Consider the following 118,903-nt stretch of genomic DNA (forward strand, 5'->3'; position numbering starts at 1 on the left):
GTGTCCCTCTGTGTGGCCTCAGTCTCCCTTGACTATGGTAGGTGGGAGGGGTCTAATGTAGGGGAAGGGAGAAGGCCAGCCCTGCTGAGAGCTCCAGTACATTATTTCATTTGTATTTCACATGTGTTTAGCATTATGCTATGTATTTTAGAAATATTTATGTAATCGACGTAACAGCCCTGTGAGGTAGGTACTATCATTTTTACAGGTAAAGGAAATTGAAGCAGAGAGACATTAAGTGCCCAAGGGGAGGATTTGAACCCAGGGTGCCTGGCTTCCAGAATCATGATGTTCACCACAGGTGGTGGTGATGCAAGTCAGGATGCTAAATTCCGGGTTCCCGGTCTTGTGGTGGTGTTGGAGGAGAGGGTCAGCGTCTGACAGCAGGGCTGCCTACCGCAACGTGACGGGCAGGCCTGCCCACTCTGTCCTGTTTCCTCAGCTGTGAAATGGGTAAGACCCTCCTGGGTGGCTCCAAATCTGGGAGTAAAGCCCTGAGATGCCCTTTTGGGGCTTCAGCAGCATCTATGAGCTGGGCATCGGTCAAGCCGCTGGACACAGCAGGGAACACAGGTCAAGCGCGGGTTCCCCAGCTGACCTTGTGATCAGGGAGACAGCCTTGAAACGGCTGAACAAATGGATAATGTCAAGTCAATGATAATGTCAAGACCTCAGGCAGAAGAGGTGCCACAGGCCCCAGGCCAAAAAAAGGGCAAGACTTGCCGGGGGTCTCCTAAGGAGTGGAGACCAGAGGCGGGGCCTGCTGCTCCCTGCCCACCCGGCTCTCCCACCGCTAGGATTCCCTCCACGTTCCAGGCCGGGTCGTGAGAGGCGGAGGTTGGGGAGGAGGCAGCATCCTGCCCGGGTGCGTCAGGAAGGGCCGAGCGGGAAGGAAGGCACCACCCCCACCCCCGCCGTGGCCACACCTGGGCTCTCCAGGCGGTCAGGGGGGCCCGGGCCGGCGCCTGGCTCCAGCGAGTCTGGGCCGCCTCCCCGCGCCGCCCGGCGGGGGCCGCCAGATGGGCCGGCCGCCCGCCCAGCTACGCAGGCAGGAAACAGCCGCCAGGGCTGCCAGGAAGGCGGACGCGAGTGGCGAGGCGGGGCCGAAGTGGCCCCGGCCCCTGAGGGGAGAGTTCAGGCGCAGGCGCGGCCGAGACCCTGTGAGCCGTGGGACGCTGCCTCGGCCGCCTGCTTATCAGGGTTTCCTTGGGCAAGTCACTTCTCTTTCCTGTCCCCCAGTTTCCCCACCAGTAAAATGCATCTGCTCATCCCAGCTCTTTTCTTATCACTGTGTGACCTCAGGTCAGTTTCTTTCCCTTCTGTTCCTTGGTTTTCTTACCCAGAAAATGGGGCGACAGCCATGGGCCATCTCCACTGAGATAAAACTCTGGGAGGGCTGAGCTTTTGCTTTCCTCCCCACCGTTGTAACCTAGCATCTGGCCCAGTGACCTAAAGAGTGGCACTCAGTATTTGTTGAATGACTTGTTGAATGCCCCAGGTCTAGGACAATCCTAGGGGACTGGCACATAGAAAGCACTTCATAAATGGACATGCTCACATTGCCTTGGGTCCGCTGCTTACCCACAGTGTGGCTTCAGGCAAGCAGCTTCCAGTATCTGAGCCTCAGTTTCCTCGTCTGCCCCACGGGTGGCTGTGAGGATTTAATTGAAATAATCCATGGAAATAATCCATGGAAAGCACATACAGCAGGTCCCCAATAAATGATATTTATGGAAGAGTCTACAAGATGTGTAAAAAGAGATACTAATTTGGGTACATTTGACGACAAGAAAAATATGAAGGTGGCTTGGAAGGAAATTTTTACTGTACATGTAATCTTTTGTATACTTTGTATTCTTTAATTTTTGAATTTTTCAAAAACAAATACAATTGAAAATAAAAATAAATCCATCCCTAGCAAAAAGAAATATCAGCTGTTATCTCCAACTGTCAAAGGAAGCCCCTAAAACTCAGAAAGGGTCCAAAACCTTTCTGAGTCACAAGGAGCTGGGAAATGGCAAAGGTGAGATTTGAACACAAATCTGTCAGACTCCAAATTAAAAACAAAGAGGAGTGAGGAAAGGAGGCTCATTTAGCCTTCATTACTGTTTCCAGGAGAGGATCCCTGTCTGAGTAGAGGGAAGAGGCCAGCAGAGTGGAAAAGAGTGAGAGACAAGGAAAGGTGAGCAGATCTCACAAGGCCAGGCCGTGGAGCTTTGGCTTTATCCTGGAGGCATTGGAAGCAAAGGAAGGATTCTGAGCCGGGGAGTGACATAGTCCTTCCTAAGCATTAAAATTGGGAAGGCCTGGAAGCCAAGGATGGGGCCCCAGGTCAGTGATAGTGATGCGCTGAGTGATAAAAGGGCCAGGGCCCCAGGGGCAGATGAACAGGAGAGATTGAGAAATCAAAGCAGGCCAGAGAGTGGACCCACTGGTCATCCAGATATCCCTCAGCAGCATGGCAGGGCCATAAACCCACGTGTCCCAACTCTACTTACCAATTTCCTCTTCCTTGGAGGTTGTTCAACCCATACCACTCCCACCCTTAAAAATGTCCTAAGACCCCTGAAGGGGCCCTGAGTCTAGTCTGGTGCCAGGAAAGAAGCCTAAATTCCCAGCAGCTTTGAGCTGAAGGGAACCAAGGGATGAGCGCGTGCTGGGGTAGATAACTGATTGAGACAGCATTTCTTCCACCCCAGCGTGTACTCGGAGGGAAGGGCCTGTGATCTTGTCTGCAGGCACTTGTGCATATGCCTGATGCCCCCATGGGAGTGCAGTGCTACTAGTGCAATGTGCATACTTTGGGTGTGCCCAAGGCACACATAAGCGCACGGGCAGACCTATATGTGTGTGAACCTGCATGTGCACCAGCCTAGGGGCCTCGTGCACACCCATCCTTGCAGGCACCCAAGAGGTGTCCAATCTATACTGGGCAGCGTGAACACAAACCTTCATGGATGGGGCTTCCCTGGTGGCGCAGTGGTTGAGAGTCCGCCTGCCTATGCAGGGGATGCGGGTTCATGCCCCGGTCCAGGAAGATCCCACATGCCGCGGAGCAGCTGGGCTCGTGAGCCATGGCCACTGAGCCTGTGCGTCCGGAGCCTGTGCTCCACAACGGGAGAGGCCACAACAGTGAGAGGCCCGCGTACCGCAAAAAAAAAAAAGAAACCTTCATGGAAGAAGAAGAAGAACAGCAGCACCATTACTGAGCATTTAGTGTGTGCCGAGCGCCATCCCTAGTGCTTCCATTCTCCATGTGGTGAGTCTCCATCATGCGGATGAGGAAATAAAGGCAAAGAGAAGGGAGCTGCCCACACAGCAATCAAGAGCTTCCCCAGCTCTGAGTTCACATGAGGCCACCACCCCCTTGTCATTTTTCATGTCATTCAAAATTCATTTATAAAAACCTTTTATTATCTAGAAGTTGCATCCATGCCTTGTAGAAAATTAGAATATGTGTTAAAAAAAATGGGAAAATAAAACAGCACATTCCTGCCACCCAGAGATTACTGCTGTTAACAGCTAAACATAGATTTCAGGGGTTTTTTTCTATTATGTATTTTTTAGCACAAATAATATCTATAGTGCAAACTATTTTGACATCTATTTTGTTTCCGTAGTTGACAATCTTCCCCTTCTCATTTTGGTCAGGTATCATCTTCTGTAATACCCAGACAGCATCCAACCTCTTTGTCATTTTAAGGCAGACCAGGTGAGACAAATAAGCCATCTGCATGTGAAGGCGGACGCCTGAGAGGCGGATGAGGCCCGCTGGGGTCAGTGATGGGCCCTTCCTCCCCACTGCACCCTACCCTCCTCAAAGCTGTGGAGGGGCCCAGACCCTTGCCCTCCTGAGACAAGCTATTGGGGAGGGTGGGCGGCGGCAGAGGGGACCAAGAGAAGGCCCAGCCCCTCGACACTGCCTTCAGGGCCTCTCCATGTGCCCGTGCCCCGCAAGTAGGCACCCCCCTTGCTGCTAAGAGCTGCGTGCCCACCCCCTCTCAGGCTACCCTAGGGTCCAGCTGGGGCCCTGGAGTGGGGAGGGGAGGTGGAGGCACACAAGACACACACGTCAAAGGTGTGATGGGGCGGGGGTGGGGGTGGGGTGGGGAGTAAAGAAAACCCAGGGGCCAAGGCCGGAAATCCAGCTGCCATGGTGTGGAGTTGGGGGGAGGGGCCAGGCCCCTTTCTGCTTGAGAGGTTCTCTGTGCAACTATACCTGTGTGTGAGGGTGAAAGAGTGTGTGTTCTTGTGGAATCTGTGTGAGTTTGGGGTTGGTACAAGTGTGTGGGTAAGTGTGAGGATGCGGAAAACTTACGTGGGCAGTGCTGCAGATGTGTTTCTACCTGGTGGTGGTTGTGAACTCATGCTTATGCGTCTGGATCTATCTTGGCGTCTTTAAGAGTGTGTGTTTGTGAGAACGCTTGTGAGCCAGGGCCTGCATTGGTGTGTGTGTGAGAGAGAGCAAGAGAGGACCATCCCGTGTGACTGTGGGAAAGGGTTTGAGGAAAGGCTCTGCTGGTTCGAGCTGGTGCACGTGTGCTGATCCACCTACTTTCTGCCCTCTGTGTGAGTAGGTCTGTGTTCCAGGTCTCGTGCTATGGTCTGTGCTCCCCACTGCCTGGGTCCTTCCAAAGCCTCAGCCCCATTTTACAGATGAGGACACCCAGTCGCCGGGTGCTGTTCGGATTCTGATACCTTGTTCTCTCTCTACCGCCGGCCTTCTGTCCAAATGCCGGCCAGGCCTCACTGCTCCAGTCAACTTGATGACACCTTGTTTTTTAAGCCTAAAACCTGCTTCTCCCAATTTGCTCAGCAACTATTTGCTAATCACCCTGGATTTACCTAGGACATACTTTCCATGAACAAAAAAGCCATTCAGGGAACAGCGCTGGGAAATGCCCCACGGAGACGCTGATTTGTGCTTTATGCTGTGAAAGTCTCCTACTCGAACTGTTCAGGCCCAGATGTGCAGCACATCAGTGGGAAAGTTGCAACTGAGAGGAAAAAAAAAAAAAACTTTTTGTTTTCAATCTGTGTCTCTTTTAAGCCCGACAGGATGGAGATGTCCTAAAATAAGAAATTAAACAAGAGGGGAAACCCCATTATCTCTTTTTAATGGGTCCCTCAGGATTCCACGCAGACCCCCTTCCCAGCCGCTGTGTGGTCCAGGCCTGAGAACACCCAGCCCCCCAGCCCCGCGGCCCACGCCCACCCACCACCCAGCCTGGGAGGCAGTTTCCCAGGATTCACATGGTAATGAAGGCATCCATCTTCTCCCAGACACACACTGGGCCCTCCGACCCTCCCAGGCCCCCCACACAATGGCCCCCCAGAGCGGAGGCCCCACCACCTGTTGGATTTTCCCAGGGAAGGGAGAGAGAGGGTCGAGGAGAAGAGCCCCTTCCTCTCAACCCGCAGCCCACTGGCCCCTTCTACCCGGGAGTGAGACAGTGAGGGAGCCCACGTCCTCACTCCCTCCTTAGCTGACTGCACCTTCAGTTTCCTCATCCGCAAAATGCAGGTGGTGGTACCTGAGTCATTGGTGGCTGGAAGGATTCCATTGGGAGTGGTGCTAAGTGAACTGCAGACAAATGGGGAGTGGAGTCAATGCTAAGCTCTCAGCAATCACCACCACTTTACATGGGACCAGGCCAGATGCAGCACGTTGCATCATTGTCACAGTGCATCTCCATCACAATCCAGCGGTTGGCACAGCTAGGATCCATTTGTAGAACAGGACACTGAAGCCCAGGGAAGATGGACTTCGTGCCCCGAGCACCACAGTTCTCAAAGCCACAAAGCCATGAATCCAGTTTGCCTCACCCCGGAGCCTGAAATCCTAACCACTACTTTAGATCATTACCATCATCATTATCATCACAATTATTGAATTAGATAGTGATCCTGGAAAAGACCACATGAAAGTCCCTAGGGAAGCCAAGAAGGGTGGCTTTACTCATCTCTGTCTCCCCAGGACTTAGCCAGAGCCTGGCACACAGTAGGTGATTAATAACTGAAGATTGCATGAGTGACATAACTGAAAAATGAAACACACATTTATTTCTGGGTCATAGCGTCTGTTTCATTATCTTTTACCTTCTATTGAGCATCTACTGCAAAATGCTTATGAATAAATGATTCCCCAAATAAATGCATAGTTCCACCTTGCAATAAGTAAACAGAGACGAAGGTGGGAAGGGGGAGGACATTCACAGCAAGTAACCAAAAATCAAAGTCACGGCCTCTTTAAGTGGAATCTTGGAAATCCCTGGACCACAACACCTCCACACACACACCGCTGCTCCCCAGTGCAGAAACTGCCCCTCCTGCACCCTGCCCAAATCCTTAAGTATTCAGAAGTTGTCTCTATGCATTTATAGGTGTGGGGACAGGATGATTTTTATCTTGTTTAGAGCTGATCTATATGTCCAAACTCTCTATGATGAATATGTGTTATCATTTTAATCAGCCTTAATATAAGGAATACATTATTATGAAACAACAAGTCATGTAGAAGTACATCTCACAGAAAGGGGAAGGTCCACCTTCAATCTGAGTCCTCGACCTGATCCCACATCCCAACCCCAGAGACAACCCCTATGCAACCTGCTGGAGTAACTGGGCATTTTATTTTATTTTTTGGCCACGTCGCATGGCATGCGGGACCCTGACCAGGGATCAAGCCTGTGCCTTCTGCAGTGGAAGTGCGGAGTCTTAACCATTGGACCGCCAGGGAAGTCCCTCTCTGGGCATTTTAAAAGTGTATTCTAGGGCTTCCCTGGTGGCGTAGTGGTTAAGAACCTGCCTGCCAATGCAGGGGACACGGGTTCTAGCCCTGGTCCCGGAAGATCCCACATGCCGCGGAGCAACTAAGCCCGTGCACCACAACTACTGAGCCCACGGGCTATAACTACTGAAGCCCGCATGCCTAGAGCCTGTGCTCCGCAACAAGAGAAGCCACGGCAATGAGAAGCCCACGCACTGCAACGAAGAGTAGACCCCACTTACCGCAACTAGAGAAAGCCCGCATGTGGCAACAAAGACCCAACGCAGCCAAAAATAAATAAATAAAACAAATAAAATTTTTTTTTAAATTTAAAAAAAAATTTTAAGTACATTCTAGAGAAACCCTGAAGACATTATGCTACATGAAGGAGACCAGTCCCAAAAGACCAAATATTGTATGATTCCATTTATAGGAAAGAGCCAGGATAGGCAAACCTATAGAGACAGAAAGTGGATTAGTGGCTACCAGGGTCTGAGAGGTAGGGGTAAATGGAAAGTGATTGCTAATAGATTTCTTTTGGGGTTAATGAAAATGTTATAAAATTAATTGTGGTGATGGTTGCTCAACTCTATGATATACTAAAAACCATTGAGTTGTACACTTTAAATGGGTGAATTGTATAATATGATATGTGAATTATATCTCAATAAAGATGTTAAAGAAAAAAAAGTAAATTCTAGAAATGCTCCTACCTCGGAGCCCTCAGCCCACTGACAGGGTGTTTCCCACCTCCAAGCCCCGGGTCCCACCTCCAGGTGGCTGCGACTGAGTGATTCTCAGGTCCAGTCACGGGTCCAGGTGAGTTCCTCAGACTGGTTCTCAGATGTCTCCTTACCACACAATCTCAGACTGGGGGAAACCCCAGAAACAAAGCAGTCTCCCTTAATCTTTTCTGGGTCCAGACCTCTTCCCTTTACATTGTAATTTTATTTCATTTTTGAATCAGTAATACACTCTCATGGTATATAATTTTAAAAGTACAAACATTTCCCTTTTCACCCCCAGAGGCAGCCACATGGTGATCAGTTTCCTAGTGAGTTACAAGCAAATGCATATATTTTCTTTTTTATTCTTTTTAAACACAAGTGGTGGCAGTCTATGCATATTACCCTGCAATTCTGCAAATGGTTTTGTTTTGTTTTTCTACTTAACAAAGTACTTGGAGACCTTAGTATTTCAGGATAAAGGCAGCTTCCTCATTTTTTCACAGCTGCATATATATATTCCGCTACATGGAGAGAACAGCCTTTATTCAACCAATCCCCTAGTGATGGACATATGGGTTTTTTCCAATTGGCTGCTCTTCCTGGACATACATCACTTCACACATTTGAGTATATCCTTAGTATAAATTCCTGAAAGTGAAAGTGCTGTCTCATGATTTCCCAGAGCCACATGGTATTTCATAGTGTATTTAGCTATTCTCCTTTTGATGGATATTTAGATTGTTTCCAATTGGTTGCTCTTATGAACAAGACTGCTATGAACACTTTATAGATTCCTCACAGACCCCTTTGGCAATGTGTTAGAAGCTGTGGAGCTTTTCCCCCCAAAAAACGCATCAAATTCACCCAACATCAAAACCCATCCAGGAGCCTCAAAGTTAAGAAACTCTGATCTAAACCAACTGCTGTCACACAAACAGAGAAACACAAGGCCGGAGATGAGCAGGGACAACCCTCCAGTACAGCGGGGATAGTAACCTTGCACCAGTGGGCTCAGAGTTGTTGAGATTCTGCTCAATGAGTCGGGCCACCATCCTCCTCTGCTCAAAACCATCCCAGGGCTCCTATCTCACCAAAGTCCTCACTGTGGCCTCTGAGATCCAGCTATGCCCCTTCCCCGCTATCTCCCTGACCTTCACTTCCTAGCAGCCTTCTCCTTGCTCACTCAGCCAAAGTCACATTTGCCTCTTGAACATACCAGGCACCTTTCTGCCTCAGGAACTTTACATTGATTGTGACTTCTGCCTGAAATGTTTTGCCCCCAGTAGCTGAAGGAAGTGAGAGAAGAAGTTCTTTACTGAGATATCACCTTCTCAGAGAAGCCTTTTCTGATCACCCCCATGCAAGATTGCAACCCACCCCAATCCCAGTCCTCCCTATCTCCCCGTTTCCTGACTTATTTTCCTCCATAATATTTATCACCAGAGGAGATAATATTGCACTTACCCTGCTCATTGTGTGCCCTCTTCCCCTAAATATAAACTCCACAGGGTAGTGAGTTCTCTCTGTTCTGTTCACTATGATATCCCAGCGTGGGCCCGGAGCCAGGGGCGCAGTAGGTGCTCCACAAATATTTGTTGATGGAATGAAGAAATGAGGTTTGCAAAGCACTTAGCACACAGGAAGCTAAAGGAGGCGTGATATACGGGAACCCACAGGATTTGAAAACCCCAGACATCAACTCTAGCCCTACCCAACCCTTCTTTTTTTTTTCAGGATTTATATAGAGCTTTATTACAAATCAGTTGCCTTGATTTTTTGGTGAGTGGGGCAGAGAAGCAAAATGGTATGATAAATGAATATTATATTTGGAGTCTGAAGATTTGGTTTTGAATTTTAGCTGTTGTTTTTTTTTTTAACAACTTTATTGGAGTATAATTGCTTTACAGTGGTGTGTTAGTTTCTGCTTTATAACAAAGTTAATCAGTTATACATATACATATGTTCCCATATCTCTTCCCTCTTGCATCTCCCTCCCTCCCACCCTCCCTATCCCACCCCTCTAGGTGATCACAAACCACCGAGCTGATCTCCCTGTGCTATGCGGCTGCTTCTCACTAGCTATCTATTTTATGTTTGGTAGTGTACATATGTCCATGCCACTCTCTCTTTCGCCAAGTCACTTGTCATTCAGGACCTCCGTGTTCATCATCCCTTAATTGGAGGTGACGCTTAGAGCATCTCTAGCATTTCTATTCAGGGTGGCTGTGAGAATGAAACGAGATAATAATTTAAAGCCCTGATAAGTGCTTAATAAAAGTCAGCCAGCATTGCTGCTGCTATGATGGTGATGATGGTGGTGGTGGTGGTGGTGGTGGTGGTGGTGATGCCGACAGACAGGGGTGTGTGCTGGGACCTCCACACGCAGATGCCCTTTCTCCTCCTGGGGAAGGAGGTCACATGGGGGAGGGACATTCGGACCAGAGTCCTGAGATGTCTCACTAGTACTTTACAGCAAGAGGATGGGACTGTTGGGGTGGGGGGCAGCTAGAGGTAAAATGCTTCCACCAGAGAAGCCCTTAGACCCTGACTTCGGCTCCCCGCTTCCCAGTTGCCCCTGCCAGTGGCCACACCAGCCGCACCTCGCTCGCGGCCCGCCCGGAGAAGCTTTGGTGGGAGGGCGGCGGGAAGGCAAGCCGGGTTTTCCCACGCTCCCCCATCCCCTGAACATCTGGCTGCGAACATCTGCCTTTAGCCCTTGTCTCCGGGCCCCAGGCCGGCCTCGCACCCGCCTGCCGCCGCCCGCGGCCCCCGCCCACCTGTGAGCCGCTCCCGCAGGGCGGCTCCCGATACCCCCGCCCGCCCGGTCGGTTCCCACGCGGTGAGCGCGGGAAGCGGGGCGGCCTATCTGCCTGGCGCGGCAGGTCCGGCAGCCCGGCGGCTCAAAGGGGCGGAACGCCCCCTTTCAGGCGGGTGCGCGCCCCAGCAAAGCCCGGGGTGCGGAGCAGCTCCCTGTGCGCTTGGCCCAAAGTCACTGCCGGGGCTGCCGGGGGCACCCGGGCTCCCAGCCTCTTCGCGAAGCGCCTCCCTGATGACCTGCCCGCCGCCCCACCCCCACCTCTCCCGCCAACCCCGGACGCCCCGGGTTCCCCGCGCACCCCTCCACCTCTAGCCCCCAACCTTTAACTGCGCTGGCCCTTCTGCCTGGAAACGCCCCTTTCCCTCCTTGCTTGCCTAACGTTTCATTTCGTGAGGTGTAAAAATGACGCACAAATATAGCGACTTCTGTTTCCAGTACCCTATTCCCACCGCCCAGAGCTAACAACCCAGCAGTTTGATGTGTTTGCTCCCCTCCCATCTTCTTTAAAAGAAAAAACCAGCCGCCCCCCATCTTACTTCCCCAACCGGGGACCGAACCCAAGTCCCCTGCATTGGATACATGGAGCCCTAAGCACTGGACCACTAGGGAATTCCCTCCTCCCATCTTCTATAAAGAATAAAACTTTACAGGTAGTGCTAGCATTCTGGTAACCAGTGTCCCCGCTCTTTTCTCCAAGACTACTTGCCACCCCTCCACCTCCCAGTTAACAACACGACGTGAGCATGTTCCTTCCAGGCCGTGTTTTCTTATACTTTTACTACACAGAAATTTATTAACATTGTTTGTGGGTTTTTTTAGATTTACACTTAAAAAAATCATTTTGCGTTTTTCCCTAAGCAGCATCATATTTTTGCATGTATCCAGCAGAATACATACACGTCTAGTTCATTCCTGTTAACTGCTGTCTACCACTCCACTGTCACTTCATTTCCCTGTCCTCCTGTTGTTGGACGGGTCGGTACTTTTCAATCTGCTCTGCTATCGGCACAGCCGCGGTGTTGCTGCCTGTGTCTTTGGCATCTTGAGGGCAGGACTGTCAGGGTATGTCCGTGGGAGTGAACTGCTGGGTCATAGGGCGTTCCCATGTTCACTTTTATTTTATTTTTTTTTCTTTTTGCGGTACACGGGCCTCTCACTGTTGTGGCCTCTCCCGCTGTGGAGCACAGGCTCCGGACGCGCAGGCTTAGCAGCCATGGCTCACGGGCCCAGCCGCTCCGCGGCATGTGGGATCTTCCCGGACCGGGGCACGAACCCACGTCACCTGCATCGGCAGGTGGACTCTCAACCACTGTGCCACCAAGGAAGCCCTCCCATGTTCACTTTTACTCAATATCGCCGAACTGAGCTCGAAAGTGATCACACCAGTTTACATACTCGTCAACGTTGGATGAGAATTTTTGTTTTCCCACATCCTCAGCAATTTATATTATCGGATTTTGAAGATTTTGCAGTTTGATGTGGCAGTTGCCTCCTTTGTACCTCCCAGATGTGCAAATGTTCAGGCTCAGGAGCATCTGCCTTGTCCTTCCTCACCTTGTTTCATCTCAGTTGGCAAATCGCCTCTTCTTACAAGAAGGCCTCCCTGATCTCCCTTAGTTGACTGGGATATCTCCCAGGCCATGCCTCCCACAGCCCCTTGTGCTTCCCCATCTCAGCTCTGGCAACTGGGGGTTGACTGCCCGCCCCACCAGACCATGAGCTCCCCAGGCAGGGACCAGGTTTGCAGGCTGCGAGGAGCCTGAAAGTGCTACAGAGAGTTCTCCTGGAAGCCTTCATCCCCTCAAAATAAGGGGCTTCTCTTTCTAGGTCCTGCAAAGTGCCCCCTTGGGAGGACAGCATCTCACATATCGCTGGCATCTGGGTCCCCAGCATGTGGACACAGCAGCCAGGAACCAACCACCTGGCTCTCTGAAGGCACCAACTAGAACCTTGTTCTTTCAATGCTGTGTCTAGCACAGAGTTGGTGTGAACTAATTGTTTACAGAATGAATGGCTGACACTTTATGATTCTAAAGTTCCATAATTCAGTGGTGAAGCATGTACCGGACTATTTCAATGGGGTTACCGCTGGGAGAGGTGGAAGAGTCACAGTAATAATAATAACTAGTGTGTATTGAATGCCGACTTTGCTAGGTGCTGTTCTAAGCTCTTTATGTGACTTAACTCATTTAATCCTTATAGAGATGGGAACTCTTACCGACCCCAGTTTCATAGATGGGGAAACTGAGACACAAGAAAATGAAGTGACTTACAGACCCACAGCTTATAAGCAGTGGACTGGGATGTGAACCCAGAGCTCTTTTCCTGAGAGACCTCACCCTGCAGTCTTCTAGGAAAAGGACCCCTTTCTTCCTTAAGTGTCTCTGAGGTGTCGACTTCCTTTTTAACCAGAGCAGTTCTGCTTTCGCATCAGCAAAAAATAATAAGACTTTTTAAAAGACCTGAGAGGTTGACCTGAGTCACAGTATCTGAGGAGTATAGCCTCACCCATGACCTGAGGCAAGGGTGCATTTGAACGGCACTTAGAGTTGGGGTGACTGGAGAGGGTGGGACTGCTTCAGGCTTTTTTGGGTGGATAGGGACCTGGGCAGGCCCTGAGAGACACACCCTCAGCCAGTTCGGTTCCGGGCCCCAGGGCAGGAGGGGGCCCCAGGTGTACTGGGGCAGGTGAGTCAAGGGAGGGCTGGGCTGGGCACCAGGCAGGGGTGGGGATTTCTGCTTCTGGAAAGGGGAGCTGTGGGGCCTCCTGTGCATCCCCTGTGGACATACGGGGAACCCACTGAAGCCCCACACCAGAGGCCTCTTGCCCAGTCTCCCTCCTTCCACCTCCGTGGGCCTACATGGGCCTTGCAGCAGGGGTGGTGGTCTCTGCAGTCTCTGCAGAGGGCACCCTGGCCTGAGTCATACCTGGCTGGTGGCATCAGCTTCTGTGGTTGCCAGGGTCAGACCCGTCCACATTCCTGAGCATGAGTTCCTGGGGTCTGTGTGGGTGTGGTTGAGTGGTTGCGTGTCCTTAGGGCTTATGCAGGATTCTGAAGTAAGTGTGTGTGTGTGTGAGTGTTGGGGGAGGTGTCTACATCTAAAAAGACTTCGGGGGACTTCCTTGGCGGTCCAGTGGTTAGGACTCTGTGCTTTCGCTGAGGAGGGTACAGGTTCAATCCCTGGTCGGGAAACTAAGATCCCTCAAGCCACACAGCGTGGCCAGTAAATAAATAAATAAAAAGACTTTGGGGGTGGTGGGAGGCAATACGGGGTCTCTGAACCGGTGAAGGTGGTGTTGGCTGGGTATGTGCCTTGAAGGGAGCCGGTGCACAGGGGAAGCTGGCTTGTTGATTTGCATTTGGTTGTTTTCTCTAAGATGCGGGCACTGTGTGTCGGCATCTTGGTGTGAACAATACTGATCTGGGTGTAAGTATTTGTTGTGTTTGGTGAATGTGTGTTGCAGTGTAGGGTGTGCGTCTGGGTTGTGTTTCTTGAGGGTGTTGCTGTGGTGTGTTGCTTTAGTGTTCTGTTAGGTGTGACAGTTGGGTATTTCGATGTGTTGCCTCCTTGGTCTCTGTATGTTTGTTGATGGGTTGGTTGTGCAGATTTGGGTTTTGGTTGTGTGTTGGTTGTCCCTATCATGTAGTGCTGTGTTGTGGGTTTGGCAGGCTGCTCTGTTGGTTGTGTGTATTGAGGTGTTGCTGTCAGTTGATGTGTCAGTCATGTCAGTTTGCACATATGTGCTGTGTTGGTCGTATAGGTGTGTCACTCAGTGTGTGTGTGTAGCAGTGTGTTTGTGCAGCCCTGAAGGTTTGGCTGAGTGACCTAAAATGGGAGGTCCCTGGGCCCCGACTCTGTGCCTCCCTTTGGCCCTGAGACCCCAGGGCAGCAGTGGTCCTTTGTCAGGCCACAGGAGAGCCCTCCCCGCATCTGCAGGGGACCCAGGGAGCGGCCCAGATTGGCAGGTTCCAGCCTCCCTGTTCATTGTCCTAGGGTCTCTTTGGAAAACAGGATGGGAAGCTAAAGGTGCACCCAAGGCTGAACCCCTGTATTCCCTGACATGACCCAGGAGTCCAGCACAGAACCCCTAGGATGGAGGGATGGTGACAGGCCTCATTTTACAGATGGGGAAACTGAGGTCCAGAATGGGAGAGGGACTTGGAAGAGGTTTTACAGCTGTTAAAGACAGATAGCTTGAAGTCCCCACACGCTCATGCACTCATCCGTAGACTCCTGCTGGTTTGGGGGGATGAAAAAATGAGACCCCTGGAAGGACACAAAACTGTGTTCTGGGTCCCATTTCTGAATGCTTTCCATGTGCTTAGTACTGAAGTATCATAATCTTGTGGATTAAGTTCAAATTTTGGCTCCATTTTGCACATGAGGTAACCGAGGACTGTAAGTTAACAATTCATTAATTCAACAGTTATTACTCTAAATATTACACTATTTTAAGTACTATGCTGTGTGACCTTGAACAAGTCACTTACCCTCTCTGGGTCAGGCCCTGTGCTCAGCTCTAGGGACATAGCAGTGACCGAAGGAGCTGTGGTTCCTGCCCCACTAGAGCTCACAGCCTGGGGAGGGTGTGGAGAAGATGGACAATTCCCAAGAAAACAAAGATCATTTCAGATGGTAATAAATTCTATGAATAATGAAGACCAGGAGAATGTGAAAGAAAGTGAATAGCCAAGGGAGATTCTAAGAAGGCCTCTGAGGAGGTGACATTTGATCTGAGACTTGAAGACTGAAGAGTCTTACAAAGATCTGGAAGAGCCTTCAAGGCAGAGGGAACAGCAAGGGCAAAGGGCCTGAGGTGGGACTGCACTAGTTTAGTAAATGAGGCTGTGTGGCTGGTGAGAGAAAGGGAGGAGCAGGAGATGTGGTTGGTGTGGTTGGTGGTGCCTGCGGGGGCTGCAGGCCCGGGAGGAGTTTGGATTTTCTTCTCAGCATGATGGGCAGAGAGGAGTGTTGGCTGAGCACACAGTTCTGGGGGTAGAGTGTGGAGGGGGCGCTTCTAGTCTCCCATTACGGGGGGCGGGGACAGCCAGAGCCAAAGGTCTCTCCCCTGCAGCTCCAGCAGCCCCAGCCCAGAGGCGCCGGCCTGGCGGCTGGAAGACTACGCTGTGGGCACATCTGGGGAACAGCTGCTTGGCCAGGGCCAGAACGGGTCACGTGGCACAGGCAGGACCGCCCCGGAGCCTACAAGGCCAAGACTCCCCGGAGGGGCAGTGGGGAAAGTGCCGGACATGTACCCGAATCCCCGCAGTGTAGACACACGTGCACACAAGCCCCACAGCCCCTCACAGCCACTGCCTCAGGAGCCAGACCACCTAGGTTCGACACCACATCCTAGCTGTGTGATCTGAAGCAAGTCGCTCAACTTCTCTGGGCCTCGGTGACCTCAGCTGTAAGGGAGACATAATACTACCACCTACGTCGTGGGTGGTTTTTCTCTCATCAACAAATACTCATTGAGTGCCTCCTGTGTGCCAGGCACTGTACTCGGCCCTGGGTTATAGCAATGACGAGAACAGCAGTGGTCCCTGCCCTCCTGAGCTCACTGTCTTAGGTTAAGCTTGGAACCAGGCCTGATCCACACTGAGCCCTTAGAAAATGGGAGCCATTTGCCTTGAGTCCTGGAAGCCAGAGGAAGGACTGTAAAGGCAGAAAGGGAGCCGTGGTGACAGAGACATAATAACGAAAGGCCTTCCCATTCATCACCTCCTGGCGTAGCTTATTTCATTCTCACAACCGCTCCACAGAGACGAATAAGGGTTAGGTCCAATTTACACATGGGGAAACTGAGGCACAGCTTGTCAATGGCAGAGCCAGGATTTGAAGGTGTGAAGGGCCGGTCCCTTCTCCTCTCTGGCCCCCAGTATTCCCATCTGTGAAATGGTGCATTATAATCACACAGCTGCTGCCAGCCCCAGGGAGCAGCTGTGAAACTCAAATGGTGCCAGGTGTGTGTGAAGGGCTCTCTGAGAGACTAGTAGCGGAACCCTGGGGTGGGACCATGGGGGTTCATTTAATGAGTCCTCCAAACTTCCTGGCCACCAAAAGAAGGCTCTGTTTTCCTGAGCTGACCTGGTAGTAGGGTTCAGAGGCAAACACTCTCTCAGTTCCCACTACCAAGGAGAGGGACAGAAAAAATGGCCATTTGGCAAAAATATAAACAGGCAGTCTTTATTTAAATTCCTTGTCAGGCCTTAAAAATGCTAGAGATAAAAACCAATGTCTGGAAGTACTGAAAATTTTCTGGAGTGAAATGAAGCCAGCTTTTCCCCAGAGGCTTAGGATGGTTGTGTGTATAGGGGGGTGTCATTATTTCAGTTGGGAAGTTTGAGGGGAGCAGAGTGAAGGGAACATTTCAGGGGGGTCTGAAAGCCCACCTTCCAGGGCTCACTAAAAACCCCTGGGAGCAAAATTACAGCCAAATGGGTCCCGGAGGGATGGGCCTAGACTTGAACAGATGTTTTTACTGTTTAGTGAGCATCTACTCTGTGCTAAGACCACAGTAGGAGCTTTGCAAGCCTAATCTCCATGACTCCTCGAAATAGCCTAAGGAGGTAGGACCTTCTATCATTTTGCCAGTGAGGAAGCAGAAGCTCAGAGAGGTGAACGGTCTTGCTCCAGATCACATAGTATAACAAGAATTTAAATCCCGAGCTTTTGGACCCCAAGCCCCAGCCCTTTACACTATTCCACAGCCAACTGTCTCTCCTCAAACTGTCAAAGCTTTACGTGCCTTTCACATGTCTTCATTCAGGCCTTTTCTCCTTGTGCTTTTCCCACATAAAGTGCCCAGAGGATAAGTCACCTCCTCTAGGAAGCCTCCCTGATTTCCTCCAAAGTAGAACTCATCCTTTCTTTGTGTGGCTAAGGCACCTAGCAGGCAATTTTCATAATACAATCTTGATATGGCTAGCACAGGAGGTGGACGCTCATGAATGTGAAGTGCACTTAGCTATTGGGAGTCCTAGTTGTTCCTTGACTTTCTTTCTCTCCCTATTTGTCTGCAGTGTCTTTGACATTCCACCTCATCCTAGTCAGCAGTCAGGCCAGAGGGAGGTATATTAAACATTTGGAGGTAGCTTTTTATTACACAAAGTAGTACATGAATACACTTCTGTTTAAAACTATATTCAAGGGCTTCCCTGGTGGCGCAGTGGTTGAGAGTCCACCTGCCGATGCAGGGGACACGGGTTCGTGCCCTGGTCCGGGAGGATCCCACATGCCGCGGAGCGGCTGGGCCCGTGAGCCGTGGCCACTGAGCCTGCGCGTCCGGAGCCTATGCTCCGCAGCGGGAGAGGCCACAGCGGTGAGAGGCCCGCGTACCGCAAAAAAAAAAAAAAAAACAAAAAAAACTATATTCAAGAAATACCTATGTGTAATTGATCATAGACCTAAAACCTAAAACTTCTGGAAAATATAAGAGAAAAACGTTGTGATCTTGGGTTAAGCAGAGATTTTTTTATATATGACAAGAAAAGCATGACTCATAAAATTAAAAAAAAATTTTTTTTCTAATTTTTATTTATTTATTTATTTATTATTTTTGGCTGTGTTGGGTCTTCGTTTCTGTCCGAGGGCTTTCTCTAGTTGTGGCGAGTGGGGGCCACTCTTCATCGCGGTGCACGGGCCTCTCACTTCGCGGCCTCTCTTGTTGCGGAGCACAGGCTCCAGACGTGCAGGCTCAGTAGCTGCGGCTCACGGGTCCAGTTGCTCCGCGGCATGTGGGATCTTCCCAGACCAGGGCTCGAACCCGTGTCCCCTGCATTGGCAGGCAGATTCTCAACCACTGCGCCACCAGGGAAGCCCATAAAATTAAAAATTGATAAATTGGACTTCATCAAATTTAAAACTTTTTTTTTTTTTTTGGCTGTGTTGCACCTTCGTTGCTGTGCATGGCTTTCTCTAGTTGCAGGGCAAGCAGGGGCTACTCTTCATTGCGGTGCGCAGGTTTCTCAATGAGGTGGCTTCTCTTGTTGCGGAGCACGGGCTTTAGGCACGCAGGCTTCAGTTGTTGCAGCACGCAGGCCCTAGAGTGCAGTCTCAATGTGGCGCAAGGGCTTAGCTGCTCCATGGCCTGTGGGATCTTCCTGGACCAGGGATCGAACCCATGTCCCCTGCATTGGCAGGCGGATTCTTAACCACTGTGCCACCAGGGAAGTCCTAAAACTTCTGTTCTTCAAAAGACATTATTAAGAGGATAAAAAGCATAGACACACACTAGAGAAACATTCATAAATCATATATCTCACAAGTGATATTTGTTCAAAATATATAAAGAACTCTCAAAACTCAATAATAAAACAAAAAACCAAATTAAAAGAAATGGACAAAAGATTAAAGGGTGCACGAGGGATCCTTGTGATGGAACTGCTCTGTGTCTTCACTCTGGTGATAGTCACACAAATCTACACATGTGATAAAATTGCACAGAACTAAATACACACTCACAAGTGCATGTAATCAGGTGAAATCTGAATTTCAGCAGAAATCAGAGGAATCTTGTTGTGACATTGTACTGTAGTCATGCAAGATGCTACCATTAGGAAAACTGAGTGAAGGATACAAGGGGTCTCTATTATTTCTTACGACTGAATGTGAATCTACAATTATCTAAAAATCATTTTTTTATGAGCAAAAGAAATGAATATCTTCACCAAAGGAGATATATGGATGGTGCATAGGCACATGAAAAGATGCTCGACATCTCTAGTCATTAGGAAAATACAAATTAATACCACAGTGAGACACTACAACACATCTGTTAGAGTGACTTTTAGCTTTTATTATCCATTCTCATAAATGAACATACAACTGTTAGAGAAGATGTGGAGGAACTGGAGTCTTTTTTTTTTTTTTTTGAATATTTATTTATTTATTGGGTTGCACCAGGTCTTAGTTGCATATGAACTCTTAGTTGCAGCATATGGGATCTAGTTCCCTGACCAGGGATCGAACCTGCACCCCCTTCATTGGGAGCGTGGAGTCTTAACCACTGTGCCACCAGGGAAGTCCCGGAACTGGAGTCTTAACACTCCTGATGGGAATGTAAAATGGTGCACTCACTGTGGAAAAGAGTTCAGCAGTTTCTTATAAAGTTAAATAAATATCTACTATGTGACCCAGTCATTTCACTTCTAAGTATCTGTCTAAAAGAAATGAAAGCATAGATTCATAGAAATTCTTGTATACAAGTGTTCGTAACAGCTTTATTTGTACTAACCCAAAATTGTAAACAACCCAAATGCCCATCAACAAGTGAGTGATAAACAAATCAAAGTATATCCACATCCTCCTACTACTCAGCAAGAAAAAGGAACATTCTCAAAATAATTATGCTGATTTAAAGAAACTAGGCTGAAAAAACTACCAAAAAAAGAGTATATACTCTATACATTATATACTGTATATACTGTACTCGAGTATATAAAATTCTAGAAAATGCAAACTGATCTATAGAGTGCTTGAGCACTGGGTAAGAGAGAGGGGAGGGAGGGGTTACAAGGGGCAGATTAAAACTTTTAAGGGTGGGCTTCCCTGGTGGCGCAGTGGTTGAGAGTCCACCTGCCGATGCAGGGGACGTGGGTTCGTGCCCTGGTCCGGGAGGATCCCACATGCCGCGGAGCGGCTGGACCCCTGAGGCTGGGACCGTGAGCCATGGTCGCTAAGCCTGCGCGTCCGGAGCCTGTGCTCCGCAACGGGAGAGGCCACAACAGTGAGAGGCCCGCGTATCGCAAAAAAAAAAAAAAAAAAAAATTTTAGGGGTGATGAAGTATACAGTTTTCTTAAATGTGGTGAAGGTGCATGAGTATATATGTATGTCAGAACTTATCAGATTGGACACTTTAAATATATGCACTTTGTGTATGTCAATTATACTTCAGTAACATTCTTTTAGGGAATTCCCTGGCAGTCCAGTGGTTAGGACTTGGTGCTGTCACTACCGAGGGCCCAGGTTCAATTCCTGGTGGGGGAACTAAAATCCCACAAATCAAGCAGCAGGGCCAGAAAAAAACCAAAAAACAAAAGCACTGTTTTTTAAAAAAGAGAAGAATTAAATACCCCTGTGAAGATCAAAGTGAAATTCTGATTTCATATTGCTCCCCTTCACTTCTCAGGTAACGTTAATAATTTGTTGTTTATCCTACTTTTTTTTTTTTTGCTTTCTAATATTTTTTATTGAGGTGGAATTTAAATACAATGAAATGCACAAAAACATATAATTCGAAGTGTTTTGACTAAATCATACACTGTGTAACCCGCACCTCATCATGATATGGACCATTTCTATCCCTCCAGAAAGGATCCCCACACCCTACCCTGGTAATTCTCACCCTCCACTCCCAGAGGCAACCACCATTCTGATTTCTTTCCCCTAGATTAGCTGTGCCTGTTCTAGAACTTCAAATAAGAGAAATCACACAGTACTGTGTTTGAAATTTTTTTCTGTAGCATAATTTCCTCTCTTGTTTTAAAGTCATTTCCAGAAACACACGTACTCAGGAGCAATAAAAGGTCCTACCTTGACCCCCAGTCTAAAACTTGCTTTCTCCATCAACAGTAGGATCTAGATATCTCTCAGAGCCATGCTTCCCACCCGCTGCATAGCCAGGCCACTGCACTGACTTCCATTAATAATTTATATCATGTTGATGGACATTTAGGTTATTTCAACTTCCCCTCTCTTGCAGGTAGCACCTCAGTGAAACATGCTGAACAGACGTCCTTTGTGCTCCTGTGTGTAGGTTTCTCTGGAATTGATTCCAGCAAGTAGAATTGCTGGATCAATTAATAAACACTAGGTAATGAATTAATATTCTAATTTTCTCTGGTTGGTCATTGTCCTTCCAATTCTTCTGCACAGCAAAAAGTTCTCTCCAATCATTAGAGGATTGCTAAACAAGGCCTAGGGAGTTTGGAGAGTTTGGGGCAGGGGAGTGCTAAGGGGATGAGGAGTCCAGTTAATTAGTGATCTCTCTCCTTTGAAGCTGGTCTCAATGATCAGCTTTCCTGGTTTCCAGATGTGGAGGCAGGGGGTCGGTTTATCGGCCCCTCCCCCAACCTGTGGGCAAAGGAAACTCACTGATACCCAGTGAATTGCAGGGGGAAAAGGAGCCATAATATCCTCTCCTATGTTAGCACAGAATTTTAGCCCCGCAGTTTCCCCGCCTCTAGCCTATCCAGGGCTCTGGAGGCAGACTGCCTACCCTGGCAGGAAGGAACTGCATTACAATAAAGTGCCCTTGTTATAATAATGCAGCCATTACAACAGCTCTGGCTCCTGGGAAGCTTTTTGAGCCTCGGTTTCCTCCTTTGTATAAAGAAACCAAACAACTCCCCTCTTAGAGTTGTGGCGCGGACCGCATAAGATTGACAAAGCAAACTCTTCACACAGTGCCTGGCACCAAGTAAGAATGCAATAAATCGTCACCTTTGTCATTATCGAAATACCAGGCAGAAGTTCGGGCTCAGAGAGGGCCCGAGACTCAACTAAATTCATCCAGCAGCAGAGTTGGAATCGGAACTCTTTCCCCAGGCGTGAGCTGGGAGCTTGAGGTGGGGAGGAGGCGGTGAAGAAACCTCCCAAGTGGCCGGAGCTGTGGGCCTGGTGGAGAGATTCCCAGGTGTGGGGCGGGGAGGTAAGGTGACCCTTGCCCAGCGACCGCGCCCGCGAGGAGGGCATTCCCAGGCCTCCCACCCGAGGCCTGCAGGTGACTGGCGGAGCTGGGGGTGGCTGGGGAGCTCCGGGGCTGGGTTTGCCGTCTCCATGGCGACCGCCCGCGCGGCGCCAGCCTGACAGCCCGTCCGGGTTTTATGAATGGGTGACGTCACGGGCCTGGCGTCTAACGGTCTGAGCCGCTTGTTCAGACGCTGACACAGAGCAGCCCCGGGAGTGGGGTGGGTGGGAGGGGGGAGACTCGAGCTCCGCAGCTGCCGCGCCGTGGGAGGGAGACCCTGATCCGAGGTCTTTGGGGGGGAAGGCAAAAAGGGAGAAAAAAATTTTAATTACTTAATGATGCAGATTTGGGGAATTTTTGCAGGGGGCTGTAAATCCAGGGGAGAATCAGGGAAGGCAGTCCACTCTAGGCGCCTTCTATCTTGTTCAGGTCCCAGAGACCCAGTCCCCAATCCTGGAGGAAGACTTTCCAGAATTAATTGCTCCCATCCCAAGGGGCCTGGGTAAGCCCGCCTGGTCCCAGGAACATTAACCAGCAACTTCCTCTGGGAATTGGGAAAGGACACCGCCGCGGTGGGCAGAGTGTAAAGGAGGGCCCGCTTTAAGTTTCAGCTCAAATATTTGGGAGATCAGGGTCCCAGAGATAATCTTCCAATAGGGTCCAGAAGCCCAGGCTCAAGTACTGGGCGACCCAGATCCCGCTGCTTCTCCATCGGGACCTCAGTTTCCCTCATCTGTAAAATGGGGCTGGAAAAGTGAGAAAATGAACCTGGGAAAACTGATTCTTGGAATCTTTTCGTTATTGGTAATACCGGTTTAGCCTCCTTCCCGAGGAGCCCAAGGCAGCCCTTGCCTCCACTAGCGACCTTGCACCGTGTCCTCCCACTCTCTCTGTTCTTGAGTCTCGGGTCCCTTTCCACGCCGGTGAGGGTGCACTAGTAGAGCAGGAGGCGGGACCCAGAAGCTCTCTAGGCCGCGCCTCCAGACCTCCCATTGGCTGTTTTTGAACGTCTGAGACCGCCCCCCAAGATGGGGGTGGGATGCGCCGCGGCGTCTCTATAAAAGTCGGGCGGTGGGGCTTGCATCTACCTTTCTACAGCAGTTTTTTTACCGTTTGAACTTCATCCCGTACTCCCGTCGTCCGCCTCCTCCGTCCGCTTCACCTTCTCTCACCCAGACGCCAGTATCATGAAGGTCGCCAGTGGCAGCGCCGCGGCCGCCGCGGGCCCCAGCTGCGCGCTGAAGGCGGGCAAGACTGCGGGCGGCGCGGGCGAGGTCGTGCGCTGCCTGTCCGAGCAGAGCGTGGCCATCTCGCGCTGCGCCGGCGGCCCCGGGGCGCGCCTGCCCGCCCTGCTAGACGAGCAGCAGGTGAACGTGCTACTCTACGACATGAACGGCTGCTACTCGCGCCTCAAGGAGCTGGTGCCCACCCTGCCCCAGAACCGCAAGGTGAGCAGGGTGGAGATCCTCCAGCACGTCATCGACTACATCTGGGACCTGGAGTTGGAGCTGAACTCGGAATCCCAAGTCGGGACCCCCGGGGGCCGGGGACTCCCCGCCCGGGCTCCGCTCAGCACCCTTAACGACGAAATCAGCGCCCTGGCGGCAGAGGTGAGGTCCGAGTTGGAGTACGAGATCATTTTCCTTCTACGGATGGGGAAACTGAGGCCCAGAGAGGGAGGGGTTACTTGACCCTATGTCCGCCCCATCCTTTCGGGCACCTAGCTGCTCAAGGATGCCCAAGGAGATTGGAAAAGGTGCTGCCTCCTCGTGTTTCCTGGGGAAGAGGGGCTTGCAGCCCTGTTCCCTCCAACCTGCCCGTCTCACTTCTCTCTCCGTTTCATCACAGGCGGCGTGCGTTCCAGCGGACGATCGCATCTTGTGTCGCTGAAGCGCCGCCCTCAGGGACCGGCGGACCCCAGCCCTTCAAGGGGCGAGAGGAATAACTGTTCTCTGGTCCTTCCAAAGCGCCTCGCCGGAGCTGGGGAGGAACAAGACAGATCGGCGGCCATTGGGCGCTTGCTGGATCCAGCCAGGGGCTGGGGGACTGACAGGGCAGGCTGACCCTCCCTCCTCGCCCACCAACCACCAGAGACTTGGGGGAGTCCCCCCGTGTGTTTCTGTTTTTTGAAAAGCAGACATTTTAAAAAATGGTCACGTTTGGTGCTTCTCAGATTTCTGAGGAAATTAATTGCTTTGTATTGTATATTACAATGATCACCGACTGAGAATATTGTTTTACAATAGTTCTGTGGGTTTTTTTTTTTTTTTTTTTTTTGGTTGTTGTTATTAAACAAATACTTTCGATGGTGAAGTTGCAGTGACTTCTTGGATTGAGGGGAGGGGTCCGGGCTGGGCTGACCCCTGACCCGTTTCGCAGCTGCTGCTAGGGGGAGGGGACTGGAAGGCCACATCTGGACTGTTGCTTTTACTGACCTGAAATGAGTGTTTCCGGTGTCTTTAAAGTCTATTCTTTCCCCCCATCCCTGGCCATTTCCCCGCTCTCTAGTGTCATAAAATTAAATCCTTTAGACTTTTAGGGTTTCTCAAAGTGGTCATTGGGTCATATGGGTCACCTGGGGGGGTTGTTAAATGCAGATCAACCTGCCAAGGCCCCCTCTGGGTTGAAGAGTATTCAACAAGTCAGTTACATTGGAGAACCAGGTCACCGGACCACCTGCATCTTGGCCGAAATGGATGAAGCGAGACCCACAGGAAAGGGACTTACTTTCCCAGAACCTCAGCTTGTCAGGGGCAGGACTTCCATCTTGCCCCATTCCCCTGTAGGAGGTGCCTCCCCCACGGGCTCCAGGCTTGTCCAAGTGAGTGAGCAAGTTGGCAGGGCCAGCCTGGGCACAGCTGCTGGGCCACTTGCTCTGGGTCTGGACTCGGCCCCCTCACCCTGGCCTGGCTATGCCAGCAGCTCACAGGACTTCTCTCTCCCCCAGGGCTCCTGTGTGGGCTCTGAGGAGGAGTGGGCTAGTCAGTCTGCAGCTCCTGAGCAGAAAAAAGGTGTCATTGACAAGGACCTATCTGCCTGGGCATGTGTGAAAGTTTGTACTCACGGGGGAGTGCATATGAGTGTCTGGACCTGTGTGTGTGACATGAGTGAACTGGTAGTTACCCTGTGGGGCTGGGTCATCTGTTGGTGTGCAGGCCTGGGGGTGTGGGTGAGGATACACATGGGGATGTGTGCAGAAGGGCAAATGTGAGCACATGTGTTCTGCAAGATAAGTGAGCAAACTCCAGCTGTTTGGGCTGGTATGCTGCTGAAATGCACTGTGCAGCTCTTGGCCTGGCTCTGGCTTGATGGATGGGTTTGTGTGTCTGGGGGCTGCAGAACTGCACTGGGTTTCTAAGTAGATGTCTGTAGATTGGCTGGCATTCCTGGGTCTCTGCTGGTCTGGGAGTGGGGGTGGGGTGGTAGGTTTATTCAGGCAAACCCTTCCTAAAAAGTTCAAGTACCACCTTTCCAGGCAGTTGTTAGGCCCTTGGGGACACCAACCCTTAAGTATCCCTACCAGGCAGTTGCCAGGTATTACACAGGTAGAAACTGAGCCCCAGAAAAGGCAAAGAACTTGTCCCAGAGACTGTAAGGACTGTTAATATATTTTGTCAATAAATAAAATAGAATAAAATAAATAGCACCAAGCACCACGCGCCTCACTGTACTCTAAACCCTTTACATAAAGGATTTCATGGATCTCTGTGGGGCTAAGGGCAGGATTCTGAATAATAATAATAATAATAAGACTATCAACTATTGAGCACTAACAATAAGCCAGATATCAACCCCCTCCCCAGCACATTCTAGACTTTATCAAAGAGCCCAGTATTTGGAGGTAAATCGTGTCCTTCACTGCTGCCCACTCAACTCCCCACCGGCTACTGTTTTGTAGCATTAACTTCACAGAATTGTTGTAGAGAATAAATGAAATAGAGCACTTAGCACGTAGTGTTTGCTAGCTATAAGTTATTATTAACTGTCCCCTGAATGTCCTTGCAGTGTCCTCAGAGGCACACGTGTGCCCCACTCCCTCCTGCGTGCCCCCCCCCCCCCCCCCGCCTACCAGCCCACCCACCGGGCCGTGGGCGTGTCCCCGCGAGTACTCCCCCACGGCACGACCCTTTTCCAGGAGAGGAAGGGGCTGTGCCGGAGGGGTGGGGGCCCGGGTCACCTCCCCCGCAGTGCAGGCACACTCTGGCTTCCACGTTTCCCTCTTTTCCCCTTTGGCCCGGGCCCAGCCCATCTGGAGGCCGGCTCGGCGGCGGCCTGGGAGCGTTTCCATCAGCTGGGTCCGAGGAATGCGGAGCTATTTAACCTGAGCATCCCCAGGTGTACGGAGGCGCCTGGCTGTCTGGGGCCCGCCGCCTTTGGCACGGCCGCGCTAGACAAACAGCGCGCCGCCCCCGCCCTGCCCCTCCGCCCGCAGCTGCAGCCGGGCCTGGGAACGGGCGGGCGCCGGCGGCTTGCATAAGAGGCTCGCGCTCCGCGGAGGGAGGGGCGAGCGGGGGACGGGGGCCGCCGGGGGGTGTGAGAGCAAGAGTGTGTGTGTGCACGTGTGTGCGTGCGTGTGCGCAGCGCGCAAAACCCTGCTGCGAGTGTGTGTGTGTGTGTACAGCACTCAAAACCCTGCTCTCTGCGTGTGGTTGTGTGTGTGTGTGTGTGTGTGTGTGTGTGTAGCACACAAAACCCTGCTTCTTTGGGCCGCCGCTGGGGAAATCATTAACTCCTTAACCCTGCCAGACAGGGGGCAGGAGCTGGGCGGGGTCGGGGGGGAGACGGCAGAGAAAAACCAGGACAAAGTTCCTTGGGCATTGGACCCTGCCTCTCCAGGGCTTTGGGGCCCAAGAGCTGAAGGATTTTTTTCTTTAACAAACACTTCTAGAGCGCTTATTCTGTGCCGGGTAGTATACTAAACTCAAAATTAATTTGGTTAATCCTCCTCACAGCTGTAAGGGGGCAATGCTATCATATGCTCATTTTAATAATAGCAACAACAGCAGCACAACAGTAAAGGTAAGATAACATTTTAGTAGGGAGGCTGGTAGAACACAGCTTCTGAATCAGCCTTGATGCTCCTCACTTCGCCTGTCTGAGCCTCCATTTTCTCATCTGGGAAATGGGCTCCAGAACTTCAGCCTCAAGGATCAATTGAAGGGTTGTGAATGGAAAGCTTGGCACCAGGACTGGCTCAGTGTAGACACTCGGTATATGTTGGTATAAAATGTTTTGTGCCCTCACTAAGGGGATTGTCTCATGAGCCCTATCCGGTGTGTGAACCCATTGATATTCCTACTTTTCAGATGAGAAAAGGAAGACATCAGAGAAGTGACCCACCCAAGGCCACACAGGGACTGACTTAGAACTTTCTGGAAACTAGGCTTCTGAGGGGCTTCACGTTCCCACAGAACATCCAATTGAGCTTTTTTTTTTCTTTTTAAATAGGAATGAATTTTTTTAAATCAGTTTTTGTTTTTTAATGTATTTTTTATTTTTATTTTTATTTTTTTCAGTATGCGGGCCTCTCACTGCCGTGGCCTCTCCCGTTGAGGAGCACAGGCTCCGGACGCGCAGGCTCAGCGGCCATGGCTTCACGGGCCCAGCCGCTCCGCAGCATGTGGGATCTTCCTGGACCGGGGCACGAACCTGTGTCCCCTGCATCGGCAGGCGGACTCTCAACCACTGCGCCACCAGGGAAGCCCTATTTTTTTATTTTTGACTGCGTTGGGTCTTCGTTGCTGCACGCGGGCTTTCTCTAGTTGTGGCGAGGGGGGGCTACTCTTCATTGTAGTGCGCGGGCTTCTCATTACAGTGGCTTCTCTTGTTGCGGAGCATGGGCTCTAGGCATGTGGACTTCCGTAGTTGTGGCACGTGGGCTCAGTAGTTGTGGCTCTCGGGCTCTAGAACGCATGCTCAGTAGTTGTGGCGCCCGGGCTTAGTTGCTCCGTGGCACCCAATTTAGCTTTTTCATCTTATTTCCAATTGAAATCACACCGGGTCATTATATATTTTTGTTTTAAACACATAAACTGGAAAAACGCAGGACATAATGCATATCACAATTTTTGCAACTCATGTTTTGGCATTTCTTAATTTAAAAAAATCTAACGAGAGCCTTGAAAGATGGAAATGGCCCAGGCTCTCTCTTCCTCTAAGAGGTCGTGGGCCAGGTCCAATGTGACCTGGTTCTGAGAAGACAGGTCCCACAGTGGGGCACAGGTCTTGAACCAGGTAGTGACCAACCAAACTGTGGACACGTCTGCTTGGGTCCTGGTGGCTAGGGATCATTAGGCCCTGACCTCTGGATGCACATGCCCCCTCCACAGAGGTCAAGGGGGTTTCATGCGCAAACACCAACCTTACACCTGCCAATGTGAATCACCCAGACCTCAAAGTGCCCCTGGAGCTGCCTCCCCGCCCCCCAACATTGCTTCCTGAGCCTAAGACTCAGGGGTAAAACCTTTCCTCACACCATCTACTCTTATTGAGTCCCAGGGAGGGCTCCCGGCTGTCCAGGTCACACACTGCAAGGCTTTCCATTGACAGTTGGGCCTGGGAGTCCAGCCTGACTGCCAGAGGGAAAGGTGAGTCATGGCCCAGCCAGGGTCCCGGCGCTTTCCCGGAAAGGGAAGGGAACGGAAGAGAGGAAATCAAAAGGCCTGGAGGCGCACAAGGCAGTGGGGCGTTCTTATCTTCCCGGGACCCGCCCTGGCTGGCGCTTCCTGCCCCAACTCTTGCAAAATGGATTTCCCAGCGCTGCCCCCAAGAGGGGCACCGCGGGCCGTACAGGGTTGCATCAGGGCCTTGTGCAAGGCATAGCTGGCGGGGAGGGCGATGCTGCAGGCCAAGAGGGGGCAAGGGAAGGGGGACTCGGCTTCTAGGTCCAGTGCCACTTCTGATTGGCACTTGCCACCTCCCTGGCCTTCAGCATCCTCAGCTTTAAAATAGGTGTTACAGCCACTGTTCTGAGGTTTCAGTGACATCATCCCCGTCCCATCCACTCCTCAAGCCTCACCCAAGCCAGGCCATTGTCATCTCTACCTGGAAAACTGTACCAGCCCCAACTGGTTCATTCAACAAACATGTTGGCCCTTGAACAATGTGGTTTTGACCTGCACGGAGTCCACTTATAAACGGATTTTTTTCAATAGTAAACACTACAGCAGGGGTCCCCAACACCCGGGCCGCAGACCGGTACCTGTCCTGGGTCTGTTAGGAACCGGGCCGCTCAGCAGGAGGTGAGCGGCGGGCGAGCCAGCGAAGCTTCATCTGCAGCTCCCCACGCTCGCATTACCGCCTGAACCATCCCCCCGCCCCTCCCCGGTCCGTGGAAGAATTGTCTTCCACGAAACCGGTCCCTGGTGCCGAAAATGTTGGGGACCGCTGCACTACAGGACTACAAGATCGGGGGGTGGCTGAAACCAATGATGCAGAACCACGGATGCGGAATCCCCGATAAGGAGAGCTGAGTATAAACTACACGAGGATTTTCACTGCGTCGGGTCCCTAACCCACGCGTTGTTCAAGGGTCAACCGTAGTTACAAAGTTTCTACCTGTGCTAGGAGCGGGTTGCAGGAGCTAAGAATTTAGATAAAAATCCTTGCCCTATTGGAATTTACGTTCCTAGTGGAAGAAGACAGACAGTAAATAAATATGCATAAGCATAATCAGAGGTGGATTCACCCTGAAATGACTGAAGCTTACATTTCAAGTCTTCACATCTGGAAAGAGTCCTAGCAATGAGTTATGTGGGGTTTTGTTTGTTTGTTTGCTTTGTATGGGTGTATTTTTGTAAAATTTGCAAGATGTTGTGCCTCGATTGCAAAAATCTAGGCCCACAAAACCTAGATTCTCTCCTGTATATGCAGAGGGCGTGCAACAGGATCCAAGCTTGAAGACAAAGCTGCTGGAGGCGGAGCAGTATCATGTCTACTCGGTTGTTCATGTTTTCAGCTTGAGACCCCGATCTCTGAGCGGCAGAGAAGAGCTGGGTGGATCAGCGCGCTCCAGCACAGCTGAACTCACTCAGCTCACAGCAAACCTGGGCGCCCTGCCCGCTCCGCCCTTTCTCGGACTACTGGCCCCCCCTTGCCGGGAAGACCCGGAACTGCGCCAGCGCCGGCGAGAAACCAGGCCTGGTTCCCGAGGGCGGCGAAGGCTGGTGCCTTGGCGGCCTCTGGCGGCCTCTCTGGGAACTGCAGCCAGAGCTATGATTTCTGTGTCTGGTGTGTGACTGTGTGTCTGTGTACATGTACACAGCAGGAGACGAATCCAGAAATCTCCACCCAGCTCCTGCTCTGATCAGGGCCTTAGTTACTCTTTCCCCCATTCTTTCATACTCTTCCTTCTTCCTTGCTGTATGACAGCCCCCTCTGAGCCCCGTTACCTCATCCACAAGAGGAGGAGATCTTAGGCAAATTCTTGAAATTTTTTAAAATTGTGAAATGGGGTTTCCCTGGTGGCGCAGTGGTTGGGAGTCCGCCTGCCGATGCAGGGGACACGGGTTCGTGCCCCGGTCTGGGAAGATCCCACATGCCGTGGAGCGGCTGGGCCCGTGAGCCATGGCCGCTGAGCCTGCGTGTCCGAAGCCTGTGCTCCGCAACGGGAGAAGCCACAACAGTGAGCGACCCGCGTACCGCAAAAAAAAAAAAAAAAAAAAAAAAGTGAAATGTATTATACATACAAAAGGGTACATATCACGAATGCATATAGTTTAAAGACAATAATAAAATAAACACTTAAGTTTCAGCCACCCTGCTTAAGAAATAGAATATTAAATCTTTCGGTGCCCCTCTGGATAAAATCCCCACTCTCCCTTTAAAGACATTACCACTATTCAGAACTTTGTGTTATTTAATCATTTGTCTTTCTTTTATTTTTTTCCACATACGTACCAGCATGCATCCTTAAATAATCTATTGCTTGGGGATTCCCTTGTGGCGCAGTGGTTGAGAGTCTGCCTGCCGATGCAGGGGACGCGGGTTTGTGCCCCGGTCCGAGAAGATCCCACATGCAGAGGAGCGGCTGGGCCCGTGAGCCATGGCCGCTGAGCCTGCGCATCCGGAGCCTGTGCTCCGCAATGGGAGAGGCCACAACAGTGAGAGGCCCGCATAACGCAAAACAACAACAACAACAAAAAACCTATTTTACCTGGTTTTGTCTTTTATAGAATCATACTAAAAAACAAATAAATAGAATCATACTGTGTGTAGTTTTCTGACACTTGCTTTTCTCATGCAATATGAATTACACTAGAGCCATCCACAATAATGTGTGTAGCCTTAGCTCACTCACTTTTCACTGCGTATAGTATTCTATAATGTGATTTTTTTTTTTTTTTTTTTTTTTTGGCCGTGCTGCTCCTCATGCAGGATCTTAGTTCCCCAACCAGGGATTGAACCCACAACCCCTGCAGTGGAAGCTGGGAGTCTTAATCACTGGACTGCCAAGGAAGTCCCTATAATGTGATTTATTTACCCAATCCTCTGTTGCTGGACCTTCGGGTTGTTGCATTGTTTTTGCTGTTATCAGCAGGGCTGCTTTGAATGTCCTTGTGCATATCTCCCAGTGAAGATGTGTGTGAAGGAGTGAGATGGCTGCATCACAGGGCATACACAGTTTAAATGTTACTAGGTTGGACTGGAGTCTATTCTGATTAAACAGAGGATTCAGAACTGGGAAGTCCCTTACATACCACTTAACCCAACACACTCACTGTAGAGATAAGAAAAGGAAAACGCAGAGAAATTAAGTGACTTGCCCAGAGTCCCCAGCTTTGACCTCCCCATTTTGAGGATTAGCAAGACTATTTCATCGTTAAAATTGTCTTCTGGGCTGGTTTTAGAATTCTGGACAAAGTAGAAACAAGGACACTCCTTGGAAAGCATGCCACGGACACACACACACACACACATTCACTCCATCTCCAAGTCCTGTCAATTCTAACCCCCTAAATGTATCCCAAATGCACGCATTTCTGCCCATCCCCCTGGCTTCCATTACCTCGCACCTGGACATTGCAGTAGCCTCCTCATTGGTCTCCCTGCTTCTAGCATTGTCCCCCCCACATTCTCCACATGGCAGCCAGAAGGATCTTTCTAAAATGTAGGCAGAACATATCACTTGCCTGCTTAAGAGTCTCCTGCACCTTCCAGTTGCTCTTAGAATACAATCCTAATTCTGTACCACAGCTCACAAGGCACAGTAAGGCCTGGCTCCTGCCTGTGTCCTCCCACTCACCTGCACTCACCTCACTGCTCTCCTGTCACTTTGGTCACTTTCCAATTACTCTTCCCTGACTGGGAGGCCTTTGCATGTGCTGTGCCTGTTGCCTGAAATTCTATGCCCCACAAATATTCTTGTCACTCAGGTCTCAGCCCAAATGTTCCATCAGAAGGGTCTTCCTGACCATAACATCTCCTTTCTTTAAAAAAAAAATTATTTATTTGTTTATTTGGCTGTGCCAGGTCTTAAGTTGCAGCATGCATGCGGGATCTAGTTCCCTGACCAGGGATCGAACGCAGGCCCCCTGCATTGGGAGCACAGAGTCTTAACCACTGGACCACCAGGGAAGTCCCACCATCTCCCTTCTTTCTTTCTTTTTTTTTGGCCGCTCCTCTTGTGGGATCTTTGTTCCCCGACCAGGAACTGAACCCGGGCTCTTGGCAGTGAAAGCACAGAGTCCTAACCACTGGACCACCAGGGAATTCCCACCATCTCCTTTCATTCCCTGCCTTTCACCCTGTTTTCTGTTTCCTTCCTAGCACCATTCACATCTGTAATTGTCCTTGGGGAAATCTGCTTAACCTCTCTGGACTCATTGCACTTAGAACAACTCATTATCCTTGTGGCAGTCTTTTTAAATGGCCACAATTATTCCTTCCATTGAAAGGTGGGTCTATGTCCCCTCCCTGTGAACCTGGATGGGTTTCTGTGACTGCTTTGACCAATAGTTTACAGCAATCGATGCTACATGACTTCCAAGGCTAGATTAGGAAAGGGCATTCAGCCTCCGTCTGGTTTTCCTGGGGCACTCACTCTGGAGGAAGCAGCAGCCAGGTAAGCCTGCCATGAGACCATCCTGCTGGTAAGGCCATGGGCAGGCACTCCCGATGACACTGCCAGCTGAGCTCAGCCATCCAGTCATTCAAGTCTACATGAAGCTATCTTGGATCCTCTGGACTAACCCATCTGTCAGCTGAATCCTACTGAGTGACCACAGTTGACGCCACAGGGAGCAGAAGAATTGCCCAACCAAGTCCTTCCTGAATTCCTGATCCATAGAATCTGTGAGGTATAATAAAATGGCTGTTGTCTTTTAAGACACAAAGTTTTGGAGTAATTGTTACCAAACAATATAAAACCAAAACAATCTTGTGTGTTTGTTCCCTTGTTTATTGTGACTCCTTTCTCTAGGACGGGGGCTCCATGGGCTGCTTTGTTCTCTGCTGTATGACCTCTGTCCAGCACAAAGCCTGGCATACAATTGGTGCTCAATAAATACTTGTTGAATGAAAGACAGCGTGGATGAATAGAGGTACTCACACTATACTCCGCTCCAGCTCCATTCACCCTGCTGGATGGGGTTTTGGGGACAATCCTGCAGATACCTTGGCCTTGGGAAGAGGGGCACCCAAGTTCATGCCATCCCCTGGCAGCCCAGTCCCTAGCTCTGGAAGTGGGTACTGAGAGTTGCTTTGATCACCAAAGCCCACTGGGGCATCAGGGCCCCTCCAGTAAGTGCCCACCTGCCATGACCTCTCTTCTATGGTCCAGCCTCTGGGCTTCGCATAAGTTCCTTCCAATGATGTTTTTCAAGTCTCCTTTATCTGAAGTCACTTCCTCCAGAAAGCTGGTCCAGTTTGGGAACTTTCCCAGGCTCTCTACCTGACCTCCAGAAACAAGTCCCCTCAACTGCTTCTTTTTTTTTTTTTAATAATTATTTAGTTTTTTGGTTGTGCCAGGTCTTAGTTGTGGCACATGGGCTCCTTAGTTGTGGCATACGATCTCTTAGTTGCGGCATGTATGTGGGATCTAGTTCCCTGACCAAGGATCGAAACCAGACCCCTGCATTGGGAGCGTAGAGTCTTATCCACTGCGCCACGATGCAAGTCCCTCAACTGCTTCTTGATCACAGACAATTCCAGGGATTTCTCTAAGATCATTCCTGCTCAGTGCCTGCAGAACACCTCTTTGCCCTATACTGTTATCTCCCAACAAGGACACACAGCCCTCTCTCCTGCAGTTCAGTCCCCTGACAAGGACTGCCCATCCCAAGATACATGTGTGTCAAGCCCTCTGCTAGGTGTTTTGCTGCCAGTATCTCATTTCAACACCTCCACAACCCAGTGAGGTTAGATTCATAATTATCTCACTTTATAAATAAGAAAGCTGAGGTTCCAAGAGGAAAAATAAGTTCCAGGTACATGGCTGGCAAGTAATCTTCTGGGATCCAGTTCATCATCGTCATCATTATGATTGTAATTTCTTAAAGTACTGACTGTAAAGGTAACAATCCACTAAAGGACGCTAAATTCATTGGGTCAGACTTTAAGCAGAAACAGGATATTTTCACAGTTTCAAAGTATCCCACTTAATGTATTTTAAAATTACAAAGAGTAAAATATTAATTTTAATATCAATCCAGCAGACACCACCCTTAACAAGGGATCAAGGTGACATCACCAGTTATACATATCAACCTCATGAAGTCTTGGGCATACGTCACTTCTGTGGTGTTTTCCCCCAAAACTGCGTAACCTCAATTTGATCATAAGAAAACCTACGACAAACCCAAATTGACGGACAGTCTACAAAAGAGCTGGCTAGTATTCTTCAAATGTGTCAAGATCATGAAAAAGATGGAAGGACAGAGGAACTGTCCAAATTGGAGGGGACTAAGGAGACATGACAACCGAATGTGATGTGGGATCCTTCCTGGACTGGATCCCAGAACAGAAAAAGGACATTAATAGGCAAACTGATGAAACCCATCTAACTTCTGTTGTTAGAACTTTAGTTAATAGTAATATCCAAGGTTAATTTCTTAGTTCTGATAAGGGTTCTATCATTATGCAAGATGTGGGCAAAAGGGAAAGCTGGGCATAGAACATACAGGAACTCTGTACTAGTTTTGCAACTTCTGTAAGTCTAAAATTACCTCAAAAGAAAGAAAAAAACATTAAGATAAAAAAGAGAGAGAATGAAGGCTAAGCTAGAGTAAGCCTCCTACAGCCCAACTCTCCCACTGGTTACAGCTAAAAACCCTGGACAAATACAAAAAGCAACTACTTAAGAAAGCCATGCTCTGGTGGCGCAGTGGTTAAGAATCTGCCTGCCAATGCAGGGAGACACAGGTTCGAGTCCTGGTCCAGGAGGATGCCACATGCTGCGGAGCAACAAAGCCCGTGCGCCACAACTACTGAGCCCACGTGCCCACAGCCTGTGCTCCACAACAAGAGAAGCCACTGCAATGAGAAGCCTGCGCACCATAACGAAGAGTAGCCCCCGCTCACTGCAACTAGAGAAAGCCAGCGTGCAGCAACAAAGACCCAACACAGCCAAAAATAAATAAATAAATAAATAAATAAGAAAGAACACTGTAAAGTAAATAATAGAGAGCAGATTGGAGTGAAAAGTCAAAATATGAAGAACAACCCACACAGCAGTAGTGAGTTTCCTGGTAGATGTTCTTCCTGTATCTTCTTACTTAGACCCAGGGTACTCTGAGTTCAGGAAACTGCACACCCGACATGAGCAGCAAAAACTCCCATAGAGAAGCCCAACATTCTGGCCAGAGAACGGGGAAAATAGACCTCCGGAAGCTGGAGAGTGTGAGGAATTCCTTGGTATTATTATTTTTTATTTAATTTAAAAAATATATATTTATTTGTTTTATTTATTTATTTTTGGCTGTGTTGGGTCTTTGTTGCGGTGTGCAGGCTTCTCATTGCAGTGGCTTCTCTTGCTGCAAAGCATGGGCTCTAGGGGTGTGGGCTTCAGTAGTTGCAGAACACGGGCTCAGTAGTTGCAGAACGCAGGCTCAATAGTTGTGGCTCGCAGGCTCTAGAGCTCAGGCTCAGTAGTTGTGGCGCACGGTCTTAGTTGCTCTGTGGCATATGGGATCTTCCCAGACCAGGGCTTGAACCCGTGTCCTCTGCACTGGCAGGAGGATTCTTAACCACTGTGCCACCAGGGAAGCCCTCCTTGTTATTATCTTTATTTAATCTTTGCTCTCAGCCCCAGTCTGCTCTGCAGTTCCCAAAGTCGTTGAGAGAAAAGTCTTGAGAAAACCCACCTGCTGGAGAAAAGAACTTGGAAAAGGGACCCCTGAGTGTAAATACTGTGGGGAGAATCCTCAGTTTTCTGTCTTTTCTCTTGTTGCTTTGCCCCATGGGCAGGCCCAGTGGTGACAGTGCTGGTGGTTAGAACTCTGAGAGAACATATTTCAGACCAGAGGACCAGAAAAAACGGGCCTGTCGAGCCAGATAATGTAGATAAAATCCTGGAGCAGAGAGAATGGATGAAGGAAACCCTCTAATTCTATGTATGAACCAACACAAGTCCTGGGCTCAACCGTAAGCTGAGCCTGTATGGAAGACACCCCAAGAAGGTGAGCAAAGCTTTGAGTACTGACACCATGTAAACCACTGCCCATATCCCAGACTAACCCCTGCACCAGGCAGACCCAAACCACATAGCAAAGCTTTGAAAGTAAAACTGATTAGAATCACTGCCTGCAGCCGGTGACATAGAACATGCAGTCTGCACCTAACCAGGTTTGTCTGCTACTAAAAAAGAACAAATTTCCAGAGGCTTTTTAACAGTACCCAGAGTCTCAGAAGATAATATTGAAAATGTCCAGGATACAATAAAAAGTTACTCAATAAGGAACATCCAACCAATTCTCAAAGCAAAAGACAATAGATGCAAACCATGAAAAGTCCCAGATGTTGGAATTGTCAGACAAAGACTTCAATGCAGCTATTATAATAGTACGCTGTGAGGGAAAGATGGATGCTTTACAATGAATGCGAAAACAGACATTCTCAGCAGAGAAATAGAAGCCATAAAAAAAGAGCCAAAAAACAGGCGGTGTTGGTCAAAAGGTACAAAGCCTCAGTAATACAAAACAAACAAGTCTCAATAGCAAAGGGAGATGACAAAGAAAAGACTCAGTAAACCTGAAGCTAGATCAATAGGAGTGATCCAATCTAAAGAAGAGAGAGAGAAAATATTTTAAAAACTGAACAGAGACTTAGGGACATGTGGGAAAATATCAAAAGATTTAATATGCACGTCATTGGAGTCCCTTAAAGGTGCAGAAAAAGAATTTTTTAAAATGATGACTGAAATTTTCCCAAGTTTGGTGAAAAACTTAAGTTTACAGATTCAAGAAACCCAGCAAACTCCAAACAGGATAAACTCAAAGGCAACCCACACTCACAATCAAACTAAAAACCACCAATAAGGAAAAAACAATCTTGAAAGCAGCCAGGAAAAAAAAAAAGAACCAAAAGCCAAAAACACTTTACATTTAGGGGGCCATGGAGGCCAGAAGATAGTGGAACAGCATCTTTAAAGTGCTGCAGGTTGGGACTTCCCTCGTGGCACAGTGGTTAAGAATCTGCCTGCCAATGCAGGGGACACAGGTTCGGGCCCTGATCCGGCAAGATCCCACATGCCCCGGAGCAACTAAGCCCGTGTGCCACAACTACTGAGCCTGTGCTCTAGAGCCTGTAAGCCACAACTACTGAGCCCATGCGCCTAGAGCCTGTGCTTCGCAACAAGAGAAGCCACTGCAATAAGAAGCCCATGAACGGCAACGAAGAGTAGCCCCTGCTCACCACAACTAGAGAAAGCCCGCGTGCAGCAATGAAGACCCAACGCAGCCATAAATAAATAAATAAATAAATAAATAAATAAATAAAAATACAGTGCTGCAAGGGACTTCCCTGGCAGTCCAGTGGTTAAGACTTCGTACTTCCACTGCAGGGGGCATGGGTTCGATCCCTGGTTGGGGAGCTAAGATCCCACATGCCACGCAACACGGCCAAAATAAATAAATAATAACAATAATAATAAAAAAATTAAGTCCTGCAAGAAAAGAACTGTCGGGAGGGAGACGCAAGAGGGAAGAGATATGGGAACAGATGTATATGTATAACTGATTCACTTTGTTATAACGCAGAAACTAACACACCATTGTGAAGCAATTATACTCCAATAAAGTTGTAAAAAATATATATATATATAAATAAAGCCAAAAAAATAAAGAACTGTCAACAACTCTACATCTAGCAAAAATATCCTTCAGGAATGAAAGTAAAATAAAGACATTCTCAATGAAGGAAACTAAGAGAATTTATCATCTGTGGGCCTGCTCTAAAAGAAAGTTAAAGGAAGTTCTTCAGGCTGAAGGGGTATGACCCCAGAGATAAACTTGGGAGTTTAGGAATAAATAAAGAGCAACAAGAGGGTAAAAATATGAATAATTATAATAGATTATATTTCTCCTGTCAAGTTCTTTAAAATATATATGACTTGAGAGCAAAAATCCTAACATTTTTTGGGGTATTTCAGTGAATGTAGATGTAATACATATATGATAACTATTATAAAGGGGAAAAGGTAAAGGCACCTTTATGGTTTTAATGCATCTATCTTTTACTTGAGGTGTAAAGTATGAACACTAAATAGACTGTCAAACGTTAAGCATGTATATTGTAAACCCTAGAGAAACACAGAACCTACAAAAAATTAATACAAAGATATACAGCCAAAAAGCCAACAAGTAAATTAAAATGGAAGAGTAAGAATAACCAAATAATCCATTGCACAGCTATATCTCACTTCATCCCAGTCTGGAAGCAGAGGGACATGAGTGAACAGGCTTGATGGGTAGAGCATGCAGGAAAAGTGAGCCTGTGGGTTTTTATGTGTGCAATTTTGGACTGATTAGAGAGGGTACTTTCCACAGGGGTCAAGGAAAGCCTCTCTGAGGAGATGACATTGAGTTGAAATTGGGAGGACAATGGTGGGGTTTGGGGTGTCAATACTTAATACCCTCTTTCTTGCCCAAGTTCTGAAACAACTGAGTCAAATGAGGAGTCAGATATATTGAATCCAAATAACATTTTGTTACCATTCCAGTTACTACTGCTGCATAACAAGCCACCTGAAAACTTAGTGTGTAAAACAGCTGTCTGATGTTAATGGATACTGTTGGTTGGGAATTCAGAAAGGGCATAGCAGAGATGTTCCATAATGTCTAGGATCTTAGCTGGGAAGACTCGATGGCTGAGGTGGACTTGATGGCTAGGGGCTGGGATCGTCTGGAGATGTACACGGCTAGAAGTTGAGGCTGGGTGTAGGCTGGCACCTCAGCTGGGCTGTGGCCAGAGCACCTACATATGACATGGGCTAGTTTGGCTTCCTCACGGCATGGTGGCTGGGTTATAAGAGAGAGCATCCCAAGAGAGTCCATGGCATTTTATGATCCAACTTTGGAAGTCATCACTTTTACCATGTCCTATGATTAAAGCTGTCACAAAGGTGCACTCAGTTTCAAGGAATGGGGACATAGATACCACCATTTGATGACAAGAGTGTCAAGGTCACATTGTAAAGAGAACGTGTGGAATAGGAGATATTGTTAAGGCCACAATAACTGATAAACTTGTTTGTAGACCAGAGTTTAAGTCTGCGGGTGAAAAGTGAGGTGTGTTGCTCCAGTAAAGCCTTTCTCATGGGAACACGCCAGTGGGAATAAATGAGTCTTGTTCTTGAGAGAAGAACATTTCAGCAGAGGGAGTAGTTACAAAGGCCCTGCCATGGGCAAGAGTGGAGTATATTCCAAGACCTGAAAGGCAGCATGGCTGGGGCATGGTGGGAGAGGAGGAGAGGTTGATGGGGGAGCTGCATTTGCTGAGTTTGGCAGGAGGGACCTTAAATATCGGCTAAGGAGTTTGCTGGGAGGCCAGTGGGTGCTAAGGAAGTCTGAAGGATGCCATGAAGCTGTCCCCACAAGGGCCAGAGTCACATCAGGGGGCACTATCCCCATGCCCATGAGGCAGTTGAGTTTGAGAAGACAAGGCTTTGGGACTTGGCCAGGGTCCCTCACGCCCTGCCCTGTGCACCCTCGGTTTGTCCTGTGGTGCAGAAGGCCCTGGGAGATCAGGAACAGAAGCTGCAGACCATTCCGTGTGGAGCCCCAGTGCGGTATCTGAAGGGACCAGTGCCTACCCCAGAGTTAGTTTGACCCCCTGTGCCCCCAGGATCCCACGGCCACAGCCCTTCACCAAGTTGGACTATTCTCTTGGTGGTCAGAGCAGAGCACTGGGCTAGACCTCAAGGCAATGCCCACACTGCCCAGAGCTCCATCCATAGCCTGGCTGATACGTCACTGCTGTGGGCACCTATAGGAGAAGCTCCGCTTAGACCATCGCATTCACCCTCCTGGTCCCCAAGCAGAGTTTGGGTGTGACTGGCATTATAGAAACGTGGAAAGGAGGCCATGCAGGCAGCCACGAAGAGGGGCTGAAACCAGCAGAGGATAGAGCTGGGACTAGAATCCTAGATGTGGGCCTCCCAAGCGCTCAGTTTCACGGCCCCTGATAACCAGGGGGTCCTTTGATGTCGTTTGTATACATTTGCCCAGGTCGGAGGTGGTGCTGATGAGGACCCGGACCCCAGGCCCGGGATGCCAATGCAGCAAGTTCTGTCGAAGCCCCACCCCCGCGCCCCTTCTCCTGGCTCGAGGCGAGTTCGGATACCGGCCGCCGCTTCGTGCCCTTCCTGCGGTCAGAGCGTGACGGCTTCACGGTCCTGCTCCGCTCGGGGAACGTCTTCGCCTCCTCTGCCTCTGCGGTCGCCTGCAACGTGGGGGCTCCGGCTTGCACCCTCACTGACCACGTGGTGGGGGCGGGGCCTGAGCGGGTTGGAGGGGGCGGGGCCCTGGGGACGGACAGGGAGGGCCTGCGTCGGACAGGAGCAGGCGCTGGCCTGAGGGGAGTGACAGAATGGGCAGGGCCTCGGGGAGGATCTAGGGAAAGGGAGGTGTGCCCTGCGGGGGCGGGGCTTGTTGACAGGGTTGGGGCTCGGCTGGGGCGTGCTGTGGCGATCAGGCTAACAGTAAGGGCAGGGCTCGGGAGTGGGCGGCACCACAGAATGACTGAAAGAGCAAGGCTGGAGCCAGGGCGAGGGTCTAGCGAGTCTTGCGAAGGCAGTGCGGGAAGGACTAACTGGGCAAGGGGCCGGCCGGGGGCTGAGCGATTGAGGAGGAGCCTCAGGGTACGGGCGGGGCCGGCGGGCGGGCTCAGCTAGGCGAGCTGGGCGAGGACAGGGATAACTGACGGGGACCGGGGTAGGGCTGGAGATGGTGGAACGCTAGACTGACTACTAGGTAGAGTCCAGAGGTGCGGGCACAATGACTATGCAAGGGGCCAGGGAAGGATGACTGGCAGCTCGAGGACGGGGAAGGAGGGAGGAGACGAGGGACGTAGGTGAGTAGAGTGAGGCAGGTGGCGGGACCTAGAATAACGGCCGCCTGTGGTGGGGGGCCAAGAGGCCATGAGTGACAGCCAGAGGGGTCGGCCTCAAACGTCTCCCCTGCAACTCTGCGAGGAATTCCTCTTCCGGCTGAACAACGCGGGCTTCGCTCACTTCGTGCCCCAGGTGTGGTGGTGCAGAGATAACAGACCTGCCGGAAGGAGGTTTCCATCTTCCAGGCCACCACCGGTCCCGTCCCATCCCAATGAAATCCACCCGAGGGCGTCCACCTGCTCCTGATCGCGCCACGGGATCGTTCCTAGGGTCGGGAAACCCGCCACTAGCGACCGCCCCCGTGGTAGCCCTGGCTCGGCGTCGGTTCTGAGCCGGCCCTCCTGTCCAAGTTGCAGAAGCCCTTTCTGGACTGGTCCCTGCTGGATCTGCGGGTCTTCGCACGACGTCCTCCGAGCCTGCGCTGCCGCCCGGGCACCTTCATGCTGGCGCTGCCCGTCGCCCCGAAGGCCGCAGTGTCCCGGAATCACAGTGTTCCTGCTGGGAGTCAGCTTTCCAGCTGGTGGGCGGGATCGGGCTCTGCTCTGTCCTGACCACGCCCCCTCTGTTTACCGGCCCCTCCCTCCGCCCAACTGGCCCCATCCCCTTAGTGCCTCGGTTGCCCTGCTCTTCCCTGGCCCACTCTTACACGCAGTCCCCGCCCCTAAGGATAAGCCCCGCCTACTCCTACCTTCCGGTCTCCGACTACCCTATATCTCCTCCCCAGTCCCTGCACTTCTTGGCCTCGCCCCTTCCTATCCCAGGCCTCCTCCCCACGTTCAAATGGCTCCAGGGGCTCCCCAGGGGCTGGGGATACCGGTCCGCAACACTTTGTCCAACACCTCTTCCTACTTTCGGCTTTGTGTCCTCCATGAGGCCTAGCTCTTCCTCAGTATCTTCTCTGGGCTGGGAGGCCAGAGGTGGGTCCTGCATGAAGCCTGAATGGGAGGGGAGGGGGTCGTACCAGCAGGATGTTGAGATTGTGGCTCAGGTCTTTGTGTCTGAGCAGAAACTCAGGGCCTCCCTGAATCTGATCAAGTGAGAGAGAGCTGCTCCTTTCTGTATGGGTTCCTACTGGGGGATTGGAGCCGCAGGGCTGCCTGAAAGGGACAGATCCCTCTCACCTCCTATTCCTGCTGTTTCTGAAATCTCAGCCCGCATTCACATGTAGGGCCCCTTGCCATGAGTGGTGTGTAATGCCTCATCTGGAGCCCACCCTGTGCCCACCAAGGTTCCCAGGGAAGACCCCTACTCCTCGGCCCCGGGACACCTGAGTGACCTGCTTTATGGGAGAGTCTGACTATTTCCAGGTTCCAGACCTCAAGACGCTGCTGAGCATCGCCCTCTAGGCAGTGGTGCTGCCCTATATCAGCCGCCGGGAGCCTGCCATCACCCCATCACCCTGGGGCCGGCTTCCCAAACAGATGTTCCTTGTCACAGCACTGCTCCACATCTGGAGCCTGGCGTTCCCACAGAGATGCGGGTGGGAGACGGTAGAGAAGAACAGAGGGTCAAGTTCTCCAGGGTCAAGTTCTCCCTTGGGAGGCCCTTGTAATGGATGGGGAAACTGAGGCCCAGAAATGGAGCCACTTAGTCACGAGTGTGGCAGCAGTAAAGCCTTCACATTTTCCACTCACCCCAGTGCAGCCAGCATCCACCTGCCCCTGGAAAGGTCTGACAAGACTCAAGGTTTGTCCTCCCCAGTTTGCCTGAAGGAGGGCCTTACCTCATCTTCTGTCCTTAGGGCTAATCTTCAGGACACCCTGGACAGCATCCAAGAGGTAAAGTGGTCCTCTTTGGGTTCTCTCAAATCTGGAATTCCCTAGATCATGGGGAAGGAGGAGGAGCAGCCCCCAGGAGTAAGCATGGCCAGTCCTGGGAGCTGGGGTCTCTTGGACATCCAGGAGACTCCCACACTGCCTTCTCACCTCCCAGAATGGAGATGACATGCATCCTGCCCACTCTACGGTCTCTCTAGCACCTCCCCCTGAGTCCCTGCTCTTCAAGACTCATCTGCTTCCAGGGCACTAAGCCCCTTCCTCCAGGCACTGGCTAGAGTGGGTCTCTATGGCTTCACTGGGCTACAGGAACCCTGATGGGTGGGTGGGTGCTCGGCACACCTCAGGGGACCAGAGCTTGCAGACCTAGAAAGTTCTGGCCCCAGGCCACGAAAGAATTCACAGCCTTCACCCATCAGTCCAGAATCAGTATTCTAACAATTCCAAGCCATATTTACTGAATGCATGTTCTGCTCCATTTAACCACATCACTCCCCTACTTACCTTTTTTGGCTTCCCAGCTTTAAAATAAAATCCAAGATCCACACCATGGCTTATGAGAACCTGCTTGGTACTCCAGCCTCTCTCCAGCTTTCTCCTTTGCCCATTACACTCTGGCCAAGATGGCCTCTCTCTGTTCTGTGAACACACCTGTGTTTTTCTGCCTCTGGGCCTTTGCACAGGCCTCTCTCTGCTTGGAACTGGATTGTAAGCCCTAAAATGGCAGGGACCGTGTTTGGTTTTGTTTGTCTCTAAATCCCCAAGCATTTAACCTGTTAAACAATAGACAATAATGCCAGCTGTAATAAGTCTTAATAAATAGTTCTTGAATAAATGTGCCTGATGCACATTTTTCTATTGACATATTTAATCTTTACAACAATCATGTAAGGTAAGAGATATCATTAGCTCTCTTTTTCAGAAAACAGAAACTCAGGGAGGTTTGGCCATTTGTTGAAGGTCACACAGCTAAGATTTGAACCCAGGGGGAGGCTTTTTTCACCCGTCATTGAGTAGGAGGGCATTCGTGCCAGGTGGTACACCACAGGCCAGCTCCCAGATTCTAGATGCTTGTAGCTTCCTGGAGCAGGAAGGCATGGGGTCTGGGCTGGAAAGTTGCCAAGACGCGGGTCCTCAAAAGCCCTAAGAGAGCATTGCAGGTGGAAGAAACAGCGGTGAGCAAAGGTGTGCAGGCAGGAAGATCCAGCTCCTGGGACAACCGGACTCACAGGCCTGGGCCAGCCCAGGACACACAGCCCAGGGCTGCATCAGCTGGGGGTCTCCAGAGGCAGGACCCCGGTGGGCAGGGAAATTGAGGCGGGGAGTCATTGCGCAGCCCCTCTCCCCAGTCTGTGGCTGGGAGCCCCCAGGGATGCAGGCTGGGCTCTCCCAGGCAGGACGTTCCCACGCGGGGGCGGTCCTGGGAAAGGCTGTGGGGCGGGCCCGGAGGCGGGCGTCAGCGCTCCGGTGCCTCTGCAGCCTCTTCTCTGTTACTTGCTCCGCAGACCCCGGTCGCGCTCTGGCTTCTGCTGAGCCGCACGGTAAGTGAGTGGGTGGGGAGGGCCCCGGCTGCCCAAACCCAGGCCGGTGGGAGACGCGGCTGGGACTTCGGCTTTTACCACCCGTGGGGGCGCTGCTATAGAGGAAGATGGGGGAGCGGGGGGGCGGCTACTGGCAGCTCAGAGTTGAGGGGAACTTTCCTCCGTCCCCATATGGGGAGGCATCTCTTTCCTCAAATGTAGATTACTCCTTCCCTCCCCATAGGTGGGGCTCTCAACCACTTATCACTGATGGGGAGCCCTTCCTTTCCAGATGTGCGGCCCCTTCCCACTTTCCATATATGGTACACCCCTCCCTGTCTCTAATGATTGGGTGCCTCTCTTTCCCTGGATGAGGGGCCTCTTTCCATTTCCAGAAGTGGGATACCCCCTTCTTCTCCCCACATGTGTGCCTCTCTTCCTCCCTCTGCCCCAGTTTGGTCCTTGTCCTCCTCTAAGTCCTCTCCTCGCCCCCCTGGGATGCCAGACCCTGAGATTTCCCTGGGGATGGGGGGTTGGGCTCGCCTGTCTCCCTCTCCCACCAGGTCCAGCAGAGCAGGCTTTCCAGGCACGTAGGCAGCCAATTATGGGGGAAGGGGTGGGGGCCAAACCATCTGCAGGAGACCTTGGCAGATGGCCCTGTAGCGAGGAGAGTTAGCCCAGGACCTGCTCCCTCCCTACCTGGACTCCCACCCTGTTTCCTCTAGAGGACAAACAGCTGAGAGAGGTTTCCCAACCTAGCCACTGTGAGCTGGGGCTGGAACCAGAACCCAGGCTCCCAGACCCAAACTGTTCAGGTCCTGCCTTAAGAGTTAGGCCTCCTCCCACTTCTCAGATGGTAAACTGAGGTCCCAGGAGGGGGCTCCAAATGTCTAGGATGCCCATCAACCCCCATAGGTATATCATACAAAATTAGAAGGGGCAGGAGGTGACCTTGAAATCCTGGGGACCAGTCCCCCAGCCACTACACCTGTGAAAAAGCTGTTCCTCTGTCTGGATCCTGAGGGGAAGGGCAGAGGGCAGAGGGCAGGACTCATCCACACCACACCACACCACACCCCCCCCCCCCCCCGCAAGATGTCCTTTAGAGCTGCCTGGAGCTTGGTGCTGAGGAAAGGAGGACTTGGAATGCGAGGGATCCACAGCCCAGGAGGCACTGGTAAGACCTGGACACCCACCCCGCCCTGACCCTTGCCTAACTGCAAGGCCAGGGGCAAGTGTCCTGTCTGCAGGCTGCCCCTGGTCCCTTTCATGCTGCCCTGGGCCTGCCCCAAACCATTTCCCATGATCCTACCCCTTGGTCCGGGGCCACATTCTTCCAGGAAATAGAGACAGCCGTCCCCTCCTCCCAAGCGTTCTCAGGGTCTGACCCCCATATCTCAGGCCCCTAAGGCCTTTGTGTCCTGAGGCTGAGGGTGCTGATAGAACTTTGGACCACCTTTCCAGACCCTTGTGTCCATGCTGGTCAGAAGAAAGAGGCCTGAAGTAGGAGAGACTTCAGCCAGATAGAAGGGCCTTCCTGACCCTCTGGAGAATAAAAGCAGATAACATTTATTGAACCCTTACTATGTACCCTGAGCTGTGATAAACTTTTTGCAGAGATTAACATATTTAGACTTCACAGCAGCCACATGAAGTGGATGCTATGCTGTTATCTCCATTTCTCAGATAAACAAACAGGTCCAGAGCCAGGACTCTTTGCCCAAAGCAGTTCCCATGCTATTTGGGCAAGGTGGTACCAATGCCCTCCTTGAGGGCATCTCTGGTGACAATAAACAGAAGAAGCTTTACTGAGACCCTTCTAGCACCCAGTCTTGTTCTGGACACTCACATGGAGCCCTTGAGGGCTTAGCCATCAGGGAGAGCTTCCAAGAATGGAAGCCAGAGGTAAAACCAACCTCTGTCTATCAGTGTAATTTATGGAGCATCTACTGTGTGCCAGGCACTGTGCTAAGCCTTTTGAGTGCATTATCTTGAAGCTTCCACAACAGTGTGAGGTAGGATCTTTTACTCTCCCCACTTTCCAGATGAGGACATTGAACACAGTGAGGTAAAAGGGGCTTGTCAGAGCTGGGCCGGGGTGGAACTGGGGTTCCACAACTCCAAAGCTGTGCCCTTGACCACTCATTAAAAGCATAGGGATATAGTGAGAGGCCCGCGCACCGCGATGAAGAGCGGCCCCCGCTTGCCACAACTAGAGAAAGCCCTCGCACAGAAACAAAGACCCAACACAGCAAAAATAAATAAATTAATTAATTAATAAACTACCCCCAACATCTTCTAAAAAAAAAAAAAAAAAAGCATAGGTGGGGCCTCCCTGGTGGCACAGTGGTTGAGAGTCCGCCTGTCGATGCAGGGGACACGGCTTTGTGCCCCGGTTTGGGAGGATAATACATGCCGTGGAGCGGTTGGGCCCATGAGCCATGGCCGCTGAGCCTGCGCGTCCGGAGCCTGTGCTCTGCAACGGGAGAGGCCGCAACAGTGAGAGGCCCGCGTACCACCAAAAAAAAAAAGCAAAAAGCATGGGGATAGTGCTTTACAGTTTGTAGGGCAGTCTCCCATCTGCCATCTCAGGTTCATCACACTGAACCTTTCCCTACCCATTGCCTTTACCTGATGTGCCCTCCTCACCCCAGATCTTCCCAGAGGACACAGGATTTGAAGCCAGAGGGGCTGAATTGCAGCCCTGGCCTGGCTCCCTTTTGCTCTGTGAATTTCGGCAAGTCCCTTAGCTACTCAGTTTCTTCCTCTGTAAGATAAAGAGAACAATATCACAGGTCTCAGAGTGATGCCGAGCCAATGAGTCAACTCGCCCGAAGGCCTTAGCATGGCTCCTGGCACACAGTAAGTGCTCAATACGTGCCACCCTCTTTGTTAATATTACGGTTAGTTCCAGGACGTCCCAGGGGCAGCCTGAACTCAGTTCCCCCCTGTGCCCGCAGCCCACGGCAAGGCGAAGATGCCCCCCTACACCAACTACCATGCCCAGCGCTCCTACCCCATGCCCGAAGAGCCCTTCTGCACGGAGCTCAACGCAGAGCAGCAGGCCCTGAAGGAGAAGGAGAAGGGCAGCTGGACGCAGCTGAGCCACGCTGAGAAGGTGGCCCGTAGGTCTCAGGGTGGGGCTGGGGGCGACTTTGCAAAGAAGGGCCTGGCCTGTCACGGAGCAGTGGGCAGGGAGAACCCCCAGCCAAGACAGCCAGAACCACCCAAAGACTCGAATGCATACCTGAGGGGTGAAATTCATTCCTTTGTTCATTCATTGAACTGTTTGTGCACAGCCTGATGCTAGGCGATGCTGGGGACACAGAAGTGAATCCCCCTGAGGGTTCCTGCCCTCAGGGTGCTCCCAGTCCTGTGGGGGAACCAACACAAACCCAGATAGCTGTAATACAGGATATGCGGCTGGGTGAGGTGTGTTCAGGGGGCTGTGAGAACCCAAAGGAGAGAGAAAGGTGGAATCCTGGTGGGCCTTCCAGAGGAGGGTTGTTCCAGTTGGCTTTGGCTGGTGAGGAGGAGGGGCTGCCAGGTAGTAGGAACAGCATGGGGAAGGATATAGGAGCTGGAGAGCGTGGAGGGTCCTGGGCGTCACTGAGTGGTGTGGGGAGATGGAGCAGAAAGAGGCAGGTGAGGTGGGTGGGAGAGCAGGGGCCTGGCCCTGGGAAGCAGGAGGGATGTGTGACCCCAAGTGCTGCCCACCAGAAGTGCCCCTGGGAGCCAGCTTTACCATCAGCTCCTGGCCATGCTTTGCACATCCTAGATGCTCAATAAGAATTTGCTGAATGGACAGCATCTGCTGCAGGGAGGGGGAGGCTGGAGGTCCCTGAGGCCAAGAGTTGGCCCAGGGCCCTTGGAATGGATGCACCTGAGGCCCCTCTTCCCCCACCCCTCACCTGCCTCCAGTGTACCGGCTCCAGTTCCATGAGACCTTCACAGAGATGAACCGTCGCTCCAATGAGTGGAAGACAGTGATGGGCTGTGTCTTCTTCTTCTTTGGATTCACAGGTCTGCTGATTTGGTGGCAGCGGGTCTATGGTGAGTGGCAGCGTCTCACCTGGCCGCAGCCCTCGGCCATTCCCTTGTGGCCACAGCCATCAGCCAAGCTTTGATAAGGGAACTATGCTGGCACTCATCAGAAGAGTTTTGAAAAGTCCCCCAAAGAGGTGTATGGGGAAGGGCTGAGCACGGCTGCCTGGGTTGGAATGTAGGGACTCTACCTCTCTGGGCCTCAATTCTCTCATCTGTAAAATGAGAATAATAGTGCCCACATCTCAGGGTTCTTGTGAGGATTTAATTAGAAAACTGTTGCCTAGTGCCTGGCACATAGTTATGAATGATGTTGTTACTGATTACTGTTATTAACCATGAACTTTTCAGTATACTGTTTTGGCTACTGTAACAAAGAGTCTCCAATGTACAAGCTTAAACAAGATAGAAGTCTTTTTCCTCTCTCACAAAAAAGGCCAGGGGGAGTATGGGGATTCCACAATATCAGACTCCTTTTGTCTTGTTGCTCTGCCATCCTTAACATGCAGCTTCCTTCTTGACATACAAAATGGCTGCTCCAGCTCCAGCCATAAAGCCTACATTCTAGCCAACAAGAGGGAAAGGGAGGACACACTCTCTCTAAGGTCCAGAAGTTGCACCACCACTTCTGCTCACATCCTATTGGTTAGAAGTGATCATATGACCATGCATAGCCACAAGGGAAGCTGGGAAATATAGTCTTTAGCTGAGTGGTCATGTACCCAACTGACCATTTATTACTACAGAAGAGTGATTCTCAAAGTGAGGTCTCTGGACCAACAGCTTCACTTGGGAACTTGTTAGAAATGCAAATTCTCAGCCCCACTCTGGATCTACTGAGTCAGACACTCTGAGGCTGGAGCCCAGAAATCTATGTTTTAATATCCCTCTGGGTGATTCTGATGCGCACTCAGGTTTGAGAAGCACTGCTCTGGAAGTAGAGGGGAGGATGTTGGGGATGAGGTGGCAGTCTCTGCCTCAATTGACTTCACCTCCAGGGGCCTCACTTTGTTTCTTCTTCTGTAAAAGTGTGATGGGAATTTCTACCTTGCATGAGGATGAAATGAGAGAACCTTTGGGAAAAATTCTATTCTAGCCCAATGTTTGGTACTAGTTGGTACCCATAAAGATCCTTCCCTTCTTTCACACCCACTGGAATAGAAAGTACCACGGTGGCTTCCCTGGTGGCGCAGTGGTTGAGTCCGCCTGCTGATGCAGAGGACATGAGTTCGTGCCCCGGTCCGGGAAGATCCCACATGCCGCGAAGTGGCTGGGCCCGTGAGCCATGGCCGCTGAGCCTGTGCGTCCAGAGCCTGTGCCCCGCAACGGAAGAGGCCACATCAGTGAGAGGCCTGCGAACTGCAAAAAAAAAAAAAAAAGAAAGTGCCAGGGACAAAGGTCAGGCAGGTTAACATGGCCTCAGGGGCAGATGGACCAGGAAGTAGGATGTGAGCAGGGCTGGGAGCTCTGGCCCCCAGGCCTTTCTTGGTCCACACATCAAGGCACCTAAAATGCCTCCGTGAGTTTACCCTTTGGGTCCCCATCGCTTTAAAGTGAACACCCCTGTCCTACCTCCCACTCCCAACCCCTTCAGGAAGCAGAAGAAACTATCTCATCCTGGACCCTTCCCAATAAGTGGGAGCAAACTCAGCAATTATAGTTATAGTAGCTATCATGTATTAGGGGTTTTCATATCTTCCCTCATTCTGCCAATTGCATTATAAATACCAACACATTCAATCCCCACAACCCTAGTGGACAGGACCTGTTTTTGACAGGTAAGGAAACTGGGGCTCAGAGATGAAGTGACTTGTTCAAGGTCACACAGCAAGGGAGTGGTGGAGCTGGGATTTGGACCCAGAAAGACTTCAAACCAGTGCTCCTCTTACCCTTGGGTCACATAGTAGGTGAGGAAACTGAGGCTCAGAAAGGGGAAGGACCTTGGCCCAGTTCCCACACCAAGTCTAAGGCAGAGCGGGGATCATAACTCAGAGGTCCCCAGAGTGCAGCTTTAGTGGGGAGCCTGGTGGGGGATGGACAGGGTGGCAAGGGGTCCTCATGCAGGGCGCCCTGACCTTGTGCCTGGAGACCCTGACTCAGCGGGAGGGGGTGGGCCTGGCAGGGTCCTGCACGACCCTGTCCCTACCCGGTTCCTTCCCTGCAGTGTTCCCTAAGAAACCCATCACCCTGATGGATGAGTGGAAGGCCCAGCAGCTCCAGCGCATCCTGGACATGAAGGGCAACCCTGTGCAAGGCCTGGCCTCCCGGTGGGACTATGAGAGGAAGGAGTGGAAGAAGTGACGTGGCATCCCAGCTGCTCGCGCTGCAGCCCTGCCCCGGCCCGGAGCCTATGGAGGCCCCTCCCCGCTACTTAACCCCAATAAAGCTGGCCTGCTCTCATCTGCCTTTAGTCTCCGCCGCAGCCTCTACCTGCCATAAAGCCTACATTATACCTAAAATTGGGCAGGACAGTAAGTGAGAGGCAGTAAGCCACTTTCCAGGGCCCCACTTATCAGGGAGGGCTTCCTGGAGGAGTAGAGGTTGGGGTTGAGCCTTAAATGATAGGTGGGATTAGGAAAGGCAGGAAGGAGAGGGAAGGCATTCCAGGTGGAGGGAATGGCTTGAGCAAAGGTAAGGACACTCCTATATTCAGTCAACTAACAAATACTTACTGAGTATCTGCTGTGTGCCACGTACTAATCTAGGGGCTGAGGATGCAGCAGTGAACAAGACACACAAAGTGTCTGGCCTCAAGGAGGAGGTGTTTTTTTACGTGTGTGTGTGTGTGTGTGTGTGTAGGGGGGGAGACAGAAAAAGGAATAAGTAAGTATAATATACAGTATGTTACACAGTAATCAGGCTATGAAGGAACAAAACAGAGCAGGATAAAGGGACAGAGCTAAAAGGGGTTTGGGGGTGGTAGGTGAAGCCTCTTAGAAGAGGTGGCATATGAGAAGACAAAACAGCAAGTGCAAAGATCCTGAGACAGGATTTTAGTTTGTCAGTTTGTGGGATGTGGAACATCAAGGAGGCCACAGTGACTGGAGTAGAATGACTTGGAGAATAGTAGGAAGGTGTGTGTTGTGGGAGAGGGTTGGTCTTGGGGCAGAAAGCAGATTATATAGGAATACACACACACATACCCCAGAACCAAGAAGAGAAGCCTCCTTTCCTCTTGGCATGTCTCCTCCAGCTCCCTCTACTGGAGAAGTTTAGCATCTCACTGTAAAGGGGACGGTGCCCAGAGTCCTGCTCATTATCTTAGAGCAGGCACTGAGGGGTCAATTTGGGCTGGAAGGGCAATACATTGATAACTGGCACAGCATCTTTGAGAAAGTCTTGGCCAGGCCAATGGGGAGCCTTAGAGCAAAAAAAGCCCATTAGATGAGTCCTGTGTTGGGCAAAATTGACCCATCCCTAGAGGCCCACTGTGCTCAGTCCTCTGTAGTCCTTGGTTTCCTAGGGGGGCTGTGGCCTTGGCATGAACACTGCAGCAGCTCTGAAAGTGCAGCAGCTGGAGGTGGTCATACACCTCTCCTCTTCATAGAAGGTCCTCTTGAAGAGACCTCTGAGCGGCACACCTCCAAGGAGACCCTGGATGCCTGTGGAGGGATTCAGCCGAGCAATTGGGACAATGTTCATTCAGTCAACAAATATTTATTGTGTATCGACTATGTACCAGACTCTGGGGACAGAGTGAATGAGACCTCATTCCAGTGTCGTGATTTCCAGTCCTCATGAATCTGAAAGTCTGTAATGGTCACCCTAATACATTATAGAACAGATGAGTGCTAAGAAGGGGAGATACATGGACTGACCTAATCTAGAGAAGTCAGGGTGGGCTTCCCTGAAGAAGTGTCTTCATATTTGAGATATTGTTGCCGAAATTCATCCTCTGTACACTGGTGCCAGATTAAACCTCAGAGACAGAATTTTGAGTGAAGTAGAAAGAAATAGCTCTATTGCTTTGCCAGGCAAAGGGGGCCCCAGTGGGCTAATGCCCTCAAGAATGTGTGTCCTGCCCTGGAGGGGGTAGTGAGGAGTCTTATAGTATTCAAGGAGCAGGGTGTGATCAGCTCGTGGACATTGTTCTGACTGGTTGGTGGAGAGGTAATCAGGAGTCAGCATCATCAGCCTCCTGGTTCCAAGTGGACTGGGGTCTACATGCTTGCGGGAAGCCTACAGTTAACTTCTCCCACCTGGTGGGGGTTTCAGTATCTGCAAAACAGCTCAAAGGACATGGCTCAGAATGTTATCTATTGTCCTCGAGGAAGAACTAAATGTCCTTGACTTTGTTTAATGGCTAAAGTATTATTATTTTGTCTTGCTTGACTGTTTCCCTTTCTTTCTGCATTTTCTCACTTCTCTGATTAACTTTATTCTTTAAAACTTTGACTAAAGTTTTTCTACAGACAAAAAGCAGGTGGAGGACATGGGTGGGGATCTATTCAGGGAAGGCCTCATAGGGTCCTGCTTGGTTACAATATGAAGGATGACTGGGTGTAAACTAGATGAAAGGGGTGGTGGAACAGCATTTTAGGGAAAGAAAAGCATGTGCAAAGGCCCTGTGGTAGTGAGGACCATGGCATGAAAGAGGAAATAAAGGAAGCCAGTGGGTTGTCAGAGGAGAAGGAAGAGATGAACAAGGGGAGACAGGGAAGTGGGAGACTCATACAGGGCCTTGGAGTCTCTGCTGCCTCTACTGAAGACACAAGTCTGGGGAAAAGCAGGGAAAGATGGAGCTGAGGGAGTATGTGGGGGCCAGAGGATGGGAAGCCTTGAACATCCATTTAATTTTTATTTGAGAAAGACAGCTGCCTTGGTGCAAGTTTCTCTCTGGCCTGAGGGATCCATTTCACTGCCTTAGCATGAAAGATGCTGGGGATGCAGAGATGGAGCAGAAAGGAGCCCTGGCATTCGGGTCTCCTGGCCTGTGGGCAGGACTGGCATGAACATGGCCACTCAGAGGCTAAGGGGGATAAGAGCTATAGAAATGTTTGATAGTATGTTTTGACCCCATTATTTTGACCCAGGCCCTGATGCTTTGCTAGCAGCAGGAGCAGTTTCGACATAACTGAAAATGTTGAACTATGCAGGTGATAAACTTTGTTTAGATTAATAAATTGCTAAGGAATTATGTTGTGGGTAATAAAGAAAATTGTCAAAATTGGCCTGGGGAAAATTTGATGTTGTACTAGTCATTTTTTCACCTACAATAATGCTGTGTAACAAACAACCCCAAAACTTGGTGGCTTGTAACTTTGAGCATTTATTTCTATCTTTCATGGGCTTGTGGGTTGGCTGAGGCTCTGCTGGGATCCGCCAGCTTTAGTTCCAGGCTCTGGGTTGGTATTTTGGCTTCCTAGGGTAGCCATAACCAAATACCACAGACTGGGTGGCTTAAACAACAGAAATGTATTTTCTCACAGTTCTGGAAGTTAGAAGTCCAAGATTGAAGTATTGGTAGGATTGGTTTCTTCTGATGCCTCACTCCTTGGCTTGCAGATGGCCTCCTTCTCACTGTGTCCTCATGTGGTCACTCCTCTGTGTTTGTATCCCTGGTGTCTCCATGTGTGTCCAGATTTCCTCTTCTTATAAGGACACCAGGCAGATCAGGTTAGGGCCTTCCCTGATGACCTCATTTAAGTTTATCACCTTTTTAAAGGCCCTATCTCCAAGTGCTGTCACATTCTGAGGTATTAGGGGTTAGGACTTCAACATAGGAATTTGCAGGAGACACAATTCAGCCCATAACAGTTGGGTTCAGGGTTATTCATGTATCTCCTTTTTCTGGGACCAGCAGGCACATGTTTTTGTCATGACAGAAGTCAGAGACTCCTGAGGGGACAGAGAGACAGTGGGGACCCATGATGCTCTGAAAGCCCAGGCTCAGAACCACACACAGAACCAGCACCTCGTTCCACCAGTCAAAGCAAGTCCTGTGGTGCTCTGGTTACAACTGCTACATTACAACCCCCCTTAAAACTTAAAGGCATGAAACAGCCATTTCCTTATGTTCACTGATTCTGTAGTTGAGGAATTTAGGCAGGGCACACTGGGAACTGCTTGCCTCTGCTCTAGACTGTCTGGGCTGCCAGCTGGAAACGCTCAAGGCTGTGGCCAGAATCTTCTGGAGGTGTTTTCACTTACACATCTGGTGGTTAACATTGGCTGTCAGCTGGGACCTCAGTTGGAGCCGTCAACCAGAACACCTCTGTGTGGTATTCCCCAGGTGTTCTCTCTGTGCGGGCTAGTTTGGGCTCCCTCAAAGCATGGTGGGTGGGTTCCAAGAGAGCAAGGGGGAAGTGTATTGTATTTTTATGATCCAGCCGCAGAAGACACATCACTTCTGAACCCTGTTGCTCAAGGCTCTCACAGAGATTCACTCAGGTTCAAGAAGGAGAGAACAGAGACCTCCCTTACTTGATGGGAAGACATCAAAGTCAATGTAAGATGTGAGATGAATGAAACAACAAGGTCCTACTGTACAGCACAGGGAACTATATTCAATATCCTGTGATAAACCAGAATGGAAAAGAATATGAAAAAGAACATATATATATATATAAAACTGAGTCACTGCTGTACAGCAGAAATTAACACCACATTGTAAGTCAATTATACTTCAATAAAAATTTTTTTAAATGTTGAGAGATGAATGTGAGATGGGAAATACAGTGTGGTCATCTTTGGAAAATATAGACTGCCATCCACAGTCAAGTTCAACATTGATGAGTAGAGAAATGTCCTCCAGGAGAGGGTATGTGGAGAGCGTGAGGAGGGAAGGCAGAACTGTGAGCAAATAATACAAACTGGGCTTCCCTGGTGGCGCAGTGGTTGAGAGTCTGCTTGCCGATGCAGGGGACACGGGTTCGTGCCCCAGTCTGGGAAGATCCCACATGCCGCAGAGCGGCTGGGCCCGTGAGCCTGTGCGTCCAGAGCCTGTGCTCCACAACAGGAGAGGCCACAACAGTGAGAGGCCTGCGTACCGCAAAAAATACCAAAAAAACAAAAAAACTACCACAAATGTATAGAAATAACCAAAACAAAATCAAGTTGACAGAAATGAAAACTGACATGTTAAATTAGATATTGACTAAAATTCAAACAGGCAATAAAATTTTGACATTTAGATAATCAAATGTGACCTGAAAAAATTGGACCAATTAAAAATAATGGACATAGTAGACAACGCACAATGGCAGGAAACTGGTGAAATCAGATATAGACTAAAAATGACTGAGAGAAGAATTAAATCTTCATGATGGCATTTACCCCCTGAAACTAAGTGATTTTCATGAAAAAATAATTTCGTAAAATTAAATTTAAAGTGGGAAACATTAGAAAGAATTTAACTTTGGTCATAAAATAACTGATGGAGGAATTACATTTGTTTCATTCAGCTTGACCAAGAAAACTCTTTCTTGATGTATTGGATTAGTGTAATTCTGATAAAAATAATTGAATTCAAAACTCATAGTCAAAATAGTCTTGGGGTAAACACATATACGAGGTCAAAACATTTGGGTCAAATTATCCTGTAATATTGAAATTTTCTGAAAAAATGAGAAAGAAACTCAAGAGACAAATGAGGAACTAAAAAGTGTTTATCTGTATGACAGATAAAGGGCTGATTTCCTTTAAAAAAAGGTTTTTTTAAACCCACCTAACAAATCAGCAAGAAAAAAACAAGAATGCAGTAGAAAGTAAACAAAAGTCATGACCAGGGAGATTACAGAAAAAGAATAGAAATGCCCTAAACAGTTCTTAAGGAAAAGTTCAAACATACAAAAAAGACTAGTTTAATAAACCTCCATGTGTCTCCCGGGAGTCCACAATTATCTGCTCATGGTCCTCATTTTCCCACCCCTGCCCCTGAATTATTTTAATAAATCCCAGGCATTATATCATTTCATTCATAAATATTTCAGTATGTCAATAAGGACTGTTTTAATATACATAACCAAAATACTATGACTAGACAGAAAAAATCTTAATATTTCCTTAATATCAAATATCCATTCAGTATGCAGATTTCCCTGATTGTCTCAAACATTTTTATTTATTTGAATTTTCTTGGAATGAGGATCAACCTTAAATCTAGATTGCAGGTGGTCATCTGAATCTTTGTCTGGTTTTGGTATCAGGGTAATTCCCTTCCCTCTATTTTCTGGAAAATATTATCTAGAAATAGTGTTACTTTTTCTTTAACCATTTGGTAGAATTCTCCAGTGAAATCACCTGGGCCTGGAGATTTGGGGGTGGGGTGGGGTAATTTTTATATTGCAAATTCAATTATCTTAGTTTTTAAAAGGCCATCAAATTATCTATTTCATTTTGGGTAAGTTGCAGTAGGTTGTACTTTTCAAGAAATTGGTCCATTCATCAAAGTTGCATTTATTGCTATAAATTTCCCTATGAGCACTGATTTTACTGCATCCCATCAGTTTTGGTGTGTTATGTTTCATCTCTCTCTGAGTATTTTCTAATTTCCTTTGTGATTTCTTCTTTGACTAATTGGTTATTTAACAGTGTGTTGTTTAATTTCCATGTATTTGTATATTTTCCAATTTTCCTTCTGTTATGATTTCTAGTTTTATTTCATGTGGTCAGAGAAGATGCATTATATTATTTCAATCTTTTAAATTTATAGAGACTTGTTTTGCGATCTAACGTATAGTCTATCCTGGAGAAAATTTCATATGCACTGAAGAATGTGTATTCTGCTGTTGCTGGTAAAGCGTCCTATAGATGTTTGTTAAGTCTAATTGGTTTGTAGTTTGCTTAAGTCCTCTGTTTCTTTTCTTTCTTTTTTTTAAATATTTATTTATTTGGCTGTGCTGGGTCTTAGTTGCAGCATGTGGGATCTTTGTTGTGGCGCGTGGGATCTTTTCAGTTGTGGCATGCAGGCTCTTAGTTGTGGCATGGTTCCCTGACCAGGGATTGAACCCGGGCCCCCTGCATTGGGAGCGCAGAGTCTTAACCACTGGACCACCAGGGAGGTCCCAAAGTCCTCTATTTCTTCTCATTTCCTTTTGTGTATATTTTTAAGATATTTTCTTAATGGTTACTGTTAATTACAATTAACATCTTAAATTTATAACTATCTAGTTTGAATTGTTACCAGCTTAGCTTCAATAACATAAAAATTTCTCCTATACAGCTCTGTACCTCTCCCTTTATATTTGTCAAAAATTGTATCTTTATACATTGTGTGCCCTGATAACATAGGTTTCTAATTTTTTATTCATTTGTGTTTTAAATCATGTAGGAAATAGAGTTACAAACTAAAAATACATTAATACTCCTTTTATATTACCTATGTAGTTGTCTTTATCAGAGTTATTTCTTCAAATTTCACTGATTTCTGCTTTTATCTTTATTATTTCCTTCTTTCTGTTTGCTTTGAATTTACTTTGCTCTTCTTTTTCTACATCTTGAGGTGAGAACTTAGATTAATGAGTTGAGAATTTTTCTCTTTTGTGATGTACACACTTATTGCCAAATTTCCCGCTTGGCACTGTTTTAACTCTGTCCCACAAATTTTAATATCTTGTATTTTCATTTCATTTAGTTCAATGTATTTTTTTATTTCCCTTGAGACTTCCTCTTTGACCAATGAGTTATTTAGAATTATATTGTTTAGTTTCCAAGTGTGTGGACATTTTCATGTTATCTTTCTGTTACTGACTTCTAGTTTGATTCCACTGTGGTCAGAGAACACACTTTGTATGATTTCAATTCTTTTAAACTTATTGAGGTTTTTGTATGGCCCACACTATGGTCTATCTTGGTATATATTTAATGGGCACTTGGAAAGAATGTGTTAAGTGTTCTATAAATGTCAATTGAATCCTGATGGTTGATGGTGTTGTTGAACTCTTTATATTTTTGGTCATTTTCTGTCTAGTTATACTATCACTTGTTGCAAGAAGGGTATTAATTGTGATTTGTCTCTTTCTCTTTTTAGTTCCATCAGTTTCGCTGCTGTCCTTTGATTGTTGATTGAATGATATATTTTTTTATCCTTTTTCTTTCAGCCTGCCTATATCTATCTATCTATCTATCTATATCTATCTATCTATCTATCTATTTTTAGGATTAATTTTCTTTATTTTTGGCTGTGGTCTTCATTGCTGCATGCGGGTTTTCTCTAGTTGTGGCGAGCGGTTACTCTTCATTGCGGTGCACGGGCTTCTCATTGTAGTGGCTTCTTTTGTTGTGGAGCATGGGCTCTGGGCAGGCTTCAGTAGTTGTGGCATGCGGACTCTAGAGCACAGGCTCAGTAGTTGTGGCACACGGGTTTAGTTGCTCCACAGCATGCGGGATCTTCCCAGACTAGGGCTCGAACCCATGTCCCCTGCATTGGCAGGGAGATTTTTAACCACTGCACCACCAGGGAAGTCCCTGCCTATATATTTTAAAAGGATTTCTTATAGACAACGTATAGTTGTTTTGTAAATTTACTCCGACAATATCTGTCTTTTAATTGGTATATTTAGACCATTGCACTTAATATAATTATTGATACGTTAAGACATATCTCCTAATTTTCTTTCTGTGTGTTCTCTTTGTTATTTATTTCCCTGTTTTCTTTTTTCTGCCTTCCTATGGGTTATTTGAAGATTGTTTTTTAGAATTCCATTTTAATTTATCTATAGTGTTTTCAAGTATGTCTGTACAGCTTTTTTAGTGGTTGCTGTGGGTATTACATTACATATACATAATTTGCCACAGTCTACTGATGTTATCATTTTCCCCATTTGAGTGAAGTGTAGAAAGCTTACCTTTCTTTATGTCTCTTTGCCCACTTTCATTATTGCCAGGTAGGGGTGGAATTCCAGGCTCCCAATGTGGTCTCCACTGACATTGTGGGGAGAAGGCGTAGCAGGAGAGGGCTCATTAACTGGCCAGCAGAGATGAAAGTCCTGGCTCCCTTGGCCTTATCTCACAACACCCCACATTGGTGGGAGTGGGGTCAGGGCACCTTGAATCAGGGTGGAAGCCTAGGCTCCCCACTCAGCCTTCGCTGATGTGGCTGGCCATAGTCTTCATAGTTTTTTTAGTGGTATTTGGCTGGAGTAGAGCTGTTATTGTCTAAAACTTTTCTGTCCTGCTAGGATGATCCTTTCCTAATCCTTTGAATAGAGAGAGCCGGCTTTGGTCGGGGCTGTTTTTTCTTTTCTGTGCCCATTGGCTTTTTTGGGTAGGCTGGGGTCTCTGAGGCAGAGAGAAAAACTAGGGAACTCACCATCGTGTTGTTCCTCAGGTCCTGAGGTCCCCGCGCAGCCTGCCTTCTCTTTACCTTTCAGAGTTTTCTTATGCTTGTTGCATATACAATGTCCAGGGATTTTAGTTTTACTTTAGCAGGAGAAATAGGGGAAAGCTCCTCTGCCCCACCTTCCCAGACATGGAAGTACAGAGGGGGGTCCTCTGTCCTGAGGAGCTTCCCCCAGTCTGCATTTTGCTGATTGCATTCCCATGTATCATTTATTGTGTCCCTCTGTCCCCTGCATTTTCCATCAATGATGGTCACATTTAGAGGCTTTGGTGAGATGCAGATTTGACCTTTTGGCAAGAGTATTTCATGGGTGTTCTTTTGCCAGGAGGCACGTGCTGCCTCACTGTCCTTGTGTGCCATTGGCAGCCTTCGTTGGTCATTGTGTAGATTCATTAACTTATTAGGGGTACAGACAGCTTTCAACTTATTGAAAGATGCCAACCTCAATTAGAGGTTTGAAAATGAAATTTTAAAGCATGGGATCCTATTTTTTCCTCAGCCAGATTGTCAGAGGTCAAAGAGTGTTAACATGGATGTTGGCAAGTGTGCAGGAGACAGGCAATTTCACAGGATTCCGGTTTTGGGTGTCCCCTTCCAAATGACAAATGGCCCAGCAATTCTACTTCTACGAATATCCTGTGGATACACACATGCGTGTGCAAAATGATGGATCAGTGAGGTTGTTTATTGCGTATTGTTTGGATTAACGAAAGTGGCTAACTACCAATTGTTCCTCCCTCAAGCAGAATTTCCCAACTGATATGCTACTAAGTTTCATAAGTTGTGGTAGATGTGATGGTACCCCCGCCATGTGCCTTCAGAACACCCTCGAAGGTCAGGTGCAGCTTGGGTGGACAGTTCTCACTCAAGAAACAGGTGCCTGTGCCTCCTTGACCATAGGTTTATGCTTGGCAGGAAGGAAGTGCCAAATACTGAGGAGAAATGACCTAGAAGCAGCCCTCAGCTGATGAGGGATGGGAGTTAGTGTATAAATACCTCGTGTTCTTTCCCCTAGAATGTTCCACGGGTCTTTCAAGGATCCCCTGGGAAGGAGCCCCATTGTCTGAGTTGGCAGGTTACTCATCATTGCATCCTCTGTTGACTTCCTGTCCTTCCCTGACTCACTGTCCCCACTACCCTGGGATCACCTTTTAAACTACTTATACCTGAATCCTTATTTTAGGCTTTGCGTTTGGGGGGTATCCATAATAAGGTTAGAATTAGCCCCCAGACTAGCCACCTCAGGGGTCCCCAGAGCACTGGTGGTGAGGGGTGGGTGGTCTGACAGCATAGACTGATGAAGTTTGTATAATATTTATGGTGCCAGAAACCCTTCTTAAGCCCTTTACAAGCATAAAATTAGCATTAAATCTGCATAACCACCCATCAGGTAGGTATAATTATCATTCCCATTCTACAGGTGAAGAAACTCAGGCACAGAGAGGTTAAGTCACTTGTCCCAAGGCACCCAGCTAGCCCTGGAAGTCTGGTTTCAGAGTCCAGCTACTAACCACTACACAGCCTGTCTTTCCTGCGGCCCCCACTGTCCCACCAGGATGAGCTGAGTATGGCCAAATTTGGGCTCTTCCTTCCTGGACACCTAACTGCAGTGATCACCTGCACAGCATGTGGCCACCCATCTAGGAGGGCCACCCACCCTCCACAAGGACCCTCCACAAAGTCCATGGAGCCACTGGAGGAGTTTGCTTTCCAGGTGCCCAGGGAGCTTGGCACGAAGCCTAGGAGAGATTGATGTTCCTAAAAGGGATGGCCAACTAGCTGCTGCGGGATGTCCCAGCACATAAATAGTTTGCAAATAAGGGCCTTATCATTGTTTTTGTTTATTGTTATTGTTTTTACAGTGCAATTGGACAGGACACAATTGTTTTGTTTTGCTTGGTGGGGTGTAGGGGGTTGGGGTTTGGGGGGAGTATTTTTCACACCAGTGCAACTTAAGCCAAGCTGATGCGGGCACTGGTCATTTCCCACTCAGTAACAAATTTACAAACCATATAAAACATGTAAGACAAATGTAGCAGGCCAGGCCACTACATTATGTTATATATTTTAAAATTTTATTCTTAGAAGACCGTTTTCTTTATGTCCCTATTCTCGGTACCTTAGTGTTTTAAGATTGACTTCCTCAAACTTTAAGACTGACTTGTTAAAATTCTGTAGTAAGACCATTTAAAGTCATAAGAATTCGCAAGGTTCTTTATCATGAAATTATTCAAGCTAATTATCCATGTGTGAACCTACTGAAATGGGATAATAATTTAGGAAGGAATTAATACTCCATATGCCCTGAATTCTAACATTAGTGCATGGATATTTATTAAACATCAAAGAGGACAAATTTGTAGGGATCATATATGTTCGTTTCTATTATTGTCTGTATATTAAGAAAAAGTTCTTGTTTTTTTGTTTTTTTTTTTACCTCACGACAAAGGCTGTGATGGTGGAGATAGAAAAATGGAGAGCTGGATATTATGTAATGAATTTGATCATGATATAAGTTGATTTTCCTGAAAAACTTGTTAATTTTTAAAAATTGCACAAGCAATGCACACAATCATTATCTTAAACTTTTATGGAATTCAGAAGGGTGAAAGCTAACTTTAAACCCTTGGCTTGCTAAAAGATTTTTTAAAAATCATAAATAGGTGCGAATTTTACAAAATACTATTTTAACATCTACTGAAATACCGTAAGGATTTTCTTTGTGAATGTTTCGGTACAATGAATTACATCGAAACATTTCCTATATTGAGTCAATCTTGTTTACCTGGAATAAACCCTACTAGGTCATGAACTATTATTCTTTTTATATGTTGTTAGATTCCATTTGTTAATATTATACTTAGAACTTTGGCTTGCATGTTCATAAGTGAATTGGCCTAGAATGCGCTTTCCTTTCCTTGCCTTCCTGCCTTCCCTCTCTTCCTTTGCGCTATACAGCCTTGCTCCGTTTTAATAACAGTTATATAATTTTCTCAAAAAAAAAAAAAAAAGAGTTTGAAAGCTCTAGGTCATTTCCTGTGTTCTGGAACTCACAGTTTTAAAATACCCAAAATGAAAAAGTTCATTTGGATTCAAAATCCACTTGATTACAACACTGTATTTGTCAATTAAAGAAAGGGAAAAACTATTAAAACATTAAAATATAATTTCAACTCTAAGTTCTGGAATGGCTTAACATTTTCTTTTGTCACCTACTTGAGGTTACAAAGTCTTGTCAATGTTGACTACCAAGAATTTGAAGAGATCATTGTTAATAAACTTTGATCAGGAACTGTGTAAACCATTTTGATCATAAAATCTCATATAAAAAAGTTGTGTTCATAGGAACAAGATCAAGTGTCTCAAGGAAAAAAATTTAAATAGTGTATTTAGATATATTAATCAAACTTAATTCTTCATATCCGATGAAATACGTTGTATTTCATCTCTCATCATAAAAATATATAGAAATGGAATGAATTTTTCCCCAGAACCCATACAGACAGTCCAAAACCACTTCCAGCTTTTCCTCAGTGTGCATTTCCAATATTTTATGTGTGTGCCATGGCATGTTTAAGGTTGGAATCACTGAGTTCAAAGTCTGGTTAAAAAAAAATGTGGAATATTACATGGCTAGAAAAAAGAATGAGTCTGCCATGAGTTAACTGTTGAAGCTGCACAACAGTGGGAGATTCGTGTATGAACATGGAAACTTCTGTAAGATACAATATTTAGGTGGGAAAAGCAAGGCACAGTGTATCTGTTACCATTTTTGAAAAAAGAAAAGGATCAGAATATATTTATATTTATGTATTATGTGAAAAGACGTTTCTGGAAGGATCTCAAGAAGCTGGGGAGGGGACTTGAGTGGCTAGGGTAAGGGATGGGGGCCAGCGTCGTGGGCCTAGAGGTGGCGGGAGCCTGGAGGCTTTGGAGAATGGTGACCTTGAGCCCTGAGAGAGCCGTGGCAAGCTGTGAATCCGGTACCCAAGGGGTGGTAGTGTAGACGTCCTTCTGGTGAGCAGGACAGAGGATGGAGGACGCCACGGAAAGCTGGTCAGGCGGGAGACAGAGGTCGTGGGCACGCGCAAGGGCATCTGGGGTGAGAGCGGCTTTCAGCTGGCAGCCCCCGGCCACCAGGGGGCAGTCAAGCTCGCTCCTGGAAGCGGGCAGGGAGGGGCACCCGAGGCAGGTCCCCCGCCTCCAGGCCCGCCCCCTGGCCGGAGCGCCCGCCTCTGGTCCTGCTCCCTTTCCCAGGCCCTTCCCCGACCTCCGGCTACAGCCACGTGGAGCTCCGTGTGGAGCACCTCCTTCTTCCTTTTGGGGGTCCGCTTGATGGCGGGGTCATCGATGCCTCCCCCCTCAACTTCCAGTCTTCGTTAGGTTATCTTATTCAATTTTAACCACAATCGCTTGAGATAGGTAGTGCTATCCTACCCATTTCATAGATGGGAAAGCTAGGGCATAGAGAGGCTAGGTAACTTGCCCAAAGACCAGGAATGGCGACCCAGGATACACCCCTGGCCTGTCCACTCTCAGAACTGGAGCGTTAGCCAAGCCATGGCTTCTCCACTCCGCTCCCCCTCCAGAACCTTCTTCACATAGCAGCCAGAGGGTGCTGTGGGGGCTCTAAGTGGTGTAGCACTCCCTGACAACCTCTCTCTGGCTCTCACTGCCCTCAGGACCAAGTATGTCCCCTCATCCCACCTGTCTGGCATCATATTGACCCAGGAGCCCCCAGACACACCAACTTTTCTTCAACCCCGAGAAAACGCTTGCTCATCCTGTGCATTTGCTTCTTCTTCACCAGGACCACTCTTATTGCCTCCCTGCTTCTTTTGGATAGCTCTTATAGATCCTTCAGGCCCTGGCTCTGATATCACTTCCTCCAGGGAGCCCTCCCTGACTCCCAGACAGGCTCAGGTTCCGTATTAAATGCTGTTAGAGCACTCACTATGAGCCTCTTGTGTTGCACTGGCCTCAGATGTGTGCTTCATTTTGTGATTATAATAATATCATTATTTCAAAACCTCAAAAGCACCCTTGGTTCCTCTTTCTTCCTAGAGCTCTCTCCAATACATCAGCTGATCTTGTGGGATTATCTTTAAAATGTTATCTCAAGCCTGACTCCTTCTTACCTCCTTCCCCACTACGTCCTTCATGTCTTGCCATGCTTCCTCAGGGTCATCCTGTTTCCACTTTTGCCCTGCAACAGCCAGCCACCCTTGTATTCGTCTGGCTGTCTGCCTGACCAGAATGGAAGCTCCATAAAGGCAAGGGCTTTGTTCCCTGCAGGATCCCCAGTGCCTAGGACTGTGCCTGCACAGAGCAGGGCTCAGTAAACACTTGCCAAGTGGCCATTTGACTGTTTCTCCCACTAGAATGTCAGCTCCTGAGGGCTGGGACTGTGTCTGTCCTGTTAATACACAGCCCCAAAGCCCAGCACACAGCAGGTGCTCAATAAAAACCCAGTGTACAGGTGGAGAAATTCAGGCCCAGAGGGAGGAAGGGACTTGTCCAAGGTCCTCCCCGGAGAGCAGCAGAGCCAGCACCGGTACCCAGCTCTCCTGCAGCCCCTCTGCCAGCCAAGCATCCCCTCATTCCCTGTCCCAGAGCACACAAGAGCCCAGGCCCTTTGTTCACTAAGTGAACACAGTTTATTACTGAACTGCACTTTCACTTTCACACAGACTATTTCAAAGAGCTGGAACAAGTGTCGGGTGGGGGTTGGGGGAGGGACAGGTGCCCCCCAGGAGCCAGGACCCCTGGCTGGCTTCCCCGGACCAGGGCAGGGGAGGGAGCAGCAAGCCGTTCAGTCTCCGGGCCCCAGCTCGCCACGTGCACACGCACAGCAAGCTAGCAGCTCCTCACACATAAATACAGACACGCTTAACAAAAATAGTATATCATCTTCACAAGGAATAAAAATTAGTCTCAAATATGTACAGCAGAGAGCCCGGGGTGGCCAGAGCCAGGCCAGGACCCCCAGGGATGAGACAGGCCATGGGTGGAGCAGAGGAGAGAGGGAGGCCTGAAGAGCTCCTGGCCAGGCCACCCTGACCTTGGCAGCCCGGCTGCCCAGGCTGAACGGGGGTGGGGCACAAATCGTTCAGGCCAGGCAGGACTGGCCCCTCCAGCCAGCCCTACCTCCACCCCACGCACAAGGCTCTCTCTCCTGCCCTTCCTGCCTGAGGTAGGGAAGACCCCAGGGCTCCCACAGCTGTTCCCTGTGGCTCCCCCTCACCTCTGGGCGGAGGCCCCTGAACCCCATGGGCAGCAGCCCAAGGCAAAGGTGCCACAGGACGATCTCCTTGCAGGAAGCGAGGCAGCTGAGGCCATAAACAGCTCTGGGGCATCTATCTTGGGCCCAGTCGGTCCCTCAGTCGTGCTCATGGGAGCCAGGGAAGGGGAAGGGAACTGGGGTGGTGCTCAACTGCAAGGGCCACCCGAGCTTTGGCATGGGGTGCTTCCTGCAGCTACAGCTCCCCCATCCCAGGTGGGGCTGGCCTCTAGCCAGAGGCCTCTAGAGGACACTGGGATTGAGGGTAGGGACTTTGGCCAGGCCAGAGGTGGGGAGGGGGTCCTGGTCTTTGTTTCTTTATCCCAAGCAGCCTGAATCCCTAATTAGTCAGAAGTGGCCCCTAAGCGGCTCTTGGAGGGTGGGGATAAATGGAAGGGGAGCCCAGGTCCAGGAGGAGGGAGAGACAGGAAATGATCAATTCTGAGGCCACAAACATCAAAATGAAGGCAATCTAGTCTCTCTTTCTGGGGAAAAGGGTCAGAAAATTTTCCAGCTCCCTGGCAGGAAAGCATCCTCAGTGAGGCTAAGGGGGCAGGGGGTTCCACCAATCAGGCAGGGCACTGCAGCCCCCAGTCACAATCCCCCCAAACCTGTCAGCTTCTACGGGGCAGATTCTGGGGAAATTTTGTGGGTTTTGAGGCCGGGAGAACTGAGGTGGTGTCAGGGAAGGCGGCTTTCACAGAAGCATGGTAAATTCTAGAAAACTAAATGAGGGGACCAGGTCTAGGCCCAACCCTGTGATGTGTGGGTGGCCATGGGCTGCATGTAGTGGTTCTCCTGGTGGCGACGGTGGCTGGACGGAGGGCTGTGGTGAGGGCAGGATGGCGGTGGGCGGGTGAGTGGGTGGTCAGTGTCTGGTCATTTCCGACTGAAGAGTGAGCCCAGCAGAACCACGCCAGCCACAGTCATGCCCGTCAGGAGCCAGCGGTTGAAGCGCTCCTGGCCCTTCCGGCTCTCGGCTGCTGCATTGTTCCCGTAGAGTTCCACGAAAGTGTCCTGCAGGGAGACAGAAGAGAAGGGAACATGCTGTTCGAGTCCTCAACAGTAATGTGGCTGGGACAAAGGGGGACCATCTGCATGCGATGGCCTTGGTGAAATGAAAAACTGTAGCCGTCCATGCCCACTCTGGGCCAGATAAAGGGTTAAGGGCTGCCCTTCTTCCTGACCCTCAGCTGGGGACAGCCAACCCATTTTATTGCTGAGAAAATAGGTGCAGAGTGGGGAAAGAGTTTTGTCCAAGGTCAGACAGCTAGGAAGTAGTACTTCAGAACCTGAGCTGGGAAAGAGATGGGCAGGGGCAGGGAACTGACAGGAGGTCAGGGGGCTGGAGCAGGGTGGAGAGGAGAAGGGAGATGAGCGTGCAGGGGTGAGCGAGAGCTGGACCACGTGCGGTCTGGAAGCCTCGGAGGAGCCTGGAGTTAAGCCCAAGGGTGGTGCAGGACCACCAGGCCGCAGCCTTTCCACTGCTGCAACAGAGGGAGGGAGGGAGAGAAAAGAGCCAGGGCTAAATTCCCAGAGTGATTCAGGAGCAGGGTAGATCTGGAGGGAGCCTCTGACCAGGGCAGGCTGATGGGTGGGCAGGGCAGGGCAGAGTAGAGCGGGTAACAACAATGCAGGCCTGGGATGGGGTCGATGAGGCCCTGTCCCCCACCCCAGGGGGTGTGACCCTGGGCCCAGGAGGAGGTGAGCAATAGCCCTCTCCCTGAAGCTAGTCAGGAGGGAAGCATGTGATACAGGGAAGGAGGGGCAGTGGGTTAAATGACCAGGCCTGGGGTTGAGTCAGCCTGTGGCACAGGGAGGGGGGAGCTTGGAGCACCCTTTAATGAGTGTGCTTCGCACCCTATCTGTCCTTTAATCCTCTCAGCAATGCTGTCTCTCCCCACTGACAGACCAGGAAGCCTGGCCTCTGAGCACTGAGGGACTTGATCAGGTCACCCAACTCTGTGGTGGAACCAGAATCCAAACCTGGTGCCTGGTGCCTAGAAGTCAGTGTGCTTTGTGTGCCTAGGGAGGGAACAGACCACTGGCTGGTTCCAGAGACTGCGTTCTTGCCTCTCCACCAAGAACTCACATCGTGGGCCCACACCTCTACCTGGGCCGACTGGTGGCTGAGCCACCAGGCGGCTCCCTCAGACAGCGCCTGCCATTTCTGGTTGGCCCCAGGTCCCACCCGGCCAGTTTGCTCACTGTGATATCTGCTGGGCCCTACTTCTAGTCTTGATGACATCCCCTTAACTCCACGCCAAGAAGATTTTTTAAAACATAGGTCGGATCGTGGCACACCAACAGCTTTCCCTTGCACTTAGAAAGTCAGAGTCATGTCTGTTCATGTCCCTGGTGCCTAGCAGAGGGCCACGCGCACTGAGCTGCCACCTTGGCTCAAAGAATCCGTAACATTTATTAAACCATTAGGGAGGTAGCAGTGATGCATGAGCCAGAGCCCTTCCAGAAAGCTCACCATCTACTGGGGAAAAGGCGTTGGGAGGGGAAGGCAGGCAGGTGGGGAAAACCCCACCATTCAGACCATGTCACTCCACCATCTCGAGCTCTCCAAGGCTCCACATCACACACGGAATCAAGTCCTCACCACGGCCAGCGAGGTCCGATAGGACTCGGCCCCTCCCCACTGCACACTGCATTCTAGTGGCACTGGCCTCCCTGCTGTTCCTTGAACATCCGCTGAGCTCGGGACCTGCTGCCCTTGCTGCCTGGAGCACTTGACCCCAGGCTCCCTCATTTCACTCCTAACTCTGCTCAGATGTGATCTCCTCAGAGATGCCTTCCCTGGCCACCCTGTCTAAAATGGTACCCACCACCCTGATCTCTCTCTACCTATCCCCCTTACCTTGCTTTATTTTCCTTCTCAGCACTTTTCAGAAGCAGAGCCTACCCTTGGTCTTTGTTTTGATTTGTCTCCTGCAGTAGTCATGGCCCGATGAGGCAGAGAGCCTGTCTTGTTTCTATATACCCAGAACCGTGTCTGGCACATAGTTGGTGCTCAATAAATACATGAGTAGAACAAAGGTCTTACATGTCTTCTAAGTGCCAGACATTGTCATCCCACTTCACCTTCATCAGAATCCCCAGAGGTAGCGATCTGAGCCCCATTTCACAGGTGAAACAACTGAGGTTTAGAGTCGGAAAGACCTTGCCTGGGGCCACCCAGCTAACAGGTGGCAGAGCTAGGATCAAAACCCAGGACTGCCTGGCCCCAACCCAAGTGCTGCTACAGCAGGACACTTCCCTATGTGGGGGGCTGCAGTGGAGGTGGAGCCCTGGGTCTGGGGAGAGAAGGGCAGGGGCAGTGGCAGCAGCCAGCGTCCTTACTCTTTGGCCTTCATCCTGGTTAGCCTCCATGGGTGTTGGCAGACCAGAAAATTCTTACAGGAATTAAAATTTTTCTGGTCTCAAGTGAAGTAGGGCCAGGTGAAGTCACAAAAAAGATTGATCTGTGATGAGGGAGACTCCCGGGCTGTGGGGAGCATGGGAGAGGGAGGCCATGGCCAGAAGGCTCTGGGTTATCCCAAGGGGCCAAATGCCCCACAAGAAACCAGGGACGTTGGGTTGCAGCCAAAGTGGGGGAGGCCTGGCTCCCTCGATGGGAACTTTCCTGAAGTAGAGGGCTGGCAGCCACAGGAAAATTTCGGCTCTGAGGCTGAGCTGGAGTAAACAGGCCCTGCTGCAAGGCACAAAGCACTCACTGTCCAGGAACAGTTATTCTAGGGTGGCGGAAACATTCTCCTGTCAGTGCCACAGAGACAAGGCTCTGATCTGCCCAGCCCCACCCCCACCCCATGCATTCGCGGTTGGACAACCTTCATCTCCATTTCAGAAGCTCCTTCTCCTAGGGAGGGGGGAGAGAGGATTCTGGGAATTGCTTTTGCAGAGAGAGCAAGAGCAAAACGGGGCGTGCTGTTCCAGGGCGGGTGCCGGGGAGGCAGTGGTGTGGGTATATTTAGCCCACGGTTCACACGACACACTTGGAAACAAACACAGCCATTTTCTCAGCGGGCGCCTGCTCTGGATAAATAAACAGGATTGCGGAGCTGCCCTGGTCTGGAAAAGCAGAGATAAGCCCCCACTGCTGCGAGCCAGAGCTGGCGTGGTTGACAGGGGGTCAGACGTAAGAGTGGGCTGTAGGGAGGTCTCTGATGTCACAGAGGCTTTCAGGAGACCCATCCTCAGCGTGGGTTAGGGCAAAAGTGGGGCAAGTTTCTCTTTGTAACTATGACCACTACCATGGGATCCATGTGGGGTTTTCAGGACCACTGGGGACAGGCAGTGGCTAATGACCTCCATGGGAGAACCGTGGACTCCTAGGCTGGCAGACCCCCAAGTCAACAAGGCCAACCCATTTGCACACTCTACGGTTTCAAATAGCCTGTTTGTGGTAGAGCTTGGACTCAACCCTCTAGCATCGGGGCCCTTCAGAGTGGCGAGACAAGAACCAGGGTCCCCAGGAGAAGCAAAGGCGGGGGCCACTTTCAAGGTCCTCCCTCCAACAGACCTGGCCACATGCGTGGAATGGCCCAGCCCCACACTCTGGAGCGTTTCATGCCCCTGTGCCTTTGCCAGCATTGTGTCCTTTAACTGGTCACCCTCTCCACACCTCCCTTCCTCAGTCAGCCAACCCTACTCAGCTTACACGACTCCACTTTGGAGTCCTGTCTTCCAAGAAGACTTCCCTATTTATCCCTCTTCAACTCCACGAGGAATGTCTCCTTTGTGCTCCCAGAGTTTTTGGACCTTCGTTCACACCGTTAACTACTGAGTGCCTACCATGCTCCAGGCCCAGTACTGGAGACACAGCAGTGAACAAGACAAATAAGGTCCCCACTTTCACGGAGCTTACATTCTAGTCCATGCATTCTCCATTGGTGGGGGGCGGGGGGCATAGCACAGAAAGAGATCACAGTACAGCTGTGGTATTCAAAGTCACGGCAGGGCAATTAGGACAAACATGTCTAAAAGGACTCCTTCGTGGGAAGTGGTGAAGAGAGAAAAAGGTTGAGAAACACTGTCCTAGTGGGAAGCACAGAGAATAAGAAGCAAGACAATTTCAGACATGATGAGGTTTTGAAGACAGTAAGTCCTGGGCAGGTGATAAAGAATACCAGGGGACTGATGTAGGTGGAGTGGCCAGAAAAGGCCTCTCTGGGGAAGCGAGGTTTAAACTGAGACCTGAATGACTAGGTGGCAGTGGCCAAGGGAGGACTACAAATCTCGGGTGAAAAGGAGCATGTTCCACCAGAAGCAACAAGTGCAAAGGCCCTGAGGCGGGAAGGAGAGGCAGGGGCGTCCCTAGGTTGAGGCCCTCTGTATGTCGGTCTCGCCCATCAGTCTGGGGGCTCAGTGCAGGCAGGGACCAAGGACCCATGTCTGAAGCCAGGGGTCCATCCAGACAGGCACAGACTGGCTTCAGCTAGATCTCTGCCCAGAGACAGCCAACTGCACAATGCAGGTTATCCTGCAGCCCCCCGCAGCCCTGGAGAAGTCAGGAGAAAGGCTGGCACAGTAGTGCCCCTGGGGCAGTGGCCCAAGTGCCAGCAGACCACCCACCCTGCCAGGGGCTGGAGTGCAGTTCCTGCTTGAATCCGGTCAGTCCTCCACTCCCCACCCTTCTCCTCTCTCACCTCCCACGTCTCCATGCTTCTTCCTAGCAGTGTGACTTTGAGCAGGTTACTTCGATTCTCCAGCCCGTAGTGTCCTCACTTTTTAAATAACAATAAAATATCTGTTATTATGGCAGCTGACCTTTATCACACAGCTGAATGTTTTACCTGTGCCAGGGATTGAGCTAAAGCGCTTTACTCCAAGGAGGCCATACTCCCTGCACAATCAAAATCACATTCACTTGAGTGACTGCACAATCACATTCACTTGAGTGATTGTTTTTTGTCCTGTCTCCCCCACTAGACTGCGTGTAGTTTTTGTCACTTCTACCTCAAGAACCTGGTGCTGTACCTGGAACATAGCAGGTACCGCTCTAAATAAACCTATTTGAGATGAACAAATGAATGACTACTTTCAGTTAATCTTCAGAACATTTATCAGGGCCTCATTCTACAGACGTGAAGATGGAGGCTTCAGTGTTTCCCCACAAGCTCTATCTAGGAAGTGGTAGGACTGGGATTTGTCTGAGTTCTGGCCTCCTGCTCATTCTGATGTCCAATCCTGCCATCTTGGGTCCCTGCTGTCTCCACCCACAGAGAACTAGCCTCTTCAGCGGCGGCAGCAGTGGCTGACTTTTCCCGAGCACTTATCTTGCAAAACACTCTTCTTGGCCCTTTCTGTGGATTAGTTTATTTAACTGTCTCTACGCTCTGTCGGCCAGTGGGTACTACTATTAACCCAGCATACAGCTGATGGACCCGAGGCCCACAGATGATTTGTGACTTGCCCAAGGTCACACAGTGACCTGGTGACATGGCTGGGTTGCCTGCACCAACAATCTGGCTCCAGTGCCTTTGCTCCTATCCTCTACACAGCACTCTGCTCACTTTCAAAAGGATAATTCGCCTCAAGGCCCCATCATGGGCCAGGTGCATGCACTTCTGTTACTGAAGGAGGTCCTCACTCTAAGCCCAGGTAAGCCGAGGCTCAGAGATACTGAGAGATCTGTCCCAAGTGGATAAGTAGAGAAGCCAGTTCATATTCTGGGCCAGGCCTATAGCCCTGAGTCCCTCTAGGAGGAAGAAGGTGGCCTGAGGCCACCAGCTGAATGAATGAGTTCTGGCCCCTAGCCAGCTGAGGGGAACTGGGTGCCACAGGAAAAGGATGTGACGAAGGCCAGGAGAGAAAGTGAAACCCTTCCGTCCTGCCTTCAGTGGAGAACAAGCACCTCTGCCAGACGGGCCCTTCCTTCCTTTAGGGTGACTCTGGAGGGCTCAGGCCCACTGCTTCCTTCCTGCTTGGTTATTTCAGGAAAGAGGTAGGTGGAGAAGAGGAAGGGGCTCCTAGCAGCCCAGGGAAAGTGCCAGGAACAGCAAGACTGTACCTTACCCGGCCTTACCACAGCCCTGCATAGGCAGGCTGGGAGTCACTTTCTGCTCCTGGCCTCAGTTTCCCTGGGGGAGAGGTTGATAAATGCCAGCTAAATAGACAAATGAGGCCTTGCTAGGAGATCCCAAGGAGATGGCAGGAAGGTGGGTGGTGGGGCAAACGAAGAGGTCTTATCACTCTCTTGGCAGGGAGCAGCAGGCGGAGACTCGGAAGAAGTGAGGTTTGTGGTTGGAATCCACTTCCCTTGGCTTTCTTGGGGGAGCTGTTGGCCTCAGCAATGTGAGAGGAACACCGCCTCTCTCCTCTACCCTGGGGAACACGGGCCTGGATGTGGGCAACTCAGAGAGGCGGCTCAGTGGGGCAGGGCAAAGAGATGGGTTGCCAGATTGCTGGGCCGACACCTCAGTCTAGCCAGCCCAGCTGTGGGCGGCACAGGAGGCCGCTCTACTTCTGAGCCTTAGTTTCTCCTGCTTTGACCTCACAAGGCAGTGATGGTGAGACCAGGGGATGAAAGCACTTGGTAAAGCAAGGTGACCTTGGTGTTACTGGCTGAGGAGGGTGGCATGCGGGGCCCAAGCCATCTGGGCTGTAGATAATGTTTGGAGCATCCTCACAGCAAACTTCATGTTAACCTTTCTCTAAGTCTGCCCCGTCAGCTGCCAGCCTCTCCTCCCCCGCCTCCTCCCCCACCATTAGTTCTAAGAAGCTAAGCCTGACAGATGTGCTTACTTCTCAGAAAAGGAAGTGGTTGTGCCAGGAGGAGATAACACCTCCGCTGGGGAATTGAGAAAGCTATCGCGCCCAGCAGCGCGAGCGTGGGCTCTCCACCTCCTCAGCTCAGAAGTGGAGTGCTAGTCTTGGAGGCAGAGAGAGATAATTCAGAAAAGCATTTACTGGGGGCACAGATGCTCATTTTGGGGCTCTTGACCACCTTCCCAGGAGTGATGGCTGCTCTTTACTGAGCACTTACCATGCACCAGGCATGGTGCTAAGAGCTTCGTCATGTATGCAAATTCACTTAATCCTCATAATAACCCCATGAAGTAAGTGCTATCATTACTCTCCAAGTTACAGATGAGGAAACAGGCATGGAGAGGTCAAGTGACCTCCCAAGGCCATACAGTAATAAATCGCAGAGTAGGGATTTGATATTCAGGCAGTCTGGCTCCAGAGCCCAAATGCTTAATGGCTCCTGGGCAGCTGCTACCTGCTCATAAGCATTCATTCCCTGGCAGTCTGAGAACTCCTCTCATCTCAATCCTCTCTCATCTCATCCTTGGTAAGTAACTCCCTATTCTTTCATGAGTAGATGGCCACAGCCTTTCATTCCTCTCCCAGTGCCCGGGGTGAGAAGGACCAAGGCTCACCCTTGAAACAGAGTCAGACTCAAAAGTGACCTTACAAGATACCCATCCAACCTTCCATGTGATGCTCAAGCTCACCCCTAACTCATCCTCACTTCCCAGATGAGGTTCAGAAAGGTGGAGTGCAAATCTACAGATTCAGTGCAGTCTCTATCAAAATACTAATGGCATTTTTTTCACAGAACAAAACAAATAATTATAAAATTGGTATGGAAACAAAAAAGACCCCCAATAGCCAAAACAATCTTGAGAAAGAAGAACAAAGCTGGAGGTATCATGCTCCCTGATTTCAAACTATACTACAAAGCTACAGTAATCAAAACAGTATGGTACCAACACAGAAACAGACCCATAGACCAATGGAACAGAACAGAGAGACCAGAAATGAACCCACACTTATATGGGCAGTTAATCTACGACAAAGGAGGCAAGAAGATACAACAGGGAAAGACAGCCTCTGCAACAAATGCCGCTAGGAAAACTGGACAACTACATACAAAAGAATCAAACTGGATGATTTTCTCACACCATGCACAAAAATAAATTCAAAATGGATTAAAGACTTAAATGTAAGACCTGAAACCATAAAACTCTTAGAAAAAAACATAGGTGGTATGTTCTTTGATTTGTAATGTTTTATGGATATGTCCCCTGAGGCAAGGGAAACAAAAGCAGAAGTAAACAAATGGGAGTACATTAAACTAAAAAGCTTTCACATGGTGAAAGAAACTATCAACAAAACTAAAAGGCCACCTATTGAATGGGAGATGATATCTGCAAATGATATAGCCGATAATCAGTTAATATCCAAAATATACAAAGAATTCATACAACTCAGAAAAACAAATAACCAGATTACAAAATGGGCAGAGGATCTGAATAGACATTTTTCCAAGGCCAACAGACACATGAAGAGATGCTCAACACCACAAAACATTGGGAAATGCAAACCAAAACCACAATGAGACATCACTTCACACCTGTCAGAATGGCTATTATTGAAAAGGCAACAAATAACAAGTGTTGGTGGGGACGTGGAGAAAAGGGAACCCTCATGCACTGCTGGTGGGAATGTAAACTGGTGCAGCCACTATGGAAAACAGTATGGAGATTCCTTAGAAAATTAAAACTAGAATTACCATATGATCCAGCAATACCACTCCCTGCATATTTATCTGAAGAAAACAAAAACACTAATTAGAAAAGATATATGCACCCCTATGTTCACCGAAGCATTATTTGCAATAGCCAAGATATGGAAGCAACCGAAGTGCCCATCAACAGATGAATGGATAAAGAAAATGATACACACACACACACAACGGAATATTAGCCATAAAAAAGAATGAAATCTTGCCATTTGTGACAACATGGAGGGACCTAGAGGGTATTATGCTTAGTGAAATAAGTCAGACAGAAAGGCAAATTCTATATGATTTCACTTATATGTGGAATCTCAATCAAAACAAAACAAATGAACAAACATAACAAAACATAAATAGAGTTATAGATACAGAGAACAAACAGGTGTCTGACAGAGGGGAGGGGGCTAGGGGGAGGAAAGAAATAGGTGAGGGAGATTAAGAGATCTAAATTTCCAGATGCAAAATAAATGAGTCTCGGGTATGAAATGTACAGTGTGGGGAATATAGTCAATAACTATGTAGTATCTTTGTATGGTGACTTATCTTAACTAGACTTACTGTGGTGATCAGTTTGAATTGTATAGAAATACCTAATCACTTCATTGTATAGCAGGAACTAATATAGTGTTGTAGGTCAATTGTACTTAAAAAACAAACTCATAGAAAAAGAGATCAGATTTGTGGTTACCAGAGGCAGGGGGCGGGGGTGGTGAGGGGAGGGGAAAGGAAGAAGGTGGTCAAAAGGTACAAACTTCCAATTATAAGATAAATTAGTACTAGGGATGTAATGTACAACATGATAAATGTAATGAACACTGCTGTATGTTATATATTAAAGTTTTTAAGAGAATAAATCCTAAGAGTTCTCATCATAAGAAAAACAATTTTTTTTTCTATTTGATTTTGTACCTATACGAGATGACATGTTCACTAAACTTACTGTGGTAATCACTTTATGATGTATGTAAATCAAATCTTTATGCTAGGGGCTTCCCTGGTGGCGCAGTGGTTGAGAGTCCGCCTGCCGATGCAGGGGACACGGGTTCGTGCCCCGCTCCGGGAAGATCCCACATGCCGCGGAGTGGCTGGACCCGTGAGCCATGGCCGCTGAGCCTGCGCGTCCAGAGCCTGTGCTCCGCAACAGGAGAGGCTACAACAGTGAGAGGCCCACGTACCGCAAAAAAAAAAAAAATCTTTATGCTATAAACCTTTTAAACTTATACAGTACTGTATGTCACATATATTTCAATAAAACTGAAAGGAAAAAAACAAAAAGAAAGGTGGAACATCCAGATCACATAGTAGGTCTGTTTCACTCCAGATGGTCCATACTCATGGAGTATCTCCAGGGCATTCTCTGCTTACACACTTGTGAGCAGGGGCTCCCTCCCTCCTGTGTGGAGCATTTCATCTTTGGACAGCTCTTTTGGAAAACTTTTCCCTTTGATCAGCTCTCCTGGAAAACTTTTGCCTCTTTCCCTCTACCTCCCGCCATGGCTGGGCCTTAGTTCTGGTTCTCTCTCCTCTGCTGCTCTCCTCCAACTCTGTCCCAAGGGCTACCCAAGAAGGCAACATGAGCTGGCAGAGGAAGCTATGCCAGCCTTGCCGAAGGCCCTGGACCAGGTCCTGCTGCTCTCTGAGTATCAGCTTCCTCATTTGTAAAATGGCAGTGCTATCCAGATGAGGCCAAGGCTGGTGACAAATTAACTTCTCTTCCTCTACCAAACTGGGCTGCCAGAGCAAAGAATAGGCAGGTACTCAAAAAGTCTTGGAATTAGATATTAGATAGACTAAGATATTTAGCTTTGGACCTCATCTATAACATGGGGATTAAAAATGTACTTATTTCACAAGAACATTGTGAAACTTCAACAGTAATACATATAAAAGGGCTTAGAACTATACGTGATACATAGTAGACTTTAAGTAAATGCTAGCTATTATACTGCTCTTATTATTAGACCAAGGCTCAGCCTGAGTCTTAGAGCTTTCTCCATGGTCTGCAGGGTTTCCTTAGCTTTGTCGAGGGCCAGGCTGCTTATTCCTCACATGCCATGTTCTGTTCGGCCTCAGGACCTTTGCTCATGTTGGTCCCTATGCCGAACTCTCTCCTGCTTATCTCTTAGGTCTTAACCTACAGGCCACTTCCTCAAGGAGGCCTCCTGCTCTCCCCTTCCAAGTCTCCTTCGGCTCTCTCACCAGTTTGCTGAGCTGCTCATTTCTGACCATGAGCTCTGTCCCCCAGGCCTAGCCCTGTGCTGGGCCCAGAGAAGGTGCTGATGGGTACGGCTGACTGGTGGGAAGGGAAGAAGGCCAGTTCCCTCTCTCTTCATCCCCACCCACATTGCCTGGCAAAACTAGGAGGAGGCCCCAAGACATCAGGTGATTGGGCAGGGTACCTGGGGCTCGCCAGACACCAAGTTCTCCCAGGCTCATGAGAAAGTTCTGGAAAAGGCAACTTCTGCATTGTGTTGAGGCAACAGGTAGGAGGGACCAGGGCAGCAATCTACAAAAGGAACAGGGGCTTGGTCTCTGGGGTCAACCCCCTCCCTAAAACTCTGCTTCTTTCTGGGGTCTGTGCCTCTAAATACTCCATGGTCCAAAGCAGCCACTCCCTCCTCCTTTCTGCCCAGAGCCGCCCCCATTCCCTCATCTGGTGCTGATCAATGCTGCATGCTGTGAGAAAAAGAGCAACGGGCTGAGTATCAGCAGGTGTGGGTTTTGTGTCCCAACTCTGTCACTGGCTTGCTTGGGGTGAGTCCATTCCGCTGTCTGGGATGCTGGGAAAGCCTGGGACTTTCCTCATCTGTAAAATGAAGGGGATCATCTCAAAGGGCTCTTACCAGTGCTGCAGCATGAGGAGGATGAAAATAATTCACACACGGGCAAATAAGTGACTACCTGTGTTCTCTCTCAGGGGTATCCAAAAGACCCAATAATTTAGTGCGGAAGGTGAGAGGCAACATTCTGGAGTAGAAGAACTTGTTGCCTCCACTTTAAAGCCTGCTGAGCCTTGCCCTCAACCCTGCAGATTCCAGGGGAAAAGGGCAATGGGCATGTCTTTGACCAGGGCCAGCTCCTCAGAGGGCCAGACCTTGCCAGGCTGTGCCCCAGTGGCCTCAACCTCCTCACCCCAGCACCGCCTCCAACTAGTCCAGACAAGTCCCGGGTATTTTCAGCCACCTTTATCTGATGGGAAATGTTTGGAATTCCACAGCAGAAGGCAACGGCTCTGGAGGATTTGGGGACGGGAGCAAATCCCTGCAGCCCCCACCACATACGAATGGTCACACACACACCCTTGTAACCAAAACCTCAGAGCTGAAGGCTCCCTCAGGGTGCATCTCCTTCATTCTGGTTCCTTCTAGTCTCCCCGTTTCATCTTCACCCCAGTCCACCAGCCCCCTCAAGGTACAGAACAGCGAGATGCCTGAGATGGTGCCAGGAGAGCTGAAGTACTCTTGCAGCCATGACGCTGAGGAGGGGCCACCTGGAGGTGTGCTGTTCACGGTCAGTGCCCACAGCACCAACAAACTGCAGAAGGTCACCACCACCATCACCAGACAAGCCCAGAAGCAACTCACTGTCCCACCTGATGTGGCATGACCTGTGGTTCACAGAGATGTCTAGTTCAATTCCCACCCTAAACAGATGGAAAACTGAGACCTGACCAGGTAAAGGGACTCCCCCGCAAGGCCTCTTGAGCCCTGGAGCACAAAAGTGCGGGTTCCAACCCCAGCTCTGTGACTGCCTACTTGTGGGACCTGGGGCAAGACTTTACCTTTCCAAGCCCAGGGGCCTGTCTACAAAGTGAGAACACTGTCCTTACATCACAGGCTTAGCAGCAAGAATTAAATGGTCCATGGAAGGTGCTCAATAAATGTTAGCTGTTTTTTTTTATAGCTAAAAATGAATGGCCCCATTTGTGCTTCTCATGTGGTAATCTCATTATTTATAGCTACAAACAAACAAACCCCAAAAAACAAAAACCCCAAAACAGCTCATACTGACTCAGCCTCTGCTTGAATTCTCAAAATCTTCCAGGCAGGTGTTGTCCCCATTTTACCAACGAGGAAACTAAGGCTCAGAGAGGTGAGGAGACTTTGCCTGAGATCTCTGGTTACCAAGTGAGGGTGTCTGACTCCACAGCTCGTTAAATCTGCCAGCGCAATAGGACAGATGCAGAAGGATGTGACTAAGCTCTTCCTTCCTTCCCCTTTCACCCACCCACTGCCCACTACTTACTGAGGATCTTGGGCCTTGCATCAGAGATGACTTTGAGGACAGGGCAGAGGCATATCTCTTGGTTCCCCCCGGGTGCCTTGCGGGTGGGAAGGACAGAGGTATGCAGATGGCTGCTCTGTGCTTCCCCACTGCCCCCCAACTCAGCCCCTGCAAGGCCAGTCCTTGCAGAGTCCCTCCCTCCACCTAGTCATTATCTTGGAAACAAAAGCCATGCCAAAAAGCTTTGGTGGAGTTGTTAGCTGAGTTTTTAAAGACAGACCATGACCCCTTTCTGGGCTGACCTGTGGGGTTGTAGGAGGATTCCCTGCTTAGCTCTGGACACTCATTCATTACATAAATCTTTATTAAGAGCTCACTAAATGCCAGGCACCACGTTAAGTGCTGGGGATAAAGCAGTGACTAAATTAGAAGAAAATTCCTACCTGCATAAGTTTATCATTTAATGGGAAGAGACAGGCAACAAACAAATGTCAGATGGCGATAAGTGCTAAAGAGAAAACTAAATGAGAGAAAGGGGTTAGCGAGAAACATGGAAGATGGCAGAATTAAAACCCTGGTCAGGGAAAGCTTCTTTAGGAGGTGACATCTGATCAGAGCCCTGAATGAAATGAGGAACCGCACTGCAAGGATCTGAGGAAAGGCAGAGGGAAGAGCAAGTGCCAGGCCCTGAGGCAGGAACACACCTGGGGTGCTCCAGGAACAGGAAAGACGTCAGCGTGGCTGAAGCTGAGTGAATGAGGGGAGAATGATAGCGTGGGGTCTGGCAGTAGCCAAGGGCCAGATTGTGCAGGGCCTGTAAGGCCATTTAAAGACTTGAGCCTGTCCTTCGAGTGACATGGGAACAATGCAGGGTTCTGAGCAGGGGAGGGACATGATCTGACTTTGATTTTACCAGACCCCCTCTGGTTGCTGGGTGGAGATCTCCAGGGGTAAGGGTGGAAGCAAGAGGTCTGGTGAGGAGCTGATGCAGTCATCTGGGAAAAATATGAGGATGGCCTAACCAGGATGGTGCCAGAAGCTGGAGAGAAGCAGTCAGATTCAGAATTTATTTTTAAAAGTAGAGCTGAGGGGCTTCCCTGGTGGCGCAGTGGTTGAGAGTCCGCCTGCCGATGCAGGGGATGCGGGTTCGTGCCCCGGTCCGGGAGGATCCCACATGCCGTGGAGCGGCTGGGCCCGTGAGCCATGGCCGCTGAGCCTGCACGTCCGGAGCCTGTGCTCCGCAACGGGAGAGGCCACAACAGTGAGAGGCCCACATACAGCCAAAAAAAAAAAAAAAAAAAGTAGAGCTGAGGACTTCCCTGGTGGCTCAGTGGTTAAGAATCCGTCTGCCAATGCAGGGGACACAGGTTCGAGCCCTGGTCCGGGAAGATCCCACATGCCGCGGAGCAACTAAGCCCGTGCGCCACAACTACTGAAGCCCGCACGCCTAGAGCCCGTGCTCCGCAACAAGAGAAGCCACCTCAATGAGAAGCCTGCGCAACACAACGAAGAGCAGCCCCTGCTCACCACAACTAGAGAAAGCCTGCGTGCAGCAACGAAGACCCAACACAGCCAAAATTAAATAAATAAATAAAATTTTTTTAAAAAGTAGAGCTGAAAGGATTTGCTAATGGATTGGATGTGGACTATGGGAGTTGCTTTCTTCTCTGGCCTTGTTTCTCATCTACAAAAGGCAGGGGATTTTTTTCCAGCTTGATAACTATGGGAACCCTATGGCATGAAGAAAGAGACAAAACCATTTCTGCTATCAAAGCCATTTGCTCACCTGACCTCCAGGCATGTGCAGGATCATGGCGTAGCCAGGCCCAGGGTAGGGGTGGGGATAGCTTGATTTCCAATGGGGAGGAAAGGGGCATTAGAGATGTGCTGTGTGTGTCCAGGGCCTGCTAGGCAGAAAGTGCTCAGTGAGTGAGTGAGTGAATGAGGCAATGCTAGGAGGCCAGGATGCGTGCAAGAACTTTCCAAGCCCTTCCAAATTAACAACAGGTAAGCCTAGCCTAAGGGATTCCTCTCCTGGCATTCCTTCTGCATCCGTTACATTCTAGGCTGAGTGTCAAGTTCCCATTCTTCATGAATGGGAGACTTAGAGGTCTGAAATCACCAAAGCAGAATTTTAGAACCGGAAGGAAGCACAGACACATCTGGCCCACTCTATCCACAATTTTAGCCGTCACTGTTTTGGCCTTATCCATGTGTCATGATTATTATTAACATTTTTCTATCAATTGACTCACTTTTTAAACGCTTAAATGTATTGAAAATCCTTAACCCATCCCCCAACTTGTTCTTTCTGCATCTTTCCCCCTTTTACTGAATGGTAGCAGCTTCATCCATCCAGGTACTGAAGCCTGGAACACCTTGGAGTCAAGATCCTTAAGTCCGCTCTAGCTCTGATCTGTCAGCAAATTCCTCTGCATACATACTCAGAATTTATCCAAAATCCCACCACTTCTCACCACCCCCACTGTCCAAGCCAACATCATCTTCTGCCTGTATTGTTATAACAACCTCCTTACTGATCTCCCAGCTTCTTACTTCCCTCTCTGGTCCCTCACACAGCAGCCAGAAGGGTCCTTCTAAAAGCAGTTGGGGGACTTCCCCTGGTGGTCCGGTGGTTAAGACTCCATGCTCCCAGTGCAGGGGGCACAGGTTCAATCCCTGGTTGGGGAACTAGGATCCCACGTGCCACACAGCGTGACCAAAAAATTAAAATTAAAAAAAAATTAGGGCTTCCCTGGTGGCACAGTGGTTAAGAATCCATAAGCCAATACAGGGGACACGGGTTTAAGCCCTGGTCCGGGAAGATCCCACAGGCCGCAGAGCAACTAAGCCCGTGCACCACAACTACTGAGCCTGTGCTCTAGAGCCTGCAAGCCACAACTACTGAGCCCAGGTACCACAGCTACTGAAGCCCACGTGCCTAGAGCCCGTGCTCCACAACAAGAGAAGCCACCACAATGAGAAGCCTGTGCACCGCAAGGAAGAGTAGCCCCCGCTCACTGCAACCAGAGAAAATCCGCACGCAGCAACAAAGACCCAACGCAGCCAAAAATAAATAAATAAATAATTTAAAAATAAATAAAAGCAGTTGGACCCGAGCCTGTCTGGTCAAACCACTCCCCCACCTTCCCATCTCACCCAGAGGAAGAGCCACAGTGTCTCACCACGGCTCACACAAACCTCTGTCTTCTACCATTCTGCCACTCTGTTCTAGCCACTGTGGTCTCCTCTGCTCTTCCTCAAACATGCCAAAAACACCCTTCTCACCTTGGGGTCTCTGTACCTGTACCCTCTGTCTACAATGTCCTTATCACAGACTGTTACATGGTTTACTCCTTCAGGTCATGCAGATCTCTCCTCACATGGCTCCTCCTCAGAGAAGTCTTTCCCAATCACTCTTTATTAAAACAAACAAATACCAAAAGATACCTAGCCACCCTCCACCCCCACCATCATTCCCTGTCTTTTTTTTTTTCTTGCGGTACGCGGGCCTCTCACCGCTGTGGCCCCTCCCGTTGCGGAGCACAGGCTCCGGACGCGCAGGCTCAGTGGCCACGGCCCACGGGCCCAGCCGCTCCGCGGCATGTGGGATCCCCCCGGACCGGGGCACGAACCTGTGTCCCCTGCATCAGCAGGCAGACTCCCAACCACTGTGCCACCAGGGAAGCCCTCCCTGTCTTTTTAGAATGTAAACTCCATGAAGGCAGATATCCCCAGTAGCTAGAACGGTGCTTGGCACAGAGCAGACACTCAGTAAGTATTTATTAAATGAATAAATGGAATGAAAAGGCAACTTATATTATTATGAATACTACTATAAATAGAAAACCAGTATCATTTGCCACAGATGGAAATCAACATAAAATAAAAACACTATTAAAAGTCTTAAATGCTTATCTGCATATCAACTATAAGTTACCTTAAAGATCAATGGTACAGGTACTGATCTTGGTCCCACATCTTTACAAAGGAGATACATGAAGTCTAGGGCAGGAGAAAGCTCAGGACAAAATCAGCCAGCCCATCAGAGGCCAGTCCAGAGCAGCCACACAGGTGCCCCTTCCCTGCCTCGGAACCACAGCCCCGGCCCCCAGAGTGCAGGCAGAGAGATTGAATCTTGGGACGGGTATAGCTAGGATGGACCAACAGAGCCTACCTGAGGGGACAAGAAAGCTCTCCCCTTGGCCAGGCACAGAACTGGCAGCTCTGCTGAAGAGAACAAAGGCCAAAGAGGAGTATGCCAGGCAGAAGGAGCCTCGTGGGGCTGCATCGTGGGGGACGGGCATGCATAAACCTGTAGGTGAGGCCTGCGGACACCAGGCAGCTGAGAGCAGAAATGAAAACAGGCTAGGTCCCAAAGGGTGGCAGCTTCAATCCCGTAAACACCAGACAGGCATGGGGGTTCAGGTGCAGGCCTAGGGGCCCAGCTGAGCCCAGCACGAAGCTGAGACCTTCCCAGTCTCCTCCATCAGTGATGATGATGCTAAGCTGTGCTGAGCAGAGGACCACCAACCCTGCTACTACTAACCACAGCAAGCATTAGACATTAAGGGGGAAAGAGACAGAGACACCCTCCTAGTCCCCACATTCCACACATGGTCTCTTCCAGCACCCTCCTAAGTCCCAGCCAGCTCCGCCTACATAGGCCCTTGAGGATTTGATCCCTGTTTGGAGGGGAACATCCTTTTCCCATCCCCACAGGGCTTAGCAAACATGGCTGCAGGTGCAGGCGTAGAGACAGAGCTGTTGTAACTGCCAGGTCAGCAATGCCTGACCTACATCTCCACGGTTGGTCGCATGCAAAGAAAAATACCAGGGATTTCCGTTGGTGTTCACCAGATGCAGCTGCCAAGGGAAGGCTGGGTCTTCTGAAGGCCTATTGTGAGTTGGGCGGGACCAGTGGTGAGCTGGCTGGGATAGGCTGGGGGCTGGCCTCTAAATTATTTCCTGGCTTTGAGGACCTCCCTAGATTTCAGAGAATCTACCAAATTTTTACCTTTTTTCTACCAAGGTCTTCCACTGAACTTCCCCCTGCTCCCCCTTCTAGTATATCATCCTTAATAAGAATTGAGAGAAAGAGAGAAAATGAGAATGAGATTCTATTTGGGAAAAAACTCCCCAAACTAAACAGCTGTTCTAATTGTAAACTGCTGGCATTTGGAGTGAGGTTTAGATTTGCATAGAAAAAAAGCAATTTGGAATCCAGTTTTGCAAGGTAGTATGAAAAGGACCTGGGACCTTAGTGTCAGGACGCTGGGTTTACTACTGCTCTGTGGTGACAGAGACATGTCTGGCCCTGGACATGTCAGTTAATCACCCTGGCCTCATTCTTCTCATCTGTCAAGTGTGGAGGATGGACCAGAGCATCTCTAAGGCTCTCTCTCCAGCTCCAGAGTGCTATGATCCCATCCCTAGGCCTTCCTCCAGCACCCCCGTACCCCTGCGGGGGAGCAGTATTGTATAGGGAAAAAGTAAACTCTCTTAGGTGACAAGAGACCCGAGTTCTAATCCCAGTGTTGCTGTTTATTAACTCACTGTGTGGTCTTGGGCAAGTCACTTTACCTCTGGGGGCACATCACTTTCTGCATATGTAAACCAAAGACTTGAAAGTTCGTTGAAAAAAGCACTATAGGAACTTTGGCATTATTACGCCTCCCTTATGTCATTCACCCCTTAGAGTATGCCTGCCTCCCAAAGGGCATGTTCTTCACTTGCAATTGCCTCAACCTGCAAATCTTAAGATCCTAGAGACACAAAATGGAGGAAGGGGGTTAGATCCCCCTTCTAACCCCCTTCTGTCTGATCGCAGAGCCTGTGTTCTCCCACTACAGAAATGTGGAGGTGGTACGGATGGTGGAAAGGACTTGGGATTTGGAGTCAGAAGACCTCAGTAGCTTCCATGGTAAGAGGAAGACCTCCTCTACACCTCCTGGCATAAACAGAGGCTCAATGAGATAATATATGAACACAAAGCAGCACTGGACAAACCTTAGTCAATGTCTCCAGGCCACCCAGCATAGAGCCCACAGTACTCTCCCTGAGAGGCCGTGGAGGGGCTCAGAGTCCTAAATCTGACACTTATTTGCGGTGCACTCTGGGCTGATCACTTAAACTCTGAGTCTCAGGGTCCTTGTTTATAAGATGGGCATAAGACCTACCCCATAGGGCTCAATAAATGTTTGCTACGATTCTAATTATGTTACGCTTCCTCCCTCCTCTGAGCTCTTCTAATCCTGTAGTCGTTTCCATTGACTTTGGTACTTGCAGTCTCATGACCTAAGTTGTTGAGAGCTAGGCCCATACTTTATACGTCTCTTCTCTCCCATGGGAGCAGTGAGCACATGACAGGTGTGCAAAGAGCACCTGTTATACCATTGGGAGATGGGTTCTTTCTGAGGCAATATCAGTGGGGGCCATCGCCAATGATCACCAACCAATCCTCGGGCATCACACTGCAGCACACTCTTTGTTTGCTACCCTGTGCTGAATAGTGGGGACAGGGGTGGGGAGTATGAGGTAAATGGAAGCTACAGGCCCTCTCCTCTGAAGCATTCAGTGTGAGGTGGAGAAGCCAGATTCACCATCTGGAGAGGGCGCCAAGCAATATAGAAAAGTGGAAGAGGCAGAGAGAGCCAAGGGAAATCAATGGACACCAGAGGGAGCGAGTGAGTGTGTCTGAGTCTAACAGACTGTATTTGGATTCTGTCCTTATTAGCATTTGACCTGTCTTACTCTCAGTTCACTAATCTGGACAACGGGGACAATAATATGTTTCCCAAGCAGGATTATTGTAAGGGTTAAAAATACGACATAGTGCACCTTACAGCACCTTGCACATAACAGGTACTCAATAAAGGGGGTTATGTCTATGGGCCCCTCTGACGGCCAATAGATTGCACACCAAGAACCAGTATGACTTATGGCTCGCTATAGCAACTGGAGCTCTGGATGGAGAAAGTTCTCTTGACAGAATCCTGATTAGATTTGGAAACTCTTTCTATAGAAGGAAGGGAGGCAGCTCAGTACAGACCAGAGGCCTCAGATCAGACATATGTGGGTCCCCCCTGGGGACTCCATAGCTTCCTGGCTATGTGTTCTTTTGGCCAGTTACTGTGAGTCTGATTCCTCATCTGTGTTAGATTCTAAGACCATGTGTTACTCCTTCCAAGAGGGAGCCAGGGTGTTCTTTAAGAGCACAGAGCACAGGTGTTAGAGGATTCAGACCTGGGTTTAAATCCCAGCTCCACAACTTACTAGCTTGGGTGAGTGACCACAGCACACTATTTAACCTTCTTGAGCTTCAATTTTCTCATCTAAAAACCTTCCTCCTTGGGTGGCTGTATTACCAGATAATGTGCTTGTGTCTGGCACACAGTAACAATTTCACTTGATACATGAAAGTGTTATCTTTGTATCCAGAGCCTGGCACTGGAAAGCACTCAATAAATGTGCTGAATCAAACCCTGCCCAGTGGAAGGGGTGTGGGGAGGAAAGATGCTCCTGTAGACTGGCACTGCTGCTACCAGCCCAGGTTGGTGATATCTATCAAAATCACAAGTGCACATGCCCTTTGACCCTGCAATTCCACATCTAGGGATTTATTCTCCACAGATACCCCGTAGTCATACATGGGCCAAATGACAAATATATCGGGCTCTTCACTGAGTATCCTAATGGCAAAAGACTGAAAAAAAGTGTTTACCACTGGAAACTGGTTAAATAAAGTAGAGGACAGTACCATGTATGGAATACTCTGTAGCTATTAAGAATGAGAAAGCTCTTAAGGACTGATACAGAGTGATCTCTAAGAGACACTCTTAAGTGAGAAAATCAAGGTACCAAATAGTATTTACAGCACACAACCATTTGTATAAAAACCAGGGGAAACATATGTGTTTGCTTATGTCTACACAGTCCATTCTCCCAGGAAGGGAACTGGGTAGCTAGGAGAAAAAAATGGGAGGGAGACATTTATTCCTTTCAAAATTTGAACCCCATGAATATATTATCTATTCCAAGAAAACTAATAAAAAGTTAAAGGGGGGGTGGTTTGACAGAGAAGAGAGAGAGAAATTAATTCTCCCACGAGAAGCAGCTGGGACTCCCCAAAGACAGACCCTTTGGCCAGTTATCACACTATCAGAAAAAAAAAGATGACTCTGGTATTTGCATCCTGTGACAGCAAAATAACACCACTGCTGTGTGACCAACTGCACTAGGGTTACCAACATCTCTGATCCTTTGGCCCTAGGAGAGGACCAGGATCCATGATGAGGTCCTCTATCCTCTGGGTTAAGTCTGTCCAGGTAGAGTAACAGGGAAAGAAGGTTCTGGTTGAAGTAAAAATTATCCCTGATAGTCTCAGAAGAAAAAAGGGAAAGGAGGGAACCTAGTCCTGGGGGGAGCCCTCTTCCCACCTTTCATTCTTTCTTTCTTTCTTTTTTTTTTTTAAAGAAGGCATTGGATCTTTTTTAAAAATATTTTATTTATTTACTTTTGGCTGCGTTGGGTCTTCGTTGCAGTGAGTGAGTGGGGGCTACTATTCGTTGCAGCGCACCGGCTTCTCATTGCGGTGGCTTCTCTTGTTGTGCAGCATGGGCTCTAGGTGCACGGGCTTCAGTAGTTGTGGCACATGGGCTCAGTAGTTGTGGCATGCAGGTAGCTTAGTTGCTCCGCGGCATGTGGGATCTTCCCAGACCAGGGCTCAAACCCGTGTCCCCTGCATTGGCAGGCAGATTCTAAACCACTGTGCCACCAGGGAAGCCCCACTTTCTTCCCCTAAGGCCCCTACTACTCCTTCTCCTCCTGTTTTCCTTAACAATCTGCCTGCATGCTAAAAACACTCTATCAGGGACTCCGGGAAGTCGATGGAGACCCAGCTGGCTCTAATAAAATATAATAAAAGATGCTTTACCTCATAAGTAACCCTGGAAATAGTCCTTGGATATTTTTAACTTTTTATTATGAGAATATTTAAACATGTACAAAGGTAGACAGAATGATACAATGAACCACGGTCACTCAGCTTCAACAATTATCAACTCAGTATCAATCTGATTTCATGTGTTTCAACTCTCCCTCACCTCTCTGCATTATTCTGAAGCAAATTCTAGACATAGTTTAGCATGTATTTCTAAAAGAGAAAAAAAAAATCCATAATCACAATACCATTATCATATCTAAATTTGAAAAATACAACAAAAGTCTGCTTTTAAATGTGATCAAAACTCTTTCCCAAAGAGGACACCTTTGTTCAATATGAAATATTAATGCAGTGTATATAATAAGCTCTAGGCACAACTCAAGTTATAAATAATTCAGATCTGTAGATGTTTAAAGCCTATCGAAATAAAGGTATTCCACCAACAAAAATACTAAGATGACACGAGAGTCAATTCCAGATCTATTAAGAACTTAAACGTGAGAGGAAAAACTTTAAAACTTTTAGAAGAAAATACAGACAAATGTCTTTAGGACTACAGATTAAGGAAGTATTTCTTCAACATAACATAAAGGGTGTAAATCGTGGAAGAAAAGATTCAACTACATTAAAATTAAGAAATTCTAGTTATCAGAAGACATCATATATAAAGTGAAAAGGCAAACTGCGAGCCTATATTCATAACACATGCAGACAAAAGACTAGTATTCAGAATACGGACTTCCCTGGTGGCGCAGTGGTTAAGAAACCGCCTGCCAATGCAGGGGATACGGGTTCGATTCCTGGTCCGGGAAGATCCCACATGCCGCTGAGCAACTAAGCCCGTGCGCCACAACTACTGAGCCTGCACTCTAGAGCCCATGAGCCACAACTACTGAGCCCATGCGCCACAACTACTGAAGCCTGTGCACCTAGAGCCCGTGCTCCGCAACAAGAGAAGCCACCACAACGAGATGCCCGCACACCACAACAAAGTGTAGCCCCTGTTCGCCACAACTAGAGAAAGCCCACGTGCAGCAACGAAGACCCAATACAGCCAAAAATAAATAAATAAATTTATATATAAAAAAGATTAGTATTCAGAATATATAAAGAATTTCTACAAATCCATAAGAAAAAGGCATATGAAAAGAAAACAGAGCAAAGACTTTTACAGGTATTTTACAAAAGAAGAAACATGGTCAATAGATGTAAGGGAAGATTCTCAACTCCATTGCGAAATGCAAATTAAAACCCCAAGATACCATCTCACACCCACCAGCTATATAAAAATTTTAAAGTCTGACCATATCAAGTATTAAGATGTAAAGCAATGGAAATTCATATGCTGCTGTTTCCAGCATAAATTCTTACAAACACATAGGGAAACATTTGGGCATTACCTTCCATCAAGCAATTCCACTCCTGAGTATATATCCTACAGCAATGTTTCCCACAGTGTGGTTCCTGGACCCGAAGTAGGTATCACCTGGGAACTTGTTAGAAATGCAAATTCTCAGGGCCCCAACCCCAGACATACAGAATCAAACACTGTGGTGGTGGAGCCCAGTAATCTGTGGTTTAACAAGCCCTCCAGGTGATTCTGATAAGCAGCTGAAGTCTCGGAACCACTGCCCAGGAGAGACTCTTGAACATGTGCATGCGAGGGAGACACACAGAATGTTCAAAACCACATTGTTTGAAATAGCAAAAACAAGGGAACAACCCAATAATCACTGACAGTAGAATGGATACATAATCTGAGACATAATCATACAAAGGGATATGAAAATGAATGAACTACAACTATACACATAACATCAAGGGATCTCACAATGTTCAATGAAAAAAGAAGACTGCAGATGAATACACACAGTATGATATTTAAATGAAATTTAAAAGCATGCAGAAGCATACACACACACACACACTAAAACTTTTTTTTAAAGGCAAGGGAACGACAGACACAAATCGGAGAGTGGGTAGGGTGTGGCTGTAACTGGAGGGGACACACAGGGGGCTCTAAGGTATTCATAAACTGGGTTATGAGTTTACAGGTGATCATTTTCCTAGTCTTGAAACTTTACATACGCATAAGATATTCTCTGTTGTATTTATGATAAATTTCTTAAAAAAAAAAAAAAAAGGTACACTGGAACAGTGCCTACTTGGAGCCAGAACTGCAACCACTAACTCTGGGTACGTGTGTGGTGTCCAAAGAGTTAAGCCTGTTTCTCAGCCTGTGGGTGGGAGGGCAGGCAGCAGCTGGGGCACAGTGGGAGTCTCTGGCTCCAGCTGGCTCCAGCCTAGATCTGCCTGGATCAAGCACCACGCCCAGGAACTGGCACCTGTGGGGGCAGGGCCCTCTGGACGGGTGGCACCTGAAGCCTCTGATGACCTGCACATGTAAGGGACTGGGCCCAGTCAGATGGATGGCAGCCTCCTCCTTTAGGAGCCCCTCCATCTGGTAAGAAAGTGTGCTGGTGGCAGCTTAGAGATGGTGAGAAGGGGGAAGAGGGTCTGGGACTCAGCGTGGAGGCGGGGAAGGAACTGGGTGGGCTGGGCTCAGATACCAAGGGAGGCTGCTGGGATTAGCACCTGCTGAGAATGAGATTAGGTTTCTTGGGAAGGGCTCATCTATCTAATGCCCCCCAAAAGCTGTCTCCCTACAGCTTTTCTCTGCTGGACAGATGGTGTCTGAGCTGCCTCCTTGAGAGGGTGGTGGAGGTGGGGTGGGAGCTGATGACTGCTTGGTCTTGGGCTTCCCTGTCTTCCACAATAGTAAATCAGAGACCTACTATATGCCAGGCACTGTCCTAAAAGCCCTTCACACAAATTACCCCCATTTAGTTTTCACAGCACCAGACTGCCTATGGCCTAGACAGCAGGTTTACATTTGAGGAGACCTAGGCTTGGTATACTTAAACACTTTCCCAAAAGTCAAAGAGTGAACAAACTAGGACTTGCAGGAGCCCTCGCAGGAAACTACTGGCCGTGACGTCTTCCCCTTCTCATTAAACGGCAGCGAGCTCCTTCCTGTTGCGCAGGCCAAAAACCTGGACTCCTTTTTCTCTCACATACCCCTTATCCAATCATTAGCAGATCCAGTGGCCCTGACCTTCAGATTATATCTACGCTCTGACCACTGCTCACCACTTTGGCCACATCTCCACCCTCGTACAAACCACCATCATCACCTGCCCAGCTTCTTACTGGTCTCTTGCTCCCACCTTTGCTCATATAGTGAATACAGGGACTCTGGTTTGTTTACACTGTATGCCCAACCTATAGCTCAGTGTCTAACACACGGCAGGTACTCAATAACTATTTGTTAATGAACAAATGAATGAATGACCAACATCTCTCAGGAAATGACTCAGATTCAGAAGGGAGGAAGACCTGCCTGAGTGCCCTTAGCTTTCTCAGCCCAGATGACCTTAGGTACCCCAAAGCAGTGGTCAACATCCTTCCCTATTATAAAATGTCCTGGGTGTATAGCATTACCACTGTGTCATCTACTTGTGCCTGTACACATGCACACACACACAGGGACAACGGTGCTGGAACAGGGCTGCTTCTGATTAGGAATGAGCCTAGGGCACTTATTTCTAGCGGACCGTCCCTGCACTGTATACACGTTGGTTTTTATTCTCATGAATGAAGAGTCACTGGAGGGTTCTGAACTGAAGAATGACAGGATCTGACCTCTACTTTAGAAGAATCAGTGGTTGCTATATGGCTAACAGATTGGGGGTGGGGAGCGGTGTGCAAGGGCAGAAGCACGGAGGTGGCTGTAGAGTTGTCCAGGTGAGAGAGGGAATGAGCAATAGTTCTGCCCTCAGCCAAAGCAACCTTGAGAAAGAAAAATGGAGCTGGAGGAATCAGGTGCCCTGACTTCAGACTATACTACAAAGCTACAGTAATCAAGACAGTATGGTACTGGCACAAAAACAGAAAGATATATCAATGGAACAGGATAGAAAGCCCAGAGATAAACCCATGCACATATGGTCACCATATCTTTGATAAAGGAGGTAAGAATATACAGTGGAGAAAAGACAGCCTCTTCAATAAGTGGGGCTGGGAAAACTGGACAGCTACATGTAAAAGAATGAAATTAGAACATTCCCTAACACCATACACAAAAATAAACTCAAAATGGATTAAAGACCTAAATGTAAGGCCAGACACTATCAAACTCTTAGAGGAAAACACAGGCAGAACACTCTATGACATAAATCACAGCAAGATCCTTTTTGACCCACCTCCTAGAGAAATGGAAATAAAAACAAAAATAAACAAATGGGACCTAATGAAACTTAAAAGCTTTTGCACAGCGAAGGAAACCATAAACAAGACTAAAAGACAACCCTTGGAATGGGAGAAAATATTTGCAAACAAAGCAACTGACAAAGGATTAATCTCCAAAATATATAAGCAGCTCATGCAGGTCAATATCAAAAAAACAAACAACCTAATCCAAAATTGGGCAGAAGACCTAAATAGACGCTTCTCCAAAGAAGACATACAGATTACCAACAAACACATGAAAGGATGCTCAACATCACTAATCATCAGAGAAATGCAAATCAAAACTACATGAGGTATCTATCACCTCACACTGGTCAGAATGGCCATCATCAAAAAATCTAGAAACAATAAATGCTGGAGAGGGTGTGGAGAAAAGGGAACCCTCTTGCACTGTTGGTGGGAATGTAAATTGATACAGCCACTGTGGAGAACAGTATGGAGGTTCCTTAAAAAACTAAAAATAGAACTACCATATGACCCAGCAATCCCACTACTGGGCATATACCCTGTGAAAACCATAATTCAAAAAGAGTCATGTACCACAATGTTCATTGCAGCACTATTTACAACAGCCAGGACATGGAAGCAACCTAAGTGTCCATCGACAGATGAATGGATAAAGAAGATGTGGCACATATATACAATGGAATATTACTCAGCCATAAAAAGAAACGAAATTGAGTTATTTGTAGTGAGGTGGATGGACCTAGAGTCTGTCATACAAAGTGAAGTAAGTCAAAAAGAGAAAAACAAATACCGTATGCTAACATATATATGGAATCTAAAAAAGAAAAACGGTTCTGAAGAACCTAGGGGCAGGACAGGAAAAAAAACGCAGATCTAGAGAATGCACTTGAGGACACGGGGAGGGGAAAGGGTAAGTTGGGACGAAGCGAGAGAGTGGCCATGACATATATACACTACCAAATTAAAACAGATAGCTAGTGGGAAGCAGCCGCATAGCACGGGGCCATCAGCTCGGTGTTTTGTGACGACCTAGAGGGGTGGGATAGGGAGGGTGTGAGGGAGATGCAAGAGGGAGGGGATATGGGGATATATGCATACGTATAGCTGATTCACTTTGTTATACAGCAGAAACTAACACAACATTGTAAAGCAATTACACTCCAATAAAGATGTTTAAAAAAAAATAGCTCTGCCCTCTCACATCCCACTTCTAGTTTTTTTTTAACTTTTAAAATTTTGGCTGCGCTGGGTCTTAGTTGTGGAATGGCATGCGGGATCTGTCGTTGCGGCGTGCGGGCTCAGTAGTTGTGATGCGCAGGCTTAGCTGTCCCGCAGCATGTGGGATCTTAGTTCCCCGACCAGGGATCAAACCCGCGTGCCCTTCATTGGAAGGCAGATTCTTAACCACTGGATCACCAGGGAAGTCCCCCCCCCCCGCTAAGCAGGCTAGTTCTCCTGCCAAATGAGAAACAACAACAGCACATGCTGGGGACTCCCTCAGCAGCTTCTATTATCAAGATAGCACCTCACTAACCCCCTCAACAGTCCTGTGAAGCAGATTCTAGCAGTACCCAAGTTTTACAGAGAAGAAAACGGAGGCTCTAAGAGGTAGAGTCACCTGTCAAGACTTCACAGCAGACTGTCAGCATCCAAAGTCTGTCCTCTTCTCATCTGAATAGGCTGCTTCCAGCCAGCATCCATCCACAGCCTATCCAGACTCCAAAGCCCAGTTCCCCTTACTCAGTGGCCTTCTTTTGAGAACCTATCTACAGGGCTACCATTCACTGAGTACTCCCTGGGTGCTGCGTGCACTGCTGAATGCTGTACATGTGCTGTGTAATATTCCAATGATCAAAGGAGCCACATACCTTGGTGACTTCCATTTTACACATGAAAACAGTGAAGCTGAGAGAGGCAAAGTCACAGAGCAAGTAAGCTGTCTACTGTCCTAGTCACCTGGCCCTGAGCCATCTTATTACTTTTCTTTTTCTTTATTTTTTTCCTTTTCAGTCACTGGGTCAAGGGAGGATATCCAATAGGTCATAGTGTGGTGGATGCTCTGCTCAAAAACATAAGCTGTCTTTTTTTCCCCTTGACCCGACTCTACAGGCCTTAAGGTCAAAGTCCACAAATAACATTTGTTTGCCCATCCTACAGTGCTGGACCTGAGCCTTGGACTTGGGCAAAGGAGATCAGAAGGGTCAGGAATTCTCGTCAAAGTCACAGGGATAAATGAAGGTGGAGGAGAGGGACGGAGGCCCTCCTGTGAATCCTACCCCTCAAGGGCACTGTTGCTTTTAGCTTGAGAAGCCTTGAGGACACCTTTGTCCAGGAAAATGCACCTTCTAGTTCCTTAAAAGTGGGGAGCACTGTTCCAGCTAAGACCCTGCAGACAGGTGGAATGTCTGTACCCCAGCCTCGTTCTGAAGAGACTTGCAGAGTGGGAAGGAAGGGGCAATGACTTTCAGTTCCCGTTAATGTGTCTAGAAGCAGCAGCTGATTCAGCTAGATGATGTCACCTTCCTAAACCTCCTGACCAGCAGCTGAGATGGTAAAAGCAGGAAACTGGGGGATACTCAGCTGGCTAAGCCCGAACATGCCTCTGGCAAAGGCCAATAGTAACCCCGGGCTCTGGGAGCATCCTCCTGAAGTTTAGCAAAAAGAGTCCTATCAGATGAGAGGACAGTAGGTGTCCTTGAAGACCCTCATTCCAAGATGCTGCCCTAACTCTCCTTTTGCTCAGCAGCTTTCTGCACATCCTGAACTAACAATGCTTCGCTTATTTGAGGGTGGAGCACTGGAGAGAAGCCTGGCTTTTGGAGCCAGACCAATGTGGGTCTGAATCCAGGTCCCACTGTGTCCAAGCTGCAGGACCCTGGGCATGGAACTTCATCTCTCTCAATCTCAATTTCCTCATGGAAAAGAAACTGGAGCCGATAGCCCACTCATCACACAGGCTGGGTGGGAGAATAAACAAGAAAATGGATGTAGAGTGCCTGATTTGGGAAAGGTGCTCAGTAAGTGGTAGTCGCCATTACTCCCTTTGGATCCCTGGGAGGGAGGAGTGAAAGACCCATAACACAAAGGGAAAGCAAGGCCCGCAGTGGGCCCACCAGTGTCAGAGCCGAGTATCTGCGTGGGCCCAAAGTCTGGATGAGCCAAGTTCAATCTGCCTTGCTTTTCTGTTTGCAAAATCTTTGCTTCAAATCTTCCCAGGCCGGCTTGCTCCTTAATCTACTCTCAGGTCAAAAGTCACCTCCTCAGAGAGGCCCTCTTGACCTCCTCTTATAAAGTTGGTTCCCTAGATACTGCATTACTCAGTTTCATTTTCTTTAAATTATTTAACCCTCTGTCCGAAATCATCTTATTTGTTTGTTTCTCAGGCTAGCTGCCTCCCCAGCTCACGTATGTGAAAGCAGTGTCCTTGACTGTCTAGTTCATCACAGCACCCCCAGCACTTAGCACAGGGCCTGGCATGTGGTGGTGCTCAATAAACATCTGCTGAATCAACAAATGAATGAACGCACCTGGGATAGCCACAGGCGAAACTGACAAGGACCCCACACTTACTCCTCTGCTCACTGTCAGTTCTAGGTCCTGACTCTCATTCCAGATGCTGGCATTGCTACCTGGGGATCAGTGGACCAGAAGGTGGCCAGGATGGGCATCTGTACCTGGCAATGAGATATATATATTGGGATACCAGGACTGCCGAGGAGGGCCTCGGACTCTCTCCCTGGCACTTGAGGCTCCCACAAATATGGCTCCAGTTGACCTTTCTGGCTTTATCACCTAATAAGTGACCCTTTCACACACACTCCAAAATGGACTGCCACTCCTATGGGTCTCTTCTTGAGAGTCCATGCCAGTCTGCACAACTTAGCTCACATGGAGCACCAGCTCCTCTTTTCCCTGTCTCTGCGGTAAGTCCCAGCACAAAAGTCACCTCTCCTGTGAAGTGCTGCTCTTATTTGGCATTTAGCATTTATTGTTGGCTTTCACAAGATCTCTTTTCACGTGCGTTTCACGTGCGTTACGTCTTTTCTAATTCAACTGGAAGTATTTCAAGGATAGAACTGGGTCTTCAAATGGCGATATCTCAATTAATAAATCTGGAAAAAAGGCTCTCTCTCTTTTTAAATTAGTTTATTTATTTATTTATTTTTGGCTGCATTGGGTCTTTGTTGCTGCACGTGGGCTTTCTCTAGTTGCGGCGAGCAGGGGCTACTCTTTGTTGCGGTGCACAGGCTTCTCACTGCGGTGGCCTCTCTTGTTGTGGGGCATAGGCTGTAGGCGTGCGGGCTCAGTAGTTGTGGCTCGCGGGCTCTAGAGCGCAGGCTCAGTAGTGGTGCACCGGCTTAGTTGCTCTGCAGCATGTGGGATCTTCCTGAACCAGGGTTCGAACCTGTGTCCCCTGCATTGGCAGGTGGATTCTTAACCACCGTGCCACCAGGGAAGCTCCCAAAAGACTCTCTTTGAAACAAAGTTGGCTGTGTCCCGAAAGGGTTGTGGGGGTGGGCCAGGCTCCTCCCTGCTGCACTGGCCCCTCTGGTGAAGGAGGAGGAAGATCATCATGCTGTCTCAGCCCAGGAGCCCAGGTATGAGGCAGTGAGGGAGCCAACAAATCCTGGACTATCACATGCAGTCTGGGACAATCCCAAGGTCATGTGTGTGACTGGCTTTTTAAAACTCCATCATTTTCACGTATCTGGGCATAATTTACTTATCAATCATAAAGAATGATAGAAAAGCTTTGCTCAGTTCAACGGGACCTCCATGCTATTTGCTTCTGTGAATTAAGCTTATCCATCTTATCATCTTCTTATCCGTACTTTCCTTTCCCTTGACTCCCCCTGCTATTTTATCCTTTTGATCATATGAATTTTCCTAAGTTGCCTCCAACTCTTTGTAAAACAGAGTGAGGCTCCAATAAAATATGGGTTGGTCCAGTTCTCTTTTAAATGCTACAAATGGTGTACAAAAATGATGTCCCAAACAATTCATTATAACAAAGATAAGTGCCAAAAATAATGCATGTGGATCACTAAGTATAGTACATGGCACTTAGCATTCAAAAGGTTAAGTTGAAAGAACACTCACAATTCTTACTAGCTTCTCTGGGCTGACTCAGTTTTCTCATGTGTAAAATAAAAACAACGTCTTAGGTTTATTCATTTGTTCAATCATTCATTCCAAAATCATTCACTGAATGTTTACTACCGATAAGGAACAGTTTTAGGTATTAGAGATAAAATGATGAGCCATCTAAAGTCCTTATAATCATGGGGCTTATATTCTAGTAGAAGAGTGACAAAAACCAAATAAACAAACAAAAAGAAAATTTCAGATAGAGGTTGGTGCTGCGACAAAAATACAAGAAAGTAAAAGACTAGAGAGTGATTTAGAAGTACCTTGGCTACTTTAGACCAAAGGTCAAAGAGAACCTCTCAGAGAAGGTGACCTGGGAGCTGAGTCAACTGAAAGAACCAGCAAGGCCAACACCGAGGGCAGAGCACCCCAGGCAGAGGGAATGGCAACTACACAGACCCTCAGGCAGGGGCAAGTGAGCAGGAACCAGGAACAGCAGGAGCCCCGAGCCATGAGCGCAGAGAGGGAAGGGGGAGTGCTGAAGGATGGAGAGGCAGCCAGTACCAGATCATGCAGGCCTTAGAGGCCTCGGTAAGGACTGGGTTTTATTCCAATTGGGTGGAGGATTGTAAGCAAGAATGTGCCAAGATCTGAACTGGTTTTCAAAAGACCACCCTGTCTGCAGTGTTGGGGCAGAAATGATTTTTTAAGGTCCCTTCTTAGCTCCAAATAGCTGACTTTTCCTCCTGTCATTATTCTAGGCTCCCACAAACTGGCTGCCAGAGCAAGAAAGATGCATCCTCCTCAATAAAGAGAGAGCAAAGAGAAGGAGCAGTTTCTATCCTGGGGAAGAGGCAAGGAATCTGTGTCACCTTGTTCTGCAGGAGATGGAGGGAGTGGCCCCATCAGGGAGGGGTGGGAATCCCAGCTTGGAAAACATCCCCAAGCCACCTGTATTGTTTCTGCCTCCTGTGTGGAAGTTTCTGCCATGACACAGTGCTCTGGAATGCTCTCCCCACCCCCACCCCCACACCCAATCTTCCGTTTACAGAGGCAGAGTTGTACTTTGCATTCCTCTCAGGATTTAGCTCAAATCTAGCCTACAGGAAATGGTCGATAAAGAGCTACTGACTGATTAATGAAGAGAGGGAATATTCTCAGCCATTAGGCAAATATTAATGAGTACTATGAGTACTATGTTGGTCTCTGGGGATACAAGGTGATTAAGATGGGTTTCTTGCCTTCACTGAGCTCAGAAGTCAGCAGATAGACCAAAAACCACAGACAGCTACAATGCTGGGTATAAGAGTAAACAGCAGCAACATTTACCAGGCCCTCTTTATCCACAGGTAGAACACTGTGGGCTTTAGAGCCAGACTAAGGTTCAAATCACAACTTTACACCACTTACCAACCTAGCATCTTTGTACAAATTCCTTAACTTCCCTATGCTTCACTTTTCTCCCCTGTAAAATGAGAATTATAGTAAGAATGCCTGCCTCAATGGTACTGTTTTGAGAATCCAATGAATTAACACATATGAAATACTTAAGGGTAAGTGCTCTATAAATGTTAGCTATTATTAAAATTACTATAACATCTGTGCCAAGCTCGACATGTATGATCTCATTTCATCCTTACAAAAACCCTACAAGGCAGGTATTACCATCTCCATTTTTGAGATAGGGGAGCTGAGGCTCAGAAAGGGGGAGGAATGAGCCCAAGATCAAACAGCTGGTACGTGATGGAGCCAGATTCAAACTCAGCTCTGTCCCACTCCAGAGGCCGTACTTGCAATAATGAAATGATCCCATTCTCTTCAGAAGCTCACAGCACAGTGCCCCAAACACAGCAGAGGCCCCGTAAAGGGAGCTACGGTATTATTCCACTGTTCCTGGAGATCTTCCAGTAGTAGGTGCTGTGGAGCCTAGAGGAAGCACCTCTTTTACCCTGAAGGGGTCTGAGAAGGGCTCAAAGCAAACTGACCTGGGTGCCAACTGCAGGCTTTGCTATGGGTTCTCCTCACTGAAGCGTGGTCTACTAATTTGGAACCCTACCTTCCACCACTAAATCAGACCCAGAAACTGCTCCCAGGTGCCTGGACACCTGCATGGACAGGCAGGCAGTTTCCTCTGGGCTGACTTCTTGTCTGGCTCTACACATCTCTCAGTTTCATCACTTAGCCACCAGCCTGGGGCCTCTTGCCTGCACCTGCTGCTGGACCCAGTCCCAGGGGACCCTGCCCAAAGGGCCATTTCTGAGCGACTCCCTGGAGACTTCCTTGATATGGTAACCCCTAGGGTTCCATATGAATGTGGGTGCTGTGAGCAAAGGGAAATTTTTCTCACTGAGTAGTAGATGGAGCGTGGGTAGAACAAGGGGTGGTTGTTCTTGTTTTGAATCAGAGGTGAGTGTGGGGTGAGGCCCACTGTGCCTCCCAGTTTTATATTTAAGCAGCACTGATTCTGGCCGGTCAGAGCTCCCACTCAGCAGTCTGTGGAGCCTAGAGGTGGGTGAGGACATCCGGGGGTGAGGAGTTAATAGTCATCTCTACTTCCCATTTGAGTCTTACTCATAGATCTGGCCTTGCCGAGTAATTAGACTGCAAAAGGCATCCAATGGCTGAATTAATGAATGACCAAACCTCACAGTGAGAGGAAAGGGAAAGACCCAGCATTTGGTAAAGGACCCAGCTTTTACTCCATACCAGGCTCTGTGCTGGGGCACTTTACATACACCGTTCATCATTATAATGTTCATTAACTTGGACACTAAACACTCAGCCACCAAGTGCTAGGCACAAGAATAGCTGATGGCAGTGAATGAGATGCAGTTTCTACCTTCAATAAGCTCAGAGCACCTTGCTTAGTCTTTCTCCCAACAATCCTATGAAATGATTATTATTTCCATTTTATAGATGTTCAGGCTTAGAGAAGTAAAGTAACCTGTCCAAATTCATGAAGCTAGATAAGTGAGAGAGCTAGGATATTGCTTCCACTCAAAAAGTGCTTGTTGGTTGAATGAATTAATGAGTGAAAGAATGAATGAAAGAATGAAAGACATAGGGTTCTGACCTCAGTCAAGGAGCAGCAACAAGACCAAACATTTATAGTTCTCAAAGTGCTTTTTCATCTATCATCTCCTTGGGCCTCTCAGATAGCCCATGAGGGAGGCAAGGCGGGTGTTATCTTTCTTCAGCAGATGAGGCAACAGGCTTACAGCCACACAGCAAACAAGGAGTGGGGCCATCCTGGAAAACTCCAGAGTCCCCACGGCACCTTGTTTAATCATTCAGATGCATGTCAAGCAGCTACTATATGCTAGGCATGCTCCTACGCTCTTTAAATATTCAACTCATTAAGTCTTCCACTCAGTCAACAAATAATGATTCAATGTCTTCTATGTTCCAGGTTCTGTGGCAGGATCTAGGGATAGAGCAGCGAATAAAGCAGAGGAGGAGATCCCTGCCTTCCTGGAGGCACTTGGCAAAGTGTCGAAGAAAATATGCCCCATCACCAAATGCCCAGCCAGCAACCATGGCCAAACCCCCACTGTACAGCATGATTTGGGGCCCTTGTGGAGGAGGTGGGGGACAAGGTTATGAGCTACAGCCCCCAGCTTCAGGAGTCTTAAAATCTCCAAGCTCTTGGTTCAAAGGATATCCATATACTCTGTCAGCCTAAAAGTCTGCTCTTGGAGTGTAGCCTCGATAGTGATCACAGCTTCTTGATCACCTGTGAAGGCAATCTGCTAATAACAGCTGTAATAGTAGCTGTCATACTGAGTAATTACATATGCCAGGCTCCAAGATAAATGTTCCATGTATCTTACCACTTATTTTTATGATCAAAAGAGTCTTTCAAGAAAAGTACTGCATTATTTTCGTCTTTTAACAGATGAGGAAACTAAGGCTGAGAGAGATTAAGCAATTTGTCCAAGGTTATCTACAGAGCAAGTAGGATTCAGCACTGGTTTGTCAAATTTTGTATCTGGCTCTGAACAGTGATGGCATTTCTCCCAGGGAGGCACTGGAGATGCAAACATCAAGAATACCAAGAGCAGCTGCTTCCTGGGAGGACTGGGACCTCCAGAGCCCCCAACAGATTCTTCCTCCCCCACTTTTATCAGGTCTGAACATCAGACAGAGAGGGAAAGGTTAAGTAAGCTCAAGCTATCCCTAGGGCAACGGGACTCTCTCCCTCTCTGCTGAACCTCCAGGGAAGAAGTCTGTGACCTTCATTTGCCACCCCCCCCCCCCATAAGAGAGACAGAAGGAAGGAGGGGATAGGGGCAGGGGAGTCTTTTCCCTGGGCTGGGGAGGGGTGGGGCACACCAGGGAAGAAGGGAAAAAGCATGACTGCTTCTTTCCTCTCTTGGACAAGAAGCCCGTACATGTGACGTGGTGTGTGTCCTGCACATGGAAGCCCCACAGGGGAATGCCAGGGTACCTTTTGGACCCAAGAAGACTCAGAGAGGAGAGACTGGCACAGCCCTGAACTGCAAGCTGAGCTAACAATTTCTAAGCATTGTAACTAGGTCATCAGGTTCCTGGAGAAGCCAGCTGTGTCTGGGGATGGGGGATGGGGAGGGAAATTTTGCAGTTTACCAAGATCCCTACTTCCCTTCAGGCCCCGCCCTCCCCGAAATCTGCACCTGCTCCCAAACTGACCCCTCCCCCTAGCTGGGCCCAGCTGTCAACGGCTCCCAATGCCCCACCGCTGCCTTCCATGGGCCGGAACTATGGGGGCCTCTTGGGACAGGAGGTACCTTATTGCCACCTTAGCCCTTCGGAAAGGGAGCTGTGGGGCAGGGAAGGAGTGGCCTCTCCTGGGGGGTATTTCTTACTCCATGAGGGCAGCAAGAAAGCTGGGTCCCTTTGGGCCTGCCCAGGGTACCTTCCTGGCATTGTTGCCACAGGTGGCAGGAGACAGATGATGTTTCCCCTGCTGAGACCAGAGTTGCCAAAAGGCTTCAATCAAGCCTTTGAATCTGCACCTGGCCTGGAGCCCCAAAATAACAACCACGGCAACCTACCTGATCCACAGGTCGCAGGTGCATCTGGCTTTTTTCTCCCTGCTGAGCCCTGGCTGGCAAGGGATTCTCTCTGCCAGCGATAACTAGAGACCTGGCTGCATGGCTCTGGTGTTGGGCCTCTCCCCATTGGGCCCACCTCTACCAGCAACTATCCCCATCCCTCTGCCCAGGGGCCTCCACCATCAGTCACCATTCCCTTCTCCCTGACCAGCTTTACTGACAGCCCAGACCCTCTGCTGCCAGACTGCCTCTTCACCGTCTCCCAAATGCTTCATACACACTCCACCCTCCAGCTCTGTCTGGATCTTTCTTACCTATCAAGGCTGCCCTTGCCACATTCGTTTCACCTACTGAAAGCCTTCTTGGTCCACATTTTCCTAGTAGGTAGTAATGATGCCTGACACCGACTGAGCATACTGTATTCAGGCACTGTGCTAGGTAGGCTACAGAGTCACTCACTCATTCAGCAAGTATTCGCCGAGTGGATCCCATGTGCCAAGCACTCTGCTAGATGCTGGGGATGAAGGAAACTTGAAACAAACCCCCTACACTCCGGGAGCTTAGTTTTTACAAGAGGAGTCAGGCAGTAAAGAGGTAAACAAAGGTGGCCTCTTTACTCTTTAGGAGAGGTGATATTTGAGTTGTGACCTAAATGCTAAGACAGCCCTGATCAGATCTAGGGGAAGAGTGATCCAGGCAAGCCTATGACAAAGAGATTACTACCACTATCTTCATTAAGGGATGATTACTACCTTCATTTTACAGATGAGAAAACTAAGGACTCGGTGTGAACTGCACAAAGGCACACTGCTGAGAAAGCTATTATTCAAGGCTCTAGTGACCTTTCTCCTTCCTGACACTAGGGTTTGGGTTGGTAATGCAGTTGGTGAGGGAGAAGGTACATGGGGTGATGCAGGCTGAGGGTGGAGGTCCCTGGACCAAGCCACCAATTGAGTAGCTAGCTGATGGTGGAAGTGGGCTGGTTTGGCAGGGGTCCAGGGCACCTGTGGGATGCAGCCAGGGGGTCTGTCCTCTTCCATTTCTGGAGTCTACAATACAGATTTGGCACAGTTTGCCTGGAGCCATTCACCAAGGGCTGTGAGTCTATTCCTACTGCTTTAAATGAGTTTGCTTCCTTAAGGACAGAGACATTTTTGTAGCTTAACCTGCATCTAATAATAACAACCCTTCATGTTCATTGAGCAGATCCTGGCTGAGCCCTTGCCCAACCCCAGGTCCTGTGCCAGGTACTCAGGGTAAAGTAAGCCAGTCCAGGCCTGCAAAGAAGCAATGATGCTGTGCCTTGAGGGTAGGCTTTGGCATGAGATAACAGCTGGGGGCAAGACCCAGCTCTGCCTCTTACAAGGTGTGGTGCTGTGGAAATGTTATAAAGCCTCTTGAAGCTCTGGATTCTCCATCTTCACACCAAAGCAGTTGTGAAGACCAAACAAGATGATTATGTCAGGGGCATAAACATAGCACCTGGCACAGAGCAAGCACTCAACACATAGCACCTGTCATTATTACTAAAAAAACACTTTTGCATTTCACTTTCTCATTTGAGCCTCGCTTACTCTGGTAGGCTGGTACTATTCTCTCAGATTTATGGATGAGAATTTAAAGCTGATTTGTCTAGTGCTACGCCACCAGCAAGAAATTAAGCTAAGTTTCAAATCTGAGTGCAGAGTTTTATCTATGGGTATGTAGAAAGTGATCAATACATACTACCATGACCCTTGCCTCGTGTGTCTGGGAGCTGAGGGAACGGATGGGTGATGCACACAGCCTGACTCAGATGGCAGAAAGACACCAGCAAGGCCCAAGGTGTGGGGCATGGAAACAGACCATTGAGGGATGGAACCCGGTCCCCCTCACTGCAGTACCCACAGTATCCCCAGCCCTTAGCGCAAATAAAGTATTCACCAGTATTTGCTGATTTAACAAATGAAACAAAACTCTGAAGACAGGGCTTCCCTGGTGGCGCAGTGGTTGAGAGTCCGCCTGCCGATGCAGGGGACACGGGTTCGTGCCCCAGTCCGGGAAGATCCCACATGCCGCGGAGCAGCTGGGCCCCTGAGCCATGACTGCTGGGCCTGCGCGTCCGGAGCCTGTGCTCCACACGGGAGAGGCCACAACAGTGAGAGGCCCACGTACCGCAAAAAAAAAAAAAAAAAAAAAAAAAAAAAACTCTGAAGACAGCTCCAAGCAATGAATCCCACTTTAGGGAAGGCAGGCAACATCGATAACACTGAGTTAAAAGCTAGAATTCTAAGCCATTTACTGTGGGACTAAGGCCCCTTGCCTTAGTTTCCTCCCTGAAATGGGACTGAACATACCCACCTCACTGTGAAATCATGTATACAAAGAAGTCTGGTAAGTTATAAAGTGTTATCATGCATATAAAAGCAATTATCATCAGGCTACAGACCACTAAGGCAATGAAGTGTTGTGAAGACAAGCACCTCAGGTTTGAAGCCCGGGTCGTCCTGGCACTAGCCTGTGTGGCCCTGAGCAGGTCACTTTTCTCTGAGTCTCAGTCTTCTCAACTATAAAATGAAGATGACACCACCTACCTTGTAGGGTTTTTTAAGATGGCTTAGAGATAAAGAACACAGGCTTGGAGTTAGACAAACTTGGTTTCAAATCCTGACTCTGCTTCCCACTAACTGGGTCCCCCCACATCTCACTGTCCTATAATGCTGAGGTTGTTGGACAGTAACACAGAGATGAAATTGGTGAAAGCCCTGTCACACAGTGAGCACTGAATAAATGTCAACAATCATTTAGACACTGGTACAGTCAGGAGAGGGGGCAAGGTGTAGTGTTTAAAAGTGGGAGCTTGGAAGCTACCCTCACAGGCTTTGCCACTTACTAAGTATGCTACCCTTCATAAGTTCCTTAACATCTCTGTACCTCAGTTTCCTCACTTGTAAAATAGGGATAATAATAGTAGCAACTTCAGAGTGTTGCTCTGCGAATGGAATAAATTTATACATGTAAAGCATTTTGAACAACGCCTGGCATAGAATAAGCACTTGATAAATGTTAGGTGCTATTAATAGTAACATTAACAATGATATTAATCACCAAGTGGAATAAGAGGGAGGGACTGTGTAACCCTGGGACATGGGTAGCCCATGGAAGAATTCTAGGGAAGTCCCTGGGCAGCTGTTTGTAGCCAAGTTCTCAGCCTCTGGGAGAAAGACACTTCTATGGAGAGGACATGAAGCTGGGGGCTCCTGAGCAAAAATCTCAGTCCCGATGACCAGGAGGCCAGTCTCTGGGGAGGCAAGTCAGGCTCCTTGGAAGGACATAGTGTTCCTGGCCCCGCCTGACTCAGGGGAACAAAGGCACGTGTGTGGCCAGGGAGGAGGGAGGGGAATGTTTCCCTTTCAAGAGCGGAACAAAGGATCTGAGGCATAGTTGAGTGCGTTCCAATCCCCTCCCAGGCTAGCTCCCATTCCTCAGATGATTGTCCAACAAGGTTTTCAACCTTCTAGCTTCCTCCTGAAAGGTGACCTCGGGGAGGGAGTGGCAGGCTCCACTTCACTCTTCTCTCTGTCATCGGTCTCCATGAGGCAGGATTTCTACGTGCCAACCTCTAAGACCTCTCTTAGGAGTCCCAGGCCTGTGCGGGGTGTGGGGTGGGGACCCCGGGGGAACCCACGGTTAATGGATGACACAAGGCACTGCAAGCGACAGGTTTAATGTCCCTCTAGGGGGAGTCCAAGACTAAAACTGCTACTCAGTGTGGAGCCAGGAGAGAACCCAGGAGTTCTGACCAACCCCCAGTGTGGGGTGGGTGGAAAACTCTGAACAGAACTCAGTGGAAATGCATTTTCTAAACCTTAAAGGGATGATCACAGGCTGGAGAGAGAAGCTAGGTGAAGGGTGAAGGGGGAGGAAGCAAAGAAAGTAACTGACAAGAGGAAAGGGAGAGACATGGCCAAAAAAAGGAGTTTGTGTGAGCGGGGAGCCTTTAGGGATATTACTTTCCAATTTCCACACTCTAGCCAGCAAGAATCTGACTGCAGGGCTGGGACAGGAAGCAGTCCATGGAAGTCATTGCAATGGCATTTCCTGAAGAGTGAGAGAAAAACCTCTAGTTCCGAGGGGAGCTCTGGAGTCTGCCCAAAAAGCCCTGTAGCTTGGAGCTAGCCTTAAGGCTCCGGCTTGGCCTGAGAGTCTCATCAGGGATGAAACCAAGTAGCAGAAGGTCCCAAAGGCAGTTTCTTTCTGCAAAAACACTATTTACAAAAATCAATATGTAATAAACGGGAAGCCAGATAATGTGACTGAAGGAGCCCTTGGTTGTGGCTGCTGGTTGCTGCTGATACTGACAGTCACTATTCTGAGAGCCTTTCGACATGAATTAACTCACTGAATCTTCAGAGCAAAGGGCTATTATTATAGCCATTTACAAGTTAAAAGACTTGCCCAAGGTCACACATGACATAAGTGGTCTAGTCCAGATTTGAAAGCCCAAAACCTGCATCTTCCTCCTGATGTAACCTTGGGCAAGTCACTTCATCTTTCTCAGCCTGATTTCTCTCTGCTCACCTCCCTGGGTGGTTGGTTATAAGCATCAGAAAGGCAAGGTAGGGGGAATTCCCTGGCAGTCGGTGGTTAGGACTCCCACTGCAGGGGCACAGGTTCGATCCCTCATCAGGGAACTAAGATCCTGCATGCTGCATGGCCAAAAAAATACAAAGTATCTGGGAACACTGGAACCACAGTCCCTCGGAAATAATGAGCAGAACTCACTCCATTAAAAAAAATAATAAAAAATTAAAAAAAAATTTAAAGGCAAGGTGGATATGAAAGTGCTTTCTAAACTGTAAAGTGCTACATAAACGTGAAGTAGAAATATTGTGGGGTCAGTGATAAACTACCCTACATTAACACTGGGATTAGTTAATTTTTAGCAATTAAAGTGCTGCAGCTGTTGATAGGAAAGAGCCATCCTAAAGCATAACTATCGTGAAATATGCCATAATGATGGAATCCACAAGGCCTAGGGTCATGAGAAGCAGGATTCCTAGACTCAACTTCAATCCTCCATCTTACAGATGGGGAAACTGGGGCCTAGGGGTAAAATGACTTGGCCAAAGTGAGACAGTGAGTCAAGGCAGATTTGAGACTAGAACTGGGATCCTGACTAAGACCAGTGCTTGACGACCATGCAGAGGAACGCTATGGAGCTCCTGGCAGGACAGGAACACTGCTAGGGCCTGCCTGCCCTAAGGATGTGCCCAAAGGTTACTACGAAGTCCAAACAAGGGAGAACAGACGCTGTAGATTCTGTGAATGGGTCTCCGACACGAGTTCTGTGGCAAAGATGATCAGAATTATGATACCAACCCGTGCCGGGCTCTATGCATCTCAGGCAGATCTCGTTAGGTCTTTGCCATGGACTTGTGAGGCAGGTAATATTTGCCCCAAGGTTCAGAGAGTTCAAGGAGCTTGCCCCCAAGGTCACAGAGCTAGACATGGGTGATGTGGGACCTCAACCCAGACATGGTGCAGTTATTCACACAGAAATAGCGCTAGAGTGGAGGAGGACCATTCAGGACACCACATTTGAAGAGACTATCCCAGAAGAACATCTAGCTTATTTAGCCCTGATTCTATGATCTCCAAGTGGTTAAAAAATGTGGCTTTCAAGGTGGCCAGACCCATCAATATGCCATGTGCAAGCCTGGTCTTGGTCCCTTTTCACCATTTCCACCTCTACCTCCTGATCCAAGCCACTCTTCTTTCTCACTTGACAGCTTTCACCAGCCTCTTCACTGGGCTCCTGGCTGCCACTCTTGCAGAATTCAGATCATTTCACCCCTGCTTCTAATCTTCTCCTGGCCTCTCTCTCATTCTACCAAAGCCAAGTCCTCACCATCACCTGTAAAGGGCCATGTGATTGGGCCCCTGGCTACCTCTCCCCCCTCAATCCCAACCACTCTCCCCTCTCACCTCCTACCGCTCTCTTACTGTTTCTTCTCCAGCTACACTGACCTTCTTGCTCATCCTTGAGCATGCCAAGCACACTCCCTCCTGAGTCCATCCCTCTGCTTATAACACTCTTTCTACAGGTACCCACATCGACCACCACCTTACCTTCTTCAGGCCTTGGCTCAAATATTACCTTCTGGTGATGCCTTCTCTATGCACTCTTTTAAAATTGCAGCCTTACCTCCTTTGCTAGGCATGCCCTATGCCTCAATGTGCTTCATTTTCTTCATAGCACTTAGTATCACCTGATACATGTTATGTATATATGTAATTACACGCTGTCTGTTTCTCCCCACTAGAATGTAAGCTCCACAATGCAGAAACTTAATTTTATTTAATGCTGTACTGCTAGTGCCTAGGACAGCCTGACACACAGTAGGAGCTCAATTAATATTATCTGAATCAATGAATGAATGTTTAGGGACTTCCCTGGTGGCACAGTGGTTGAGAATCTGCCTGCCAATACAGGGGACACGGGTTCGAGCCCTGGTCCAGGAAGATCCCACGTGCCACGGAGCAAGTAAGCCCGTGTGCCACAACTATTGAGCCTGTGCTCTAGAGCCCGTGAGCCACAACTACTGAAGCCCGCACGCCTAGAGCCTGTGCCCCGCAACAAGAGGAGCCACCATAGTGAGAAGCCCGCGCACCCAATGAAAAGTAGCCCCTGCTCTCCACAACTAGAGAAGCCCACGCGCAGCAACGAAGACTCAACGCAGCCAAAAATAAATTTAAAAAAAAATGAATGAATGATTAGATAAAGGGCAATTCCTATTACTATTATTCTGGTTTGATAAGTGTCTGTTTCTTCAGAAATTTAGAAGGCTTCTCTTTCATTAGGTACCTGCTACGCCTAAGACCTCTGCTCAGTGCTGACTAAACAAGTATGGACAAGATGTAGACTCCACCCTCAGGAAGTTCCTAAACCTGCTAGAGGTATGGTAGTGTTAGATGTCTTCTTTATACTAATTTAAACTCTACCACTGTGATTTACCTATCCAAGTTCTTCTGGCTACTATACCAATAAAAAGGCTTAGCCCCTCTTCCTGCAGATATTTGAAACCAGTGACCGTGGTCTCCTGGGTCTTCTCTTCCCCAGGCTAAACAAAAAGACCCAGTGGGATTGTCTGACTCAGATCTGCCAACTGGGAACGGGGAAGACAGATTGTCGGCTGGAGAGACAGAAGAGAAGCGGATCCAGGAGCAGAGTGGCTCCTTCAAAGAAAAGAGAGGGAGTCCTTGGGGAGGAACTCCATGGAATTAGGTTGAAGGTTGGGGGTGGGGACAGAGCCCTGCTCATTAGGTAGTAGGAGATTATGTTTCTGTAGAAGAGCAGCTCACTGGGAATTACCCCTAAATCTATCCATGCTAAACCCAGACAAAACCATGGCTGCTAAAATAAAGCCCTGTAATGGAAGGCTGAGGGCACTGGAAAAACCAGGGAGGACGCTCAAGCCACTGGCCTCAGGACAGATACCTGCTGGGGAAGGGACAAGTAACAAATGCTGCTTCCTGTAGCCCAGAGAAATCTGGTGACTACCCACACAAAAGCCAAGAAAACCCTCTAGTTCCGTTGGGGCCCCCTGAAAAAATACTTGGGTATTTTCTACCAGAAGCTGAAGGGCTCTGTGGGGCTACTGGGGAAATCAGTCTCAGGAAGCCTGGAAAACCCTGTGATGGTGATGGTGTTTTAAGGGCAACTTCAAATGTACATCCAGAAGAACCGGGTGTTTTGAGGGGGAGCTCCTGAGACACTTCTACCTCACTTTGGGACCTGAATGAGATTACTAAAAATTTCCACGTTTGGGGTTTCTAATGGGGTTTCCCCAAGAAAACCACAGAATTGTGAACAGCTGCTGAGATCTGCAAAAGTCGCTGAGGTGCTTCAGTGAAGCATATATCAGTGCCAAAGAAGACAGAACAGGCAAGAAGAAACCTACAGAAACTAGAAGACCACAGAGCTATGCAGCCTGGGAAAGGCCAAATTATGGTTTCTCCGCTCCCCCCGCCCCGCCCCGAACAACTGTTCATTGCTTTCAACAATGGTGTTTCCATCAAGCTAAAGGGTTTCCCAGGGACAGTGATAACAAAATGACCTGGCCCACCTGGGTCCCCACCACATAACTGTCCACATTCCCATTGGAAAGCCCCAGAAACACTCTGTCCCTATCATTCTAGTGAACATCTCAGCGGCTGGCTTTGTTTCTCAAGAAACTCTGGGGGCAAAGTTCAGTTTTCATAGGCAGATAGCCCATTCATTAAAAGAGGTGCCTCCATCCTACAGTTAAGGCCCAAAGACAGCCTTTGTTCTAGATCCTTTACTAGAGTCAAGCTATGGTGGCTCTCATTATTTCATTTTACACGTGGGAGAGATGGATGGACAAGAGAGATAAACAGGTTCAGCATCTTGGCAGGTGACTCCAGGTAGGCGGTGGTGTGGTCATATGTGTGGAATTCCAGTCCTTGGAGCATCACCCACAATTAAGTAGACATACCTGGAGCAGGCCATCTTCTCCCTTTATGCACACAATTCTTACCTACTGGTAGGGCTTGAGAAAGTTTTAACAATGAAAAATTAACAAGAAGCCCACTCTCACTGGGCAAAACCCTGATACCCACTTGAGTTTTACCAGTGCCAGAATGTGTGGAGGCTACACACATGCCTTTGGCAGCCCGCTACTGCCAACAAAGGTGCTGTTCTTCCTGCAACGCCTGAACAAGGCCAGCACCACAGACTTGAGTGAGCACCTCCACAGGCATGTTGTGCTTGGCCCTACAGCACCTCTGGCTCACATTATTACTCCTAGGACAACCTGAAATGGAGGGAAAGAGTTTAGGCTTTGGAGTCAGGCCCACCTAGGTGTAAGTTCTCACTGAGTCACTTAACTGGCTGAGGAATACCTGGGGCCAGTCACTTAGCTACCAGGAGCTTCATATGTAAACTGGGAATAAACCCACCTACCTTAGAAGGTTACTGTGTGGAGTACATGAAATAGCATGTCATTTCCATGAAAGAAAGTACCATGTTTTGCTTATGGCCAGCACCTAGCACATGCCTGCCTCATAGTAGATGCTCAGTGAATTTTGGTTGCATAAGTAAAACACCTAACATAATGCCTCATGCATAAAATGTACTCTGTAAAGGCTCATTTCCTTTTCCTTTCCTGTAGGGATGCTAAATTTAGAGCATATCCTAGGGTGGAATGGCCCGTAACTCCTACACTCATGGATCCCCCAGCCACAGCCTCCAGGAAGGTTATGAGATGCCACTGCAGTAGCCAGTCGGTAAGTCAAACAGGATGGTCCCTGAGAGGGGCGTGGGCGGGTACCTTCTACCCAAAGGATCCCATGTCACATGTTCTTTACCTCCTGGCCTCAGGGAGAATGCGTGCCCAGAAATGGTTCTGACATAACTGGCTCTTCTGCACACATCCCCTCTGTTCACCAAGAGGAAGTAACATATGGTATGCTGTCCAACGGGCTCTGATAATTCTTGAGCAAAGAGACAGAAGATGGAATTTCAATCCAGTGGTGATCTAACGAACTTGCCCAGTGCTGCTGTGTCTAAAACCTCTTTCTACGTGCAATACTGGGTGACTAGCAATTCTCTGGTCCTCTCAGAGGCTGTCTGGCAGGCCAGGAACCTCTCCCACATTGCCTTTTGTTAATAGCTGGCAACAACCCACCTGTATTAGGACCACCGGCCAAAGACAACAGTCAGGCAAAGTGGGCAAATGGCCCAAGTCTCTACTTGGAGATGCCTCAGAGGGTGTGTCAGAAATGCTGGAATCCTGTCCCTCCTGTAATAAGTTAAACAAATACTTGCCCCCAAAGAGAATCAAAGCAGGAGGGAATAAGAGAGGTCATCCCACAAACCAACAGGAACTATTTAATCATTTATCCCCCCAGGGAGTTCATTTACAGAAAAGCTTTCAAGTCTGGTCAGCCTTAGCTAAAGAAAGCCCTCCACCTTTACCTTCCGCAACCCCACCCCAGTCTTCGGACCTCTACTGACTTGACCCCTTTGCCTTTTACAAGAACTGGCACTAGGAAGAGTTGATGAAGTTGCAAAGAAATGGGAAATAAGACAGGGGGTGGGGTTCCAGGAGGTCCCTTGCTCTGTGGTAAACTGAAGTGCCTACCACACCCTAGGCCCAGCCTCTGGATAATTGCATTCTTAACATTCCTGTGTCCATGATGCATGGCCCTTTCCACCTCAGCTCCTTCAATCAATGACTTATTTTCCACAGGCTGCTTGATTTTCTGGGTTTTCTGAGGGGACAAAATACCTCTCATAAGCCCTGCCCCTCCCCGAGGCAGGGAGATAAGCAAGGAGATAGAACTGAGCTCACTGCAGAAAAGCAAAAACTGCCTACAATGACCACCAGTAAAGAATCTCTCACCACTAGCTCATCCTGACTTGGTGACGGGCAAGGGAATTCTCTTTCCTGGCAAAGGAACGAGGCACAACTGCTGGGCCCAGAAAGTGTACCTGGGACCAACGACAACTACTACAGCAAACTTGCTGGTGTCCATCACTGTGCTCACATTAGCTCCAAGGACTGCAAGGCAAGGAGGGCTTGCCACATTCTTTTAGTGGAAGAAGCTGAGGCTCAAGGTAAACTGGCCTGTCCAAGGTCACACGGCTAGTTACGTGACAGGGCTGGAACTCACACCTGTGTCAGTTTGATTCTGAAGTCTGTCACTGAATCTCAGTGTTCCAAGGAGCCCAACAGACCAGGTTCTTGCTTTGCCAGCAAACAGTGCTCAGTGAAGAGGCCCCAGGGCCCCGGCCGGAAAGCAACAGGCGTAACAGCTGGAGCTCCCCAACCGACCCCCAGGCAGTGAGGTGCAAAGTCCCTGGGCTTAATGAGTGACACAGCAAGAGCTCCGCAAACTGGCCAACCACACAGAAAGTTGCACACTTTAGAGCCAACGAACATAGGGGCGCAGCACAAACACAACTGGCCCACAGGCACAGCTTACACCCTAAAATCAGACAATCCTCAGCCATCCAAGCCAGTGGGATGCAAAGTCTGGTCATGCAAACTCTAAAATAAAGGGAACTTGATTTGGGGGAGGGAAGCCCGGGGCAGGATTGACATCCCAGGGGAGTAAGATTGAAGGGGCTTGTGGGTCACTGATACTCCCTATCGTCTCCAGGCATTACACTCATCACCCCTTAGCATGGTGAGCCATTATGTCAGCCTGAGGGGAACACTGGACTAACTTCCCACTCTCAAGGGTTTGGGGCCAAATGAACACACAGGCTGTGTTTTCCTCTGCAGAGAAACTGGAACACAAGTATGAAAGAGTATGGTCATGAGGATGACCAGAATGAAGATGTCTGGTCCTTGCAGAACTAGGTCATCTGTATTTCAGAACAGTTAACCTCTTGTGGTGCAATGAGGCCAGTCACGTCTCCTTAGCAAACAACGTCTCCAATAATCACCCAGCACAAGAGAAAGAGACATAGGGGAAAGGCTGTTGGGAATCTGACCAGAGGCCAAGGAAAAGGGACACACAAGGGGCGTGGTCCTTACCCAGCCGCCGTTCTCCTGGATCCAAGGCTCTAGGTGGTCATTCAGGTAAGTGGCCATCCAAGCTGCAATCCGACTCACCAATACCTGCATCTCCTTGTCTACGCTTTCCACGCACAGTGCCCCACCGAAGGAGAAAAAGGCCACAATGCGACCCCAGTTCACCCCATCCCGGAAGAGTTCGTTCACTACCTGCTCAAAGCTCTGATATGCCGTCCCTGGGGTGATGTGGAGCTGGGATGTCAGGTCGCTGAATGCCCGCCGGTACCTCAGTTCAAACTCATCGCCTGCCTCCCTCAGCGCTTGCTTCACCGCTGCCATGGGGATCACCTCCCGGGCATCCAAGCTGCTGCTGTGGCCAGTGGCTCCATTCACCGCAGGGCTGTCTGCCAGGTGCCAGGATGGGTTGCCATTGATGGCACTGGGGGTTTCCATGTCTGATTCAGTCCCTTCTGGGGCCTCAGTTCTGTTCTCGTCCACATCACTAAACTGACTCCAGCTGTATCCTTTCTGGGAAAGCTTGTACGAGAGAAAGTCAACCACCAGCTCCCGATTGCTCTGAGACATTTTTATAGTAGGGATGGGCTCCACCAGTCCATTGTCCAAAACACCTGCTCACTCACTGAGTCTGGTCTCTGCTTAGTGGTTCTCTTCTGAGATCCAAAGCCAAGATAAGGTTCTGAAGGGAGAGAAAGAGCTTCAGGAAAAAAAAATTAATATGCATGCCATTTACCCTACAACATCCCATTCCCCCTCCAGGTACCAGCACTGGGTTCTTTGCGGCTCTTATGAAGGTCTGGGTCTAGCTTCCAAGGGACTTCAATGAAGTCAAATTGAAAGCACCAGTGGGCTCTGAATCATCACACCGGCTTTTTTTTTTTTTTTTTACCTCAACCATCCCATTTTCCCCAAAATGTCTTCCTCAGAAAGTCACCCCAATGGGCAGTCTGCCCCCCAACCCCACCCCCGCACCACCTACATTCAAATGTCTCGGGCAACGGCAGGCAGGTGCAGCCCCCGGAAAATCTTTTGTATCATAGGTCGGGCTAGGAGGTGGCAGCCGGGATGCCGGTAACTCAACCGGCCTCGCGGCGGCTGGCAATAAAAGCAGCTCCGGCTGGAGGGATCATGCGACCCGGCAGACTGAGAGCTCAGAAGGCGACACAGGAATTACGAAGCTCAAGAACCGGCCCCCTCGCTTGCTTCCTCCTCCATCGCCCAGATCGAGGGCGGCCGCTCAGCAGCCGCGGCCTCCAGCCACCCGGGAGCCCAGCCCCCTCGCTCTTGCACGCCCCTTGGCTCTCCGCCTCCTACTGGGAGCCAGGAGAACTCTCTCGGAGATGGCTGGTGTGAGGTTTAGTTTTTGTTTTTTTCTATTTAAGTACCAGCCCAAGGTGAGGCTTCCGAAGAAACCCTGAGGGGACTTCTCAATGGGGCTCAAGGTTTCGATGAGGGGCGGAGAGAGGGAAAAACTGCCTCGGATCTGCGCTCTGACTGTGGAAAGGCCATCCCCGGGCCTTTCTGGGAGGCTGAAAGCCGGGGCCCCCCCAGAAACGCCGCTGGTTTTCTCTGAATTCCCCAAAGGCCCTGGACGTGGCGGTGGCGGTGCGGGATTGCCGGGTCCTCCATTCCCCGCACGGACACAATGGCCGCCGGCGCCCTGCACAAAGACCGGGCGAGGGTGAGGCGCCGGGCCTCTTCTCGTGTCAGAGAGAGGGGTCGAGGCCAGCTCGAGACCCCCCACAGCTGAGACCACGTTTTCCTGGGGACAGGCGGCTTCCTGGCGCCCCCGGGAGGGCTTGGGGGCCGGGGGCTGCACCTCTCCGGAGCCCGGGGTGGGTGGGCTGCGGCCTCGCAGCTTCCTCCGCGCGTTAGGCCGGGTACCCGCCCGGCCACCGCCCCGTTGCTAGGCAACTGCTCTCCCTCAGGGGCGCCCCCTAGACCTTTCTGGGAGGAGGGGTCTCCCCCCGGCGGCCCGCCCCGGCGTAACCAATCAGCGAGCCCAGGTAGCACGCAAGCAGGACGGCGAGGGCTCCCATTGGGCGCAGCGCCTGCCACGCACAGGGGAGGCGGCGCTCTCACCTGCGAGCCCCGCGAACCGTGGGGGGCCACATACCCCCTTCATGGGCCAGGTCGTTTTCGGACGCGAGCGCTCTTCGCGGCCAAGTTCCACGCCGTGGACCTGGGCCGGCCTACCTGGCTGAAGGCTCGCGCTGTCTCTTCCGAACGAGTCGGCCTCAGTTTCCCCTGAAGAGACCGGGAGAACTTGCAAGCTCAGTCACTTCCGGTGCCGCGGCAGCGCGCGCGAGCCCGAGACGCAAGGGGAGTGCGCGCCTTGAGGACCGGCGTCAAGAACTGGGCGAGAGCGCCCCCTTGCGGTAGAGCTGGGGAACCCGGAGACGCAAGAAAAAAAATCAATGTTTACGTTCACATTTCCATTCATTCATTCATTTAGACAGTTACATCCACCCGTCAATTTATATATCGAAAAAGCATCGCGTTGTGGCTAAGAACCTTGTGTCTGGGATTCCAGCTTTGCCGGTTGGGCAAGTTACTCAACTGCTGCGTGCCTCAATTATCCTTAACTGTAAAATGAGTAAAAACCAGCCTCCCTCATTGAGTTATTGTGATGATTAAAAAAGTTGTTATTTGTGAAGTCCCTAGTATATGCTGCATAATTTCTCTCAGCAAATTTTTATTGTTTGGATTGCTGAAGTTAGAGTTAGGAACAAGACAAGACATGGTCCGTGCTTTCATAGAGACTTAAACCCTTGAGATGAAGAGAGACAGTAAACAACTAAGAAAACGAACATGGTAATTTCAAATAATGACTAGTGCTCTTAAGAAAGCAAATAAGGGTATTGTCATAAAGAGGGTGAAGGAAGAGGTGCTCCTTTAGAGTGGGTGGTCAGAGATGTAAGCCTAGTCCTCCCTGCCCAGTGAGGAAGAGAGGCATTTTTTCAACTGTTTCGATTGTTTGTGTAGGGTGCCAGAGACGGCCTCTTTGAAGAGATGACATAGGACCCAAGACCTGAAGTGTAGGAAGATGCCAACTCATCGGAAGAGTTTAGAGAACATCAACCTTGGCAGAGGGACTGGCTTATGCAAAGTGTCCTGAGGCAGTAAGATCTTGGCATGTCCCAGAAACTGAAGGAGAGGCAGTGTGACTGAGGGAGGGCAAATGTGGGTTGAGAGGAGGTTGAAAAGTTGACCATGGAAGTGAGTTAGACTTGATTCTAAACATTCAAAGGTGTTTTATTTTGTGGTAATTTAATTGATTAAAAATAGGATATTAAAAATACACCAAAGAGCATAGAATTAAGTCCTCTTCCCACACCTGCTTTCCAACCCCTAGTTCCCCTCACAGAGGTCATCACTCTTAAGCCCTTTCCTCTGTAGTCTTTCAGAGATGGTCACTGTATTCACAAGCAAATTTATATGTATAAATGTTTTTACACAACCAGTCGCTTGCTATAGACACTTCTACATCTTGCTTTTTTTTGCTGAGCTCTATGTTTTTAGTCGGCCTTCATTTTTTAAATTAACACACAACTTTATAAAGATATGCCATAATTTACTTGCCCAATCCCCTATTTGAGAACACTTAGGTAGTTTCCAGTCCTATCTTATTATAAATAAAACTATAACTTATCCATTTGTTATTTTGCATATGTGGGAGTTTATCTGTTAAGTAAATTCCTGAAAGTGGAATTACCAGTAACTGAGTATATGAATTTGTTTCTTTTTTTTTTTTTTGCGGTACGCGGGCCTCTCACTGCTGTGGCCTCTCCCGTCGCGGAGCACAGG

The 118,903-nt window shown here is 49.0% G+C and overlaps 3 protein-coding genes across 4 annotated transcripts; 2 read left to right on the forward strand and 1 right to left on the reverse strand.

Moving 5' to 3' along the window:
• Window positions 1-12,984: 12,984 nt before the first annotated feature.
• Window positions 12,985-24,324, forward strand: ID1 (inhibitor of DNA binding 1). Its single transcript, XM_079719958.1, has 3 exons — window positions 12,985-13,003; window positions 23,188-23,621; window positions 23,860-24,324. Exons 2-3 carry the CDS (start codon window positions 23,199-23,201, stop codon window positions 23,899-23,901), a joined length of 465 nt encoding a protein of 154 aa, XP_079576084.1. The 5' UTR covers window positions 12,985-13,003; window positions 23,188-23,198; the 3' UTR covers window positions 23,902-24,324.
• A 21,623-nt stretch (window positions 24,325-45,947) lies between these two features.
• COX4I2 (cytochrome c oxidase subunit 4I2) lies at window positions 45,948-51,197 on the forward strand (the record flags this gene model as incomplete). The annotated part of the gene is made up of 4 exons (XM_079720079.1): window positions 45,948-46,029; window positions 47,813-47,977; window positions 48,774-48,905; window positions 51,061-51,197. The coding sequence occupies 4 exons, from the start codon at window positions 45,948-45,950 to the stop codon at window positions 51,195-51,197; spliced, it is 516 nt and encodes a 171-aa protein (XP_079576205.1).
• A 16,139-nt stretch (window positions 51,198-67,336) lies between these two features.
• On the reverse strand, window positions 67,337-115,663 carry BCL2L1 (BCL2 like 1; the record flags this gene model as incomplete). Of its 2 annotated transcripts, none has more annotated exons than XM_079718690.1 (2): window positions 67,337-67,474; window positions 115,289-115,663. In XM_079718690.1, the coding sequence occupies 2 exons, from the start codon at window positions 115,661-115,663 to the stop codon at window positions 67,337-67,339; spliced, it is 513 nt and encodes a 170-aa protein (XP_079574816.1). The 2 variants fall into 2 exon arrangements, with proteins under 2 accessions (XP_079574816.1, XP_079574815.1); XM_079718689.1 differs by having other exon boundaries at window positions 115,100-115,663.
• Between the last annotated feature and the right edge of the window lie 3,240 nt (window positions 115,664-118,903).

Source organism: Hyperoodon ampullatus (assembly GCF_949752795.1).
Source record: "Hyperoodon ampullatus genome assembly, chromosome: 14".
Classification (NCBI taxonomy): Eukaryota; Metazoa; Chordata; class Mammalia; order Artiodactyla; family Ziphiidae; genus Hyperoodon; species Hyperoodon ampullatus.

Bases quoted from the DNA above. Each gene is read 5' to 3' on its own strand.
- ID1 (XM_079719958.1), top strand. From the start codon at position 23,199: ATGAAGGTCGCCAGTGGCAGCGCCGCGGCCGCCGCGGGCCCCAGCTGC. The intron at 23,622-23,859 runs GTGAGGTCCGAG...GTTTCATCACAG, and splicing joins TCAGCGCCCTGGCGGCAGAG to GCGGCGTGCGTTCCAGCGGA.